This window comes from Heterodontus francisci, chromosome 18 (genome assembly GCF_036365525.1).
Source record: "Heterodontus francisci isolate sHetFra1 chromosome 18, sHetFra1.hap1, whole genome shotgun sequence".
Taxonomy (NCBI): domain Eukaryota; kingdom Metazoa; phylum Chordata; class Chondrichthyes; order Heterodontiformes; family Heterodontidae; genus Heterodontus; species Heterodontus francisci.
The window spans coordinates 61,930,141-62,039,874 of record NC_090388.1 but is presented as its reverse complement, the minus strand read 5'-3'; the positions used below and the strand labels follow the sequence as shown (position 1 = coordinate 62,039,874).

Below are 109,734 nucleotides of genomic sequence, written 5' to 3'. Positions count from 1 at the left end.
CATTGAAAATAACGTGTTTAAAAAGACAACAGAGCAGTGGCTAAAAACATGGCTGCACATTTGCATTCTGAGAGACAGTTGTTGAGAGAAACAATGGGAATGCTCCTGATTCAATTGGCCAGACAGGTTTTGTTAATAATGACGATCAAAAGACATTGAGAGTCATTGTGTAAGAGCCAGACCCTGCAGCCTTCTGGTATCAGCTAAAAAAGTTTGAACGTGTGCACTGGACCCCAACGAGAACTGCAAGACAACTTCAATCAAAGGCTTTACATCCAACCCAAAACAAGTAACTGAATTCTATATACTACTTCAAACCTTCCCCCTTTAATTCTTTCTCCTCCTCTGTATCTATTTGTGTGCAAGGTCTTCTGTCCTGAGGTTTAAGTTACTTCCATGGGTTCCTGGAACTTTGCGTGAGGGAGAGAGAGAAAGAGACCTTGCTTCTCTTCAATCTTCAAAAGCAGTCTGTCTCAAAACTTTTCTGTGAGCACTGTTTAATCAATTCCCAGATTGGCCAGCAGGTTAGTCATGTGACTAGCTCTTTGTTTGAGACCACGTCGCCTGTGAGGTTTGTTGATTCTTCAAAGCTCACTAAACACACTCGGTGGGGAGGGGGTGGAATGCTGGCTCTTTCACAGACGTTGATGCTCAATGTCTTTTGATCATCACTATTAACAAAACCTGTCTGGCTAATTGAATCAGGAGCACTCCCATTGTCTCTCTAAGCAACTGTCTCTCCGAATGCAAATGTGCAGCCATGTTTTTAGCCACTCCTCTGTGGTCTTTTTAAACATGTTATTTTCAATGTCCAGTAAGTGTTCAAAGAGTGTTCCATATGACAAAATTAATATCTTTCCATTTGGTAGGTGTGGTTTCTGTCACAATTTTCTTTCGGCTCTGGTGGTACCGCTCCAAAGCCTCTTGCGACTGTGGGTGGCACGCTGAGCGTGCCCACATTACCCAAGACCTTTTAAAAAAAAAATACTGGACATAAAATTTGTGCCCTGATCCAACTGGATCTCAGCAGGCAGCCCATATCAGGTAAAGAATTGGGTTAGCCCCTCCATCACTCACTACCTTGGCAGAGATGGTTCTAAGAGGGATAGTCTCTGGAAATTGGGTAGCCACATCCATAATGGTGAGAAGATACTGGTAGCCACTTTTTTTTTTCAGCAGGGGTCCCACACAATCTCCCAGCACCCTACTGAACGGTCATCCAAATTTCGATATGGGTGCAGGTCTTATTGCAGGTTGAGGCTTCCCCACCGCCTGGCATATGTGACAAGTCTTACAGAATTCCACCACATCCTTGTGGAGTTGTGGCCAGTGAAAATGTTGTCTGATGCAGGCTTGTATTTTTCTGATACTAGCATGTTGGCATGGTTGCCTCGCGTATTTTTAGTAGTCTTAACTGAGTTAGAGTTTTAAGGTTAATAAGCTTACACCTTTCTTGTTTAAACCTGAAAAAGCCTGTTTGATTCCTTTACAATTACAATTAGAGAGCAGTGAGCAAGGACACAATAAGGGGAAGCTAAAAAAAAAACACTTTTAAAAGTTCAGCCCTGTTATGGCCAAACAAGGCAAAGGCTGAGAGGGGAGCCCTAGACCCCTTCCTCACCTGGTCTTAGCACAATGATCAGGGCATACTGCTTTGAGTACCCCCATGACTGGGACAAAGGGCTGAGATTTCTTCTGTTTGCCCCCAGGACCTCATGCAATGAGCCCATTGGCTTTAGTCCCTTTGAGTTAGTTTAGGGACATGAATTGGGAGGTCCTTTAAAACTAATCAAGGAGAGGTTTTTGGGGCGCAAGAACGAATCTTCCCATTAGACGACATCTCCATATTCTGAGGACAGCTCACGAGAGCCTGTGCGATGGCTTAGGAACACCCAAAAACCTCCCAGACAACAATGAAAAGGCAGGCAGATAAACATGTCGAGGCCAGAACATTTCAGCCCAGAGGCCATGTGTTATTTCTATTACCAATACAGGGAGAACCATTGCAAGCCCAGTTCAATGGCCCGTACAGAGTAGCAAAGAGAATTAGCCAGGTTAGTTATATATTTGACACTCCAGATCATAGGAAAAAGCAAAGGCTGTGCCACGTCAATATGTTAAAACAGTATCACAGCCGGGAAGGGGACAAACAAGCACATGTCTGTCAGGCAGTCAGGAAAGAGGAGGGTGAAAGGGACAGTGAAGGCGAGTTAGAGGAAGGTCTGGAGAATTCTCAAATCAAACCCCCTACCGTCTGGTTTGCTAACATTGAAATGTTGGGGAAATTAGTCACCGTACTCTCATATTTAAACACAGAACAGAGAGGAAGCCTAACAAGGCTGCTCACAGCATTTAAATGGATCTGCAGGGACAAACCAGGTGTACAACCCTAACCCTACACGATGTTGATGTAGGAGAGATCCCTCCCATAAAACAAAATCTCTATCGCCTAGATCCCAGGAAACTGACCCAAGTTTGGGAGGAAATTCAGTATATGCTGGAGCACAAGCTGAACCCAGTCAAAGTAGCTGGAATTCCCCAGTTGTGCGGGTGCCCAAACCTAATGGCTCAACAAGTCTCTGCATCGATTACAAAAAGATTAATGCAGTGACCAGAGCAGGAAACACCACCTACAAACCAAAAAGACTTGTGAAAAGGGTACTGGTAGGTTCCCTTAACACCCACCCCCACCCCCTCACACGAGCTGAAGAGATCTCGGCTTTTGTCACTCCAGATGGCTTTTTCCAGTGCTGGGTTTGGATTAAGAAATGCCTCAGCCACCTTCCAAAGGCTGATGAACCAGGTAGTGGCTGGCCTGCCCAACTGTGTAGTGCACCTGGATGATCTGTTTGTTTACAGTGACACTTGGGAGATCACCTGGAAGCCCTCATCCAAAGGTTATAGTCGGCTGACATCATGGTAAATCTTGCAAAGAGTAAGTTCGCTAAAGCTCAAGTCACCGACCTAGGGCATGTTGTAGGTCAAGGGAGAGTGTTGTCCAGAGAAGCACAGGTACAAGCACTGATAGATTTTCCCGTCTCCACAACCAAATGGGAAATAATGCGATTTTTGATGTGTGGGTTTTACTACAAGTTTGTCCCAAACTTCAGCATTCTAGCCGCTCCACTGACAGACTTATTAGAGAAAGAAGCAAAAGTAGTGTGGTCAGGGAGGTGCCAAACAGCTTTCGAGAGGCTGAAAACCATTTTAACCAATGAACTGGTGCTGGCAGCTCCAAATTTTTAACAGACCATTTAAAGTGGCAGTGGATTCTAGCGTCCTAGGGGTAGGTGCTGCCCTGCTCCAAGATGATGAGTTAGGCATTGAGAGACCAGTTGGGTACTTCTCCAAAAAAATAAACAAACATCAGAGGAGTTACTCTACTGTAGAGAAGGAAACCTTGGGACTGTTGCTGGCTCTCAAACATTTCGAGGCGTATGTCCAAAATGCATATAGAGAGACCATAGCTGAGACCGACCACAATCCTTTGACTTTTATTGAAAAAAATCAAAACCCATAATTGAGGCTTTTTCATTGGAGCCTGCTTCTGCAACCTACCACATTATCCACATTGCAGGGAAAAACAATGTGACAGCTGACACATTATCTTGGTTTTAGCTCAGCACAGAACCATCACAGATTTAAAAAAAAAGAGTATGGCTATGACAGTGAGACTGATGAGTGTGTGTGTACAGTTTCTTTTCAATTTGTGGCCTCATAATGAAATGTTCCTGTTGTCACATTTCATTTTGTGTGGTGGGAGGTGTTACGTCAATGTGTTTTGTTGAATGATAATTTTCTTTGGTCCACTGACTGGAGGTCTGAATTTATTTTTTTGAAGAATTTTAAAAAGAACATTTAAAACAGGATGACTGTTAGCAGCACAAGATGATCACCCAGTTTGCTTTACTATATTCTACATTGCAAAGGACTGTCAGGAGGGAGATGAAACAACTGTGCATTTCTCAGCAAAGACCAAGACCCAGGAAGTTTAAAGGAACTATCTGTTCTTTTCAGCAAGCAGGGAACTACTGCTAACTGCTATGTTTGAATTACTGAGTGACTGTCATGTGACATGCCCCTCCCCATCTGTGGTTTTTTACGCTTGTGTTTTTCTCTGCAGCAGAGGAAAACATAGGAACGTACGAGCAGGAGTAGGCCATTCAGCCCATTGAGCCTACTCCGCCATTCAATATGATCATGGCTGATCATCCACTTCAATGCTTTTTCCCACACTATCCTCATAGTCCCCTTATGTCATTTGTATTTAGAAATCTGTCAGTCTCTGTTTTAAACATACTCAATGACTGAGCTTCCACAGCCCTCTGGGGTAGAGAATTCCAAAGATTCACAACCTTCTGAGTAAAGACATTTCTCCTCATCTCTGTCCTAGGTGGCTTCCCCCTTATTTTGAAATTGTGTCCCTTGGCTCTAGACTCTCTAACCAGGGGAAATATCTTAGCTGCGTCTACCCTGTCTATCCCTTTAAGTATTTTGTAGGTGTCAATGAGATCACCTCTCATTCTTCAAAACTCTAGAGAATACAGGCCCAGTTTCCCCAATCTGTCTTCATAGGACAGTCTCACCATCCCGGGAACAAGTCTGGTGAACCTTCGTTGCACTCCCTCCATGGCAATAATATCCTTTCTAGGGTAAGGGGACCAAAACTGCACACAGTACTCCAGGTGCAGTCTAACCAAGGTTCTATACAATTGAAGCAAGATTTCACTACTCCTGTACTCAAATCCTCTTGCAATAAAGACTAACATACCATTAGCCTTCTTAATTGCTTGCTGAACCTGCTTGTTAGCTTTCAGTGACTTATTGACAAGGACACCCAAGACCCTTTGTATTTACACACTTTCTAATCTCTTACCATTTAAGAAATACTCTGCACATCTGTTCGTCCTACCAAAGTGGATAACATCACATTTTTCCACAGTATATTCCATCCGCCACGTTCATGCCCACTCACTAAGTCTGTCCAAATCCCCTTGAATTCGCTTTGCATCTTCCTCACAACACACATTCCCACCTAGTTTTGTGTCATCTGCGAATTTGGTAATACTACATTTGTTCCCCACATCCAAATCATTGATATATATTGTGAACAGCTGGGGCCCAAGCACTGATCCCTGCAGTACCCCACTCGGCAGAGCCTGCCAATGTGAGAATGACCCGTTTATTCCTACGCTCTGTTTTCTGCCTGTTGACCAATCCTTAATCGATGCCAATATATTACCTGCTATCCCATGTGCTTTAATTTTTCGAACCAATCTCTTGTGGGGGACTTTATCAAAGGCCTTTTGAAAATCCAAGTATACCACATCCACCGATTCCCCTTTATCAATTCTGTTAGTAACATGCTCAAAAAACTCCAACAGGTTTGTCAAACATGATTTCCCATTCATAAATCCATGTTGACTATGGCCAATCAGATCATTATTATCCAAGTGTCTATTTATCACAGCCTTTAGAATAGTTTCTAGCATTTTTCCAATGACTGATGTAAGGGTCTGTAATTGCCTGTTTTCTATCTCCCTCCCTTCTTAAATAGCGGGGTGACATTTGCGACCTTCCAATCTGCGGGAACCGCTCCAGAATCAATAGAATTTTGGAAGATGATCACCAATGCATCCACTATCTCTATAGCTACCACTTTCAACACACTGGGATGTAAAATATCAGGCCCTGGGAACTTATCAACCTTCAGCCCCATTAATTTCTCCAATATGACCTTCTGACTAATACTAATTTCCTTCAATTCCTCATTCCCCGTAATCCCTTGGATCTCTAATTCTGGGAGATTTCTTGTATCTTCCTCAGTGAAGACAAACACAAGGTAATCATTTAGCTTCTCTACAATTTCTCTATTTCCCATTATAAATTTTCCTGACCCTGCCTGTAATGGATCCACATTTGTCTTAGCCAATCGTTTCCTTTTTACGTACCTATAGAAGCTTATATTTTTTGCTAGCTTACATTCATATTCTATTCTCCCTTTCTTTATCAGTTTCTTCGTCCTCTTTTGCTGTATTCTAAAATCCTCCAAATCCTCAGGTTTACTACTATTTCTGGCAACTTTATAGGCCTTTTCTTTTAATCTTATACAATCCTTAACTTCCTATGTTATCCACGGTTGACTGTCTTTACTTTTGGGGTTTTTGCGCCTTGAAGGAATGTATAGTTGCTGTAAACTATGTAGTATTTCTTTAAAGACTATTCATTGCCTGTGTACTGTCATAACTTTTAATGTATTTTGCCAATCCACCTCAACCAATTTGTCCCTCATACCTTCATAATTTCCTTTGTTCAAATTTAACACCCTGGCTTCAGTTTGAACTACCTCGCTTTCAAACATAATGTAAAATTCTATCATATTATGGTCACTCATCCCTAAAGGTTCTTTTACACCAAGATTATTAATTATCCCTTTCTCATTATGTAATATTAGATCTAAAATAGCCCGTTCCCTGGTCGGTTCCTCAACATACTGCTCTAGAAAAGCATCCCTAACACACTCCAGAACTCGTCCTCCACAGCATTAGTGCTCATTATGTTTACCCAATCTATGTGCAGATTGAAGGCACATAGATTACTGTATTACCCATGCTACATGCTTCTCTAATCTCCTGATTAATGCCATGCCCCACTCTACCACTACTATTGAAGCAATTGGACTCTGACATGAGCAGACCCTAACTGGAGGTCCCTCTCTCTCTCCATTCCAGCTTGAAAGCTTTCAAATCCTGCTTGTTGACTGACCAACTTTGCTTACTCTGGCTACAGTCAGAAACCCCGTTGGAGGAAATCATCTGCATCACTATCTCCAAAGTGATACACTGAACCAGTCATCTACCTCTTCAAACTAAAAGCCTCAGGACCAATGAATTCAGCTAGAAGCCAGTCAAATCACCAAACCTCACAGACTGTATATCCTTTTTATTTATGGACTCTAACTCAACCAATCTACCTTTTCCCACTCTGTTACCTATTTGTGTGTGTGTAAACCTCCAGAGTGTGTGTGTGAGTGAAAATTGGTGCATTGTTTATTATTTTATTAGTTAGGTTTAGGTACAATAAAGTTAACTTCTTTCTTTGTTTACTCAAGAAAAACCTATCCGATTGGTTTTTATTCTGATCATAGCAAGGAAGTAATCAAACACCTACTGAATTACATCCACTTTAAAAAAGAATTAAACCTGTTGTCAAACAAAGAGAGGGAAAAGAGGGAGGCCCTTAGACCCCTCCTTCCTTGACCATAACAGTAGGGCAAGTCATTTATTATATACAGATATAACTATTTAGACTCTCCACAAACCTGTCTGGCCAGCACACCTCGTGCTGCTTCTCGTTTCTTCTCAGCCTAAACCCCATCTGACTATAACATTATCATCACTACAGTGGGAGTGGTTTATTCTCACCGTCTCAAACATTAATCCTTTCCGATCCTTATACTACTTCTCCCCCCAAGTCTTTGTCCCTATCTATTTTTTATATATATACATTCATTCATTTTTGACTTTACATACTGCCCCATCTCCCCCCAGGTCTCCATCCGTCATAAATTAAGTCTATCAGGAGGTTTCATGACTCCTCCTGATCATGTTCTTGTCAGGTTCAGAAGATTGGTAGTCTTGCTTCAAAGTCTTGTTGGATGACTTGGATGGCCTTGAGCAATGTTTGTAGTATACTGTTGTCTCTGGGATTTTTGATCATCATCTGGTTCATCCAGATAAATGATTGACTGTTGCTTCATATGAACATACAAATTAGGAGTAGGAATAGGCCACTCGGCCCTTTGAGCCTGCTCCGCCATTCAATAAGTTCATGGCTGAACTGATTACTCCACATTTCCAACTACCCCCGATAACCTTCCACCCCCTTGCTTATCAAGAATCTATTTACCTCTGCCTTAAAAATATTCAAAGACTCTGCTTCCACAGCCTTTGGAGGCTTCTGTGGAATAGGGATACTGTTTCTCCGATGTCGTCGTATAGCCATGCATACTCGATACGATATCTGAGAATTTTCATCTTTTTGGATGACAACACCTTCCCGTTTTAGGTCTCGTATCCATACCTGCTCGCCTTCCTTTAACTGAGGTAAGTTTCTGGTACGAAATCTTTTGTTGTAATTGTGAGCTTCGTTGGTTCCTGTAGTACTTCACTCCATCTTGGACTTTTCGATATTCCTCTATGTCTAGCCCCGAAAGTAATTTTCTAGGCAAAATGGGAAGTTGGGTTTTTATCTTCCTCCCCATCAACAGCTCCGAAGCTGATAGTCCACACAACAACGGAGTAGATCAATAGTTAATCAATGCAGTTGGAAGATCTTCGTTCTTCTTCAACAATGCCTTTATGGTTCTTACTGCTCTTTCGGCCTCGCCGTTCAACTGAGGATATTGTGGTGAACTTGTGAGTTGTTCAAATCCTCATTTTCTTGCAAATTGCATGAAGTATTCATTTGAGAACTGTAGTTCACTGTCTGACACGACTTCATCAGGGATACCATGTGTCGTAAAGGTCTCCTGCAAATTCCGGATAACAGATTCTGTTGTTATTGAGTACAACCTGTTCACTTCAATCCATCATGGGAAATAATCGATCACAATTATATAGGATTTCCGTTGTGCATATATAAATCCATCCCTAGCCGTTCCTACAGTCTGGTTAGAAATGTTGTTGTAACCAGAGGTTCTCTCTGTTCCAGTCTATGTATTGCACATACTTGGCAGTTCAGGACCATGTTTTCTATGTCTTTGGATATTCCTGGCCACCACACTGATGACTGAGCCTGTGCTCTGCACTCATTATGCCCTGATGTAGATATTCTAAGATATCTGATCTGAGTGAACTCAGAATGACTAGTCTGTCATTATACACCATTAAATCATTGATGATTGTGAGGTGTTTTCTGAAGTCAGAGAAAGTTTTCATGATCTTACCACTGGGATGTTCTTGAGGCCAACCCTGTGTGCAGTATTGATTGATGTGAGTACATTCTTCATCCTGCTTTTCCACGTGATGAATTTCTTGAAGTTTCTGTATACTTGCCAGCCACTGTTGTGCAGTATATTGTGAACACGACTATCTCGTCCACAAAGTTCACGTCCTGTTGAGACAGATGGTCAACTGTCACTTTTGATAACACATCAGCAGAAGTATGTCCACATGAATGCCAGTGTTTCTTTATCAATTATTGCATATCTGGTCTTTGTCACGGACAAGACTCTTGAGGTATAGTAGATTGGTCTTCGACAACGATCAGACTGTTCTTGGAAAAGTATTGCCCTTGACCCTGTGGATTGTTGGTAGTATAGGGTCATAGTGTGCTAAGATGTCAGGTGCTATGAGCATTTATTGAATCATTCAGAATGCCTGCTCTTGATGTGAACTCCAACACCACGCTTAATCTTTTTCAAGAGTTGGCTTAATGGCTCGGTCACCTGTGCTGGATGTGGTAATAATTTGGCTAATTGATTCACCATTGCAAGAAATTTTTGCAGCTGTTGGACAGACGTTGGAGTTGGAAACTCATTAATGGCTCTCGTCTTTTTAGCTCTGGCATTATGCCGTTGTTACTTACTGTGTGTCCCAAGAAACGAATTGATGTCTTGGAGAATTCACACTTCTCGTTAAGCCTGAGCCCTTCTTCCTAAAGATGACTTAAGACTGCTTTTACTCACTGGTCATGTTCTTCGATGGAAGCTCAATGCACCAGGATGTCGTCCATATGACATATCACTCCTTTGAGGCCTTGAAAAATGTTGGTCATGGTCCTTTGGAAGATTTCAGGTGCGGAAGTTATCCCAAATGGAAGACGATTGAAGCAAAATCTTCCAAGTGGTGTTATGAATGTGACTAATCTTGACTGCTCATCCAAAGAAACCTGCCAAATGCCCATGTTTGCGTCGAGTTTAGTGAAGATTCTGCTTTTGGAGCGCTTTGCCAGGCTGTTGTCTACTGACAACATAGGATGAATTTCCCTTTTCACTGCTTTGTTAAGCTGCATTAAATCCACACAGATACAGAGAGTACCATTTGGTTTTGGAACTGAAATTGTAGGCGAACACCACTCTGTTGGTTTGGTGGCAGGAGAAATGACTCCCATTCTGGTCATCACTTGTACTTGGTTCATCAATAGGTGTGGTATCTTTCTGGGTGTAAAGATACATACCAGTTTGGCATCTTTTAGTATAATTCTATACTCTTTCTTCAGCCTTCCTAGACCTGAAAACAACTTGGGATAGCCTGCTTGAAAGTGACTGTTTGACTTAATCCACATTTTTGAGTAGATGTAGGTCTAAGCACGCTTTTCTGCTTTAACAGGGAATTTATTGGTTTTCCAAAATGTATTGAGTTTCCATAATCTGTCTTCCTTTATATTGGAGAGTTGCTTGAAGCTTACCCTTCACATTCTGTTGGATCTCTCCTGGACCATATGGCTATGTGTCCGCTGGTTGTATGCAATGTCTCTTAACCCATGGTTATTGGTCTGACAGAACTGTGACACTAGCACCTTTGTCCAATTTGCAATTAGTAAGATGTTCATTGACAGAGACGTTTGCCTGCCAAAATCCTAGATTGGGGTCGTTAATTTCCCTTAGGAAGTCTCCTGGTTTATCTTCCACTGGAAGTTGTTTCACCTCACTCACTGCTCTATGTGTGAAGGCTGTTTGTTTTGTACATTTGAGAGAAGATGTCTTGCTGGGGCACATCTTTCTAAAGTGGCCTGTCTTTTTGCAATTAAAGCATTCCACTTTATTAGCAGGACACTGATCACTTCCATGGGTCTTTCTGGCTCCATAGCGCTGGCACGGTTTCCCAGTGTCTTGCACCCTCTCACCTGTGTGTACCTTCCTATCTGGAGATAGCTTTTCCATCCTGGGCATCAGGAACTGAACCGTCATTAGATTTTTTTCTAACCCAAGGTCTCTCTTCAGGCCACAGAGTAGCTCTGTTTTGCCTTTGGACTTCTGCCTGTCGCACCATCTGGATGACTTTCTCGATCGTGAAGTCATCTTTAGACTGCAAGAGGTCTGACGAGGATTTGTTAACTATTCCCACAACAATTCTGTCCCTGATCAACTCAGACTTCAGCTCTCTGTACTTGCATCCCTCAGGCAATCTAAAACATTTGTCGAATGCTTGTAACACATCTTCATATTTGTCTGGAGCTTTATTTATGCCTTGCCTCACGATCATGTCATCAGCAACGGCACCCACAGAGTATAAAAGAGCATTAACTTGCTCAGCCTCTGATTTAATGTGTAGCTGAAAAACTATTCTAAATCTTAGAAATCTTTCCCTCCATATCTTGACCAATTCTGTATCTGATTGGGTGCTTCCCTATTCTGGAAGCTTTCAGGCATCATATGTTTCGAATCCATTCTTTGCTAGACTTTTTTTATTTTTGTTTTTTAATTTTTATTTATTTAGGCGGCAGGCAGTAAAGTGGAGTTAAGGCCACAATTGGGCCTAATGTCCTATTTCTGCTCCTATTTCTTCTGTTCTTATTCCACAGATATTCAGTGACTATCCTCTCGCTATATTTGTACTAGTTGCTTCCTGTCCTTTCTTGGAGTTTGCATGTTATTGCTTCAATTAAAGTTCTTATTGAACATCAGTTTTGCCCTATGATGCCTCAAATCACAACAGATTGAAAACTAGGGGCTATTTATTGCAGCTTTTTAACTAGTAGAGCAGTTGTCAAAGAGGTTAATTGGGTTCTGAAATGCATTTTAAGGGCTGTGATGTTACAGACAGTTATTTTAATCCTTAAGTCATGGATAGATAACAATATAGACAATTTCTTACCTTCAAAAGGACATTCACGTATTGGAAAAGATCCAAATAAAATCAGTGAGGGTATTGCTATAAATCAAAAAAAGTTGGACTGACAGAGCTGAAATTAGAATTTTAATATTATTTTTAAGCTTGGTCACAAGAGAATTTCTTGGAAATAATGAACTCCAAAGAAGTGTTGGAGATTTTGTCACATCAGTGACCATCCACTAATTGTAAGAGCACCAATTAGGCAGCTTGGAATTTGCATTAAACGACATAACAAGTGGCCACTGTGGCTTGGTTTCATTATTTCCTTCTCTAATTCTACATTTACAAAGTTATATTTGTTGAACTGTTGCAAAAAAAGGTACCGTACTGTTCAAAAATTAGATAAGCTCTATGGAGGAGATAGTCAAAAATGATTTAACTTAGCACCATGAGCTCGATTCTGTCATTAAGAAGTTGGAAAGGAATAAAAATACATCATCAGGATCTTCAAAAGCTTTGCTATGAAACAGAATTGTCCTGTAACATGATTTAGTGATTGCAGAGGAAATGTGTTGAAACTGCTACAGTCTGTTTATAGAACTAGCTGTGAGGCCAGGCATTTTACAACTGGGTAAAGAGGAAGAATGTAATGACTGAAAATATCACTACAGAGCAGCTCAATGATAATGTTTTGTCATTTTTAGTTGATTTTTGTGCATATCAAAGTGAGGGAGATCAATGCAGGGGAATGGAATAATCCTCTATATTGTTTGTACATATAAAGGTATGTAAACAATGATAAATTGCACAGAGGGTGCGCTCACCTAACACTGCCCCTCCCTTAGATATGTACACCCTCTATGATTGTCGTCCTTCTGTTTACCACACCACCCACCAGTCTGGCCAATTTTGCTGCAGGTTGATGCTTATTTCCAGCAGGAACTAGGTTAAGATGGTCCAAATGTATTGAATGTCAATATAACTTGTATTTATTAAGTGTGCTTAAAAACAAATCTAACTACATTACAAATGGATGACTTTTCATTCAGGATTTTCAATAGAATGCAATAATTTGGGGAATTCTATTAAAATCAGAAGGGTTTGCTCCATTAATAAATGATTCAGAAGAATTATCCCATAAACAGACACTAAATAAACAATAAAGAGACTGGGTTATATTAGGCCAGCATACTCTCTTTTAACCTTTCATCTGGGTTTGAATCGAGAATGATAGGATGGATGCAAGTCTCTTCGGACTGCTAACTAGAGGCAAGATAAGTAATGAGCTTGAATGTTTTCGGCCCACTTTGTGGATATGGGTTCATATAGCAAACCTCCAATAATGGAGAGCAAATTCACACTGCATCGATAATCTTACTCAACATTCAGATGAAATAGGAGCTGGAATAGGCCATATGGCCCCTCAAGCCTGCTGCACCATTCAATAAGATCATGGCTGATCTGAAGTTGGCCTTAACTCCATTTTCCTGCCTGTTCCCCAGAAAGCTTGACACGTCTACAGTTTAAAAATCTGTCTATCTCAGCCTTGCATATATTCCATGACTCAACCTCTACAGTTCTCTGGGAAAGATAATTCCAAAGATTCACAACCCTGAGAGAAGTAATTCCTCTTCAGCTCCGTCTTAAATGGGAGACCCCTCATTCTGAAACAATGCCCTTTGTTCTAGATATCCCCCGTGAAGGGAAAACATCCTTTCAGCATCTACCCTGTCAAGACCCCTCAGAATCTTATGCTTCAATAAGATCACTTCTCATTCTTCTAAACTCCAATGAGCACAGGCCCAAACTGCTCAACCTTTCCTCATAAGACAACCCCTTCATCCCAGGAATCAATCTAATGAACCTTCTCTGAACTGACTCTAATGCAAGTATATCCTTCCTTAAATAAGGAGGCCAAAACTGTATATGGTACTCTAGGTGTGGCCTCACCTCATTTGGAGCATGACTTCCCTAATTTTATACTCCACTCCCCTTGCAATAAAGGCCAACATTCCATTTGCCTTCTTAATTCCTTGCTGTACCTGCATATTAACTTTTGTGTTTCATATACAAGGACACCCAGATCCCGCTGTACCGCAGCATTCTATATTCTCTCACCATTTAAATAATATTTTGTTTTTCTATTCTTCCCACCAAAGTGGACAACCTCATATTTTCCCCACATTATACTCCATCTGCCAAATTTCTGCCTACTCACTTAACCTATTTATATCCCTTTGCAGAAACTTTGTGTCCTCCTCATAACTTGTTTTCCCACCTATCTTTGTATTATCAGTAAATTTGGCTACAATACACTCGGTACTTTCATCCACCTCACTAATATGGATTGCCTGGCTGGGTGCAGCTCCAACAACACTCAAGAAGCTCAACACCATCCAGGACAAAGCAGGACCAATAGTTAAGGCCCTAGCACTGCTCCCTGTGGCACCCCACTAGTTGCAGTTTGCCAACCTGCTAATGACCCATTTATTCCGACTCTCTGTTTTCTGTTTGTTAGCCAATTCTCTATCTATGCTAATATATTACCCATGATACCATGAGATCTTACCTTGTGCAGCAACCTTTTACGTGGCACCTTATCAAATGCCTGTTCGAAATCTAAATACACTACATCTACTGGTTCCCCTTTATCTACCCTGCTTGTTACATCTGCAGTCCTTGGGCATAGGTACACCCGCAATGCTGTTAGATTAGATTAGATTAGATTAGAGATACAGCACTGAAACAGGCCCTTCGGCCCACCGAGTCTGTGCCGAACATCAACCACCCATTTATACTAATCCTACACTAATCCCATATTCCAGGAGTTCCAGGATTTTGATCCAGCAACAGTGAAGGAACGGTGATATAGTTCCTAGTTAGGATGGTGTGTGGCTTGGAGGGGTGGTGTTTCCATGCATCTGCGGACCTTGTCCTACTAGGTGGTAGAGGTCACAGGTGCTGTCTAAGGAGCCTTGGTGAGTTGCTGCAAAGCATCTTGTAGATGGTACAAACTGCTGCCACTGTGCATCAGTGGTGAAGGCAGTGAATGCTGAAGGTGGTGGATGGGGTGCCAATCAAGTGGGCTACTTTGTCCTGAATGGTGTCGAGCTTCTTGAGTGTTGTTGGAGCTGCACCCATCCAGGCAATTAGACAGTATTCCATCACACTCCTGACTTGAGACTTGTAGATGTTGTTCAGGCATTGGGGAAACAGAATGTGAGTTACTTGCTGCAGAATTCCCAGCTTCTGACTTGCTGTTGTAGCCACAGCATTTATGTGGCTGGTCCAGTTCAGTTTCAGGTCAATGGTAGCCCCTAGAATGTTGATGAGAGGGTTAGATTCTCTCTTGTTTGAGATGGTCATTGCCTGGCACTTGTGTTGGCCGAATGATACTTGCCACTTATCAGCCCAAGCCTGGATGTTGCCCAGGTCTTGCTGCATCTGTACGCGGGCTGCTTCAGTATCTGAGAAATCGCAAATGGTGCCATACATTGTGAAATCATCAGCGAACATCCCCACTTCTGACCTTATGATGGAGGGAAGGTTACTGATGAAGCAGCTGAATATGGTTGGGCCCAGGACCCTACCCCGAGGAACCCATAAAGTGATATCCTGGGAATGAGATGATTGACCTCCAACCACAGCCATCTTCCTTTGTGCTAGAGTCATAGAGCTATACAGCACAGAAACAGGCCCTTCGGCCCATCGTGTCTGTGCCGGCCATCAAGCACCGAACTATTCTAATCCCATTTTCCAGCATTTGGCCCGTAGCCTTGTATGTTATGGCATTTTAAGTGCTCATCTAAATACTTCTTAAATGTTGTGAGGGTTCCTGCCTCTACCACCTCTTCAGGCAGTGCGTTCCAGATTCAAACCACCCTCTGGGTGAAAACATTTTTCCTCAAATCCCCTCTAAACCTCCTGGCCCTGACCTTAAATCTATGCCCCCTGGTTATTGACCCCTCCGCTAAGGGAAAAAATGTCTTCCTATCTAACCTTTCAATGCCCCTCATAATTTTGTCTACCTCAATCATGTCCCCCCTCAGCCTTCTCTGCTCTAAGGAAAACAACCCTAGCCTTTTCAGTTTCTCTTCATCGCTAAAATGCTCCAGCCCAGGCAACATCCTGGTGAATCTCCGCTGCACCCTCTCCATTGCAATCACATCCTTCCTATTGTGTGGTGCCCAGAACTGTACACAGTACTCCAGCTGTGGCCTAACTAGCATTTAATACAGCTCCATCATAACCTCCCTGCTCTTATATTCTATGCCTCGGCTAGTAAAGGCAAGTATCCCATATGCCTTCCTAACCAGCTTATCTACCTGTGCTGCTGCCTTCAGTGATCTATGGACGAGTACAGCATGGCCCCTCTGACCCTCTGTACTTCCTAGGGTCCTACCATCCATTGTATATTTCCTTGCCTTGTTAGTCCTCCCAAAATGCATCACCTTACACTTCTCAGGATTAAATTCCATTTGCCACAGCTCTGCCCACCTTACCAGCCCATCTATATCATCCTGTAGTCTAAGACTTTCCTCCTCACTATTTACGACACCACCAATTTTCGTGTCATCTGCAAACTTACTGATTATACCTCCTATATTCGCATCAAAATCATTAATGTACACTACAAACAGCAAGGCTCCCAGCACCCATCCCTGCGGTACACCACTGGTCACAGGTTTCCACTCACAAAAACAACCCTCGACCATTACCCTCTGCCTCCTGCCCCGAAGCCATTTTTGGATCCAAATTGCCCTGGATCCCATGGGCTCTTACCTTCTTAACCAATCTCCCATGCAGGACCTTATCAAAAGCCTTACTGAAGTCCATGTAGACTACATCAACTGCTTTACCCTCATCTACACATCTCGTCACCACCTCAAAAAATTCAATCAAGTTAGTTGGACACGATCTTCCTCTGACAAAGCCATGCTAACTATCCCTGATTAATCCCTGCCTCTCCAAGTGGAGATTAATCTTGTCCCTCAGAATTTTTTCCAATAGTTTCCCAACCACTGATGTTAGACTCACCGGCCTGTAATTACCTGGTTTATCCTTGCTACCCTTCTTGAATAATGGTACCACATTTGCTGTCCTCCAGTCCTCTGGCACCTCTCCTGTGGCCAGAGAGGATTTGAAAATTTGTGTCAGAGCCCCTGCAATCTCCCCCCTTGTCTCACAGAACAGCCTGGGATATATCTCATCTGGGCCTGGGGATTTATCCACTTTTAAGCCCACTAAAACAGCCAATGCCTCCTCCCTTTCAATGCTAATATGTTCAAGTATATCACAATCCCCCTCCCTGATCTCTACACCTACATCGTCCTTCTCCATAGTGAACACTGATGAAAAGTAATCATTTAAAACCTCACCTATGTCTTCTGGCTCCGCACACAGATTGCCACTTTGAGCCCTACTCTTTCCCTGGTTATCCTCTTGACCTTAATATACTTATAAAATGCCTTAGGATTTTCCTTTACCTTGCCTGCCAGTGTTTTTTCATGTCCCTTCTTCGCTCTCCTAATTTTAAGTACCCCCCCCTACACTTTTCATACTCCTCTAGTGTCTCCACTGTTTTCAGCGCTCTGAATCTGCCATAAGCCTTTTTTTTCCTGATCCAATCCTCTATATCCCTTGACATCCAGGGTTCCCTGGACTTCTTGGTCCTACCCTTCACCTTAGTGGGTACATGTTGCCTCTGAACTCTCACTGTTTCCTCTTTGAATGACGCCCACTGGTCCGATGTAGACTTTCCTACAAATAGCTGCTCCCAGTCCACTTTGGCCAGATCCTGTTTTATCATCTTAAAATCAGCTTCCCCCAATTCAGTACCTTTATTTCTGGTCCATCTTTGTCCTTTTCCATAACTACCTTAAATCTTACAGAGTTATGGTCACTATCCCCAAAATGCTCCCTCACTGACACTTCTACCACTTGTCCAGCTTCATTCCCTAGGATTAGATCCAGTACTACCCCTTCTCTTGTAGGACTTTCTACGTACTGGCTCAATAAGCTCTCTTGTATGCATTTTAAGAACTCCACCCCTTTAAGCCTTTTGCACTAAGACTATCCCAGTTGATATTGGGGATGTTGAAATCCCCTAGTATTACCCTATTATTTTTACACTTCTATGAGATTTGCTTACATATCTGCTCCTCTCTCTCTCTCTCTCTGACTGTTTGGAGGTCTGTAATACACTCCCAGCCAAGTGATTGCCCCCTTTTTGTTTTTAAGTTCTACGCATATGGCCTCATTTGAGGAACCTTCTAAGATATCATCCCTCCTTACTGCAGTATTTGACTCCTTGATCAATAGTGCAATGCCACCTCCTTTTTTATCCCCTCCCCTGTCACACCTGAAGATTCTATACCCTTGGAATATTGAGTTGCCAGTCCTGTCCCTCCCTCAACCATGTCTCTGTGTTGCAATAATATCATAATGCTGTGTGCTAATCCACGCCCTCAATTCATCTGCCTTACTCGTCATACTCCTTGCATTAAAATAGATGCAATCCAGCCTTGCATTTTTCACTTGTGCCTTAACAGATCCATATTTGCTCTACCTTCCAGACTGACTCAGTTTCTCTTCTATATTTGTCTGTGCATCACCCTACTGTAACTCCACTCTGTATCCCATCTCTCTGCCAAATTAGTTTAATTTAGCTTGGTATGCCTCCAATCAGAAGAGAGTTTTCCCCCTGATTCCCATTGACTCCAGTTTTTCTAGGCTCCTTGATGCCATACTCAGTCAAATGCTACCTTGAAGTCAAGGGCAGTCACTCTCACCTCAACTCAGAAGTTAAGCTCTTTCGTCCATGTTTGGACCATGGCTGTAATGAGGCCAGGAGCTGGGTGGCTCTGGTGGACCCACACTGAGCATCTGTGAGCAGGTTATTGCTGAGCAAGTGCTGCTTGATAGCATTGTCGACAACCCCTTCCATCACTTTGCTGATGATCGAGAGTGGACTAATAGGGCGGTAATTGGCTGGGTTGAATTGTCCTGTTTTCTGTGTGTAGGACATACCTGGGCAATTTTCCACATTGTCGGGTAGCTGCAACTGTTGTAGCTGTACTGGAACAGCTTGGCTCGGGGTGCGGCTAGTTCAGGAATACAAGACTTCAGTACTAATGCTGGAATGTTGTCAAGGCCAATAGCCTTTGCAGCATCCAATACCTTCTGTTATGGAAGAGATTCTGTTTTTTTTTGTTAAAATATTTTTTGAGGAATTCATAGTCAAACTGAATAAATGTTGGACCAGTTTTTTTTTCAAGAGGGCACTGAAAGAACTACTTTGGCAACAATGTTTATTGGTTGTCACATGACTCAAGTTGAAAATAGAACAGAAACCCTGGGAAGAGACGAAAATGTGGGCAGAGAAGTCAGTCGCGCCCCTTGATTGGACAAGCCCGGCAGCAGCAGAGCACACCTGAGTGAACAGAAACCTTGCAGGCTTTTGGTTGTAGCAGTCAGAGTGTGTTTTACCTTCTGGAGTGAGCGGCTGAAAAAATTAGTCAGAAGAAGAAGTGAATTAAGGAGAAAAGACCACAACCCAGCTCACTTTCTAGCACCTCTAAAAGACCCTGAGAAATCCACTGTGTCAGTTCATCTCTTCTCCTGTCTTTGAAGAAAGCCTGCTAAAAATAATTCTCAACGCTGCTCAAAAAGAACTGTTCTAAAAGATCCTGGTGACCTGTCTACGTGTACTCAGAGGCTAGGCTGTATTCCAGTTTTGGAACAACATATCTCATCTGCTGTTTTCTTAAAAAATGAGCAAGTAATCAGCCTAAGTGCTTTTTTATTGGTAACAGAGCTCTGAATTAAAAAAAGATCCCTTTTGTTTTTCCTGTTAACTGGTGTATCAATGTATATGTGTGAGTGTGAGGAGCTGAGGTAAAAGGGGACTTTAAAATATAAAATCTGTGTTTATGCTTTACTTCATTACAAGTTAAGACTTGTTTTATAGTAAACTGATAATTTTGTTCATTAAAGTAACCTGGTTAGTATGTTCTACTCTGGGGAAAAATAGAGTATATAATTGACAGTATTGATAAATGGGAAAATTTAAATATATGTTGTGACCTGTGCAGAAGTGGGACTAGAATAAACAGTGCACTGCTCCCACCTCGGTCTTAACACTTCAGCCATTTCTTGATATCACATGGAGTGAATCGGATTGGCTGAAGACTGGCATCTGTGATGCTGGGGACCTGAGGAGGAGGCTGAGATGGATCATCCACTGGGCACTTATGGCTGAAGATGGATGCAAATGCTTCAGCCTTGTCTTTTGCATTGATGTGCTGGGCTCCCCCATCATTGAGGATGGGGATATTTGTGGAGCCTCCTCCTCCTGTTAGTTGTTTAATTTTCCACTACCATTCACGACTGGATGTGGCCGGACCACAGAGCTTAGATCTGATCCGTTGGTTGTGGGATGGCTTATCCCTGGGTTACGGCCAGGGAAGGAGAGGGTCTCAGGCTCCCCCTTTCCCCCCTTCTCTTGTTTGACCGCAACAGAGTTTATCGTTTTTTTAACACAGTTGTTGAACAGTAAGAACTTGCTCCTGTTCCTCTAATGTATTTACAAAAGAACCAATCAGACAGGTTTTCTTGAATTTAAACAAGAAAGATATATGTTTATTATACTTAACATTCTAACCCAGTTAAAAATATTAAAAAGAATACACTACACATTCACACACACATTCACACAAGAGTCACGCACACACAAATAGATTGCAGAGGGAAAACAGACTTGGTGGTTGGATTAAAGTCTGGAATGGATGAATTTAAATACAGTTTGAGTCCAATAGTCCTCAGCTGAAATTGTATTCCTGAAGTCCTTGCTGGGCCACATGCATGGTAGTGGTCTTGCTTTGCTCAGGGCTTGCTTGCTTTGCTCAGAGCCCCTGAAGGCAGAAGAGAGGGTTGATTCTCACCCCCTGGTTGCTGGCTGTGGCAGTCTATAGGCTTGAGGGGGTTGCCAGTCACAGTTGGATCTTCTCTTGATGCTTTCTGGAGAGAGACAGAGAGAGAGAGAACGTGCTTCGCTGATGGCTTTTCAGTTACTGCTGTCTATGTGACAGCTTACAGTTTCTCCAGAGCTCTGCAGGCAGTCACAGGACTCATCAAACCCCTTTGTTTTTAATGCGTTTTTTCTGGAATCTTCTCTGAGATTCAAGGTGCTACATGCCTCAAGATGTCCAGTCACACTTGGAGGGGGTTGGCCTTTTCAAAGTCAATGGGTGTAGATGGCCTTGACAACCATGTTGATAAGGCCATTCTAGGTAATTGAGTCACTGAGAGCCAACGATTGTTCTGGCTGGGCTGGGTGACACTTTTTGTCTCCTGTTTAATCTTTTGGTGTTTCAAATGTAAATTGCAATGGCCATCTTGGTTGCCAGTTTTTGAAAAAGGCCACTTTACAATTTCTCCATTAAAAGTCTAATGTACGGTCCAACCAATTAAATTAATATTTCCTCTTTGGCATATAGGATTTTCATGACATCTGTCTACTGCATCCTGCTTCCGCTGTTGGCATGCATGTAGTACTGTGTTGTAGCTTCACCAGGCTGACACCTCATTTTTAGGTATGCCTGGTAATGCTGCTGCACTCTTCATTGAACCAGGGTTGGTCCCCCAGCTTGACTCCTACCAAAACTGACATCGACAGATGCATCTGTGACAGGTAGATTGGTGAGGACGAGATCAAGTAGGTTTTTCCCTCTTGTTTGTTCCCTCACCACCTGCTGCAGACCCAGTCTAGCAGCTATGTCCTTTAGGACTCGGCCAGCTTGATCAGTAATGGTGCTACTGAGCCACTCTTGGTGATGGACATTGAAGTCCCCTACCCAGAGTACATTCTGTGCTCTTGCTACCCTCAGTGATTCTTCCAATTGATGTTCAACGTGGAGAAGCACTGATTCATCAGCCAAGGGGGGGGGGGCGCAGTAGGTGATAATCAACAGGAGGTTTCCTTGCCCATGTTTGACCTGATAACATTAGACATCGTGGTGTCTGGAGTCAATGTTGAGGACTCCTAGGGCAACTCCCTCCCAACTGTATACCACTGTGCCACAATCTCTGGTAGATCTGTCCTGTTGGTGGGACAGGACATATCCAAGGATGGTGATGGTGGTGGCTGAGACATTGGCTATAAGGTATAATTCCATGAGTATGGCTATGTCTGACTGTTGCTTGACTAGTTTGTGGTTCAGTTCTCCTAATTTTGGCACAAGCCCCCAGATGTTAATAAGGAGGATTTTTCAGGATCGACAGAACTGGGTTTGCCGTTGTCGTTTCCAGTGCTAGGTTGATGCTGGGTGGTCCGTCCAGTTTCATTCCTTTCTTAGATTTTGTAGTGATTTGATATAACTGAGTGGCTTACTAGGCCATTTCAGAGGGCATTTAAGAATCAACCACATTGCTGTGGAGCTGGAGCCAGACCAGGTAAGGACGGCAGAGTTCCTTTCCTAAAGGGCATTTGTGAACCAGATGGCTTTTTACAATTGACAATGATTTCATGGTCACCATTAGACTAGATTTTAATTCCAGATTTATTAATTGAATTCAATATTCACCATCTGCCATGGTGGGCTTTGAACCCTTGTCCCCAGAGCATTCGCCTGGGCTTCTGAGTTACTAGTCTAGTGACATTACCATTATGCCACTGCCTCCCCAATTACGCCACTTCCTCCCCTCTGTTTTGCCCCCGACTTTCTATTATTATTGGGATGCATTTAGTGTCTTCTACCATGAAGACAGATACAAAATATTTGTTCAAAGTCTCTGCCATATCCTTGTTTCCCATTATTAATTCCCTAGTCTCATCCTCTAAGGGACCAATGTTTACTTTAGTTACTATCTTTATATAGTTGTGGAAGCTCTTACTGTCTGTTTTTATATTTCTTGCTGGTTTACTGTCAAATAATCTATTTTTTCCCTCTTTCTTTTAGTCGTCCTTTGTTGGTTTCTAAATTTTTCCCAATCTTCTGGCCTACCACTAATCTTCGCAACAATTGTTACATGGGTTTCCATTTTTTGTTAAAACTGGAGAATCTATATTTTTAAAAACTGAAAAGAATTTCATGGACATTGAATCATCTGGAGATTGCTAAACTGTGTGGGTGTTTCTTCAAAGGAAGGTCAACAAAAGGTTGACCAGTAACAAATTTTTACTGGAAGGCACATGATTTCATAGCAGGGGTTTGTGTTGTGACTTGAGAGCTATTTTTGCTTATTGGCAAGACAGAATTTCTTTATTGTCATAGGACTTGCCTGGAAAAAGTTGGTTTCATTTTGAACTGTCAAAAAGCCAGCTGATTTTGATAAAGAGGCAGTTGGAGTTTTGCTTATTGACCTGCCAGGAGGATGGAAAATCCAGACCACTGTTACCTCTCTGAAGAATCCTTGCTCTTGAAAAGCAAATCCTGTAGGAAGTTGTACTAAAACCTTTGTTGCTGCGCACCTGATGGAACACCTATGTGAAGCCTTCTGGACTTGGATTTCTTTGCCCACCCAAAACAGACTGTTCATCAACATTGCCTGGAAAGATTCCTAATGGCAGCCACCAATCGACTTTGGGACACCTCACCAAAACAAAGGACTTCCATATCATCTGTTCAGTATAAGTTTTTTTTATTCCTTCTATTTCTTTGTAACAGCTGTAAACAAAAATCTCTTATTCCCGGTTAACCGGTTATGTATGTGAGTGTGTGTATGAGGGCTAGGATAAAAAATAAGAAGCTTTAATATTTCAGTTCACGTGTATATTTACTTTATTATTGGTTAAGACTTGAGGTATCATAAACAGATAATTTTGTTGTTTATTAAAAAAACCTGGTTGGTGTGCTATATTCTGGGGACAAATAGAGTGTCTGATTGACTGTTTCAGTAAATGGGAAAATTTAATTATATGTTGTGACCTGTGGAGAAGTGGGACTGAATTAATAGTGCACTCCTCCCGCCTTGGTTGTAACACAATGTATGCCTTTTGATACTATCCTTAACTTCCTTAGTTAGTCATGGACGTTTCATCCTTCACATAGAGACTTTCTCAATGAAATAATTCTTTGAGCGTTATGAAATTTCTTCTTAAATGTCTGCCACTGCTTATCTACCACCTTGCCTGTTAATCTATTTTATGTCCTCCGTAGCCAACTCTGTCTTCATACCCTTGTAATTGTCTTTATTTGTGTTTAAGGCACTAGTTTCAGACCGATGTTTCTCACCCTCAAACTGAAGGTGATTTTCATGATGCTATGATCACTCTTCCCTTGAGCTATAATCACTTCTCCACAGGTCACAACATATAATTAAATTTTCCCATTTACAATCAATCAGACACTCTATTTGTCCCCAGAATATAGCACACCAACCAGGTTTCTTTAATAAACAACAATATCCTTTACTATGAGATTATTAATTAATGCTCTCTCAGTGCATATTACCAGCTCTAAAATAGCCTGTTCCCTAGTTGATTCCACAACATATTGTTCTAAGAAACTGTTCCATGTATACTATATGAACATGTCCTCTCGGGTACCTTTGTCAATTTGATTGGTCGAATCTATATGAAGTTTATAGTTGCCCACGATTATTGCAGTACCTTTCTTACAAGCCTGGATGGTACAGTATGTGTTGTAAATGGAAATATTGCACTCCTGCAATATGGGTTTATGACAAGTTGTTGCAACAGAATAGAAGGAACTTTATTATTGAACCTAGTTTATGCTATTCTTGACTTGGAATGTTTGAAGTTGGCATAGGATGTGAAAAGTGAAAATTTCTCTCCCCGACACTGAAATCCCGCACCTTGGTGAACAAGGAAATTGTTATTCCCATGCTTCTAAAAAGAGCCAAATATAATGTGGACCCGTTTATCATAGGAAAAGGCCAGAATTATGATCATGATCTATGAAACTGCGGGTGCCACCACACCTAGTCAAACAACTTCCCTGATCAGTAAATGTCTTAAAGCAGATACAATGTGCATTCACACTGCTATTTGTTATAAAGGAACAGATACATCTACATTCATAAGTAAACCCAAGATGGCTAAGTTCGTCATATCAGGAATTCAGTTCACATATGCATCAGAGTATATGCACAATTGAATGCACCTCAGTCTTAAATCTTCCCTTCACTAGGATGAGTTTCATTTTCACCCAAACATCATTATGAGTTAGGAGTATGTAAAAAGCCATTCGGCCAGTGTAGTTAGTCCTGGTATTTAGGTCTGTTTAGAATCCTATTTTCTTCCCCTTTTATCATTTTGTAGCTGCCTGTTGCAATTCTCTCTCTGTTACAAAGGTTAATTGAATGGGTGGCCCATACCATAACTACTAAGGCATCATTTCCGTTACTCAGCATTACAGATCACCATACGAGTTCCAGTTAAAACCACAAAGGGCAAAGAGGAAGTCATGATGAAGTCGGAAAAATAACAGCTTTGCTAATGCATTTACATTTTTCTTTACTATGCAGGGTTTCAATCTACAATTATGAGCATTGGTTTCTCAAAATTCTATGCAAGAAGCAAATAATAGTATAAGTTAATTATCTCCTTGCCTTAAAGTCCAATTTTTCCCACATATACAGGTAGCAGTTGCTGATTATCGAAGCTGTATAGCTGTTTACTTTTCCGCTGTCACTTGCCGATATTAAATGGAGAGGCCTAGTTATTTCCCACGGTGCTGAATTCAAGGAAAACGGTGTTCTAATTGAATAAACGATTTCACAACTCCACATTTAGACCAGCAAAGGTAAGTCTTAGAGATGCTCTATTCTGCGTACATGCATTTGGCAAAGTCTGTTGTACGCTATTTAAGGTCTATCTCAGGTTGCTATTTGTGTCAATGTATTCATATATTCATTTCCTGTGGTTTGCAAACATTAATTTAAAATGTCTTTATGTTAAGTACGCTCGTGTGCAGTGTGTAGCTGGATCTCTTGTAGAATTTGTTGCAATATCAACAGTGTCTCATCCTAATAAGAATTTGTCTGTCTATGTGTGTCACTGAAAATTTACTATTGATTGCTGCCATTAGGGTGCACTTTTAAAAAGATTGTGTTTAATCAATGGATGTTATGTTTTCTGGGCGAAATTTGGGAAGGAGGAAATTTCAGTATTGGGGAAAAAACCTCAAATCTTTCATTTAGTATATTTTGTGATATTCAAATATTAGATTTATGTAAATTTTTTATAGTCGCATGGTGTAGTGGAAAGGCGAATGGTTAACATTACAATTAATGTTGATGCGCTATGTGTTTGTTCAGTGAGAAGGGGCACAAGGAGCCATGCCTGCCATTCACAAAAAGAGATTTTAAGTAATTGCCCAGTTGGTAAAGTCAGTAAACCTGAAAATGAAGAATGTACAATTTCATTTGTGTATTATTTATTTAGAGATACAGCACTGAAACAGGCCCTTCGGCCCACCGAGTCTGTGCCGACCATCAACCACCCATTTATACTAATCCTACACTAATCCCATATTCCTACCACATCCCCACCTGTCCCTATATTTCCCTACCACCTACCTATACTAGGGGCAATTAATAATGGCCAATTTACCTACCAACCTGCAAGTCTTTTGGCTGTGGGAGGAAACCGGAGCACCCGGAGAAAACCCACGCAGACACAGGGAGAACTTGCAAACTCCACACAGGCAGTACCCAGAATTGAACCCGGGTCGCTGGAGCTGTGAGGCTGCGGTGCTAACCACTGCGCCACTGTGCCTTTTCTTGCTTTTCAGCTACATTGGATGTGTAATGCTCTCTCTCCTGAAAGCTATTTTATCTCTTTTTATGGTATTACTGCTCCAGGCCGCCCACAGATGAGCAACTTGCTCCCTGCTCTGTCACCAATATAACTTTGTAAAATAAATCAAATGAAATGTTTTGCTGAGTTTATTTTCAAACACTAAATTCTGTCACCCCACCCCTGATTTTCACCTGTCCCGTGCCATTAAAATTGACTTTAAAATCAGCCACTATAATGTGCACTAAAGCAGCTTGGAGAATAACTCTAACTCTTGGTTTGATTTTCTCCTATGTGGAGAGAAGTCTCCAACTTCCCCATGTTTGTTCTTTATAGTGGCTGAGCTGAGACTTGTAAAACAGCTTATGGTGGCATGTACATCCAGTCCAACATGCCACCACTTTCTGGTGCAGCATTTTGACATTCCAAAACACCACACTTAGAACAAATGACAACTTGTATTTACATGGTACCATTAATTTGAAAAAATGTCCTGAGGCACTTCACAGAGGCATATTTAGAACAGAATGGATATTGAGTTAAAGAAGATGATGGGAGAGGTGACCAAAAGCTTGGTCGTAGAGATGGTTTTAAAGAGGCCCTTAGGAGTGGGGGGTGAAGAGGTAGTGGGATTTAAGGATGAAATTCCTGCGTGCTAGGCTGAGATTACTGAAGGCACGGCAACCAATGGTGCGCTGAAGGGAGGGAAAGATGCACAAGAAGGCTAAAGTCAGAGGAGTAGTAGGTTTTTGGGGAATGGGTGGAAAAGGTTGTAGAATTGGAGGGTCAGGAGGCAAAATAGCTCAGCAAGAACAGTAGTGATGTGTGAACAGGACTTGGTGTGGGACAGATATTGGCAACAGAATTTTGGATGGACTTAATGTGTGTGGAGAATGGGATATCAATGGAATAATTGAGTCTAGAAATGAGGATGACATGGATGAGTGTTTCACCAGCAGATGGGCTAAGACAAGTAGAGGCGGACACTGTTATAGTGATGGAAATAGATGGTCATTCCTGTATCATTTGCTTTATGAACATACGAACTATGAGCAGGAATAGGCCATTCAGCCCCTCGAGCCTGCTCCGTCATTCTATAAGATCATGGCTGATCTGTTTGTTGAATCAACTCCACTTTCCTGCCTACCTCCGATACATTTTGACTCCATTGTTTTGTCAAGAATCTGTCTACCTCTGCCTTAAGAGCATTCAGTGACCCTGCCTCCACCACTCTCCGGGGAAGGGAGTTCCACAGACTCACGACCCTCTGAGAGAAAAAATTTCTCCTCATCTCTGACTTAAAAGGGAGACCCCTTATTTTTAAATGGTGCCCCCTACTTTTAGTCTCTCCCATAAGGGGAAACATCCTTTCAACATCCAACCTGTCAAGTCCCTGTCCAACCTTACCTCATAAGATATCCCTCTCATCTTCGGAATCAGTTGAGTGAACCTTCGCTGAACAGCTTCCAATGCAATTATATCCTTTCTTAAGTAAGGAGACCAAAACTGTACACAGTATTCTAGATGTGGTCTCACCAGTACTCTGTACAACTGTAGCAAAACATCTCTACTTTTATATTTTATTCCCCTTCCAATAAACAGCAACATTGCATTTGCCTTCTTAATCACTTGCTGTATCCCAATACTAACTTGTGTTTCATGTACTCGGACACACAGATCCCTCTGCATCTCAGAGTCCTGCAATATATCTCCATTTAAATAATATGTTGCTTTTCTATTTTTCTGCCAAAGTGGACAAGCCACCCTTTCCCACATTATACTTCATCTGTCAAATCTTTGCCCACTCACTTAACCTTTCTATATCCCTTTGCAGACTCCTTATGTCCTCTTCACAACTTACTCTCCTACCTATCTTTGTGTCATCAGAAAATTTAGCAGCCATACATTCTGTCCTTTCATCCAAGTCATTGATATAGATTGTAAATAGTTGAGGCCCCAGCACTGATCCCTGTGACACTCCACTAGTTACAGTTTGCCAACCTGAAAATTACCCATTTATGCCTACTGTTAGCTAATCAATCCTCTATCCATGCTAATATGTTACCCCTGTACCATGGGCTCTTATTTTGTTTAGTAACCTTTGATGTGGCACCTTGTCAAATGTCTTCTGGAAATCCAAGTACACCACATCCACAGGTTCCCCTTTATCCATGTTGTTTGTTACTTCCTCAAAGAACTCTAATAAATTAATCAAACACTATTTCCCTTTCACAAAACTATATTGACTCTGCCTGATTGCATTGAGATTTTCTAAATGACCTGCTATAACCTCCTTAATAAAAGATTCCAGCATTTTCCCGATGACAGATGTTAAGCTGACTAGTCTGTAGTTTGCTGCTTTCTGTCTTCCTCCTTTCTTGAATAGAGGTGTTACATTTGCGATTTTCGAATAAGCTGGGACCCTTCCAGAATCTAGGGAATTTTGGAAAATTAAAACCAATCCATTCACTACTTCAGCAGCAGCACTTTTAAGACCCTAGGATAAAGTCCATCAGGACCTGGGGACTTGTCAGCTTTTAGTTCTAATAATTTACTCAGTACCCTTTCCCTGGTGATGGTAATTGTTTTAAGTTCCTCCCCTCCTTTCAACTCTTGATTCACAATTATTTTGGGGTTGTTATTTGTACCCTCTACAGTGAAGACAGGTGCAAAAAATCTGTTTGATTCCTCCGCCATTTCCTTATTTTCCATTATTAACTTCCCAGACTCTCTCTCTCGAGGACCAACACTCGCTTTTTTTAGATTAGATTAGATATACAGCACTGAAACAGGCCCTTCGGCCCACCGAGTCTGTGCCGAACATCAACCACCCATTTATACTAATCCTACACTAATCCCATATTCCCACCAAACATCCCCCACCTGTCCCTATATTTCCCTACCACCTACCTATACTAGTGACAATTTATAATGGCCAATTTACCTATCAACCTGCAAGTCTTTTGGCTTGTGGGAGGAAACCGGAGCACCCAGAGAAAACCCACACAGACACAGGGAGAACTTGCAAACTCCACACAGGCAGTACCCGGAATCGAACCCGGGTCCCTGGAGCTGTGAGGCTGCGGTGCTAACCACTGCGCCACTGTGCTTTGCTTACTCTTTTCCTTTTTAAATACCTGTAGAAACTCTTACTATCTGATTTTGTATTTCTAGCTAGCTTTCTCTCATACTCTTAATTTCTCTCTCCTTATTTTTCTTTTAGTCATTCTCTGTTTCTTTTATATTCTGTCCAATCTTCTGACTTGCCACGACTCTTCGCTGAATTGTACACTTTTTCTTTTGATTTGATACTATCTTCAACGTCCTTAGTTGGCCACGGATGGTGTGTCCTATCCCTAGAGTCTTTCTTCGTCGCTGGAATGTATCTTTGCTGAGTGTTATGAAAAATATCTCCTTAAATGTCTGCTACTGCATCTCTACTGACCTATCCCTTAACTTAATTTCCCAGTCTACTTTAGTCAACTCTGTCTTCAAACTCTCATAATTACCCTTAATTAAGTTTAAAACACTAATCTTAGATCCACTCTTCTCACCCTCAAATCGAATGTGAAATTCAATCATGTTGTGATCACTGCTACCTGGGGCACCTTTACTGTGGGATCATTCATTAATTCTGTCTCATTACACATTACCAGATTTAGAGTGGCCTGCTCTCTATCTTTACAAACAATAAGCGTGCAGCAATTTACATGCACCATTAATTCTTTAGTGTGGACACCATGAAGCATCAGTGACATTGAGTGCGTGAATTCTATCATTGTGCGCACTATTTCCTTCTTTAAGTTATCATAACTGATCCTATATACTTGTCAAATACAAAAGCAAAATTCTTCAGATGCTGGAAATCTGAAATAAAAACAGATCTGCTGTGTATTTCAAGCATTTTTTTTTGTTTTTGTATATGATATACTTGTTTCATCAACTAAGAATGCTCCTGTGGGGTGGGGTGAAAGCAATTCAAGAAAAAAAAACTTGCAAGATCATGTTTAATGTTGAAAAATCCCACAAATGTCAACGTAATAAAATAGGCTGCAGTAGTTGTATTACCTGATATCATTATTTACCTTGGACTTGATTACATTTGATAAATTGAACTCTATTCTTTTTAACACATGCATCTTGGAGAGAATTTTTTACAGAGAAATATTTTGCAGAGATAAGTACATATTTGTATCTACAGGAGAAGCAGGGTGAAATGGATTCCTCTATTCCTAATCTTTTCACTGCATATGAAGAATTTAAACCAGTAACAGAAAATGACATTGCTCCAGGTTTGTACTCTTTGTTTTCTTTTTGCAATATTTCTTCTTCCAGTTATTCTCTCAGTATCTCTACACAAGTATTTCTGTTGAGAGAGTGCAAAGTTACAAAAATGCCAGGCTATGAAGTTTTCCGATGCTGTTTCCTGAGTATGTATCAGGAAAAGCAATTCCAGCAAAGCAAATTGATGCCAATTTGTTATTTCTCCTGAGATGGAATGCTTCATCTCCGGGCAGTATTCCACAAGAATTGACTAAACACATTTAACTAAAGAATGGCAAGCTTCAGATTGGACCTTGTGCATTTCTGGTTGGGATTCAATGTTTCTAATGACTGAGCTGCCAGGGCATCTAGTTTGTAAAGAATGCAGAAGTTGCAGTAAGTTTCTGTTTCTTTGGTCCTTGGCCCGTCATTTAGATTTCTCATTGTGGAATTCATTTGCAAACAATTCCTGACTGTATTGGTTCCGTAGAATATGCTTAGAAGAAATTTCATTTATTGATTTACTGTTAGTTGGAAAATCCCTTTTTGTTTTCACAGGCGAAAGGAGAAAGATTATACAGCCAAATTCACTGAAGAGTCCTAAACTGAAAGAATTAATGACGGTACAAACTTAACCTTCTATCTGTATCTTTCTCAGTCACTTGCAATATAGATATATAGACCTTAATCACTAGATCTAGATTAATAAAGATCTATACAACTATCTTGTTATATATAAAAAGGTATATATATTCCTGTGTCTTCTATTTATTTTATTCACTTCCAAGTCCTGATCACTTTGTCACTTAGTTGCCTACTTGCCTTTTGTAATCTCAGTAGTCCATCTTGTCTTGGTGACAGCCTAAACATTGCAGTGTTGACCAGATTCAGGCTAATACAGCCTTCAGCTGCATTTTTTATAAAACCTTTTATACTTTTTAGAATTTAAAAAGACATTATATAGTTTATTTCCTTCTGGTTCCTGTGGCCCCCTTCTCCCCACCCCTCCAACCTGACCTGGCACACAAATTCTCAATCCACCCCATGCCTCTGCACCTACCTCTGCAAATTTCTGTGGTCCAGCCAATTTGTGGTCATTCTTTGGCATCCCTTCTCACTTTCTGTTCATTCCAGTGATCTTCCCCCACTCCCTTCACTGCACCTCCATTTCCCATCCATAGCCAAACCTCAGATGAACTCCTTCTCCCCTTTCTGCCCAGCAGTCAGGTCTTCACTTAATATGTTTACACCTCTGCTCTCGGTCTGATACTTTCCCTTTTTGAGGAATCTGGACAGAGTAGATAGGGAGAAACTGTTCCCATTGGTGGAAGGGTCGAGAACCAGAGGATACCAATTTAAGGTAAATGTTAAAAGAACCAAAGGCCAACATGAGGAAAAAAAACTTTTTACGCAGTGAGTGGTTGTCATCTGAAATGTGCAGCCTGAGAATGTGGTGGAGGCAGATTCAATCATGGCATTCAAAAGGGAATTTGATAATTATCTGAATAGAAAAAAATTGCAGGTCTATGGGGAAAAGGTGGGGGAGTGGGACCAGCTGAGTTGCTCTTGCAGAGAGCTGGCACAGAAGTGATGGACCAAATAGCCTGTGCTGTAGCCATTCTATGATTCCCAAGTTCTAGGTCCTTTTGTACTTAAATGCACCTGTTGTTCTTATACCAACTGCAACAACTACCGTGGAATCTCCCTGCTCAGCATAGTGGGGAAAGTCTTTGCTCGAGTCGCTCTGAACAGGCTCCAGAAGCTGGCCGAGCGCGTCTACCCTGAGGCACAGTGTGGCTTTCGTGCAGAGAGATCGACTATTGACATGCTGTTCTCCCTTCGTCAGATACAGGAGAAATGCCGTGAACAACAGATGCCCCTCTACATTGCTTTCAATGATCTCACCAAAGCCTTTGACCTCGTCAGCAGACGTGGTCTCTTCAGACTACTAGAAAAGATCGGATGTCCACCAAAGCTACTAAGTATCATCACCTCATTCCATGACAATATGAAAGGCACAATTCAACATGGTGGCTCCTCATCAGAGCCCTTTCCTATCCTGAGTGGTGTGAAACAGGGCTGTGTTCTCGCACCCACACTTTTTGGGATTTTCTTCTCCCTGCTGCTTACACATGCGTTCAAATCCTCTGAAGAAGGAATTTTCCTCCACACAAGATCAGGGGGCAGGTTGTTCAACCTTGCCCGTCTAAGAGCGAAGTCCAAAGTACGGAAAGTCCTCATCAGAGAACTCCTCTTTGCTGACGATGCTGCTTTAACATCTCACACTGAAGAATGCGTCTGCCTGCAATGAATTTGGCCTAACCATCAGCCTCAAGAAAACGAACATCATGGGGCAGGATGTCAGAAATGCTCCATCCATCAATATTGGCGACCACGCTCTGGAAGTGGTTCAAGAGTTCACCTACCTAGGCTCAACTATCACCAGTAACCTGTCTCTAGATGCAGAAATCAACAAGCGCATGGGTAAGGCTTCCACTGCTATGTCCAGACTGGCCAAGAGAGTGTGGGAAAATGGCGCACTGACACGGAACACAAAAGTCCGAGTGTATCAGGCCTGTGTCCTCAGTACCTTGCTCTACGGCAGCGAGGCCTGGACAACGTATGCCAGCCAAGAGCGACGTCTCAATTCATTCCATCTTCGCTGCCTTCGGAGAATACTTGGCATCAGGTGGCAGGACTATATCTCCAACACAGAAGTCCTTGAAGCGGCCAACATCCCCAGCTTATACACACTACTGAGTCAGCGGCGCTTGAGATGGCTTGGCCATGTGAGCCGCATGGAAGATGGCAGGATCCCCAAAGACACATTGTACAGCGAGCTCGCCACTGGTATCAGACCCACCGGCCGTCCATGTCTCCGTTATAAAGACGTCTGCAAACGCGACATGAAATCGTGTGACATTGATCACAAGTCGTGGGAGTCAGTTGCCAGCATTCGCCAGAGCTGGCGGGCAGCCATAAAGACAGGGCTAAATTGTGGCGAGTCGAAGAGACTTAGTAGTTGGCAGGAAAAAAGACAGAGGCGCAAAGGGAGAGCCAACTGTGCAACAGCCCCAACAAACAAATTTCTCTGCAGCACCTGTGGAAGAGCCTGTCACTCCAGAATTGGCCTTTATAGCCACTCCAGGCGCTGCTTCACAAACCACTGACCACCTCCAGGCGCGTATCCATTGTCTCTCGAGATAAGGAGGCCCAAAAGAAGAGGTCCTTTTGTACTTAAATGCACCTGTTGTTCTTATACCATCTGGTTGAGATTTAATGGTGAATTGGAATACATTTTAGCAGCTTTAGACTCCACACTATTGAGGTGGTAAGAGGATACAGTGCAGAATGACTAGGATGCTATCTGGTATGAAGAATTAGAAATACGGAAATATTTTGAGCATTTTGTATGGAAAACTAGTGCAGTGCTATGTAGGGACCAGTCTGTAATTACACATTCACAGGAGCAAGTTTACATAGAGGAGGCTTTTTGATTATAAATGTTGAATTGGCATTTTATAATCAAAAAAGTTGACAACAGGAAATAAGATGCAGATGGGAACTTCATGCAAATGTCATATTTTTTAGTAAGCCACAGATAGATATTGTGCCATTTAGTTTAAAAACCCATTTGGAATTTATTTTTCTATGAACTGTGAACCAGCTTTTACTCCTTTTCTCAGGTTCTCATTGACTGGATCAATGCTACGTTGAAGCAGGATCATATTGTTGTCCAATCACTGGAGGAAGACCTTTTTGATGGATTAGTGCTGCATCACCTGCTAGGTAAACATGTAAATAGCCGTTGTATTCTCTTTATAAGCCTGGTCCTTTGTAAGGTGTTCTATATTGTCTTTCTGCTACAAGCATTGTCTGGGGTACAGTCGATACAATCACAAGACAGACTGGAATAGAGGGAGTGCATGTGGTCAAAGTAGAGAATGCTTTTTAGAATATGTTTTGGGTTGCTTCCTGTATCAATGTGTTTTTAGTCAAATAAAGAAAGATGCATTTCTTGATTTATTGCTGGGAAATTTTAGGGCAAACAATTGATGTGAAAGTATGGCAACAATTGGGAAATAGTGATCATAACATAGGTTCAGTGTAAGGATGATGAAGGGTCAAAGATAAGAGTGCTGACCTCTGTCTAATGATCACTGCTTGAGTGTGCATAATTTGAGGGGTAAGTTAGCATAGTGGTTACGTTACTGGACTGATCATCCAGAGTGCCAGAGGCATGGGTTCAAATCCCACTACCACGGCAGCTAGGAAATCTAAATTCAATTAATAAATCTGGAATATAATGCTAGTCTCAATAATTATCTTGAAACTAACGGATTGTCATTAAAAACCCACCTGGTTCACTAATGTCCTTCAGGGGAGGAAATCTGCCATTCTTATCTGGTCTGGCCTACACGTGACTCCAGATCCACAGTGATGTGGTTGACTCTTAAATGCCCTTTGAAATGGTTGAGCTAGCCAGTCAAGTTGTATCAAATCATTACAGAAAAAAGCACTGTGGATGTACCTATAAGAAGATGGCTCAACAGCACCTTCTCAAGGGCAATAAATGCTGGCCTTGCCATTGATGCTCACTCACATCCCAAGAACAAATAAAATAAAGTGAAGGATAACTGAGGACAGAATTGAACAGAATAATCTTGAGAAAAGTCACAGGCTTCATTACTGCCTGCTCCCGAACTGCACCTGAAACTGATGAGCACCTTCCAATCTTCAAATTTATCTGACCTAACAGCAATTAAACTCTGATTCACTTCACCCTCTTTTTACCTAACATTTAGGTTTGTAGCTGTAAACATTTAAAAAGAGAAAGTCAGTTGATAACAAGCATCGATTTCAAGAATGCAGAGCAATTGCCTCTTGTCGCCTAAGAATGACACACACCCATACAATTGCAGCAGAATCATACAACTGTGTTACATGCCTTAATATACCTGCACTTATAAAATGACATATCCTCTAACTCACAATCAACAGTACATTAGCAGTTTAAAATGCATAACCACAAATTATTATTCAAACTGTATTTACAGATGTGCACCATCACAAGCTGAAAGGCATTCTGCTAATCCCTTTCCTGGGTCAGAAACAAATGTTGGCTGAGATGTCTACAACAGATGTAATGCAGACCAAGGCTCTCTGACTATATGTATATGCTCAGTGTGTGATTTCAGAATCTGTGATGACTCTTGACTGTTTCAATCAAAGCTTTTTTCTCTCTCCTTTCTTCCATTAGCGCATTTAGCAAAAATCAAATTGAATGTGGAGGAAATTGCGCTGTCTGCCAATGCACAGAAACAAAAATTGAATGTTATATTGGACACTGTGAACCAGGTTCTACAAATTAAAGAGGATGACAATCTGAAATGGCATACTGAATGTAAGTACCATGTAGAATGCTAATGAGCATCAATTGCAGAGTGGAAATTCTCTTATGAAAATTTGCTATTCTATGGAATGCTGAATGTCAGTTGGAAAATACAGCAAATGTGCACTACATACCTTAATTCATTAACTTGGCTCATTATAGTGAAAGCATTTCAAGGATGACATGGAGGGTGGGTCGGGTTGGGTGCGGGGACTGTTGAAGATTGGAGGCCTGATGGCTGGTGGGCGGAGGTTGAATGAGAAAGAGGGAGCAGTTGGAGAGTGGCTGATGAGCTAGTTGTGTAGGCAGTTGCATGGCAGTTGATGGAGGGAGTGGACCGAGGATCATGGGCAAAGTTGGCAGAGGGAGTAGAGGAAAAAATGAGAGCAGATGGCTGATGTAGTGCCAGTTGGAGATCCATTTTGTAGCCATTAATAAAAAGTCAGGTGGCAGCCTGACTTCACTGTCTGTAAGTGTATGTGGGGGGGTGGATTGGAGGGAAAATTTGGCAGCACTGCTTTGTAAGTTTCTAATAGATTTGTGCAATCATTGAATTCAGTGTTTTGTGATTGAGTCCTCCACATGTGTCTAGGCATCTCTTTCTGTATCTGTGCCTATTTCTACATATCTATTTCTCTGCCTATATGACAAAAACATTTTCACTTGTACTTATTACTGGAAACAACATATGGGGATGTTAGAACCTTCTGGTCTTAATCATGCTGCTGTGTGTAGTTGTGAAGTGGAAGACAAGTACTTCTCTACAGGAGGAGAGACTTAAAAAATCTACTGGACTAATAATTACATTTTAATAGGGCTCTTTGACCTGCTAATGGCATTCCCTTGTCTTGTTTATATAGATAGCAAAAAAAGGGAATGACACGAATTCTCAATCAGTCAACATCTCACGATGGGCGAGTCATGTTTGGAGGCTGGGGCACATATTAAGGGAAAGTAGAATGAAAGTAATATTAATACACAGGTTACACAGGCCCAGCTCTTCTGAGGTGCAGAATAATAATTTGGAAACCATGCCTGCTTATCTATATGTACAGTATCTCAACTCAAAGCTATTGTTTTGTCCGTTGTCAGCTTTTGTTTCCTTTGACTTTCAGTAATCCATAAAAAGGACTTGGTCTCCACTTTACATCTCTTGGTTGCCATTGCGAAGCACTTCAAACCTGGCATTCCCCTTCCACAAAATGTGTACGTGGAAACATTAATCCTCGAGGTAACTATGGAAACCAAAGAAAGAGAGGTTTATTTGTACTGGTTTGATTCGGAGTTTATTTCAAAAGTAATTCTTTTGCAGTGATGTTCATGTGGCCAGAATCTATTCAGAGTGATGGCAGGTGTGAAAACTAAAACCAATGCAGGATCACACAATCAATGATGATTACTTACTCAACATCAGTCCTACCCTGCCTGGTTTCCTGTGTGTATTTTTACATTTTGTGTGAAGGTATCAATTTTTTTCCTTTCTCCTCAGTGCACTGGTTTCTTAATCAAGAAGTTGGCTGGGTGACATACTCCTAATCCTTTTCTAGGGCACTGTGAACTAGTCAGCCGAGAGTATCAATACGAGAAACCTGTGGGAGGCGCATGTTTCTCTTTTTCCCCTCTATTCCCCTTTCCTGGGGAAAAGGAGAGCACAGCATTCCATTGCTGCAACCCATCCTTTGTCGATTTGTTTTGAAAATAATCAGTTTGATGGCTTCCAGTGGATTCCTGTGCTGTAGCCATGTAAGTGTATGGCAAAGAAATTATTTTCAGCTGGTGGGCTCCAAACATTAAAAATATGATGCATATTTTGTTGATATATTTATGCGCATGAAAAACATGGAACAAGAAATGTCTGGGCCATCAAACACATGCCTTCTACAAAACCATATGAATTCTACTCATTTTTAGGCCAAGATGTCTCCTTCCCACTATTAACTATTTGGAAAAACACAGTTGGGATCTGTCAGAAGAATATTTGACATGCAAGCAGCCATAGATCTGTGATGTTTTAAAGCCATTTTGTTTCTTCCTAATAACTTCCTACTACCAGCAATTTCTTGCGAAACAATTGTGTCAATCAAATTTTGATTACATTGCAAAATAGGCATGTAGGAATTTGCAGAACTGGAAATGACCAGAATGACATCTGGCTGGTTTCAACTTGCTCTGTTTTTTAAAAAAAAGTAAATTAAACAAGTCAATAAATATAATTATTATAGCCATTCCGCACTGCTGGTGGATGAAATTGAGCAAGTAACTCACCAAACCTGAGCCCGGAGTAAAGGCGGTTGCTTTTCTTTTATCCATTTAAACTTATCAGTTCAGCAAATTGAAATGCTGCTTAAGTCTTACTGCAGGCACACCTCTTTAAAGGACCATTGCTCTCAGGAAACTGTTTTGCTTTCTCGCTGAACAACAACTTCTGCTTGTTCTAAGGACTAGCATAATACACTAAATAAAACGCTGCTCTACAGTATGGACAATAGATTTTTTTCTTTATAAAACAGTGCTGACAAAAACCAGCACTCTTAGAATACTTTTTTTTTGCATAAATGGAATAACAGTACTATTTTCTACAAGGTCCAATTAACACAAACTCCAGAATTCAACAGTCTGAGTCCATTTGTGATCATTGTTGGAATAACTTGAATTAAAGCATGTAATTTGTGCTGTTTTAAGTGGCACTTCCTTGAACAGTATTTAGTTGTTACAGTTCTGGCTCTGTGTAGGTAGGAGTCCAATAGGATTTTAGAACAATTATTTGTTTTATGGTGTGCAGGCATCGCTGGTTAGGCCAGCATTTGTTGCCCATCCCTAACTGCCCTTGAGAAGGTGGTGGGGAGTTGCCTTCTTGAACTGCTGCAGTCCATCTGGTGCAGGTACACCCAGAGTGCTGTTAGGGAGGGAGTTCCAGGATCTTGATCCAGTGACAGTGAAGGAAGAGCAATATATTTCCAACTTAGGATGGTGTGTGGCTTGGAGGGGAACTTGTAGATGGTGGTGTTCCCACGCATCTCTACCCTTGTTGTTCTAGGTGGTAAAGGTCACGGGTTTGGAAGGTGCTGTCGAAGGAGGTGTGAGTTGCTGCAGTGCATCTTGTAGATGGTACACACTGCTGCCACTGTGCATTGGTGGTGGAAGGAGTGACAATTTAAGGTAGTGGATGGGGTGCCAATCAAGCCGGCTGCTTTGTCTTGGATGTTGTTAAGCTTCCTGAGTGTTGTTGGAGTCGCACTCATCTAGGCAAGTGGAGAGTATTCCATCACACTCCTAACTTGTGCCTTGTAGATGGTGGACAGGCATTGGGGAGACAGGAGGTGGGTTACTAGCTGCAGAATTCCCAGCCTCTGGCCTGCTCTTGTAGCTACAGTGTTCATGTGGCTGCTTCAGTTCAGTTTCTGGTCAATGGTAACCCTCAGGATTTTGATAGTGGGGTATTCAGCAATGGCAATGCTGTTGAATGTTGAGGGGAAGTGGTTAGATTCTTTCTTGGTGGAAAACGTCATTGCCTGGCACTTGTGTGGCATTTGTGTTACTTGCCACTTATCAGCCCAAGCCTGACTGTTGTCCAGAAATTGCTGCATATGGACACTGACTGCTTCAGTTGCGAATGGTACTTAACATTGTGCAATCATCAGTGAACATCCCCACTTCTGGCCTTATGATTGAGGGAATGTCATTGATGAAGCAGCTGAAAATGGTTGGGCCTAGAACACTACCCTGAGGAACTCCTGCAGCAATGTCTTGAGGCTGAGCTGATTGACCTCCTACAACCACAACCATCTTACTTTGTGTTAGGTACGACTTTCCCCCTTGATTCTCATTGATTTCAATTTGACTAGGGCTCCTTGATGCCACACTGGGTCAAATGCTGCCTTCATATCAAGGGCAGTCACTCTCACCTCACCTCTTGCATTCATCTCTTCTGTCCATGTTTGGACCAAGGCTGTAATGAGATCAGGAGCCGAGTGTACTTGGCAGAACCCAAACTGAGCATTGGTGAGCAGGTTGTTGCTATTTAAGTGGCGCTTGATAGCACCTTCGACATCACTTTCCTGATGATCGAGAGTAGACTGATGGGGTGTTAATTGCATTTGTCCTGTTGTTTGTGTACTTTTCTACATTGTTGAGTAGATGCTAGTGTGGAACAGCTGCTAGTTCTGCAGCATAAGTCTTCAGTACTGCAGTCAGGATGTTGTCATTACCCATAGCCTTTGCTGTATTCAGTGCCTTCAGCCATTTCTTGATATCACATGGAGTGAATCGAATTGGCTGAAGACTGGCATTTGTGATGCTGGGGCTCCCAGGAGGAGGCCAAGATGGATCATTGACCTGGCATTCTGGCTGAAGATGGTCGCAAATGCTTCAGCCTTTTCTTTTGCACTGACGTGCTGGGCTCGTCCATCATTGAGAATGGGCATGTTAGTAGAGCCTCTTCCGGTTAGTTGTTTAATTGTCCACCACCATTCACAGCTGGATGTGACAGGACTGCAGAGATTAGATCTGATCTGTTGGTTGTGAGATCGCTTAGCTCTGTCTATTTCATGCTGTTTGGCATGCAAGTTGTCTGTAGCTTCACCAGATTGACACCTCATTTTTAGGTACTGCTCCTGGTGTGGTCTCTTGCATACTTTATTGAACCAGGGTTGTTCTGTTGGCTTGATGGTAATGGAAGCGTGAGGGATATGCTGGGTCATGAGGTTACATGAAGCTAAAAGACTTGATTTGGAGGGGAGAGATGATAGAGATGGTCAAAAATTTATATCCTGCAAACCAGAAATTCCCGCAAGTTAAATTGTTAGGGCCCAGTTTAAAAGAGAGTTTACATAATAAAGATGATTTTGAACAGTCCAAAGATTCAAATTTCAAGCATGGTTTGAAGAAATCTTTTTTTCTGTTTTTTTGCTTGCTTTTAGAAGAGAGGGTTAAATTGTATTCATCAAAGAGAGACATGTAAGGAAATATTTACCACTTTTTCACCTGGTGTCAGCATCAAGCACTCTGGATTAAATTTAGAAGTCATGTGCAGCATAAACGTCCCCCTCCGCACCCCATCAATGTGTCTTCACCTCAGTAGAGCATCCCTTACTGCCTGATGTTTCCATTTTCCACTCCAACTACATGTGTGAGCAAATCCACCAACAGAGAGAGCACATTTTCACAGTGGGCTGGATTTGAACCTAAGTTCCAGTAGTGAAAGAGCAACATGCTAATGTTTGTAGGAGACTCAGAGGAGAAACAATAACACTAAAAATTAATTTCCATAAGACTGTTAAAGACTGATTCGAATGCTGTGGAATAGTTGTGCATAAAAGGCCCTCCCAGCATTACATTACAGCACTCTGGCTGCTCCATTCACTGGAGCCCTCCAGACAAAGTTCATTGAAAAATTCATATTTCAAAGAACTCCGGAGCAAAGTAGTTAACTATTTTTACCCAGAGCTTTATGTTCTTTTTTCTGTGTAGGGAAATGGTTTGGGATATTTATAAACATATCCACAAATTTAAAATTGATGAAGAGTGTTGTTTTGCTAGATTGACCAAACAGGAATGAAAACGGTGAAAGACTTGGAAATTATCACACGGAAGAGGTAGGGTGCATCATCTGTTCAATTTTATATCACTTAAAGTATTATTCAAACTCCAGAGATATGTTGTGGCAATTTCAAACATCAGGTTTGTATAAGAGTATGAGAAATTGTGTGTGTGATCAAAGGGAGGCATATTGGTGCTCAGTTCTGATGAAAGGTCATCAACCTGAAACGTTAACTCTGTTTCCGTCTCCCCAGATGGTGCCAGACCTACTGAGTATTTCCAAAATTTTCTATTTTCTGTTTTTATAATGGTTCTTGGGCTTATTTTCCCATGTTTACAGTTCAAATTAGATAATTTCTTCAATGAGTGTAAATTTGTTAATTCTCATCGATGAGTTTGTTAACTTATTCCATTTTTACTGTGGATCGTCATGCTACTTTTTCGCCAGCAACCTAGTTTTGAATCTGGCTTGGACTGATGGACTGAAAGTCCTTTCAATCTGTTGGCGGTAATGATGCTTGTGACCAACAGACGTGAAATGAGTTTGGCCAGTCTCAGCCCATCACCTTGTGCAAATGTATCCACAGCAAAAAAAAATTGCTTAATTTGGTTCCACGTTGGCAATCTTGCTCAGAGAGCTGGTAGGTTAACTGGTGTGGGAAATGATAAAGTGTCATGCTGGTACAGTAGATGATGGACTTCTAAATTTGGGGCTGAGCCTGAGCAGCTGAGGCTTTGCTCTGCTTTGAACCTTGTTGCAAATCAGCTGGAAGTCCTTGATAAATAACAGCTTTTCACGGTACTACACCCTCTTTAACAACAACAGTGGTACTTTTAAATGGATCATTTTTAAACACTAGTTTCTGGTAGAAGGTTCTGGACTTAACTGTTTTGTTTACTACACTGGGTTTGGGGATGGGCTATTGCAGTACTTCCTTACAGTGCATTCTGAGTATGAGGACTCCATTTCAGCTGGTTCAGACTCTGATTGTAAATAAATGTCTGTCTTACTCATGAATCAAGAATAAATTTGATTAGTTTTTCTCTTTTTTAAATAAGTTATTTAATGCTTTTCTTTTTGGAATAGTGATGATACAGAACAAAACCAAACACCAGGTAAGATATTTCCTGAGATAACTATCCACATTCACACCTCCCCGACCATTTGGTCTTGCTGTGCTGTTAACATTTCACAACATAATATGGTACATGGCTGAAATCTAATTGAGGGCTTCAAACTAGAGAACAAAGTTCATTAGAACTCAAGAATATGCGACAGCTCATAATTTGATTCCATAAGCCCTATAATAGCTGCTGTTGCTCTGCCTTGGTGTCTGTGGCATTGAGGAACTGTGCCCTTAAGTTCTCTGTCTCAATGATGCTTATTATTGAATGAAACCTGTGGGCTGAATGTTTAAATCAGAAGGATTTGACAGTTTTGTAAAGGAGCCTGTAAAATCCCTGTTTCCAAGCTGGGTGTTGTTTTATAATGTACAAGCAGAGAATCAGTTTTTAATAATTTCCATTGACAAATTCCCTGATGTTTCCAGGTTGCTGGGTGTGTTTTCTCCCAGGTCTCAGTGACTCACAGGATTGTGCATGCATTGTGTTTGTGGTAATATATGTATGAAACATATATGTGTGATGATACATGTATTTCCTGGAACTCGATTTCATTTCCATTTCCTGGAAAGGAGGTAAATTGAAGCAAGTTCTTTATGCGATGCTTACAACAAAAAAGATTCACTGCATACAATGATCACAAGATACTGTTCATAACACATGCTGCAAAATTCAATTTTTGTATCAAATATTTCATATTCATCAAGACTTTAAAAATAGTGTCTTTCTACAGTACGCCGGTGATGTGCTACTTTAAACATATGTTTTACCAGTCAACGTTTTACAGTGGACAGGCCAGTAATAAATGCTAGAAATGTATTTTACTGATAAAATAGTTCAACATTATTTATAATCATTGAACCTTACATTACATTAAGCGTACTTATTCACTTTTTTTTTTTAAAGCTCTGACTCTTCCCCCTCCCCCGCAACCCCCAATTTTTTTTTATGATAAACTCCTTATGTATTCATAGACAGACGGACAATGTAGTCATCAGCAGCATCATATCTGTCTCCCCTTAGCACACTCCATAACGCACTTAAATGAAATGTTGGGTACTTTGTGAACTATTTTAACCTTTTTATGTGCTGAATTACACAAACGTTGGCAGACAAGGCAAGATACTGGACTACATTTGTGTGCAATTTCTCTCTGTTTTACCCTTTTTTCAATATCATTTTATGGTAATGATATTTCAAATTGACTTCAATGACTTCTTTCAAAGTCAGAAGTTCTTAGTTTAAAAAAAAAGATTGGTGGCTTCCTACTGGGGTCTGCAGCATGTCTGAATGAGTTGTATGAGAAATTGACTTTAAATGCTTCAAATTAAAACCTCAAGTCTTTGTTTTATCTCACAGTAAGAACTCTATGCTGTGCATTGATATTAATCTGATGTGTATTCTTTCTATATTTTTAGAAGCTGATGACATGAATGATTTGTTTAAGCTCGGTCCTGACAAAGTGAAAATAGTGCAACAGGTATTGCATTTCCAGTTGAGTTGTATTTCCTTTCATGTTGCTCTCCATTATTTTTATATTTTCCAATTTCCCCTGCTCTTCCTTAACTTTTTACTAAGGTTAAATGTACTGTCTAAATGCAAGTTATTGTTGGGGTACAGTTCCGTAGATGACAGTAGCCCTTTACATGGGCCTAGGTAGTGAATATTGACAGGTTGTTTAACCATCACCCTCAGACACGATATTGTCCCCATACACACACACTTGGCAGGAATTGTACAGTGATCGACAACAGGACCTCAGCTGACTTCCCTATCTCAACACTGACTACATGTGGGAGGGAGGAAGGAGAAGAGCAGGTGTTGGCAGGCAGACCCATGTTCGTTCTTCTGTTCCTGGCTATAAAGTCAAACTCACTTAAATAATAGGCAAAGGAATAAAACAGTTGCGAATAAAATCTCCTTGCACAAATCCCCTTTCTATCTTTATCAGTGACAATGTTGAATGATTAATATAAATTAATAAAATATTTACGTAAACTGGAGTTAACTTTTCAGGTCAATGACAGAGCAAATATAGACCTGTTAGAGCACAAATGAAAAATGCAAGGCTGGATTGCATCTATTTTGATGCAAGGGGTCTTACTAGTAAGACAGATGAATTGAGAGCGTTGATTAGCACATGGGATTATGATATTGTTGCTATCACAGAGACATGGTTGAGGGAGGGGCAGGACTGGCAGCTCAGTATTCCAGGGTATAGAATCTTCAGGTGTGACAGGGGAGGGGATAAAAGAGGAGGTGGCATTGCACTGTTGATCAAGGAGTCAATTACTGCAGTAAGGAGGGACAATATCTTAGAAGGTTCCTCAAATAAAGCCATATGGGTAGAACTTAAAAACAAAAAGGGGGCAATCACTGGGCTGGGAGTGTACTACAGGCCTGCAAATTGTCAGGGAGAGATAAAGGAGCAGATATGTAGGCAAATCTCAGCGAGGTGTAAAAATAATAGGGTAATAATAGTAGGGGATTTCAACTTTTTCTTTTAGAGAGATACAGCACTGAAACAGGCCTCGGCCCACTGAGTCTGTGCCAACCATCAACCACCCATTTATACTAATCCTACATTAATCCCATGTTCCCTACCATATCCCTACCTTCCCTCAATTCTCCTACCACCTACCTACACTAGGGGAAATTTACAATGGCCAATTTACCTATCAACCTGCAGGTCTTCGGGTGTGGGAGGAAACCGAGCACCCTGTGGAAACCCACACAGTCACAGGGAGAACTCGCAAACTCCGCACAGGCAGTACCCTGAACTGAACCTGGGTTGCTGGAGCTGTGAGGCTGCAGTGCTAACCACTGTGTCACTGTAACTTCCCCAATATCAACTGGAATAGTCTTAGTGCAAAAGGCTTAAAGGGGCGGAATTCTTAAAATGCATACAGGAGAGCTTTTTGAGCCAGTACGTAGAAAGCCCTACAAGAGAAGGGGCAGTACTGGACTTAATCCGAGGGAATGAAGCTGGACAAGTGGTAGAAGTGTCAGTGGGGGAGCATTTCGGGGATATGTGACGATAGCTCTAAGATTTAACGTAGTTATGGAAAAGGACAATGATGGACCGGAAATAAAGGTACTGAATTGGGGGAAGGCCGATTTCCATATGATAAAACAGGATCTGGCCAAATTGGACTGGAAGCAGCTACTTGTAGGAAAGTCTACATCAGACCAGTGGGAGTCATTTAAAGAGGAAATAGTGAGAGTTCAGAGCCAACATGTACCCATTAAGGTGAAGGGTAGGACCAACAAGTCCAGGGAACCCTAGATGTTAAGGGATATAGAGGATTGGATCAGGAAAAAAAAGGAGGCTTATGGCAGATACAGAGCGTTGAAAACAGTGGAGGCACTAGAGGAGTATAGAAAGTATAGGGGGATACTTAAAGTAATTAGGAGAGCGAAGAGGGGACATGAAAAAACACTGGCGGGCAAGATAAATGAAAATCCTAAGGCATTTTATAAGTCTATTCAGGGAAAGAGTAAGGCCCATTAGGGACCAAAGTGGTAATCTGTGTGTGGAGCCGGAGGACATAGGTGAGGTTTTAAATGATTACTTTTCATCTGTGTTCACTATGGAGAAGGACAATGTAGGTGTAGGGATCAGGAAAGGGGATTGTGATATACTTGAATATATTAGCATTGAAAGGGAGGAAGCATTAGCTGTTTTAGCAGTCTTAAAAGTGGATAAATTCCCAGGCCCAGATGAGATGTATCCCAGGCTGTTATGTGAGGCAAGGGAGGAGATAGCAGGGGCTCTGACACAAATTTTCAAATTCTCTCTGGCCACAGGAGAGGTGCCAGAGGATTGGAGGACAGCGAATGTGGTACCATTATTCAAGAAGGGTAGCATGGATAAACCAGGTAATTAGAGGCCGGTGAGTCTAACATTAGTGGTTGGGAAACTATTGGAAAAAATTCTGAGGGACAGGATTAATCTCCACTTGGAGAGGCAGGGATTAATTAGGGATAGCCAGTATGGCTTTATCAGGGGAAGATCGTGTCTAACTAACTTGATTGAATTTTTCGAGGCAGTCACTAGATGTGTAGATGAGGGTAAAGCAGTTGATATAGTCTACGTGAATGTCAGTAAGGCTTTTGATAAGGTCCCACATGGGAGATTGGTTAAGAAGGTAAGAGCCCATGGGATCCAGGGCAATTTGGCAAATTGGATCCAAAATTGGCTTGGAGGCAGAGGGTAATGGTCGAGGGTTGTTTTTGCGAGTGGAAGCCTGTGACCAGTGATGTACCACAGGGATCGGTGCTGGGACCCTTGCTGTTTGTAGTGTACACTAATGATTTAGATGTGAACATAGGAGGTATGATCAGTAAGTTCGCAGATGACACAAAAATTGGTGGTGTCGTAAATAGTGAGAAGGAAAGCTTTAGATTACAGGACAATATAGATGGGCGGAGCAGTGGCAAATGGAATTTAATCCTGAGAAATGTAAGGTGATGCATTTTGGGAGGACTAACAAGGTAAGGGAATGGATGGGAGGACCCTAGGAAGTACAGAGGGCCAGAAGGACCTTGGTGTACTTGTCCATATCTCACTGAAGGCAGCAGCACAGGTAGATAAGCTGGTTAGGAAGGCATGTGGGATACTTGCCTTTATTAGCTGAGGCATAGAATGTAAGAGCAGGGAGGGTATGAAGAAGCTGTATAAAATGCTAGTTAGGCCACAGCTGGAGTACTGTGTACAGTTCTGGGCACCACACTATAGGAAGGATGCGATTGCACTGGAGAGGGTGCAGAGGAGATTCACCAGGATGTTGCCTGGGCTGGAGCATTTCAGCTATGAAGAGAGACTGGATAGGCTAGGGTTGTTTTCCTTAGAGCAGGGAAGGCTGAGGGGGGACATGTTTGAGGTATTCAAAATTATGAGGGGCATAGATAGGAAGAAACATTTTCCCTTCGCAGAGGGGTCAATAAGCAGGGGGCATAGATTTAAGGTCAGGGGCAGGAGGTCTAGAGGGGATTTGAGGAATTTCTTTTTCACCCAGAGGGTGGTTGGAACCTGGAACGCACTGCCTGAAGAGGTGGTAGAGGCAGGAACCCTCACAACATTTAAGAAGTAGTTAGCTGAGCATTTGAGACGCCATAGCATGCAAGGCTATGGGCCAAGTGCTGTAAAATGGGATTAGAATAGTTAGGTGCTTGATGGCCAGCACAGACAAGATGGGCCGATTGGCCTGTTTCTGTGCTGTAATACTCTTTGACTCTATGACGGTTCGTCAGAATATCAGTTCTGATGAAAGCTCATCGACCCAAAATGTTAACTCTGTTTCTCTCTCCACAGATGCTGCCAGACCTGCTGAGTATTTCCAACATTTTTTATTTTTATTTCAGATTCCAGCATCCACATGAATTTTTACATGAATTTTCTACATGAATTGAATACTCGGGATTTACTCACTTAAGCCTTGTACCACATTGCTTAAGCCCAGTTGTTAAGGTCTTTTTGCCAATCAGTGTGCTTTGCTGTTTTTACAAATGTTTTTTGAGCTGTGAACATTGCCAAGAACAAACGCAGTGATGAATCAGAGACTTTCACACTTCATCTAGTGCTGCCAATCAGTGTGACAAGTGCCTTTGTTTAGGTGTGAAAACTACATCTTCAGGTGCTAATGCCTAAACTTTGTGATGCTAATAAATTACCTAAGTTTTAATGGCACACAAATGATATTAAAATTGGCTTAAGGACTGAAAACAACGAGTCATGGTTGTTTTTCAGACTGGAGGGTGGTAGACAGTTTTCTCGCCAAGGGTCGACACTAGGCCCACTGCTTTATTTGATATATAAATGACTTAGATATTGGAATACAGAGTAACATTTCAAAATTTCCCGATGATACCAAACTTGGAGGTGTGGCAAACAGTGAGGATGATACCAACTGTCAAGCAAGCCAACAATGAGAAAAATTAATTTTGTCACATGAACATTGATTTTAAATAAAAGCAAAATACAGCAGATGCTGGAAATCTGAAATAAAAACAAGAAATGCTGGAAATACTCAGCAGATCTTGCAGCATCTGTGCAGAGAGAAGCAGACTAGCGTTTCAGGTCAGTGACCCTTCATCAGATTTATTGATTTTAAACAGTTGTTGGTGAAGAAATAACTTGCTTTAAAAAAACAATTGGAGACTTTGGAGAGAGACATTAGCTTATCAACAGACTTTAAAGGACAAAGGAGCTATTCCCTGCTCCAATTTAATCCACAATGGACATAGTCGGGCCAGTTTGGTCACATGACTGGCTGACTGCTGGAGTTTTTTGAATTTGAGCTTCCAACAGAATTTTGAATTCAGAAGGCTGTTTTCTCCTGGACTGAGAACACCTCTCTCCTGTCTGCTCACATCTCACTCTCACCAGCTTCGGAAATCATTGAAGACATATGAACCCCAAGAGAGAAAGTCTCCTACAGTGAACCAGGTTGAAGGTGAATACTGGGCCCCAATGAAAAGTAAGAGCTATCTACAATTAAGGACTCTACGGTGAGTTGGAAACAGAAACAGTAACAGGAAACCCTCTTTTAGAGACTGCCTCAAACCTCTCCATTTTATTTTTCTTCTGCTATTTTCTGTCCCTATTTGCATGCGTGTATTGCGTGTGCATGCTAGCATGGGCGCGTCGTATATCCGTAGATGTTAACCATATTGGAGTTTAAGTTTAAGGTTTAATAAATTTCACTTTTCTTCTTTAAGCCTAAAGAAAATCTGGTGTGCTCATTTCTTTGCCTTATAATTGGAAGGCTGTGAACAAGGATTCACAAAGGGGGAGCTCAAAACACAGTGTGTTTAAAATTAAACCCTGTTACAATAAGACCAGGTGAAGACAGTAAATGACCCCTAGTCACCTTTCTTACCTAGTTGTAACACCAACAGACTGCAGCAGGACATAGATAGGCTAGCAGCATGGGCAGACAAGTGGCAGATAGCATTTAATACAAAAAAGTGTGAGGTGATACATTTTGGCAGAAGCGATAGGGAGAGGTACTTTAGATTAAATGGCACAGTTCTAAAGAGTGTGCAGATACAGAGGGGCCTGGGGGTTCATGTGCATTGATCTTTGAAGGTGGCAGGACACATTGAAAAACTAATTAGCAAAGCATATGGGATCTGGACTTCATAAATAGAGGTATTGAGTACAAAAGCAAGGAAGGTATGCTGAACCTTTATAAAGCTCTGGTTCGGCCCCAACTAGAATATTACATCCACTTCTGGTCAGCACACTTTAGTAAGGATGTGAAGGTCCTTAAGAGGGTGCAGAGGAGTTTTACCAGAATGATTCCAGGGATGAGGGATTTTAGTTACAAGGTTAGTTTGGAGAAACTGGGGTTGTTCTCCTTGAAGCAAAGGAGATTGAGGAAAGGTGAACAAGATGATAGGTTTAGATAACTTTTTTTATATGGCGAGCGGTAATGACCTGGAACTCGCTTCTGGCAAGTGTGGTGGAAGCTGAGAGGATCAATGATTTCAAAAGGAAATTGTATGGGCACTTGAGGGAAATAAATGTGCATGGTTACGGGGATAGAGCAGGAGAATGGGACTGACTGAATTCCTCTATGAAGAGCTGGCATGGGCTTGATGGGCCAAATGGCCTCCTTCTGTGCTATAATGGCTCTATGACCATAAGTTTATGTTGGCCCAGAGTTAAACTGCATTTCTTTCTTCTTTTAGGCAATACTTCATTTCGCTAACAAACATCTGGAACGTTTAGGTGTGATTGTGAAGGACCTCAACACACAGGTCTGTACGTTTTCTTTAGATACCCTCGGATAGATTTTTCACCCCCACATAGTCAAATGTGTGGAAAACCTAGGGCTTTTGCTGTAGATTATAATACATTCAATGTAAAGTAAGGCTACCAATTATGAAGGAGACTTCCAGACGGCAGTGAACATGTTGTTTTTCCACTTATTGGGATGAAAATCTTGTTGACATATTGAGCATGTCCACTAAAGACCTGTGCTGTCTATATAACTGCCTGTTTATTGACAGAGAGAATGGGTATGTCAAGTTTACTGTGATCCTCAAACTCATAGAAACAGTCATCGTGTGAGAAAAGTAACAATTGCAATTCTGCAGATGAAAATTACATTGCCAAAATTGTTCAATAAAGAAGCTCAAATAATTTTCAAAAGCAATTTATTTAAATTCATTTTTTCAAGTTGTAAAACTATTTCAGATGTTCTCCATCATAGTTGACCCACAACATAGTCAATTTATGTGTCTCTCCAATTGACAGGCTAAGCACAACCCAAGAATTGTTAATTTATATGGGCAGCCTCAGTCAGAGGGACACTGATCGAATGTCAGGCCTGGTTGGCACAGCGCTCACAGTACCGAGTTCAGAGAACGCGCAGCGCTCACGGTACCGAGTTCAGAGAACGCGCAGCGCTCACGGTACCGAGTTCAGAGAACGCGCAGCGCTCACGGTACCGAGTTCAGAGAACGCGCAGCGGTCACGGTACCGAGTTCAGAGAACGCGCAGCGCTCACGGTACCGAGTTCAGAGAACGCGCAGCGCTCACGGTACCGAGTTCAGAGAACGCGCAGCGCTCACGGTACCGAGTTCAGAGAACGCGTAGCGCTCACGGTACCGAGTTCAGAGAACGCGCAGCGCTCACGGTACCGAGTTCAGAGAACGCCCAGCGCTCACGGTACCGAGTTCAGAGAACGCCCAGCGCTCACGGTACCGAGTTCAGAGAACGCGCAGCGCTCACGGTACCGAGTTCAGAGAACGCGCAGCGCTCACGGTACCGAGTTCAGAGAACGCCCAGCGCTCACGGTACCGAGTTCAGAGAACGCCCAGCGCTCACGGTACCGAGCTCAGAGAACGCCCAGCGCTCACGGTACCGAGCTCAGAGAACGCCCAGCGCTCACGGTACCGAGTTCAGAGAACGCCCAGCGCTCACGGTACCGAGCTCAGAGAACGCCCAGCGCTCACGGTACCGAGCTCAGAGAACGCCCAGCGCTCACGGTACCGAGCTCAGAGAACGCCCAGCGCTCACGGTACCGAGCTCAGAGAACGCCCAGCGCTCACGGTACCGAGCTCAGAGAACGCCCAGCGCTCACGGTACCGAGCTCAGAGAACGCCCAGCGCTCACGGTACCGAGCTCAGAGAACGCCCAGCGCTCACGGTACCGAGCTCAGAGAACGCCCAGCGCTCACGGTACCGAGCTCAGAGAACGCCCAGCGCTCACGGTACCGAGCTCAGAGAACGCCCAGCGCTCACGGTACCGAGCTCAGAGAACGCCCAGCGCTCACGGTACCGAGCTCAGAGAACGCCCAGCGCTCACGGTACTGAGCTCAGAGAACGCCCAGCGCTCACGGTACCGAGCTCAGAGAACGCGCAGCGCTCACGGTACCGAGCTCAGAGAACGCGCAGCGCTCACGGTACCGAGCTCAGAGAACGCGCAGCGCTCACATTGCTGAGTTCAGATACATATAAACATATGAACATACGAATTAGGAGCAGGAGTCGGCTCCTCTGGCCTGCTCCGCCATTCAATAAGTTCATGGCTGAACTGATTACTCCACATTCCCACCTACCCCCGATAACCTTTCACCCCATTGTTTATCAATAATCTGTCTAACTCTGCCTTAAAAATATTCAAACTCTTTGCTTCCACCTCCCTTTGAGGAAGAGAGTTCCAAAGACTCACGACTCTCTCAGAGAAAAAAAGTTCTCCTCATCTCTGTCTTACACGGGCGACCCTTTATTTTTAAACAGTGACCCCTGGTTCTAGATTCTCCCTCAAGGGGAAAAATCCTTTCCACTTCCACCCTGTCAAGACCCCTCAGGATCTTACATGGTTCAATCAAGTCGCCTCTTATTCTTCTAAATTCCAGCGGATACAAGCCTAGCCTGTCCAATCTTTCCTCTTGAGATAGCCCGCCCATTCCAGGTATTAGTCTAGTAAACCTTCTCTGAACTCCTTCCAACCCATTTATATCCTTCCTTAAATAAGAAGATCAATACTGTACACAGTACTCCAGATGTGGTCTCACCAATGCCCTGTGTAGCTGAAGTATAACCTCTCTGCTTTTGTATTCAATTCCCCTTGCGATAAATGATAACACTCTATTAGCTTTCTTAATTACGTGCTGTACCTGCATACTAACCTTTTGCGATTCATGCACTAGGACACCCAGATCCCGCTGCATCTCAGAGCTCTGCAATCTCTCACCATTTAGATAATATGCTTCTTTGTTATTCTTCCTGCCAAAATGGACAATTTCCCACTTTCCCACTTTATACTCCATTTGCCAGGTCTTTGCCCACTCACTTAACCTATCTATATCCCTTTGTAGCCTCTTTATGTCCTCTTCAAAACTAACTTTCCTACCTATCCTTGTGTCATCAGCAAATTTAGAACCATACCTTTGGTACTTTCATCTAAGTCATTTATATAAATTGTAAAAAGTTGAGGACCCAGCTCTGATCCCTGTGGCACACCACTCATAACATCTTGCCAACCAGAAAATGACCCATTTATGCCTACTCTCTGTTTCCTGTTAGCTAGCCAATCTTCTATCCATGCCAATATGTTAGTCCCTACACCATGAGCTTTTATTTTTTGCAATAACCTTTGATATGGCACCTTATCAAATGCCTTCTGGAAATCTAAGTACAATACATTCACTGGTTTCACCATCATCCACAGCACATGTAACTCCCTCAAAGAACTCCAATAAATTGGTTAAACATGATTTCCCTTTCACAAAAAACTATGTTGACTCTGTCTGATTACCTTGAATTTTTCTAAGTGCCCTGCCATAACGTCTTTAATAATAGCTAACATTTTCCCTAAGACAGATGTTAAGCTAATTGGCCTGTAGTTTCCTGCTTTCTGTTCCCTCCCTTTTTGAATAAAGAAGTTACATTCACTATTTTCCAGTCTAACGGAACAGTCCCCGATTCTAGGGAACTTTGGAAAATTAAAAATAACGCATCAACTATCTCACTAGCCACTTCTTTTAACACCCTAGGATGACGTCCATCAGGACCCCAGGAATTGTCAGCCGCAGCTCCAACATTTTGTTCAGTACCACTTCCCTGGTGATTGTAATCTTCTTGAGTTCCTCCCTCCCTTCCATTTCTTGACTTACAGCTAACTCTGGGATGTTACTTGTATCCTCTATAGTGAAGATCAATGCAAAATACCCGTTTAATTCATCTGCCATCTCATTATCCCTTATTAATTCCCCAGACTCACTTTCTATAGGACCAACGCTCACTTTGTTAACTCTATTCTTTTAAAAATATCTACAAAAACTCTTGCTATCTGCCTTTAGATAGGAAGGGGTAGGTAATTTTAACATGAGAAGGAGAACTTTAAAATTGAGGCATTGCTGGAATGGGAGCCAATGTAGGTCATTGAGCACGGGTGATGGGACTTGCTACGAGTTAGGATACGTGCAGTAGTTTTAGATGAGCTCAAGTTCATTGAGGGTGGAAGATGGGAGGCTGACCAGGAGAACATTAAAATAGTTGAGTCTGGCAAATAACACACAAATGTAATGTAATACACGGTGGTAGGAGCACAGAATGCACTCACAATTTTTAAGGGAAACAACCTTAGTTTCTTTAGTCTCTCCACATAACTGAGGTCTTTCAGCACTGGTACCATTCTAGTAAATGTCCTCTGCAAGCTCTCTAAGGCCTTGACACCCTTCATAAATAGTGGTGCCCAGAATTGGCCATAGTACCCCAGCTGCAGCCTAATCAGTGTTTATAAAGGTTTAGCATAACATCCTTGTTTTTGTACTCAATGCTTTTGTTAATGAAGCCAAGAAATCAAGGGATTTAGGGAGCGGGCAGGAAGGAGCAGTTGAGGCAGAAGGTCAGCCATAGTCATATTGAATGGAGCAGGCTTGAGGGGCTGTCTGGTCTACACCTGCTTCTATTTCTTATGTTCTTATGATCCTGTAAGCCTTTTAACAACCTTCTCTGATTGTCCTACCACCTCAGACACTTGTTTACATTAACCCACAGGTGTCTCTGTTTTGGCACCCTTTTAAGATTGTACTATTTAGTTTAAGTTGCCTCTCATTATTCCTATTTCTTCCCCCCCCCCACCCAACACCACCACCCCCCACCACCCCCCCCCCCCCCCCCATCCCACCTCCTGAGTTCCTGACCTCCTCCTCATCTCGCCCCCCTGCCCCCCATGTTCCAGGTCTCCTCCCCTCTCCCCACCCACATTAGTTCCAGGCCTTCTCTTTCCCCCCCATCCTGCCCTGAGTTCCAGGCCTCCATGCCCCTGCCCCAAGTTGCAGGTCTTCTCCATGCATAAAACGGCTGGGAGGAATTGTACTTCAGTGGCTAGGCACAGCTTCAGCTTCAAATAAGGGGAAATTTGATAGTGGTGCAGCACCAGTTGGGGTGGGTATCTTTGGGTGTTGATGCTCAAATGAACAGCTGATGTGCCTTGCGCATAATCACTCTGATAATTACTGCAGTGACCAGACAAGAGGTTTGCAGATCTGCTTGAAGAGTTCATTGTGAACAGTATTATTCTGATCTGGGTCTGCTCTCAAGCAGCACTCTATGAGAAAGTGGCATCAGAAATGAAAGCCAGCTCAGTTTTTAGGATTGTAAACATGGAAATTTCTCATAAGTTTTTTTACTTAAAAACAAAGTAAGAGGAAAGACTTGCATTTATCTAGCACGTTTCATGACCCTCAGGACTTCCACAGCCAATGAAGTACTTTTGAAGTTTAGTCACTGTTGTAATGTCGTAAACGTGGCAGCCAACTTGCATACTGTAAACTCCTACAAACAGCAGTGTGATAATGACCAGATAATCTTTAATGACTTTAGTTGAGGGATAAATGTTGGCCAGAACATAGGGGAGAACTCCTCTGCTCTTCTTTGAAATAGTGCCATGAATCTTTTATGTCCACCTGAGAGGGCAGATGAGACATAGAGTCATTTACAGCATAGAAGGAGGGCATTCAGCCCATTGAGTCCACGCCGGCTCTCTGTGGAGCAATCCAGTCAGTCCCACTCCCCTGCTCAATCTCCTAGCCCTGCAAGTTTATTTCCTTCAAATGCCCATCCAATTTCCTTTTGAAATCATTGATTGTCTCTGCTTCCACCACCCATTCAGCCTGGGAAGGTGCTGACGGAACTGATTTAACTGGTGCTGTGGTAGGGATGCTGCAATAGACCCTGGTGTCCTGAGTTAGGGTGGAGTAAAATGAATAAGATTGTGCAGTTCAGTGATTTCTTATGTGTAGATGTTGGGTGAGGCCAAGCACAGGCTTAGCTCTGATATTCTCAGTTTAATAGCCTGCAAAAAATCGCTCTCTAAGCTCACACACAACAAGCGGCCAGGTGGTTGAATGCCCAAAGGTTGCAAGCACCTTTCGAATCATAACCCATCTTGAATTAACATCATCAGGACTGGGAAAAGGTTTGGAAAAAACACATTGAAGAATATAAAAGCTGTGCATCTGGATTGAGGTGTGGACTGAGTGATCACCCCCATGATCTGTAACCATTAATTGTATAGTTACTCCATCCTCCCATTGTTCATCTAACCTGCCAGGTGCTTCCACACAAGAAGCTGCTGATGCTTGGAAGTTTTTTTTTAAATGTTTTTAAAACTACAGAATAGTAATAAGTCTGTAAGATAATCTGGTTTACAGAGCGATTGATTTCAGCAAGTATCTTAAATATAGTTTAATTTGTTATTCCACTCTTTTATACATTGTTACTAACATGGTGCTTTAGTCAGCACTGGCTAAAGCCTGCAGAGTGCCTATTTCTACCCAAGAGTGGAATTTTGTTTCAGCTAACCAATAGTTATATGTTCATTATCTGAAAATAGATCAATTGGTCTTCTGTCCTAACTGGATCCTGTCTATTATTATTTATTTACCAGTTTTCCAACGGGGTGATCCTGATTCTATTAATTGGGCAGCTAGAAGGCTGTTTCATTCATCTAAGTGAATATTATTTAAATCCTTCAGATCAGAAGGAAAAGGTGAGTTCCAAAATCCCCCTCTTGTATCTCCCTTTTAGTCTTTTTGTTCTCTAGAGCCCTCCATCACACTGCCATGTGTAGCTTCCCTGTTGAAAGGGTAACAAACAACCTTTTATAGATTTCTGAGCCTGATGTTCCTGATGGGAACGCAAGCAATGGGGGGCCGACTCAATCGGTTAAGTTCACCTCCTGTTTGGGCAGAAGCTCTGTCCTTTTGCTCAGCCGCTCCCATAGACAGCCATCTTGTGAATCATTGGTCCAAACCTGCTTCCCATTATACAGAAGCACAGCTTGCTGTTGTGTTGTGATAGTTAAGTTGTTGGTTGGCATCCTTCCATCTATGAAAGATGATGGGCATGCAGCAAACAATCTGTTTAGGTGGGGTGTCATTTCTTGTTGATGGCTGTGGAGGCCAATCCTTGAGGGGCAGTTTCTGCCACAAGTGCTGCATGTGAAGCTGCCAAGTGACACAGAGTTGTTTACGATGTTGGCATCTGTTGTCAAGCTGCTGTAGCCACTGGTCGCCGTGGTAGTCATGCCAGTCCACAGGATGTGTCGCCATTTCCCTCTATCAGCAGCTCATGACTCCCAGGTGTGATAATTGACGTTTAGCGCCTTCATGTCTCGCTTGCAAGCATCCTTGAAGCGCAGCTTTGGGCGTCCCACTGGTCGTCTGGCCACGGCTACCTCACCATACAGAAGGTTCTGGGGTATGTGACCGTCTTCCATCCTATAGACGTATCCTATCCACTGAAGCCACCTCTGTTTGATTAGTGCCAACATACTTGGGAGCTCTGCCTTTGAAAGGACTGCTGCATTTGTGATTGTGTCCTGCAGGATATGCCCATAATGTGCTGCAGACAGTGAAAATGGAAGTTATTGAGCTTCATTTCCTGGTAGCTGTAAGTCTCCCATGTTTCACAACCATACAGCAGGGTGCTGAGGACACAGGCTTTATAAACCATCAGCTTGGTCCTAAGGGTCAGCTTGGTGTTATCCCATGCACGTTTCGCAAGTTGGCCAAAGGCTACTGGGGTAGTACATGTGAAAACCATATAGTTTAGACTTTATATATAACTGTAAATTTCCATATTCTAGATCTTCATTTAACTCAATATGTGACTTTTCCAGCTCACCTGTGCTGTTTGAGGTTTAAGTGATGTGATGCTTTTAAAATGCCTTTCTGAAATACCTAACAGCCAGATTCACAGCTGATCACTTCATCTTAATGAGTCTGTGAATCCCTAATCTTCAGTTTACTTCAGTGGGGAAACTGATCTGATTTCTACAGAAAGAATAAAACTCAGGACTTAATCAAAATTTTCATTCTAAATTCACTTGATTATTTCTCATACTGTTGAATTGCTCAATTGCAGCTTTCCAATGTCACTTTTGCGCTGGAACTTCTTAAAGAGAGAGGACTGTTGAAGTATCCAGTCAATCCCGAAGGTCAGTGAAGATTTAGAAAAATAACGAGGCCCTTTTTTCTGCTTTTTAAAACCTGATCGTTGAATATTATTAATGTGGTGTGATGCTTTCTTTATTGTTGTGTATTGGATTTCTTAGACTGTGAAGTGGAGATTTCATGTCTGCCTTTCTAAGTTCCATCAGTGTTGATGAAGTGATGAATTTCAGCCTTGCCAGAAACTGGAATCCATTTGAATTGGGCTGCTTGATCATCACAGTAGAATCTAGCTTTGCTTATTTGGGGATTATTTAACATAGATTAGAAACTTTGTTATTGATGAGACATTTATGTCTGATTCTTCATTAATTTACCAGAAGGAAAGGCTTTATATAGGAAGTATTGGCCCTCAGTAATCTCAGTTCAACCATTTTTCTTAACAATAAGGGATTGTAATGACAAAATCAGGTCTAAATAGCCAATTACAAAGGGTTATTGTAAACTGAAACATAGGGTGAGATTTTTGATTGAGAGGTCGGGATCGGGGGTGGGTATGCATTTAAACCTGCCCCTTGAGTCAGCGAGCTGGATTCCACACACAACTGGTATGCTTCAAGTTTAAAAGCCTCCGCCAAGAGTTGGAAGAGCCAAGGCTAAACGGTGAGTTAAGCCACTTAATGAGTTTGTTGTTAGCTTGTTAAGGCCCAGTCTTAAATTTGGTTCGGAGGCACGGGATCCACGCAGGTCTGAACCGACAGAGAGGAGGAGGCACAAGCAAAGTGGGAAGCCGCACAGAGTGGTGAGACAGCAGCAAGAGGCACCATCAAAGAGGGAAAGCTTGGAAAAAGCCCTCAATCAAAGGCAAGCAGTTGCACAGTGTCCAGAGAATTATCTGCCATTGTTCCTCACTGTTGATAAGGGCATTTTTGGGGCTCTTTGTTTGGGGTGGGGTTTGGTGTGGTGGTTGTTGATGGATTCCCCCTGTTTATGGGCCTCAACGGTTCATGAGAGTGGGGCTCAGAAAAACTGCACATTCCAGTAGAAAGGAAGGAAGGACATGGGATTAGGCAACTCCAATGATGAGGTGCAATATCTCCAGGAGCAGAGGCAGACCCATAGGCAACAAGGGCGCAGGGATTGGGAACGAGGGGCAGGGAGGCAACGAAGGTTCTTCCACCAAAGGAGAAGCTACCTGGACATGTCAGAGCAGCAGTGCCACAGAAGGCTGCCCCTGTCTAGGCAGATGGTCACTGACACATGTGCCCTGGTTGAGGGTCATCGAGTGTTCGCAGCAGCCACCGCCATGAAGAAATGAAGACACACAAGTCACCTCAGTGCAACAACATCCCAGTGCTTTATCCATGTACAGTGTAATATTATTTCATAAGAATCATAGGAAATAGGAGCAGGAGTAGGCCATTCAGCCCATTGAGCCTGCTCCGCCATTCAAATAGATCATGGATGATCATCTCCCTCAACACCAATTTTCCCCACCATCCCCATATCCCTTGATCTCATTAGTATCCAGATATCTACTGATTTCTGTCTTGAACATGCTCAATGATTGAGCTTCTACAGCCCTCTGAGTAAAGAAATTCCTCTTCATCTCAGTCTTAAATGGCCTACCCCTTATTCTGACACTGTGTCGCTAGGTTCTAGACTCACCAGCCAGAGGAAACATCCATCCTGTCACTCCCTGTAAGAATTTAGTAAGTTTCAATTAAATCACCTCTCATTCTTTGAAACTCTAGAGAATACAGGCTCAGTTTCTGTAATATCTCCCCTCATAAGACAATCCCGCCATCCCAGGGATTAGTCTGGTAAACCTCCGTTGCACTCCCTCTATGGCAAATATATCGTTCCTTAGATAAGGAGATGAAAACTATACACAATACTCCAATGCGGTGTCCCCAAGGCTTTATACAATTGCAGAAAAACATTTTGTACTCCAATCCCCTTGCAATGAAGGCCAACATACCATTTGCCTTCCTAATTGCTTGCTGCACCTGCATGCTAGCTTTTAGTGACTCATGAACATGAACATGGACACCAGGTCTCTTTGGACTTCAACACTTCCCAACCTCTCACCATTTAAGAAATACTCTGTCTTTCTGTTGTTTCTACCAAAGTAGACAACTTCACACTTATTCACATTATATTCCATCTGCCCTGTTCTTACCCATTCACTTAGCCTGTCCAAATCCCCTTGATCCTCCTTGCATCCTCCTCACAACTTACATTTCCACCTGTGGCCCAAGCACTGATCCTTGTGGTACCCCACTAGTAACAGCCTGCCGACCTGAGAATGACCCATTTATTCCTACTCTCTGTTTTCTGTCTGTTAACCAATTCTCAATTCATAGTAGTATATTACCCCCAATTCTATGTGTTCTAATTTTGTTTACTAACCTCCTGTGTGGGACCTTATAAAAAGCCTTCTGAAAATCCAAATGCACCACATCCACTGCTGCTCCTTTATCTATGCACAACTAACATCCTCAAAAAAACTACAACAGGTTTGTCAAACATGATTTCCCTTCATAAAGCCATGTTGATTCTGCCCAATCATATCATTATTTTCCAAGTGTCCAGTTACCTCATCCCTTATAATGTATTCTAGCATTTTCCTTACTGCTGAAGTCAAACTAACAGGTCTGTAGTTCTCTGTTTTCTCTCTCGCTTCCTTCTTAAATAGTGGGGTTACATTTGCTACTTTCCAGTCTGCAGGAACCCTTCCAGAATCTATCGAATTTTGAAAGATAACCATCAATGCATCCATTATCTCTATAGCCACCTCCTTCAGTACTCTGGGGCGTAGCTCTCTGGTCCAGGGGATTTATCAACTTTTAATCCAATTAATTTTTGAGTACTACCGCTTTATTGCAGTTCCTCATTTTTATAAGTCCCTTGGTTCCCTTGTATTTCTGGGAGATTTTGTGTGTCTTCCTGTGTGAAAACAGACACAAAGTAATTGTTTTCTTTCTCTGCCATTTTCAAATTTTTCATCACAAACTCTCCTGTCTCCGCCTGCAATGGACTCACGTTCGTCCTTGCTAATCTTTTCCTTTTCACGTACCTAAAGAAGCTTTCACAGTCCGCCTTAATGTTTCTAGCTAGCTTGCATTATAATCCCTTTTCTCTTTCTTTACCAGTTTCTTGGTCCTCCTTTGTCGGCTTATAAATTGCTCCCAATCCTTGGGCTTACCGCTTTTTCTGGCGACCTTGTAAGCCACTTCCTTTGTCCTGATGCAATCTTTTTTGTAGTCACAGTTGATTCATCTTTCCTGTTGGGTTTTTGTGTCTTAGAGGAATGTTTATTTGTTGTAAACTGTGTAATACTTCTTTAAATACTAGCCATTGTCTGTCTACCGTCAAATCTTTTCATGTATTTTCCCAATCCACCATAGCCAACTTGCCCCTCATAACTTCATAGTTTCTTTTGTTCAGATTTAAGACCCTAGAATGACCCTAGGGCGGCGCAGTGGTTAGCACCGCAGCCTCACAGCTCCAGCGACCCGGGTTCAATTCTGGGTACTGCCTGTGTGGAGTTTGCAAGTTCTCCCTGTGTCTGTGTGGGTTACCTCCGGGTGCTCCGGTTTCCTCCCACATGCCAAAGACTTGCAGGTTGATAGGTTAATTGGCCATTATAAATTGCCCCTAGTATAGGTAGGTGGTAGGGAAATATAGGGACAGGTGGGGATGTGGTAGGAATATGGAATTAGTGTAGGATTAGTATAAATGGGTGGTTGATGGTCAGCACAGACTCTGTGGGCCGAAGGGCCTGTTTCAGTGCTGTAGCTCTAAAAACTAAACTAAATGAACTATATCTCTTTCAAACTTAATGTAAAATTCTGTCATATTGTCACTATTTCCTAATGGCTCCTTTACTGCAAGGTTATTAATTTGTTCTCCCTCATTACAAAATACCAAATCTAAAATAGCCCAATCCCTAGTGGTTTTTCAACATGCTGCTCCAGGATCCCATCTCATACACACTCCAGGAATTCATCCTCCACAGCATTAGTGCTAATTCGGTTTACCCAATCTAGATGCAAATTGAAGATCGCCCATTATTACTGTATTGCCCATGCTATATGCAGCTCTAATTTCCTGATTTATACCATGCCCAACATTACCACTACAGTTTGGTGGCCTATAAACAACTCCCACCAATGTTTGCTGCCCCTTGCTTTTCCTTAGCTCCACCCAAACTGATTCTACATCTTGATCCTTCAATCTAATATCCTCTCTCACTAATGTACTGATCTCGTCCCTTATTAACAGTGCTACCCCACCTCCATTTCCCCTCTGCCAATCTTTCCTAAATGACGAATATCCCTGAATATTCAGTTGCCAGTCCTGGTCAGCCTGTAATCATGTCTCCGGAATGGCAATTAAATCATACCCATTTGCCTCTATTTGTGCCTTCAATTCATCTACCTTGTTGTGAATACTGCGTGCATTCAGATAGAGTGCCCTTAACTTTGTCTTAACATTATTCCTCATTCCGATCCTATTTGATATTTGCTTTCGTCGTGTCTGCCGTCTAATTTCGCTCACTACTTTTCTACTTCCTGTTACCAGTTTTGCTTCCCTCCAATCTGAGCTCCCAACCCTTTGACAATTTAGTTTAAACCCTCCCCAACAGCACTAGCAATTCTCCCTGTTAGTCCTGGTCCTGCTAAAGTGCAACCCATCCATCTTGTACAGGTCCCACCTACCCTAGAACAGGTCCCAATACCTCAGAAATCTGATGCCTTCCCTCCTGCACTAATTCTCCAGCCACGTGTTCAATTGCTCAATCCTGTTATTCCTCGCTCACTAGCACATGGCACTGGGATTAATCCTGAGATTACTTCTTTTGAGGTCCTACTTTTTAGTTTCGTTCCTAACTCCCTAAATTCTGCTTTCAAGACCTTATCCCTCTTCTTACCAATGTCGTTGGTACCAATGTAGAGTACAACCTCTGGCTGTTCATCCTCCCCCAGAGGAAAGTCCTGCAGCCACTCCATGACATCCTTGACCCTGGCACCAGGGAAGTAACATATCATTCTAGTGTCACATGTGTGGCGCAGAAATATCTGTCTGATCCTCTAACTAACAAATCCCCTATCACTATTGCCCTTCCACTTTTCTTTCTCCCCTCCTGTGCAGCTGAGCCACCCGTGGTGCCACGGACTTGCCTCTTGCTACATTCCTCTGAGGAACCATCTCCCTCACCAATATCCAAAATGGAAAACCGGTTAGCAAGCAAGATTGACTCAGGGGACTCCTGCACTACCTGCCTGGTTCTCTTAGACTGTCTGGCGGTCACCCATCCCCTCTTTGCCTGCACACTCTTAACCTGTGGTGTGACCACCTTCCTAAACGTGCTATCCACGTAGTTTTCTTTCTCGCGGATGCACCACGGCGTCTCCAGCCGCTGCTAGAGTTCCGAAACCCAGGGCTGAAGCTTCTGCAGCTGGTGACGTTTCCTACAGATGTGCTTGCCAAGGACATGTGGTGCGTCCACGACTTCCCACATACCACAGGGGGTACATTCCACTCCGCTGAGCTGCCCTGCCATACCTTAACTTTACAAACTAATTATTGTTAATGTAATAAGTAGAATAATTACCAGTTGCTCACCAATTAGCTTCTTCCCCTGTATCGAAGTAAGAACCAAATACTGGAGGACGCAAAGGCAGAAAATGAAAAGAAAGAGACAAAGGAGCACCTCCTTTTTACATCAGAGATACCCAAATGACCCACAAAGTGACATTACTGATGTGGTGGCCTGTGCTCACAGCCTCTCCTACACACTGCTCCCACTATGGCTGAAGATGAGGTGGAGCCAGACTGCTTGCTAGTACCTGTAGGGTCTGAGATGCCTGTGGTGGTCAGCCTTGGTGTGGACGTGCCGGTGGTGGGGTGGGGGGAAGGCACCTCCAAAGGCTGCTGCACCAGCGTCACTACGCTGGCAGCCTCTGCTGCAGGACATGACTCTACAGATGCTTTGTCTGCCCGAGGGGCCATGGGGGCTGCTGAGGTTAGTGGAACCCTGTGAGTGCTGGCCCCCTCATTATCATCTATCCCCACCTCAGCCCTTTCTTGGCGCCCTTCATCGCTGGAGGGAACCACCAGCTGATGCACAGCTGGCATCTACTCCATGTTTAGTTGTGCCATTTACACCACTGACTGGTCAATGCTACAGACTGTGGCATGCATTCCATGCATGTCAGTGCGCTGTTCCTGCATCCAATCTGATGCCGCATATGGCTCTCCATTAAGTTGGCTACTCGCTCAATGGAGGAGCTCAGGCACTCAAAGCACTAAGACATTGTGGAACATAGAGATGAATTTATTCCTCCATTCTCATCCCATGACTCCACAGTGCCTCAGGTTACTCTGACGTGTGAGCACACATCTCATGCTAGTTCTCCAGGTAGAGCTGCTGTTTTGTGACTCCCTAAATCTGCATCTGCACCCTACTGAACAGGGCTACTCCTGTACTACATCTACTGAGGGGGACTGGCCATGGTTGACTCTGCCTCCCCGAATCTTCGTGCTCTGATGTGATGTGTGCTTCACCCTGTGCCGCCATCTCTAATAATGCGCGAGGACCCACCAAGCTGCGAATATCTTTGCTGGTGGCAGGTGTGCTAGAAAGATGTGACGGTGCAGGCTCCAATGTGTCTTCCTCCTCGGGTACTTGTTGTCTCTATGTGAACTCCTCCCTCTCTGCAGCTGACCCTGTGGGAGACATAAGAGGAGGTGATGATGAGTGATCGGGTCAGTCAACAGATGGTCACGTTCCTACAAACAATGAAATGACGTCTCATGCTTTGACAGCTCATTGCACGGTGAGCATTGAAATGGGTTCCCTGAGCATGGAAATGTTAAGATTATTTAACCCTGTCCACAGTGGACCCCCATTTCTCCATTCCCAGCTTCTCTGTGGCTTGATACCCTGGGCAAATCAAGGGCCAGCTTCTCAAAATGTGTCAGCGATGCTGGCTGTGGCACCCTGATATCCAGTCGTGTCCTCTCATTCTTCCTGGTGTTCAACTCTCATTTTGCCTGAAAGGTGAATAAAGATACAGTTTGGACCATGCCCTCCTCCCTCACCACTCGCAGCTTTTCATTCACATACACTGCTGCAGTCTGCACTCCAACCTCCAACAGCACCAGGATTATATAGGCCAGTTAGCCCAAAATCTGTCACTGAGAAAATGCTAGAATCCATTATTAAGCAGGACATTTAGAAAATTATTATGCAATTAGGCAGAGTCAACATGGTTTTATCAAAGGGAAATCATGTTTGACAAATTTATTAGAGTTATTTGAGGATGTAACATGTAGATGCAGTGTATTTGGATTTCTAAAAGGCATTTGATAAAGTGCCACATAAAAGGTTCAATGAAGAGTGCAGGAGGGCATGCCAGGATCAGCACCAGGCATACCTCAAAATGAGGTGTCAGCCTAGTGAAGCGACAACCCGGAGTACTTGTTAAACAGCGTAAGCAGCATGTGATAGACAGAGTGAAGTGATCCCATAATCAACGGATCAGATCTAAGTTCTGCAGTCCTGCCACATCCAATCCTGAATGGGGTGGACAATTAAACAACTAACTGGAGGAGGTGGCTCCACAAATATCCCCATCCTCAATGATGGGGTTGCTCAGCACATCAGTGCAAAAGATGAGGCTGAAGCATTTGCAACAATCTTCAGCCAGACGTGCCGAGTGGATGATCCATCTCGGCCTCCTTCTGAAGTCCCCAGCATCACAGATGCCAGTCTTCAGCCAATTCGATTCACTCCACGTGATATCAAGAAATGACAGAAGGCACTGGATACTGCAAAGGCTATGTATGGGCCGTGACAACATTCCGGCTATAGTACTAAAGACCTTTGCTCCAGAACTTGCCGCGCCCCTAACCAAGCTGTTCCAGTACAGCTACAACACTGGCATCTACCCAGCAATATGGAAAATTGCCCAGTTATGACCTGTACACAAAAAAAGCAGGACAAGTCCAACCTGGCCAATTACTGCCCCATCAGTCTACTCTCAATCATCAGTAAAGTGATGGAAGGTGCAGTCGACAGTGCTATCAAGCAGCGGTTGCTTAGCAATAATCTGCTCATTGACACTCAGTTTGGGTTCCGCCAGGGCCACTCAGCTCCTAACCTCATTACAGCCTTGGTTCAAACATGGACAAAAGAGCTGAACTCAAGAGGTGAGGTGAGAGTGATTGCCCTTGATATCAAGGCAGCATTTGACTGAGTATGGCATCAAGGAGCCCTAGCAAAACTGGAGTCAATTGGAAGAAGGGGGAATAATCTCCACTGGTTGGAGTCGTACCTAACACAAAGGAAGATGGTTGTGGTTGTTGGAGGTTAATCATCTCTGCTCCAGGACATCACCACAGGAGTTCCTCAGGGTAGTGTCCTTGGCCCATCCATCTTCAGCTGCTTCATTGATGACCTTCCTTCAATCATAAGGTCAGAAGTGGGGATGTTTGCTGATGATAGCACAATGTACAGCACCATTTGCGACTCCTCAGATACTGAGGCAGTCCATGTAGAAATGCAGCAAGAACTGGACAATATCCAGTTGGGCTGATAAGTGGCAAGTATCAATCGTGCCACACATGTGCCAGGCAATGACCATCTCCAACAGAGAGAATCTAACCATCTCCCCATGACATTCAATGGCATTACGATCGTTGAATCCCCCACTATCAACATTCTGGGGGTTACCATTGACTAGAAACTGAACTGAAGTAGCCATATAAATAGTGTAGCTACAAGAGCAGGTCAGAGGCTAGGAATCCTGTGGCAAGTAACTCACCTCCTGACTCCCCAAAGCCTGTCCACCATCTACAAGGCTCAAGTCAGGAGTGTGATGGAATACTCTGCACTTGCCTGGGTGGGTGCAGCTCCACCAACAGTCAAGAACCAACAGTCGACACCATTCAGGTCTAAAGCAGTCCACGATTGGCACCACATCCACCACTTTCAACATTCACTTCCTCTACCACTGACGCACAGTGGCAGCAGTGTATCCCATCGACAAGATGCACTGCAGCAACTCACTAAGACTCCTTAGACAGCACCTTCCAAACCCGTGACCTCTACCACCTAGAAAGACAAGGGCAGCAAATACATGGGAACACCACCACCTGCAAGTTCCCCTCCATGCCACACACAATCCTGACTTGGAACTATATCGCCGTTCCTTCACGGTCACTGGATAAAAATCCTGGAACTCCCTTCCTAACAGTATTGTGGGTGTACCTACCCCACATGGACTGCAGCAGTTCAAGAAGGCAGCTCACCACCACCTTCTAAGGGAAATTAGGGATGGGCAATAAATGCTGGCCTAGCCAGCGATGCCCACACCTCATGAATGAATAAAATAAAAGGTTACTGCACAAGATAAGAGCTCATGGCATTGGGGTAATATATTAGCATGGATAGAGGATTGGCTAAGTAACAGGAAACAGAGATTCAGGATAAATGGGGCATTTTCAGGCTGGCAAACTGTAACTAGTGGAGTGTCACAGGGATCAGTGCTGGGACTCTTCTAATTACAATGTATATTAATGACTTGGATGAAGGGAGCGAGTGTATTGTAGCCAAATTTGCGGATGATACAAAGATAGGTAGGAAAGCAAGTTGTGAGGAGGACACAAAGTGTCGGCAAAGACATATAGATAGTTTAAGTGAGTGGGCAAAAAAATTGGCAGATGGAGTATAATGTTGGAAAATGCAAGGTTGTCCACTTTGGTGGGAGGAATAGAAAAACTGAGTATTATTTACATGGAGAGAGAGACAGCTGAATGCTGCAGTACAGAGGGATCTTGGTATCCTTGTACATGAGTCACAAAAAGTTAGCATGCAGGTCCAGTAAATAATTATGAAGGCAAATGGAATGTTGGCATTTATTGCAAGGGGTATAGAAATAAGGAAGTGTACAGGGCATTGGTGAGACTGCACCTAGAATACTGCATACAGTTTTAGTCTCCTTACTTAAGGAGGGATATACTTGCATTGAAAACAGTTCAGAGAAGGTTCCCCACGCTCATTCCTGGGATAAAGGGCTGTCTTCTGAGGAAAGGTTGAGCAGGTTGGACCTATACTCATTGGTGTTCAGAAGAATTAGAGGTGATCTTATTGAAACATATAAGGTTCTGAGGGGGCTTGACGGGGTAGATGCTGAAAGGATGTTTCCCCACATGGGGGAATCTAGAACTAGGGGGCACAGTTTCAAAATAAGGGGTCTCCCTTTTAAGATGGTGATGAGGAGGAATTTCTTCTCTGACGGTCATTAATCTTTGGAATTCTCTTCCCCAGGGAGCAGTGGAAGTTGGGTCATTGAATATATTCAAGGCTAAGTTAGTCAGATTTTTGATCTACAAGGGAGTCACGGGTTATGGGGGTCAGGCAGGAAAGTGGAGTTACGACCACAATCAGATCAACCATGATCTTACTGAATGCCGGAGTAGGTTCCTGCTCCTTTTTCTTATCTTATGATCTATGCTCATAGGTCATCAAGGCTACTGAGCACACATCTCTCCCAGGGTCAGGAGAGCTCTGTGCGCCCTCAGGATGCCCCTCTCTTTTGCACATTGGTGACCAGGAGCCATGCCTTCTGGGTCTATATTTGGACTCACCTGTCGAGAACTAACAAGGTCATTGAAACAATCTGGCACTGCACCCAGTTCCTCCTTACCACTCCTCTGCTGCTGACGTCATTAGTCACCTCTAGCTATAATGTACAAAATTTTGAGGGGCATAGATAGGTTAGAAAGGAAGAAACATTTTCCCTTAGCAGAGGTGTCAATAACCAGGGGGCATAGAGTTAAGGTAAGGGGCAGGAGGTTTAGATGGGATTTGAGGAAAACATTTTTCGCACAGAGGGTGGTTGGAATCTGGAACACACTGGCTGAAGGGGTGGTAGAGGCAGGAACCCTTACAATATTTAAGAAGTATTTAGATGAGCACTTGAAATGCCATAGCATAGAAGGCTACAGTCCAAATGCTGGAAAATGGCCGGCGCAGACATAGTGGGCCGAAGGACCTGTTTCTATGCTGTATGACTCTATATCTTCAATGATTCCAAGTGAATCTCACAAAAAAAAATCACTTGATTTGAACAATGTGTTGTCACGCCAGTGTGCTTTGTTGAATGATAATTTTCTTGAACTCACTGACTGGAGATCTGAATTTATATATATTTTTAAAAAGACATTTAAAAAAGAGCAGCTAAGAGGATGACTTTGCTGGCAGCTTAGGATGGCCACCTAATTTGCAATGCTGCATCCCACATTGCAAAGATTGTGAGGAGGGAGACTAAATGTCTGCTTATTTCCCAGAAAGAAGCAAGACCCAGGAAGTTTAAGGGAACTGTTTGCTTTTCTTTTAGCCAGAAGAAATATTGCTAACTACTATGTTTGAATGATTGAGTGACTGTCGTGTAACAAGCCCCTCCCTATCTGTGGTTTTAAGCTTGTGTCTTTCTGCAGCAGAGAAAAGAGAAGCTTCTGGACTCTGACATGTGCGGACCTAAGTAGGAGTTCCTCTCTCTCTCTCTCTCTCCCTCCCTCTCTCCATTTCAGCTTACAAGCTTTGAACTCTGCCTGTTTGACTGTCTGTCTTTGCATACTTCGGTTGCAATCAGAAATCCCGTTGGACGAAATCATCCACATCGCTGTCTCCAAGAGACCTACCGAACTAGTCATCTACCTCTTCAAACTAAAAGCCTCAGGACCACCGAATTCAGCCAGAAACTAGCCGAATCATCAAACCCCACAGACTGTATATCTCTTTTTCTATGGACTCCAACGCAACCAAGCTACCTTTCCCCACTCTGTAACCTGTTTGTGTTGTGTGTGAGTTAAAGTTGGCGCATAGTTTATTATTTTCATTAGTTAGTTTAGATACAATAAAGTTAACCTCTTTCTTTGTTAAAGTCAAGAAAGCCTATCCGATTGGTTCTTGTTATGATCATAGCAAGTAAGTAATCAAACACCTACTGAATTGGCCAGTACATCCACTATAAGAAAAAATTAAACCTGTTATGGTCCAACAAGGAGAAGGAAAAGAGGGAAGCCCTTCGACCCCTCCTCACATGACCATAACGGTGTGTTTAAAACAGAGTACTGTCCCCAGGAATTTGAAATTACAGGTAGATTATTAGAGGGAAAACAGTTAGAACAGATTAGCACTGGCACTGGTCATTAACCTGCTTCTTCCATCTGTGTCCTGTACATGGACCACAGACCAACTGGAATCAGCTCTATTGTGCAGGATTACAGTCTGTATGTACAGATGCAAGGCAATAATACAACAGGGAGATCAGACAATATTAGATATTTTTGTTTTTAAAACTCTTTAACAATGTTCATAACAGCTAAAATCAAGTTCTAACTTTGCAAACCAGAATAAAGGGCATAACCAGATACATCAACAATTGAGTAATATATGGAACTATTATGTACCTATCACTGTGCATCTGTGTACTACTTTGGTAAGTTACAGCTAAGAACAGATTTTTGAAGAAATTATTGTGTGCTTGTACAAGGCACTAAGGAGGGTATAGCTATGGCCTCAGTCTCTTTATTTCAAATAGGCCTGTCATATCTCTTAGTTGCATTGCTCTGGACTACAGGAATACATGTTTAGCACATGTGCTGATGGGTGCTGCCAGGTATGCAGAGCAGCACAAGACAAGGTCTTCACAGATGCTGCCTGACCTGCTGAGTATTTCCAGCATTTTCTGTTTTTATTTCAAATTTCCATCAGCTGCAGTATTTTGCTTTTGTATAAGGCTTAAGGCAGAATTGAACACCTTAAAACAGATTTATTGAGGGAAACAATGGAAATGGTATGGCATTAAAAATGGGGAATGTATAAGTTAAAATTAAAAGCCATTTCACAGAAAAAGCTGAATTGAAATTAAATTGGAAAATTAAGTGAAAAGGGAAGATCACATGAAAGAGAATGTGTTATATATTTTCCCTTAATATGTGTAGCTAATCTAGAGCAGCAATAAACAAAGCTAACAAAATGCAGCACTACATTGTTAAATGAGTAGTTTACAATTCATGGTGAATTGGGATAGTGCACTGGTCAGACCACACCTGAGTACAGTGTCCAGTTTTAATCACTGAGACATGGGTAATATTCAGATCATGAAATGATACAGAGAAGAGTTGTAAGTTCGATTCCTTCCTTCCAAGGATTTAGCTGAAATACATTGAAGAAACTGAGGCACTTTCTCCATGAATGAAGGCTTGGTTGGAGTAGGCCTCCAATGTATGTGGAATTAGATCCACAGAACCTTCAATTATCCTTTATTGGAGCAAATCTTTTCAGCTCCTGGGTCAACGAGGTACAGGCTGTCATTTGTCTTTTCAGATGCAATATCTCAAATGTATGGTATTGAGCAGGTAACTCTGAAACATTGTTTCAAGCCATAAAGGACAAGGGGGCAAAGGTACAAATAGGTGAACAGCAAATTTAGGTCAGGAAAAGTTTATTCATGGAACAAATAATCAATAGTCGTTTGGTAGTACAGAAAATTTGAGAATTGCTGAAAATAGAGACATGTTGTCGCAGCTTTTTATCTTGCACTCATCAGGACAACACACAATACGAATAACATTGGTTAATCTTGCGCATTGTCCTGATGAGTGCAAGACGAAAAGCTTCAACAACATGTCTTTATTTTCAGCAATTCTCATTATCAATATTTGGAGTGGGCATTCAGGTAGTAAAGGGAAAATGAAAACCGTAGAGCCAGCTGGATGGTTTGATTGGGGGACTGTGATGGTGGAAGTTCCTTTTTGATTCGTGAAGCTAAGGCTGGCTCAGTTGCCGACTTTGTTTGTATTTATCTTATGATTAAACATTTTTAAAAACTCTCTCTCTTCCCCATCTCCCCACAGATATTGTAAACCTGGACAGGAAAGCCACAACCAGAATCTTGCATTGCTTGTTTGCAAAGTACAAGGACAAGTGAAGGAGAGTGTGGAACTTACTGCAGCATGAAGGCAACCTTCAAATGAGTTGATTGCAGAAAATCAAATGAGCAAGGGAAGGGAATAGTTTTATGTTGTAACCCACATGGTGGTTTAAAGATTTATGCAAGATCTGTTGCATGAATTGCCTAAACCATTGCCTATTTTATCTTCACATAATTAGCTGAAATTATCAAGCAGCACTTTTTTTTTAAGAATACTGTGACTTTATATTTTATATGCAATTTGTAAATATAAAATAACAAACATTGAGTACACTTTGTAATGAGAAAAGGTCAATTGGCAAGGAACCTGGTTAGTATAAAGAAATTAAGCTCGGGTTATTAAGAGTTGAATAACATTTTACAACAAAGTGCAACAAATTCTGTCCTCCTTTAACACTTAAACTCTGTTCACTAAGCCTGTCTGTAAGATTTAACATGCCTCTGTGGATTCTCAATGCTGCTGCGAAATAAACTTAACAGTAATGTGAGTCAGTGAAGCATTGTTGTTAGGAGGATATTGTTGTCCAGCTGGGCAGGTGAGCAATTATATTAACACTGTGGTAAACTGTATGGCTTCTACAAACCAGCACACTGAAATGCCAATCATTAAACATAATCACTCCTACTGAGCTGCTCCATAGCCTCAGCAAGTGAATGTATCATCTAGAGTAGAACTGGGACACAAAGAATAAGAATGCTCCAAGTTAGTTGAGTTAGTTCAGTGAGCACATTCATAGGAGTGATAGAATTAGCGAGGGAGGGGGAGTCAGCTGGATCTTCAGCTTCTAATTAATACCTCATCATCAGTGCTGAAAAGAATGCTTATGGAAATTAGATAAGGACAAAATGAGGCTCAGCTATGATGCTCCCATCCCCCACACTCGGCATAGTCTGCCAGCACTAATTGTCCAGGCTCACAGATTTAAAAAATGACCACAGCTAGCAACGCTCAAGGTGTTGTATCTCAGCATGAGTCATGGAAGAGGAGGGGGAGAAAATCACTTTCTAAAAGTGATGAATAATCAATGCAGTTAGTTACTGTAATCTTTCCTGTAGTTCTTTTTTGCAGGAGTTGAAACAATGTGGTTTTCATTAAGAAACTTTGGTGTCATGCTAGGCCCCCAACTGACAAGAATGAGGCACATCAATTTTGTCGTGAACATTGATTTTTAACTGTTATTGGAGTGAGGAAATGACTTGTTAAACAGATCAGCTATGGCTGGAAAAAAACATGTACATATTAACAGACATCGAAGGTGAGGAAGCCCATTCCAGGGCCTTCGAAGGAGGATACAATCCACAAGGGCCAGGACTGGTTAGACCAGCTGGTCACAAGACTACCTGGCTGTTCCAGGGTTTTCTTTTGAACTGGCCACAGAGAGTTTGAAGGCAGAAAGTCTGTTTGTTCCTGGACTGAGAAGATCTCACTCCTGTCTGCTCCCATTTCTTTCTCACAAGCCTCTGAATCCACTGAAGACAAATGAACCCCAAGAGAGAAAAGTCTCCTACATTGAACAAGGTTTAAGAAGAACACTGGGCCTCAATGAAAAGCAAGCTTTACCTACAATCAAGGACTCTACAGTGAGCTTGAAGAACCATAACAACAACTCTTCAGATATTGCCTCAAACCTTTCCACATTATTTTTCTTCTCTTTTCTGTCTGTATTTGCATGTGTGTATCGCATATGCATGCTAATGTGGGTGGGTCGTGTATTAGTAAGCATCAACCGAATTAGAGTTTGTTTAATAAATTTCAACTTTTCTTCTTTAGAGCTAAGAAAGCCTGTTTATGCTGGTTTCTTTGCCTTATAATTGGAAAGTAGTGAACAAGGTTTCACGAAAGGGGAGCTAAAAATAAGGTGTGTCTAAAATTAAACTCTGTTATGTCTCTGAACGGACAGAGGGCATTCTGAAGGGGGGAGGGTGAACAGCCAGAGGTTGTGGTACACATCGGTACCAATGACATAGGCAGGAAGAGTGACGAGGTCCTGCAGGGGGAGTTTAGGGAGTTAGGTAGTAAGTTTAAAAAAACAGGACCTCTAGGGTTGTAATCTCTGGATTACTCCCTGTGCCACGTGCCTGTGAGGCTAGAAATAGGAAGATAGTGCAGCTAAACACGTGGCTGAGCAGCTGGTGTAGAAGGGAGGGTTTCAGATATCTGGACCATTGAGCTCTCTTCAGGGACAGATGGGACCTGTACAAGAAGGACGGGTTGCATCTAAACTGGAAGGGCACTAATATCCTGGCTGCAAGGTTTGCAAGCGTCACTCGGGAGGGTTTAAACTAGTGTGGCAGGGGGGTGGGAACCAGAGCAGTAGGACAGCTAGTGAAGTAAATGAGGAGGACATAGTAAATAAAGTCAGTAGGACTAAGAGGAAGAGCAGGCAGGCAGATGTTGCTGAGCACAGTGGGACTGGTGGTCTGAAGTGCATTTGTTTCAATGCGAGAAGTATAACAGGTAAGGCAGATGAACCTAGAGCTTGGATTAGTACTTGGAAATATGATGTTGCTATTACAGAGACTTGGTTGAGGGAAGGGCAGGATTGGCAGCTAATTGTTCCAGGCTTTAGAAGCTTCAGGCAGGATAGAGGGGGATGTAAAAGGGGTGGGGGAGTTGCATTACTGGTTAAGGAGAATATCACAGCTGTACTGCGGGAGGACACCTCAGAGTTCATGCAGCGAGGCAATATGGGTGGAGCTCAGGAATAGGAAGGGTGCAGTCACGATGTTGGGGGTTTACTACAGGCCTCCCAACAGCCAGCGGGAGGTAGAGGAGCAGATATGTAGACAGATTTTGGAAAGATGTAAAGGTAACAGGGTTGTAGTGGTGGGTGATTTTAACTTCCCCAATATTGACTGGGACTCACTTAGTGCTAGGGGCTTGGATGGGGCAGAATTTGTGAGGAGCATCCAGGAGGGCTTCTTGAAACAGTATGTAGATTGTCCAACCAGGGATGGGGCCATTCTGGACCTGGTGTTGGGGAATGAGCCCGGCCAGGTGGTCGAAGTTTCAGTGGGGGTGCATTTCGGGAGCAGTGACCATAATTCCATAAGTTTTAAGGTACTTGTGGATAAGGGTAAGAGTAGTCCTCGGGTGAAGGTGCTAAATTGGGGGAAGGCTAATTATAACAATATTAGGCAGGAACTGAAGCATTTAGTTTGGGGGCGGCTGTTTGAGGGTAAATCAACATCTGACATGTGGGAGTCTTTCAAACGTCAGCTGATTAGAATCCAGGACCAGCATGTTCCTGTGAGGAAGAAAGTTTCGGGAAGCTTAGATAACACGGGATATTGTGAGCCTAGTCAAAAAGAAAAAGGAAGCATTTGTAAGGGCTGGAAGGCTAGGAACAGATGAAGCACTTGAGGAATATAAAGACAGTAGGAAGGAACTTAAGCAAGGAGTTAGGAGGGCTAAAAGGGGTCATGAAAAGTCATTGGCAAACAGGATTAAGGAAAATCCCAAGGCTTTTTATACATATATAAAGAGCAAGAGGGTAACCAGGGAAAGGGTTGGCCCACTCAAGGACAGAGATGGGAATCTATGCGTGGAGCCAGAGGAAATGGGTGAGGTGCTAAATGAGTACTTTGCATCAGTATTCACCAAGGAGAAGGACTTGGTGGATGATGAGCCTATGGAAGGGAGTGCAGATAGTTTCAGTCATCTCATTATCAAAAAGGAGGAGGTGTTGGGTGTCTTGCAAAGCATTAAGGTAGATAAGTCCCAGGGCCTGATGGGATCTACCCTAGAATACTGAGGGAGGCAAGGGAAGAAATTGCTGGGGCCTTGACAGAAATCTTTGCATCCTCATTGGCTACAGGTGAGGTCCCAGAGGACTGGAGAATAGCCAATGTTGTTCCTTTGTTTAAGAAGGGTGGCAAGGATAATCCAGGAAATTATAGGCCGGTGAGCCTTACGTCAGTGGTAGGGAAACTATTAGAGAGGATTCTTCGGGACAGGATTTACTCCCATTTGGAAACAAACAAACTTATTAGCGAGAGACAGCATGGTTTTGTAAAGGGGAGGTCGTGTCTTACTAATTTGATTGAGTTTTTTGAGGAAGTGACGAAGATGATTGATGAGGGAAGGGCGGTGGATGTTGTCCATATGGACTTTAGTAAAGCCTTTGATAAGGTCCCGTATGGCAGACTGGTGCAAAAGGTGAAGTCACACGGGATCAGAGGTGAGCTGGCAAGATGGATACAGAAATGGCTCAGTCACAGAAGGCAGAGGGTAACAGTGGATGGGTGTTTTTCTGAATGGAGGGATGTGACTAGTGGTGTTCCGCAGGGATCTGTGCTGGGACCTTTGCTGTTTGTAGTATATATAAATGATTTGGAGGAAAATGTATCTGGTTTGATTAGTAAGTTTGCGGACGACACAAAGGCTGGTGGAGTTGCGGATAATGATGAGGATTGTCAGAGGATACAGCAGGATATAGATCGGTTGGAGACTTGGGCGGAGAAATGGCAGATGGAGTTTAATCCGGTCAAATGTGAGGTAATGCATTTTGGAAGGTCTAATGCAGGTGGGAGGTATACAGTAAATGGCAGAACCCTTAGGAGTATTGACAGGCAGAGAGATCTGGGCGTACAGGTCCACAGGTCACTGAAAGTGGCAACGCAGGCGGATAAGGTAGTCAAGAAGGCATACGGCATGCTTGCCTTCATCAGTCGGGGCATAGAGTATAAAAATTGGCAAGTCATGTTGCAGCTGTACAGAACCTTAGTTAGGCCACACTTAGAATATTGCGTGCAATTCTGGTCGCCACACTACCAGAAGGACGTGGAGGCTTTGGAGAGGGTACAGAGGAGGTTTACCAGGATGATGCCTGGTCTGGAGGGCATTAGCTATGAGGAGAGGTTGGAAAAACTCGGATTGTTTTCACTGGAACGACGGAGGTGGAGGGGCGACATGATAGAGGTTTACAAAGTTATGAGCGGTATGGACAGAGTGGTAGTCAGAAGCTTTTTCCCAGGGTGGAAGAGTCAGTTACTAGGGGACATAGGTTTAAGGTGCGAGGGGCAAAGTTTAGAGGGGATGTGCGAGGCAAGTTTTTTTTACACAGAGGGTGGTGAGTGCCTGGAACTTGCTGCTAGGGGAGGTGGTGGAAGCAGATACGATAGCGACGTTTAAGAGACATCTTGACAAATATATGAATAGGAAGGGAATAGAGGGATATGGGCCCCGGAAGTGCAGAAGGTGTTAGTTTAGGCAGGCATCAAGATCGGCGCAGGCTTGGAGGGCCGAATGGCCTGTTCCTGTGCTGTACTGTTCTTTGTTCTTTGTAAGACCAGGTGAAGGCTGAGAGGGATCCCTAGACACATTTCTCACCTGGTTCTAACGGAAATTTGGGTACTAGCGACTGGAATTGACCCACAGACAAATGAGAGAAATTGGAAGTGGGAAGCCAAATTGTTCCCAATCAAAAAAGAGCAAGATAGGTTTTCTTGTGGTTGTGTGTGCTTGAATACTAACATGTCTGCAACTGAAGCTAGTATCTCCCCAAACCAGGGTGAAGTAACTTGGGATAAATTAAAAGCGTTGTCTATGGAGGAGTTGAGGAAAATGGTTGAGCAGTGTGGGATCACTGTACGTGGCAAGGCTAGGAAGTCTGAACTCCCAAGGCTAGTGGCCAACCATTTTTCCCTTGAATCTGAAGAAGCAGGGTTAGAAGCAGACTGACAGGGTATTGCGAGCAAAGATACAATTGGAACAGAGGAAACCTTAATTTGAAGAGAGGGAGCGAGAAAGAATATTCCAGAAAGAATGTGAAGAGAGAGAGTTGAAGCGGCTTGAGTTAACGAGGGGGCAACGGAGCAACCCCGGTGAAAGCATGGCCAATATGGAGGAGCGTAATTCAGGGCTGGGTACAGAATTGTTAAAACTAGCTCAATTAATTCCAAAATTCAATGAGGAGGATGTAGAAGGTTTTTTGTGTCCTTTGAGAAGCTGGCAACACAGCTAAAATGGCCAGCTGAGACCTGGCCTCTTTTACTGCAAAGCAAGCTAACTGGAAAATCCCATAAGTTTTTTTCCCTGTTGCCAGATGAGAGTTCAGCAAATTATGAATTGACCAAAAATGCTATCCTCAGGGCATATGAATCAGTACCTGAAGCCTATCGCCAAAAGTTTCGAACCCTTGAGAAGCAAGCTCATCAAACTAATCTGGAGTTTGAAAGAAGTAAGCATCTGGCTTTTGACCAGTGGCTGAGGGTTCTTAAAGTACAACTCAGCTATGAGAATCTCAGAGAAGTAATTCTGTTAGAGGAATTTAAACACCCTCTCCCTCTCTCCATAAAGACCCATGTAGAGGAACAGCAGGATCAGAGAGTCCGGCAAACGGTCGTTCTGGCCAATGAGTTTGCTTTAATTTATAAGTTGGTTTCCCAGGGGTAAACCTTTCCTGAGTTACCCCCACAAATCCGAAAAGGATAAAGGGTGGGAAGGTGATATGAGCCCAAGCAGTCCTGGGAGAGAAAGAATTGCAGCAGACACAGGGTGCCCTCCTCTAGCCAAAAAGGGAAGTGCTGTGAGCAAGAGTGAGACCGGAGACCTGTGGGTTTCCATTGTAATAAAACAAGGCATTTAAAAGCTGACTGCTGGAAACTAAAGGGGAAACCTGTTGGGTTAATCAGGGCACAACTGCTCAGTGAAGACAAGGCCCTGATGGAAAACACAGCAGAACAAGCTATGTCTAACTGCAGTGAGAGAGACCCAGGAAGCTTACGGCTGCAAGTATAGGAAAATTTAATAGGATTCCTGAAGGTTATCAGGGTTTTGTGTTTTAAGGGAAAGTAACCCCATCCCCCTCAAGTGGGGCAAGCAAGCCCTAAGTAATTCTCAGGGACACAGGCCACTAGATCCCTTTTACTGGGAAAAGGCCTGACCTTTCCCCCAGACAGTGCAGTGAACAACAGAATGGTGGTGAATGGTATTGGAGAGCAGTGTATGCCTGTACCTGTACATTGGGTGCACCTGGAGTGCGACCTAATTTCGGGACCAGTGACCGTAGGGATTGTCTCTAGTTTGCCTGTGGATGGGGTTGACCTGCTGCTAGGTAATGATCTGGCAGGGGTGAAGGTGGTAGCCCCCCCACTAGTGAAAGAAAGACTGCAGGAGGTCAGAGAGATCGGGCAGTGGCAGGAGACGGTCCCCTGCAGTTTCCCTGAATGTGTAGTGGATCAGGCCATGATCAAACCAACTGCCCCAGAGGAGACTGAATTAGCACTGCAGGCAAATGACCAGGTCTGTCTGTCTAAGACTTTCTTTGGAAAGTTAGGAGACCCAGGGAATGAATTAAATTGGATTTTCCCTAACTGAGATTCAGCGAGCTGACCCAGTATTGCTAGAGTTAGCACAGGCTGCCCAGTCTGAAATTGAAGCAGGTGGAGTCCCTGATTGCTGCTATTTAAAGAATGAGGTTCTGATGAGGAAATGGAGTCCTCCTCACAGACCTGACAGCAAGGAGTGGACAGTAGTTCACCAGGGAGTGGAGCCGCAGAGGTACCGGAGAGATATTAAGAAGGGCCCACGAGATTACATTGGCTGTACATGCCGGTATACAAAAGACCAAAGCCCGCATAAGACAGCAGTTTGACTGGCCAAAACTCCACAAAGATGTGTTGGAGTACTGCAGGAGTTGTGACAGGCTGAGGAGAAACACCAACCTACAGTGAAACCTGCACCCCTAAGACCTGTACTGGTGTTGGGAGCACCCTCCAGCAGAGGGCTGGTGAACTATAAGGGACCCCCACCGAGAACAAAAGGGGACAGGCAGGCACAAGGCTGGCAACTTGTTAGACAGGGAAGGGGAAAAAGTGACCAAGAGGGCAGATGAAAGGAAGTTCGGGAGGAATCCTGGATGAAACTCCCGACTGGTCAGCCAACCTCGGAAAATTTAAAAAGTGAGATCCCACATTCTCCTATGTAAATGCAGACACCAGAGTTGCTAACAGCATTTACAGAAACCTGAAGAGACAATGAAAGACCTCTGGGGGCAGAGAAACCGTGAGGGTGATGCCGCACCGAGTCAAAGTGCCACAGGGGAGTGCAGTAGACTCAGCACAAATACCTACAGGCAGGAATGTCCTCTGGGACAAAGGGGAGATGAGCAAAGAATTCTCCCCACAGTCAAAAAAAAGAAAACCACCCATCCCTTAAAATCAAAAGCCTTTGCATGACTCAGCAAAGCACTGATAGAGAGTTCAGGATAGACCCACCCACTTCTGACTTTCCTGGGAAAAAACAATTACCTCAGCAGGAACAAAGACCCTAGGCAGCCATGGAAATGGGCAAATGGAAGAGAAATTTCCCCAAAAAAGAACCACATGTTTATTGGGATGCCAAAAAAGGGGCAATTTTAATAAGTTTTAGGATTTGTGAATGAATGAGAGAAATGCATGGGTTTTTTCTGTATCTTATATTTTCTCTCGACCCTTTTAATGAAATGCGCATTTCTCAAATTACATTTCATTCTGCTGGGTGTGGAGGTGTCATGCTAGGCCTCCACCTGCCAAGAACGAGGCAGATCAATTTTGTCATGAACATTGATTTTTAACTGTTGTGGAGCAAGGAAATGACTTATTAAACAGATCAGCCATGGCTGGAAACCACTCTTTAGATATTGCCTCAAACCTTTCCACTTTATTTTTCTTCTGTTCTTTTCTGTCTCTATTTGCATGTGTGTATCGCATATGCATACTAGCACAGACGTGTCGTGTATCCATAGGCGTCAACCGAGTTAGAGTTTAAGTTTAATAAATTTCAACTTTTCTTCTTTAAAGCTAAGAAGGCCTGTTTGTGCTGGTTTCTTTTTCCCATAATTGGAAAGCGGTGAACAAGGATTCACCAAAGGGGAGCTGAAAACACAGTGTGTTTAAAATTAAACCCTGTTATGGTAAGACCAGGTGAAGGCTGAGAGGGAACCCTAGACACCTTCCTCATCGGGTCATAACATCGGTCTGAATGTTGGATTATTCAGATGCTTGTTTGTTTAAAACTGTTCTTGTTGGTTTAAAACTGTTCTTGTTGAAATCTTGTGCTCACTAGAATGAGATGAAAATGGTGAAGATAAGTGTAATCTTTAATTTTGTTGCAACTCGTAATCTTTTGTTCTAAACAGCACAAGATCCCTCACAAAAGTGCCACAGTTTCAATTTTAAGAGTCTGCTCATTTCATTACGCCAGTGTGAATTTTCCAATCGACTGCCCCTTATAAGCTCTTTGAGTGAGATTCCTGAATTGCATGAAATATGGATATTATTATGCTGCTGGCACATGTCCACTGCAAACTGAGTTAAGACTGGTCACTGTCATATTACACATGGAACCCTTGCATCCAGTGTGAAACTTCCAGCTCATTAATCTGAGTTTCAGAAAATCACAATGTTGTAAGTGGAAGATGATGGACACGCAACAAACAATCTATTTAAGTGAAGTGTCTTCTCTTGGTGCACCTTTGTTGATGACTGTGAAGGCCAATCCTTGAGAGGCAGGTTCTGCCACAAGTGTCATCCAAAGCTAATACATATTCTATAAAAAATTATTTTCTGAAAAGATCTCCATGCAGTTCAATACTGTTGTAAGCAAAGAGCATATAGATCAAACCAAACTTTTGAATGACTCATTGTTTAATTATCGTGTTTAGAAAGCATGTATTTTGCTGCTGTTTGCTTCCCAGGAGGAGTTTTGTGCCTTTTTTAACCATGTAAAATAGCAAGCCCCCCTCCTCATGAACATCAACAAATTGAGCCTTAAACAAAAGCTTACAATGAAACCTTAGCAAAATCAGTTTTCACCCTGTGATTAATAGGGGTTTTTCCACATACATTTCATACAGTGTTTTCAATATTTCAAAATAACTAGATGTAAAATGGGAACTGTAGAGAACGGAGTCTGGTAATCTGTTTATTCAGTTTGTTTGTTCTTCAGGTCAGTCAGGATTCAAGCATTTTGCTTTAGGTGCTAATAAACCAAACCTGGTCAAAGAATTAATAGATATCTGTGACCTGGATAAGATGTGAACACTGGCCCATTAGAGCAGAATGCAATATTCACTATTATTGTGGCATTAATGAAGGAAAATTGTGGGGTATTGCTTCAGAGGTTTTTGAACTATTTAAATCTGAAAAATGCTGTTTTAGATTTCTCTATCAAATTCTAGATAAATGTGAAAAAATAGACTAACCAGTGTATTTCTAGGGTCAGTGTGCTTATCGGAAAGGTCAGAAAAACAATATCTAGTGTGAGCATAAGTTGATATCATCGTGGGACGCACTGCTCCTGTTCACAGGAAGGTGGACCTTCCTGATCACAGGAGGCACAGGCTGGGTCTGTCTGTTGAAATTACAGTTTGGGATAAAGGGTAAACTATTAATTGAGGTCAAAACTAAAGCGTTGGGAAAAGTCCAAACCATAACAGAGGGAGATTTTGATAGTAGCTGAAGTCTGACACAATTTCTAATTGGGGGCAGAGCAACAGCAAAATTGTGCAGGTACAAGAAATCTGAAACAGAGGCTGGAAACACTCAGCACAACAGGCAGCATTGTCGAGAGAACACAAATCAACATTTCGGGTTATGAAAAGCATCCTAGGAACTGCTATTCCTCACAATTTATTTAACCTGGTTTATCAAAGTGTTGTTGCTAATTTTGGCCATCTGATGGCAGTCTCACCAATGTCATGTCCAGAAGTAATCTGAATTGTGTGTGAGGTTAGAATCATAGAGTCAGAGTTATACAGCACAGAAACAGGCCCTTTGGCCCATCGTGTCCATGCTGGCCATCAAGCACCTATCTATTCTAATCCCATTTACCAGCACTTGGGCTATAGCCTTGTATGCTATGGTGCATACAAGTGTTCATCTAAATGCTTCTTAAATGTTGTGAGGGTTCCTGCCTCTACCACCCCTTCAGGCAGTGCATTCCAGCTTCCAACCACCCTCTGGGTGAAAAATAAATTCCTCAAATCCCCTCTAAACCTCCTGCCCCTTACCTTAAATCTATGCCCCCTGCTTATTGACACCTCCGCTAAGGGAAAATGTTTCTTCCTATCTAACCTATCAATGCCCCTCATAATTTTGTATACCTCAACCAGGTCCCCCCTCAGCCTTCTCTGCTCTAAGGAAAACAACCCTAGCCTATCCAGTCTCTCTTCATAGCTGAAATGTTCCAGTCCAGGCAACATCCTGGTGAATCTCCCCCGCATCCTCTCCAGAGCAATCACATCCTTCCTATAGTGTGGTGACCAGAACTGTACACATTATTCCAATGTACACATTGTGGCCTAGCTTGCGTTTTGTACAGATCCATCATAACCTCCCTGCTCTTATATTCTATGCCTCGGCCAATAAAGGCAAGTATCCCATATGCCTTCCTAACCAGCTTATCTACTTGTGCTGCTGCTTTCAGTGATCTATGGACAAGTACACCAAGGTCCCTCTGTACTTCCTAGGGTCCTCCCATCCATTGTATATTCCCTTACCTTGCTAGTCCTCCCAAAATGCATCACTACACACTGCTCAGGATTAAATTCCATTTGCCACTGCTCCGTCCATTTTACCAGTCCATCTATATCATCCTGTAATCTAAGGCTTTCCTCCTCACTATTTATGATATCACCAATTTTCGTGTCATCTGCGAACTTACGAAACTTGTGAACCTGCAAAAGGTTCTGACTTAATTGTTATGAAGTCATAAAAGATATGGACTCGAGAGAGAGCTATGCTATGGAAACATAATCAAGTTGGGTTTGGATTTAACTAGGCGGTGCTGGGAGCTAACCTTCATTCCTGCAGGAGTATCTCATGGTCAAATAAAGGCTGGGAACTAAATATTATGGGGTCCTTGACATTTCAGCAGGATAGGCAGCAAGGAAAAGGAGGTGGGGTAGCTCTGTTATTAAAGGATGAGATCTGTACAGTAGTGAGAAGTGATTTTGACTCAGAAGATCAAGATGTAGTATCAGTTTGGGTGGAGACAAGAAATAGCAAGAGAAAGAAGTCACTGGTGGGAGTAGTCTACAGGCCCACTAACTAGCTACACTGTAGGACACAGTATAAATCAAGAAATAATGGGGGCTTGTAAAAAAGGAATTGCAATAATTGTGCATGACTTTAATCTTCATATTGATTGGACTAATCAGATTGGCAAAAGTAGCCTTGAGGATGACTTCATAGAGTGTATTCAGGACAGTTTCATAGAACAATTCATTGTGGAACACACCAGGGAACAGGCTATTTTAAATCTGGTAATATGCAATAAGAGGATTAGTAACTGATCTCATAGTAAAAGACCATCTATGGAAGAGTGATCATAACATAGAAATTCACATTCAGTTTAAAAATCTGAAACAATTGTCTTAAACTTAAATAAAGACAATTACAAAGATATGAAGACAGAGTTTGGCTAAAGTGAACTCGTAAAATAAAAGGTAAGATGGTAAAACAACAGTGGCAGACATTTAAGGCAATGTTCCATAATTCTCGACAAAGATATATTCCATTGAGAAAGAAAGAGTCTACCATCTGTGGCTAAACAAGGAAGTTAAGGATGGTGTCAAATTGAAAGAAAAGCATACAATGTTGCAAAGATTCCTGGTAGGCCAGAAGATTGGGACAATTTTAGAAACCTACAAAGGATGATTTAAAATAAAAGTTAGGAAATCGATTATGAGTAAACTAGCCATGAAGTATAAACAGACAGTTAGAGCTTCTACAAGTATATAAAAAGGAAGAGAGTAGCTAAACTACTCCCTTAGAGGATGAGACTGGGGAATTAATAATGGGAAACAAGGAAATGGCAGAGACTTTGAACAAATATTTTGTATCTTCATGGTAGAAGACACTAAAAGCATCCCAATAATAGAAAAGGGGCAAAAGGGAGAGAGGAACTTAAAACAATCATTGTCACTAGTGAGAAAAGTATTCAGCAAACTATTGGGACTAGGTGCTGACAAGTTCCCTGGATCTGGTGGCCTGCATCCTAGGGTCTTAAAAGAAGTGGCTGCAGAGATAATGGATACATTGGTTGCAATCTTCTAAAATTCCTTAGATTCTGGAAAGGTCCCAGTGGATTGGAAAACTGATGGCCCTATTCAAGAAGGGAGGGAGACAGAAAGAAGGAAACTATTGGCCAGTTAGCCTAACATGTCATTGGGAAAATGCTGGAATCCATTATTAAGGAAGTAGTAGCAGGACATTTAGAAAATCATAATACAATCAAACGGAGATAACATGGTTTTATGAAAGAGAAATCATGTTTGACATATTTATTAGTTATTTGAGGATGTAGCAAGCATATCAAGGATAAAGGAGAACCAGTAGGTGGTGTGTAATTAATAAGGTGTTACGTAAAAGGCTACTGCACAATATAAGACCTCATGGTGTGGGGGGGGGGGGGGGTAAATATTAGCATCAATAGAGGACTGGCTAACTAACAGAAAATAGAAATCGGGATAAATGGGTCATTTTCAGTTTGGCAAATTGTAACTAGTTGGGTGCCTCAGGGATCTGTGCTGGGGCCTCAACTATTTACAATCTATATTAGTGACTTGAATGAAGGGACTGAGTGTAGCCAAATTTACTGACGATACCAGGATATGTGAAAAAGCAAGTTTTGAGGTGACAAAGTGCAAAGGGATATCGATAGGTTAAGTGAATGGGCAAAGATTTGGCAAATGGAGTATAATGTGGGGAAATGTGAGGTTATCCACTTTGGTAGGAAGGATAGAGAAATTAAATATTATTTAAATGGAGCAGGACTATAACGGTTCTGAAGAAGAATCATATTCAACTTAAAACATCAACTCTGTTTCTCTCTCCATAGATTCTGCTTGACCCGCTGAGTATTTCCAGCATTTTCTGTTTTTACAAAATGTTAGTATGCAGGTACAGTCTTTATTGCAAGGGGGAAGGAATATAAAAGTTGGGAAGGCTTGCTCCAACTGTACAGAGAGTTGCTGAGACCACACCTAGAGTACCACGTAGAATTTTGCTCTCCTTATTTAAGGAGGGATATACTTGCATTGGAGGCAGTTCAGAGAAGGTTCACTAGGTTGATTCCTGGGATCAAGGTGCTGTCTTATGAGGAACAGTTGAGTGGGTTGGGCCGATGCTTATTAGAGTTTAGAAGAATGAGAGGTGATCTTATTGAAATATATAAGATTCTGAGGGGGATTGACAGGGTAGATGCTGAGAGGATGTATCCCCTTATGGGGGAATCTAGAACTGGGGCATAGTTTCAGAATAAGGGGTCTCCTTTTTAAGTTGGAGATGTGGAGGAATTTTTTCTCTGAGGGTCCGGAGTCTTTGGAATTCTCTACTCCAGAGAGCTGTGGAGGCTGAGTTGTTGAATATATTGAAGGTTGAGATAGACAGATTCTTGAACTATAGGAGAGTCGATGGTTATGGGGAACAGGCAGGAAAGTGGAGTTGAGACCAAGATCAGATCAGCCATGATCTTACTGACTGGCGGAGCAGGAGCGAGAGACTGTATGACCTACTCCTGCTCCTATATCTTATGCCCTTATGTTCTTATCTAGCAAGCTTATAATACACCAGTGGTGAAATCTTGGATTCCACCCTTCTATGCAACCTGTAGGATGGGCTGGAGGATGTAGGCCAATGTTCTAAATCTTGCTCCTTGGTGATTTTAACATTAGTTTTAGTTCTGTCATGACTATTTTTTCACGTGGCAACTAGCAGGCTTTATATTTTATGCAACAATCACCAGTATCTGGCTCTAAGCAGCGTGTAGCAATCGGGCATTTGTATGCAAAACGCATGGTGGTGAATTTGAAGACAACAAATAACTTGAATGCATTTGGTGTAGGAGACCTGTTTTTTAAAAAAAAGGTTATGGGTGTACTCCCCGTCTGGTACGAAGATATAGCTGAACCAAAACTTGCTGTAGCTAATTGTTATCAAAACTGAAACCATGCCCTCTAGCTCCTACCAACATCTAGCTACTATTGGACATGACTTCATCAAGCTACCCAGTTGCTCCATTAGGCTAAGAGAGCTATAGAACCTTGGCGTGCTGCTCTGCAACAACAACTTGCATTTATATAGCACCTTTAATGCAGTAAAATGTCCCAAGTTGCTTTCAATTGTGGCCTAACTTCCACTGAAGATGAGAAGTGGCTCTTTGCAGTGGCTAAGGGAGGAAAACATTGAGAATATCTTGGTGAGAAACTTGGTGTGCAGCTTGGGTGGGTGGTAGAGAACATTTTTTTCAATGAGAGGAGAGGAGTGGGACAAGGTGAGATGCAGGACTCCATGGCCTTGTTCCTCTCTGCCTCTAACTTCCACCTCTAGACTCCTCCAAGTACTCTGCACTCATCCAAGCCTCATCTCTTAAGCATCCCACACTTCCTTTGCTCCATCATTGGTGGCTGTGCCCGCAGCTGTCTAGGCTCTAAGCTCGAATTCCTTTCCTAAACCTCAGCACCTCTTCTCCTTCAAGACAGTCCTTAAAAGCTCCCTTTTTGGCAAAGCTTTCAGTCATTTATGCTAATACTTCCATTTTCGGCTCAGTATCAATTTTTGTCTGATTAACCTAGTTATGAAGCACCTTGGACATTTTGTTATGTTAAATATGCTATACAAAAGCAAACTGTTGTTGTATTGAATTATATTAAGCCGCCTAGAACACATGAAGTAATTTAAATGTTTGTCCAGCCACTTGCATGAATTACAGCCAGAACCATTGATGCCACTCTCAGTTTGTCAAATTAGAAGGAATCTTGAAGTGTGGGAATTTCATATAAATGTATATCTGTTCACAAAATTCCTTATTCAAATGTTGGGAAGGAGAATGCTTCCACAGTTGTGTCCTGATGAAACAGATATTGAGACATACTTATGCACACTTGTGTAAGTTCCCATACTTCACAATTCCTTCCAATTAGACTTGAAATAAAAATGAGGTAGTTTGTATGGTGCTAGTACTGTTATATATTTTGGGTAGTACGCAATAATACTACTGACAGTAATTCATCCGGTAACCGGAAATAGAGATAAATGATTTTATGTTGTGTTCCTTGTGGTTCAGTGTGTTTTTAAGGGGCCTTGTGGGAATGCTAAAGATATACCCGTAAAGAATCCACATTGCTGGGGGAAACCAATGCCAACAAGATAATAGCACATAATGGAAGATGAATTGCTCTGTAATTGACTCTCCAAAATGACCTAGTTACATCGCTCAGAAATCCTATTCTGAGGCCTTATGCAGTAGGAGGGACAATTGCAGGAGTGCCTTCTGGAATATTATTCAGGCTTTAGGAATGTATATACATCTATGTAATTAGCTAATTATCTGCTATTTATAATTAACATTGGATTCCGTTTAAAACTAGAATCCAATCTCAGCGTTCAGCTGCTAAATATAAGTCATTGGAGCTTCACTTTGAGGCTTTGTGATAGAAGTCTGATCACCTCTGGCAGCTCATTTCCTCTGTCTGAAGTCCTAAAGGAATGCTGTGAGCTGGAGGCTCAAATTTAACTGGAACAAAACTAATATCAATGATTTGGATGTGGTTTTTGTAGTTCTCGCTTTCTCTGCTAAAATAAGAAAAGCATTTCCATTTACAGTGTATCTACCTCATTCCAACAACTGCTGTCTCAATGGTCATAATGCTATTGGTTTAGAATTGCTGTCCATGGTGGAGAATTGGAAAGTTGATCATTGTAGTGATTCTCAGAGCAACTTTGATTCCATGGAGAGCTGAATTCAATAATTGTATAGCTAATCATTTTATAAATCTGTTAAACTGGTGTCCCACTGTACTGGTTGTAATGTATTTTTTGGTGTATTGCGCCAGATTCTGTACGAAGAAGTCAGTCATGGGATGCCTTACAGTGCTAGTATACAGGAGATGAACCTTATGAAAAATGTGCAAGAAAGACATCCCAGTATAATCCGCAAGAGTAATTTATAGGAATCTTCTGGTGATAGTCATAAATGTAAGTTTTCAGTTGTTTTCCTGCTTTGCTGAACATGTTGGGGTGGAGTTCCATGAAAGTTCGCAGTCCTGTACTGTCCCACCTGTTCATCTAAACAACCATTCTTGATGTGCATGCCCAACAACTGATTGTCAGCAGGCTGTTTGTGCTCGATATCCATATTTACATACATACGTACATACGAGCATGTACATTAGGAGCAGGAGTGGGCCACTTGGCCCCTCAAGCCTGCACCGCCATTCAATATTTGTACACTTTCCATCCGGAATTGTTGGATAGTCAGGTTGCCAACTCTGGTCAGATGTATTTCTGAAGGTTTCATCACATAACCTATCACCTCCGACTGCCCTGGCCTTTTCTCACCCTCCAGCCAATGGTCGCCCCATGCATCTGTCTTCATAGGACACTGTATTCCTGCACTAATTGGGAAAGAGAACCGATTTCAATTCTCAATTGTATGATTCTTGACTCTCAGTCAAAGAGCCTTTTGTATTCATCCTCAAAATTTTGACAACTGATAGGGTTCAAAGAAAATGAGAAAAAAACACATAAAATCTTTCTTATTTCACTCTGGATCTCTAACAATAATGTCCTGGAGATTAAATTTTAATTCCTGGAGATGCAAAGATAATTCTGGAGGGTTGGCAATCATATGGATAGTGGTCAAAAAATTGGAATTTCTAGCTGTTTTCATAGACTCACAGAATGATGCAGTATAGAAGGAGGCCATTAAGCCCATCATATCTGTGTCAGCACTTTGGTAGAGCTATCCAATTGATCCGATTCCCCTGCTCTTTTTCCACCTCCTTGTAATTTTTTCCCTTCAAATATTTATCCAGTTCTCTTTTGAAAGTTACTATTGAATCTGCTTCTACCACCCTTTCAGGCAATGCATTCCAGTTCACAACAACTTGCTGTGTAAAATTTCCTTATGTCACTTCTGGTTCTTTTACCAATCAACTTAAATCTGGTTGTCTACTCTTCTGCCAATGGAAAAAGTTTCTCCTTATTTACTTTATCAAAACCATTTGTAATTTTGAACACCTCCATCAAATCTCCTCTTAACCTTCTCTGCTCTGAGAATAACTCCAGTATATCCTGTTTATCCACATAACTGAATTCCCTCACCCCGGTACCATTTTGGTGAATCTCTTCTGCACCCTTTCCAAGGCCTTGACGTCTTTTCCCAAGTGTGGTGCCTAGAATTGAACCCAATAGTTCAGTTGAGGGCTAACCAGTGTTTTATAAAGATTTACCATAAGTCCCTTGCTCTTGTCTCCTGTTCCTTTATTAATAAAGCCATGGATCGTATATGCTTTTTCAATCTGTTCTGATGGAAGGCCACAGACCTGAAACATTAACTCTATTTTTCTCTCCACAGATGCTGCCTGACCTGCTGAGTATTTCCAGCATTTTCTGTTTTTATTTCAGATTTCCAGCATCTGCAGTATTTTGCTTTTGCATGCTTTTTTAATGGGCTTCCAGCACCCTTTTTAAAATTGTACCATTTAGTTCATATTGTGTCCCCTCATTCTTCCTCTGCACTAAATTCTATGCCATGTGTCTGCCCATTTTACCAGTCTATGTCCTCCTATCCTCTTCATTGTTTACTACATTTCTGAGTTTGGTATCGTCTGCAAACTTTGAAAGTATGTCCTGTATATCGAGGTCCAGGTTATTAATATATATCAAAAAGAGTGATTTTGTAATATCTACTCCAAGGGAATGCCACTGTATACCACTCTCCAGTCTGAAAAACAACTGTTCACTACTACTCTCTGCTTCCTGTCCCTTAGCCAATTTTGTACCCATTGCTGCCGCTGCCCCTTTAATCCCATAGGCTTATCAACTGTGCTACCCTCAGCAAATCTCTCTGTTACTCCATCAAAGACCCTAAACAAGTTAGTTAAACGCAATTTGATTTTAATAAATCTATACGGACTTTTATTTATTAGCCCATACTTTTCCAAATTTCGATTAATTTTGTCCCAGATTATTCACTCTGAAAGTTTCCCCACCACTGACATTAGGCTGATTAGTCTGTAGTTTCTGGGTTTATCCTTCTCTCCTTTTTTTAAACAAGGGTGCAACATTTACAATCCTGCAGTTGTCAGGCACCACCCCCATATCCAGGAAGGATTGGCTGATTGTGGCCTCTGCAATTCCCACTCTTACTTCCCACAGTAACCTTGGATGCATCCCATCGGGACTGTGTCATTGAGCAAAAATAGATGTCATGCCAAAGAAAGAGATATTGGGGATTGTGGGGTGCAATGACTTAAAGCTTTGTCTAAGAGGTGGATTTTAAGGAGGATCTTGAAGGAGGAGAGACAATTTTAGGGTGAGAATTCAAAAGTATTGGATCTAGATGGCTGAAGACACGGCTGGAGGGAAGGGAGGGATGTATAAGAAGCCTGAGTCGCAAGAATGCAGAGTTTGGGAAGGGGTGTTGGTTATAGGACTGGAGGAGATTAGAGAGATAGGATAGGACAAGACCATAAAAGGGGTTTAAACATGAGCATGAGAATTTTAAATTCAGACTTGAGTTGACCATGAGCTAATATAGCATTTTGGGAAGTTTTGCTACATATAAAGTACTATGCAAATGAAGTTGATGTTATTTTCCTTATTAAACAGATGGGCCTGGATTTTGTGTAGTAAAGTTAAGGAAACTGTCAGCATTCACTGTCATTACTCCTCTGAAACTGACAGAAACTTCTGGAGTCTACAGATGCACAGTTAAACATGGAAATCCAGAAGTAGTTGTTAGTGATTCTAAGCCTCCCCATGGGGTGTTCTGTTGAAGTCGCCACAGACTGCAATCAAGCAGCAATCAGTGAACTGACTGGACCTTGCCCTTTTATGCTACTAGTCTTGTTGTAAAAACCCTTGAAATATTACACCTTGTTTAATGAGGTATAATTGGATTTTTTATGATATTACCATAATTAATGCTGAAAACCTTTACATTGAAAATCTAATTTTATATTTGTGGAAATGTTCACATTTTAATTTTTTTTAAAAAGTTTGTTCTTGATATTTCAGCTCTACTTTAATTACATGTGAATGTCCCAATCATTTATTTCACTGTCTAAAATTTAATTAAAAGTGAATGATAATTGGTACATTTTACTTCCTGGTTTGCTGCCTGTGAGAATGCTTCAATGTGATTGGTTGCTTCCCCTGCTTGATGACATCACTGTTGCTGAATGCTGGGAGATCCCCTTGACGTGGTTCCAGATTCAAACTAACGTCAGGAACAGGGGAAATCCACGGCATCAAAATCACTAGATCTCTGTGGCAGCTCTCTTTGAGGTCAGTAGTGTGTGCCACTGATCATGAAATTCAGGGCAAGATGATGTGACAAGAAGGGACCTTAAAGAATATAAGCAATAAAATTAAATTATTAAATCAGAGGGTTAAAATAATCAATTTAATCATGGAAACAAACTTAAAAAATGCATTTGCGTGACCTGGCGAGTGAGATGAAACACTCGCGAGAATAAAACATTTGCATCATGTGTGATTGTCGTATGGGAAAATTAATTTTAATGATCCAATTTTAAATGCATCACTAGTTCTTGCTGGTAAATTGTTTCCAGCAGTGGATTGTCATTTAAATGTGTATCTGGGAAAATATGAAGCTCCCAGAGCTACTTTTCTGACGGCTCTGCCAGAAAAATCCAATCAAAGCCAAAACCTCACTTGAGAAGTAGCTCGAAGGTAAAGTCATGCCAGCAGCCTGATACAGAGAAGACCTCTGGGAGTTTCATTAAATACTATTTGCTAAGAATTTTATGCCATTCCTGAGATAATATTGGATGCCTCTTTCGAAAAGCCAGGACAGACATGAGAGACCAAATGGTCTCCTCGCTGTGCTATATGATTCTATGAGTACTCTTTCTTGAATAGTGTAAATAAAGTTTTACATACCACAATTTGTGAACCAGTTTTCTCCCTTTCACTCCTTAAGGTGCTGTGTTGGCTGTTAATAGGTGGGGGCATTGGGGAGGAGTTGAAATTTTCATGGGCTACATGTGCTTTCTGGGACCGACCATGTGAAAGGAGGTGAGTATAGAGTGGGCCCATCAAGGCCACACCAGGGAATTGGCCTGGGCCCATAAAAGGTTCAGTGACAAAGTGAAAGACTCGGCCATTGACAAACAGGTGCCCTTGGTGCTGCGCAGATGCCGGGGTGAGTGGGCAGCAAGTGCTTGGGCAGTGCAGGGGATCATCGCCCTCCTGGCATGGGAGCAAAAAGCAGGGAGCAAGACTGCCACGGGGAATTGGGCAACTAACTGAGCACAAGGAAGGCTGTAGCTGTCAATGGAGCACAACTCTCAGATTTTGGGCCTAGTGGCAATAAGGAGCAATATCCTCTGCAGGAAAGGCAGAACCCTGGGCATCAGGAGAGCAGAGGAGAGGAACGAGGGGCAGGAAGGACAAAGAGGCCATATCCTCACCATATGATCGACAGCCAAAGATGGGGCGACCTGGAGATGACAGAGACCCAGTGCTGCAGGAAATTGCGACTCTCCGGGCAGATGGTCACAGATGTTTGTACCCGCATTGCCGAAGACTTTAGTCCTCGCAGCACTGGCCATCATGCCCTGCTAGTAGCTGTCAAAGTCACTTTGACCTTGAAATTCTTTCATTTTGACTCCTGGCAAGGCTCAGCTGTGGAGTTTGGTGGAATCTCGCAAATGGCAGCACACAATTGCATCTTGCAGGTCATAGATGTTCTCTTTGTCAGAGATGGACAGCACACTCAGTTCACAACAGCCACGGCCTCACAGGTACAGAGGGCAGTGGGTTTTGTTGCCAACGCTGGATTCCACCAGGTGCAGGGCATCATTGATTTCACCCATGTGGCCATTAGGGCACCCAGTGACAGGCCAATACAATTCATCTACAGGAAGGACTTCCACTCCCTCAACGTTCAGCTGATCTGCAACCACAACAAGAGCTTTCTCCATGTGTGTGATCACTGTCCTGGCAGCTGCCACGACTCCTTCATCTTCCAGCAGTCCAAGCTACCGTAGATCTTCACTCCTACCCCCAAAGTCCATGGATGGATCTGCGGAGACCAGGGATATCCCTTGAAGAGATGGCTACTGACCCTTCTCTGGGAGCCCCCAGAGAAAGACACAGAGGTGATACAACCAATGTCATATATTCACTCGGAGAACCATAGAGCAGGCCATCGGACTTCTCAAGATGCTATTCTAGTGCCCAGTCCTGTCGTGTAGCACCCTGCAATGCACTCCTGTAAGGGTCTCGCTCATTCTGGCAGTCTGCTGCGCTCTCCATTACATGGCCCTCCAGAGAGTTGTGGAAATTGAGAACAGAAAGGCCCTGGAACCAAATAGTTCATCACAGGGAGAGGAGGAGGAGGAAGTAGAGGTGGAGGGGGAAGCTGCAGAACACCGAAATGCCCCAGTTGGACAAGGAGGTGGCCAGGCATGGCATGGCGTGAGGTATATAGGTCTCATCAGGATGCCATGAATGCCAAGGATCATTTGATTCAGGAACAGTTCAACTAAATCCCTCTGACCCAGGATGAAGGGCATGTGCTAACATATCCATTGAAGACGCAGCCTGAAACATCTATACTCTTACCACCAATGAAGGATGCACATCTGCCCAGAGGCTTTCCCCTCACCATGGAGGAACCCTTGATCTCCTTTACCACCTCATACCACTTTTCTTGTCACGCCAGCAATAAAAGGAGTCTCAAACATGTGGCTTAAAGATTCATTATTTCTCAAGTGCTAAGAAAGGGAAACAATGCACAGAGACAGTAAGAGGAATGCCCCAGTGACCTACTCAGTGCTCCAGATGATGCAGCGGCCTCCACGCTCAGCCACTTCTTGTGGCCTCGGAGGAGGTGGAAACAACCTGCTCACTTGTCTCGGCTTGCAGCTGAGGTGTAATTGGCGGTTGTCCTTGTCGAAGAGGGGCATTTCCAGAGGCTGCTGCACCTGAATCATTGCAGGGGCAACCCCTATCACTTGGCCCAGTTGCACAGAGGTTCCAGCTGTCAGAGCGGCCAAGGCTGATGAAGGCACTTTATGAGGGGAGGCACACTCATCCTCCTCCATGACATCCTCAGCCCTTGTCTGGTGCACTTGATGGCTGGAGGAGGACACCAGATGAGGCACAACTGGCATCCATTCCAATCATCTCTCTACTACCAGTGCCACTGACCAGCCCAGGCTACAAATTGTGTATTCCCTGCATACACTCCAAGTGCTGCTGCATATGGCTCTCCACAAGATTGGCCACTCTCTCAATGGAGGAGCTCATGCACTCATAGCCCTGAGCCATTGTGGCACACATGAGCTGGATGGATTCCTCCAAACTCTGCCTCTGACCCTGCACTGCCTCAGGGAAATCTGACATGTGGGAACTCATCTCCTGCTGCTCTTCCAGTTACAGCCTCATTTCCTGTGAATTCTGAGGCCCTGCATCTGTGCCGAGCTAAGCAGGACTGTGTCTGTCCTCCCTGCTCTGAGAGGAACTGCCCTTAACTGCCTCTGCCACCTCCTCCTGCACACTAGTGCTGCGCTCCTCACCCAGTGCCATCCTATCTAAATATTTTTTTTATTCGTTCGTGGGATGTGGGCTTTGCTGGCTAGGCCAGCATTTATTGCCCATCCCTAATTGCTCTTGAGAAGGTGGTGGTGAGCTGCCTTCTTGAACGCTGCAGTCCTTGGGGTGTAGGTACACCCACAGTGCTGTTAGGAAGGGAGTTCCAGGATTTTGACCCAACGACTGTGAAGGAACAGCGATACAGTTCCAAGTCAGGATGGTGTGTGACTTGGAGGGGAGTTTGCAGGTGGTGGTGTTCCCATGCACCTGCTGCCCTTGTCCTTCTAGTTGGTAGAGGTCATGGGTTTGGAAGGTACTGTCTAAGGAGCTTTGGTGAGATGCTGCAGTGCATCTTGTAGATGGTACACACTGCTGCCACTGTGCGTCGGTGGTGAAGGGAGTGAAGGTTGAAGGTGGTAGATGGGATGCCAATCAAATGGGCTGCTTTGCCCTGGATGGTGTCAAGCTTCTTGAGTGTTGTTGGAGCTGCACCCATCCAGGCAAGTAGAGAGAATTCCATCACACTCTTAACTTCTGCCTTGGAAATGGTGGACAGGCATTGAGAAAACAGGAGATGAGTTACTCGCCACAGAATTCCCAGTCTCTGACCTGCTCATTGATCACTGTTCCCCAGAGGCTCCTTTACTTTTGTAGCCACAGTGTTTATGTGGCTGGTCCCGTTCAGATTCTGGTCAATGGTAACCCCCAGGATGTTGATAGTGGGAGATTCAGCGATGGTAATGCCATTGAACATCAAAGAGAGATGGTTAGATTTTCTCTTGTTTGAGATGGTCATTATCTGGTACTTGTGTGGTACAAATGTTACTTGCCACTTATCAGCCCAAGCCTGGATGTTGTCCTGGTCATGCTGCATCTGAACATGGGCTGATTCAGTATCTTCGGAGTCACAAATGGTGCTGAACATAGTGCAATTATCAGCGAACATCCCCACTTCTGGCCTCATGATTGGAGGAAGGTCATTGATGAAGCAGTTGAAGATGGTTGGGCCTAGGACACTACCCTGAGGAACTCCTGCAGTGATGTCCTGGGACTGAGATGATTGACCTCCAACAACAACAACCATCTTCCTTTGTGTTAGGTTTGACTCCAACCAGCGGAGAGTTTTCCCCCTGATTCCCATTGACTCCAGTTTTGCTAGGGCTTCTTGATGCCATACTTGGTCAAATGCTGCCTTTATGTCAAGGGCAGACCCTCTCACCCCACCTCTGGAGTTCAGCTCTTTTGTCTATGTTTGGACCAAGGCTGTAATGACGTCAGGAGCTGAGTGGCCCTGGTGAAACCCAAACTGAGCATCAGTGATAGCACTGTCGATGACCCCTTCTATCACTTTGTGCCAGGACCCAGTGAGCTGAGAGTATCTGTGCTGGTGGACAGTGCGTTTGTCAGGTGTGATGGTGCTTCTTTGGTTTTGTGCCCTATTTTCTGGATCTACAGAGGGAAGGGAGAAGGTGTCATTGGGTGGACATCTGCACTTGTGGGTGACACAAGAAAAGACCAATCGAGGTAGCCTATCAAAGTAGACGCTGCTGCAGTGCTGAGGCTTCCCAAAGCAACTCAGTGATAGGCATGCTGTTAGACAGGGTGGCGTGCACTTCACCCCCTTAAGGAGGGTCTTGCCCTCTGTAATCACCGTCTCCATCATGAGTTCCAATTTCCTCCTTGTCCGTAATCCTGGCTACCTCCATCATGCTGCCTTCCATTGGTGCAATCATCTGAAAGTACAGCTCCCCTCTGCCAATTTACACCCAATCCTGGGCATTATGTGCCCGTTTCCCCTGCAAGGACAAAAGAGAGTGAAATAAGGTGCTGCTGTCCTCTTTGCCAATGGCATCTGCCCCATTCATCAGAAGCTGCATGTTTCAGTGGTGACAGATCCTCAGCAGCACTATGGTTCTCAGCCATGCTGAAGGGGGTGAGTAAGTGTCCTGGGCGCATACCACACCCATGTTCAGGAGCAGCATGCCGCCTGAGGCTTCTCAGGGAGTGTGTTTGCTGGAGAGTTCATGACCAGAGGCCTGTCCTGAGGGTTTGGGGTTGCACTCCCTTGGCAGAGCTTATAATGTCATTGAACCTTTTGCTGCATTGAATCCAGGATTATCCAATGATACCTTTGCCCCTGAAAGTGGCTGCTATTGCAACCCAGGTCTGCTTTGTCTGGGTGGGTGGCCTCCTCCTGCCACCCTCTGGAAAGAGGACCTCCCTCCTCTACCTCACGGCCTCCAGCATTAGTTCATGGCTGTTGTCTGAGAATCAAGGGGCTGCCCTGCCCTGGGTGCCAGGCCTCTGGCTTTCCTATGACATCATGGGGGACAGCAATGACTCAATGACTACCTTCTTGGTGCTCCTTCAACACTCACATGGCAGCCATAGTAATGGATGCTGTGGGAAGTTTAGATTGGGCCTGCATTTCATCTGGCCCACCTTTGTTCCTTCCCCCATGGCTATTAATTGGCTGCCAAACTCGTCTCCAAACCACGAAAATCCTGAGTTAATTCTGCTACCCCTGGGGTTGGGTTAGGAACCCGGAAACAGTCCCGACTTCCGTTTCCCGCCCCCAAGGTGAAAATTCAGCTCATATTGTTCAAAACAGAGGGATTTGATCTCAAAGTCCACACTGAATTTCCAGTTACAGTCTCTGGATGATTGTCAGGGACAGAAACCCTGCCTAATTCACTTCCCTTCCCCAGCCCAGGAGGACTGAAAACAACCAGAGTTGTTATCTCTGGGTTGTTGCCTGTGCCACGTGCTAGCGAAGAGAGGAATAGGGAGAGAGAGGAGTTGAACACGTGGCTGCAGGGATGGTGTAGGAGGGAGGGTTTTGGTTTCCTGGATAATTGGGGCTCTTTCTGGGGTAGGTGGGACCTCGACAAACACGATGGTCTTCACCTGAACCAGAGGGGTACCAATATCCTGGGGGGGAGATTTGTTAGTGCTCTTCGGGGGGGGTTTAAACTAAATCAGCAGGGGAATGGGAACCTAAATTGTAGTTCCAGTGTACAGGCTGTTGAGAGTAGTGAGGTAGGGGATAAGGTTACAGGGACGCAAGAGGGCACTGGCAAGCAAGAACTTGGTTTAAAGTGTGTCTACTTCAACGCCAGGAGCATCCGGAATAAGGTGGGTGAGCTTGCAGCATGGGTTGGTACCTGGGATCCTGATGTTGTGGCCATTTCAGAGACATGGGTAGAGCAGGGGCAGGAATGGATGTTGCAGGTTCCGGGATTTAGATGTTTCAGTAAGAACAGAGAAGAGGGTAAAAGAGGGGGGGGTGTGGCATTGTTAATCAAGGAAAGTATTACAGCGGCAGAAAGGACGTTTGAGGACTCGTCTACTGAGGTAGTATGGGCCGAGGTTAGAAACAGGAGAGGAGAGGTCACCCTGTTGGGAGTTTTCTATAGACCTCCGAATAGTTCCAGAGATGTAGAGGAAAGGATAGCGAAGATGATTCTCGACAGGAGCGAGAGTAACAGGGTAGTGGTTATGGGGGACTTTAACTTTCCAAATATTGACTGGAAATACTATAGTTTGAGTACTTTAGATGAGTCAGTTTTTGTCCAGTGTGTGCAGGAGGGTTTTCTGACACAGTATGTGGACAGGCCAACCAGGGGCGATGCCACATTGGATTTGGTACTGGGTAATGAACCCGGCCAGGTGTTCAATTTAGATGTAGGTGAGCACTTTGGCGATAGTGATCACAATTCGGTTAGGTTTACCTTAGCGATGGGCAGGGACAGGTATATACCGCAGGGCAAGAATTATAGCTGGGGGAAAGGAAATTATGACGCGATTAGGCAAGATTTAGGATGTGTAGGATGGGGAAGGAAGCTGCAGGGGATGGGCACAAACGAAATGTGGAGCTTATTCAAGGAGCAGCTAATGCGTGTCCTTGATAAGTATGTACCTGTCAGGCAGGGAGGAAGTTGTCGAGCGAGGGAGCCGTGGTTTACTCAAGAAGTTGAAGCGCTTGTCAAGAGGAAGAGGGCGGCTTATGTTAGGATGAGACGTGAAGGCTCAGTTAGGGCGCTTGAGAGTTACAAGTTAGCCAGGAAGGATCTAAAGGGAGGGCTAAGAAGAGCAAGGAGAGGACACGAGAAGTCATTGGCGGATAAGATCAAAGAAAACCCTAAGGCTTTCTATAGGTATATCAGGAATAAACGAATGATAAGAGTTAGAACAGTGCCAATCAAGGATAGTAGTGGGAAGTTGTGTGCGGAATCAGAGGAGATAGGGGAAGCGTTAAATGAATATTTTTCATCAGTATTTACAGTAGAAAAAGAAAATGTTGCCGAGGAGATTACTGAGATACAGCCTACTAGGCTAGATGGGATTGAGATTCACAAGGAGGAGGTGTTAGCAATTTTGGAAAGAGTGAAAATAGATAAGTCCCCTGGGCCAGATGGGATTTATCCTAGGATTCTCTGGGAAGCCAGGGAGGAGATTGCAGAGCCGTTGTTGTTGATCTTTAAGTCGTCATTGTCAACAGGAGTAGTGCCGGAGGACTGGAGGATAGCAAATGTTGTCCCCTTGTTCAAGAAGGGGAGTAGAGACAGCCCTGGTAATTATAGACCTGTGAGCCTTACTTCGGTTGTGGGTAAAATGTTGGAAAAGGTTATAAGAGACAGGATTTATAATCATCTTGAAAAGAATAAGTTCATTTGCGATAGTCAGCACGGTTTTGTGAAAGGTAGGTCGTGCCTCACAAACCTTATTGAGTTTTTCGAGAAGGTGACCAAACAGGTGGATGAGGGTAAAGCCGTGGATGTGGTGTATATGGATTTCAGTAAGGCATTTGATAAGGTTCCCCACGGTAGGCTATTGCAGAAAATATGGAAGTATGGGGTTGAAGGTGATTTAGAGCTTTGGATCAGAAATTGGCTAGCTGAAAGAAGACAGAGGGTGGTGGTTGATGGCAAATGTTCATCCTGGAGTTTAGTTACTAGTGGTGTACCGCAAGGTTCTGTTTTGGGGCCACTGCTGTTTGTCATTTTTATAAACGACCTGGATGAGGGTGTAGAAGGGTGGGTTAGTAAATTTGCGGATGACACGAAGGCCGGTGGAGTTGTGGATAGTGTCGAAGGGTGTTGTAGGGTACAGAGGGACATAGATAGGCTGCAGAGCTGGGCTGAGAGATGGCAAATGGAGTTTAATGCGGAGAAGTGTGAGGTGATTCACTTTGGAAGGAGTAACAGCAATGCAGAGTACTGGGCTAATGGGAAGATTCTTGGTAGTGTAGATGAGCAGAGAGATCTTGGTATCCAGGTACATAAATCCCTGAAAGTTGTTACCCAGGTTAATAGGGCTGTTAAGAAGGCATATGGTGTGTTAGCTTTTATTAGTAGGGGGATCGAGTTTCGGAGCCACGAGGTCATGATGCAGCTGTACAAAACTCTGGTGAGGCCGCACCTTGAGTATTGCGTGCAGTTCTAGTCACCGCATTATAGGAAGGATGTGGAAGCTTTGGAAAGGGTGCAGAGGAGATTTACTAGGATGTTGCCTGGTATGGAAGGAAGGTCTTACGAGGAAAGGCTGAGGGACTTGGGGTTGTTTTTGTTAGAGAGAAGGAGGAGGAGAGGTGACTTAATAGAGACATACAAGATAATCAGAGGATTAGATAGGGTGGATAGTGAGAGTCTTTTTCCTCAGATGAGGATGGCAAACACGAGGGGACATAGCTTTAAGTTGAGGGGTGAAAGATATAGGACAGATGTCAGAGGTAGTTTCTTTACGCAGAGAGTAGTAGGGGCGTGGAACGCCCTGCCTGCAACAGTAGTAGACTCGCCAACTTTAAGGGCATTTAAGTGGTCATTGGATAGACATATGGATGTAAATGGAATAGTGTAGGTCAGATGATCGGCGCAACATCGAGGGCCGAAGGGCCTGTACTGCGCTGTAATATTCTAATTCTAATTCTAATTGCAGTACCCAATTATTGACTGAAGTGAGATCAGCTAACTGCCTAAGGATTACTTAGACGTTGCTCATGTGGTGCATTTACTCACAATGCTATCAGTGAAGCTGTTTGCATAATTCATCGCACATGTAGTAAGTATTGTCCCGTATGAGGCACTGGTTAACAAATATAAGTTCACAGCGTTTTCTGACTAATTGCCACAAGGTGTCAATAGTTCATTGTACTACATGAACTGTTCCCATTGCTTTTACTGGGGAAACACCTACATTTATAGAAGAGACCATTCAGCCCATCGTGTCTGTGCAGGCTCTCTGAAGGAGAAAGTCACCTAGTGCCATTCCCCTGCCTTCTCCCTGTACCCCTGCACATTCTGCCTTGTCAGATAACAATCCAATTCTCTCTTGAATGTTACAGAAGTAACATGTGCTGTGGATAAAGGGGAACTGGTAGATGTGCTGTACTTGGATTTCCAGAAGGCATTTGATAAGGTGCCACATCAAAGGTTATTGTGGAAAATAAAAGCTCATGGTGGCGGGGGTAAAATTTTGGCATGGATAGAAGATTGGCTAGCTAACAGGAAGCAGAGAATAGGCATAAATGGGTCATTTTCTGGTTGGCAAGATGTAACGAGTGGTGTGCCACAGGGATCTGTGCTAGGCCCGACTACTGGCTGTTCAAACTCCCTCCTCTGGGTTCTGTGCAGCCATTACAAGACATCCTTAACCCTGGCACCAGGGAGGCAATATACCATCCTGGATTCATGTCTATGGCCGTAGACATACCGGTCTTTTCCCCTAACTGTCGAATCTCCTATCGCAACTGCTCTTCCAGTCTTCTCCGTGTCCCCCTATACAGCTGAGCCACTGTGGTGCCATGGGCTTAGCTCTGGCTGCACTCTCCAGATGAACCATCACTTTCATCAGTATTTTGAACAGAATACTGGTTGGAGAGTGAGATGCACTCAGGAGACTCCTGCACTACCTGCTTGTTTCTTCTTGACTGCTTGGTGGTCACCCATTCCCCCTCTCCCTGCATGCTCTTAAGCTGCAGGGTGACCACATCAATAAACATGCAAAGGAAAATCAAGAAAACTGATCATTTCTAAAGGCAAGACAAAGAAGAAAGGATAGATGTTTAATTATTGGGTCAAAGTTACTTTAAAACTTGGACATTACAGCATGTCTAAGACAGACCAGGCAGACTATACTGTTCTTTGTGCCAATGTAACCAAGCCTCACCAAACCAGCAACTTATTATACAAGTTAATGAGATATAGTAGTCTCATCCAGGTGAAATTGTTCTCTTTACTACAAAAATGTCAGAGCAATAATATTGTTTCACATTTTCCAAATGCCTTTTAATTCATGTGCTCACATAGAGAAAGTATTAAGGGAAATCAAAAGTAGTCTATACATGACAACCTTTCAAATAAAGTGACACCTCAAAATCGGCCTTGAGAAACAACAACTTGTATTTATATAGCACCATTAACATAGTAAAACGTCCCAAGGTGCTTCACAGGAGATTATCATGCAAAATTTGACACTGAGCCATATAACGAGATATTAGGGTAGATGGCCAAAAGCTTAGTCAAAGAGCATTTTAAAGAGGGTAGAGAGGAAGAGAGGTTTAGGGAGGGAATTCCAGAGCTTAGGGCCCAGGGAGCTGAAGGCACAGCCACCAATGGTGGAGCAATTAAAATCAGGGATGCTCAAGGCCAGAATTAGAGGAGCATATATATCTAGAGGGTTGTGGGGCTGGAGGAGATTGCAGAAATGGGGAAGGGGGGCAAGGTCATGGAAGGATTTGAAAACTAGGATGAGAATTTTAAAATCAAGATGTTATTTAAGCAAGATCCAATGTAGGTCGGCGAGCACAGGGGTGGTGGGTGAATGGAACTTGGTGTGATTAAGGACATAGGCAACAGATTTTCAGATGACCTCAGGTTTACGGAGGGTAGAATGTAGGACGCCAGCCAGGAGTGCATCAAAATAGTCAAGTCTAGAGATAAAAGCATGGACGAGGGTTTGAGCAGCAGATGAGCTGAGGCAGGGGTGGAGTTGGACGGTGACGGAGGTGGAAATAACCGATCTTAGTGATGGTGCGGATACACAAGACAGAGTATTAGACTGAAAATGCTGTAGAGACAGGAGTTGTTATTATCTAAACTGCAAATATTGCCAACACTCCACCATATTGTGGGGGGAAAACATCTAAAATACACAAAAGTACAGTTTGCAGAATTAATGGTTTAGAAATTACTTAAGGAACATGTGAAAACTGGAGGCATGAAGTCTATTTTTGTGGGTGAACTGGGAATTTGACATCCCTCTTCAAAAGACATTGATTTTGACACTTTATTTTGTTCATTTTCCAGCATTGTGGAACCTACTATAGTTTTGCTTTTCAAGTCAGAAATAATTTCTCCTGAAAGGCTTACGAGTATTTTAAATATGAAAACAATACTAGCAGTGAGGCCTTCATTAGAACTTTACTGAATCCAGTTCCTTCATTGGGGATTTAGACTCAGATATTGACACTGCAACTGTATATATAGGACCTTTTCACCATTAACAAAAAAAATATACAAACCTGTTTTGTAGGGGTGAAGGGTGGGGAGGGGAAAGCATGTTCATCTATGAACTGAAACCTATTACAACAAATACCTATAATAACTGGCAGGGCCTTCTACATATGCAAGATAAAACAATCTTGCGATCACATTTAAACAAAAGCAAAATACTGGATACTGAAAATCTGAAATAAAGACAGAAAATGCTGCAAAACACACAGCAGATCAAGTAACATTTGGGTCACGGCGTGGGGGCCAGTAAAATGCTGCAGGGAGAGGCCCACCTCGACCCATGGCGTCAAGAAGGGCCCGCTGCATATTACTGGAGGCGGCAGGACCTCGGTGCGGGCCCCCGCCGCCTGGCAGTGGGCCCTTCATCAGTGTATGTAAATGAACATCTGAAATATTTAAATAAACATACCTGCAGGCAGCGGCCATCCCACTCCAAAAGTACGGCCGCTGTTAGTGCTCTGCGTGCCTTTGGAACTCTGTACGGAGTTCCGGGCGGGAGCCTGGTGGGGAGGGGGGAGAAATAAAACTTACAGGGTGGGAGGGGCGGAGGAGCAGTTAAGTCAATTTTTATTGGACATGGGAATGGTGGGAAGGGGTTGAAGGGCAAAAGATTGGAGGCTGGGGGGAAAGTTCAAGTATTGGAATAAACAACTGACGGTCATTTCATTGCCTGAAATGACCACTGGGGGGGGGGTTGGGGAAGGGCCTCCATCGTTTATCTTTCAACGTATTAAAGATCCTTTATTTTATACCCTTTAAAAATTAAACTTCTTTGTAAAGGCTTAAAGCCCTTTAAAAATGGCGCTGGTGCAGGACTCCGTTGCCGGGGATGCGGATGCTCCCCCCCAACGTCATCGGGGGGGGGGTAGCTGCTTCGCCCCCTCTATTTAAATGAGCCCCCGCACATAGTATCACGGGGGCTCAGCACGGTGCATCCGCATGGGATGCACGCCGTTCTTATAGTGCGCCGCCGTGAACTGTGGTGCACTCATAAAATTCAGCCTGCTCTCTGACCTGCTGAATGTTTTCCAGTATTTTCTGTTTTTATTGCTATCACAATTGTTCGTCTCCTTGACCCATGGCAGCCTGTAGGAAGCAAGAGGATTACCTGGATTGATGATGTGCTGATTTTACCTTTTTAAATGAATATTTTTTTTATTTTTAAATAGCTTCAGTAGAAATAAGAATGAGGCAATATCATCAAAACTTAACTTTAGACCAAATCTTGATGAAGGGCCATACCTAAACATTGTTTTACCACTTTTAAATGATCAACATTTTGTGTTTTTATAACATTAAAATATGAAACTAGAAATTACTGTGCTTTGTAATTAGCTGTAGAATATTTAACATGCCCATATGACATTCCTTTGTCGCCTAATGTAGTGAGGTATTAACTTATATAAAATGAACAGGTTATAGCTCTGTCAAAGTATCAGACAAAGGCAAGTCATATGACTGTATTAAACATTCACCAGCTATTCTTTTCCACAATCATTTTCTACAATAGGTTGCATTTTTGATCCTGTCAAAAGGTTTATTCGTTTCTTGTTCAACAATCAAAAAAATCCATTAAAAATGAAAGTGCAAAAAAAATGTGGTTTGCAGAAACAGAAAACAAGAGTTGAGGTTTGAACTCTCAGCTGGTCATGACTGAGTGCATTCGGACTGCGGTTTACAATCTATAATTATTAATGTCACTCTTCACATTTTCCTGTGGATGTTGACTGCTTCAATATGGGAGTTGCAAGCTCTCTCCCCGGATATTGCACGGTAACAAAGGAGCCTTCAACAGTGAATAAGCAGCTTACAGAATATAAGTGATAGACCAACAGTATGGTAATACACCATAGTAAAATATGAAAAATAAGTATCTCAGGGTGAACTTACAATTTATTTCTTGATGTGAAACAATTTCAGCTTTGCACCAACTGTTATGGTGCAAATTGATTTTCAATGTTCTTCCATTTCACTGTGGTGTCAGGTTGTGTTCTGAGTGCAGATTTAGGCTCCATTTATTCTATTACTGTAGAGGATACTGGTATGAAGTACAACTGCTTTGCATCAGCACAATGCCCGTGGTGCAAATGCATCCTCAATGTAGTATTTTTTAAAATCCCTATTTTATCTTAAAGCCCGAGCAATTCCATAAGTGACAGTAATTGTAGACAGGAATGCTCAAATAAAAGGCAGTTATTGCATTCACAGCAAAGAATATCTTCCTTATATTTGAAAAAAAAAACTAATCAATCTTGAAGAAAATGAACCTCCCCATAAAACAACAATGGAACACGACCCAGAACTTTTCCTTTTGAAAAAAGTAAAAAGGTTTTAAAAGCTGGACTGAAGGAATGTATTTGTTATGTAAAACCTCTTCGAGAAGAAATATTAAATACATCCATAACAGGGATGCACAGTGCCCATCAGCTTATCTTTAAAGCTTTCTACTGTAAGTTTGTGTTTATGTGGGAGAAAGAAATGTCTGATTAGTTTTGGTATGCTTCAGTCCTGCTTTCCAATAGATCTGACTAGTTGATACTGATAAGTGCCATTCTAATGAAAAAAGCACATTTTCCTTGTGATGCATTAACAACCTGATAAATGTGTTAAAATGCTTACAGATTTGGCATCAATAGAGATTTGGGAACAATATGTCTGAATCAGTTGTGCACAATTGAGGCATTTGGCCTACACACAGCTATTTATGCAAATTTGTGCACCAGTTTTTAAGTCTGATTCATGGACAAAGTACAGATCTACAGGGACAAAAGGCACGCTGTAATTTTGTTCTTTACTTAATTTGAAGAAATACCTTTTTATCTCCACGCAATTGAAATGTTATATTTAATTGAATGGACTCTGTTCTAATAAGAAGCTCCAGGCATAACTCATGGGATTTAAAAAGATCATTTATTACATACCAGGAAAATATGTACCTTCAGTCAAATAGTATCTGTAGTTTATATACAATTGGCAGTGAAGAGAATTTCAAGATAATTAGAATTGTTTTAAAGAAATGGTTAGGCTTCTCATTCCAAAATCCATACCCTTATTAAAGAAAAGAACAAAAGTATACTAACCCCAGAAAAAAAAGGTTAACTGTATATTTAGAGTTGGCCCCAGCTTTGAGGTGTGTTGAGGCCTTATAGATGTTACAATGCCAAGGCTTTGGAATAGCACCTGTTATCTTTTTTAGAATCATGACAGCCATAGGCTGGAAGAAGCAGTGGGGCAGAGAGCGAGCGAGAGAGAAAGCTGCCTCCATGTGGTCATTTTCATACTCCCCTTGACAGTTCATACTCCCCAAATTCTTAGGCCAGTTGTTTTCTGCCCTTGTTCCAGAATTTCCAGTTCTGATTCCATGTATGGTTTGCATTGACTTTCCTTATTCACAATTGGCTCCTTTGAATACAACTCAGGGACAGATTGGCATTCCAGTCCCTTTTTCCTCTGTCGTCGATTTTACTCAGTTATGCAGGTTTCCATGGTGATTAGCCCTTCTTTTATATCAACCATGAGACGTGACTCAGCAGGCCTTGCAGGCATTTCTTTTGAATTCAGCCAGTCAAAGGCAATTTACTTCTCCTTATATGAAAACTTTCATAGATATATATATTATAGATCCAAATCAGAAAACTATTTTGATCTCAACCACAGTGATTGTGTGGGAACAACAATTGAGCTTAGCATCACAGGGCAGTAAGAAAGAAAGAACTTTCATTTATATAGCTCTTTTTAAATCCTCCGGACATCCCAAAGCACTTTCCAGTGTATACACTGCTGTTATAAAGTCAAATGTGCCATCTAATTTAACCACAGCAAGGATTCACAAAGAGCAATGAGATAAATGACCATCTAATCTTTTTATCATGTTAGTTGAGGGATAAATGTTGGTCGAGACTGCAAGACAACTCCACTGTTCTTCAGATAATACCATGGGATCTTTTACATCCACCTGAACAGGGTTTTGGTTTAATATCTCATCCAAAAGATGACTACTCTGGCAATGCAATATTCCTCAGCGTTGCACTAAAGAGCCAACCTACATTATGTGTTCACGTCCCGAGCGGGAATGACCTGCCTTAGAGATGAGAAAGAAAGAAAGACTTGCATTTACATACTGCCTTCCATAACCTCAGGGCATCCCAAAGTGCTTTATAGCCAATGAAGTACTTTTCACTCTTGTAATGTGAGAATGCTCCTATGGGTTTAAGCTGATCTTATGGGCTAAATTTTACCAGCCTTCCGACGTCGGGGGTCGTGGTGGGGGGGCCTGGTAAATTCTTCCAGGAGAGGCCCGTCACGGCCCCCGACGCTGGGAAGACACCGCTGCATTGTACCGACAGCAGCGAGACCTCGGTGCAGCCCCCACCCCCCACCCCGACTCTCGGCAGCGGAGCCTTCATCTGCATCTGCTAATCATATTAAAAGTAATTAATTAACACCTACCTGGTAGCGACGGCTATCTCACACCAATGTTCTGGCCGCTGGGCAGAACTCCTGTGCCTTCGGATCTCTGTATGGGAGGTAGTGTGGCGGGGGGGCGGGGGGGTGCGGGAGTGGCGAAAACCGCTCCAATCAGTTGTGGAGATGGTGGGAAGAGGTTCAGGGTCAAAGATGCTGAAGTTGGAGGTGAAAGTTCAGCATAATAAAAAATGTTTTTTTGGGGGGGGAAGCATTTTATTTATTGAAAACTCAGTGGGGGGTGGGAGAGGGGATTTTTTTCTATTCGTTCCTGGGATGTGAACGTCACTGGCTGGGACAGCATTTATTGCCCATTCCTAATTGCCCTTGAGAAGGTGGTAGTGAACTGCCTTCTTGAACTGCTGCAGTCCATGTGGGGTAGGTACCCCAACAGTGCTGTTAGGAAGGGAGTTCCAGGATTTTGACCCAGCAACAGTAAAGGAACGGCGAGAGTCAGGTTGGTCTGTGTCTTGGAGAGGAACTTGCAGGTGGTGGAGTTCCCATGCATCTGCTGCCCTTGTACTTCTAGGTGGGAGAGGTCGTGGGTTTGGAAGGTACTGTCCAAGGAGCCTTGGTGCGTTGCTGCAATGCGTCTTGTAGATGGTACACACTGCTGACACTGTGCGTCAGTGGTGAAGGGAGTGAATGTTGAAGGTGGTGGATGGGGTGCCAATCAAACTGGCTGCTTTGTCCTGGATGGTGTCGAGCTTCTTGAGTGTTTTTGGAGCTGCACCCATTAGGGCAAGTAGAGAGTATTCCATCACACTCCTGACTTATGCCTTGTAAATAGTGGGCAGGCTTTGGGGAGAAAGGAGGCGAGTTACTCACCACAGGATTCCTAGCCTCTGACCTGCTCTTGTAGCCACGGTATTTATATGGCTACTCCAGTTCAGTTTCTGGTCAATGGTAGCCCCCAGGATGTTGAT

The 109,734-nt window shown here is 42.9% G+C and overlaps 1 protein-coding gene and 1 long non-coding RNA gene across 2 annotated transcripts; one reads left to right on the top strand and one right to left on the bottom strand.

Moving 5' to 3' along the window:
- The first annotated feature begins 25,169 nt into the window (after positions 1-25,169).
- parvg (parvin, gamma) lies at positions 25,170-72,766 on the top strand. Its single transcript, XM_068050860.1, has 13 exons — positions 25,170-25,543; positions 30,740-30,830; positions 31,360-31,424; positions 34,488-34,590; positions 36,062-36,205; positions 37,309-37,424; positions 41,732-41,787; positions 42,819-42,847; positions 44,272-44,333; positions 50,549-50,617; positions 56,763-56,864; positions 58,241-58,313; positions 72,202-72,766. Exons 2-13 carry the CDS (start codon positions 30,755-30,757, stop codon positions 72,273-72,275), a joined length of 969 nt encoding a protein of 322 aa, XP_067906961.1. The 5' UTR covers positions 25,170-25,543; positions 30,740-30,754; the 3' UTR covers positions 72,276-72,766.
- Positions 35,526-104,879, bottom strand: LOC137379676 (uncharacterized). Its single transcript, XR_010976887.1, has 3 exons — positions 104,754-104,879; positions 64,877-65,001; positions 35,526-37,428 (listed from the first exon to the last, which is right to left on the bottom strand). It is a non-coding gene; the product is annotated as an uncharacterized lncRNA (long non-coding RNA).
- Between the last annotated feature and the right edge of the window lie 4,855 nt (positions 104,880-109,734).

Coding starts and splice junctions, on each gene's coding strand:
- parvg (XM_068050860.1), top strand. CDS start 30,755: ATGGATTCCTCTATTCCTAATCTTTTCACTGCATATGAAGAATTTAAA. Junction 30,831..31,359: donor AGAAAATGACATTGCTCCAG/GTTTGTACTCTT, acceptor TTGTTTTCACAG/GCGAAAGGAGAAAGATTATA. Junction 50,618..56,762: donor TGAAGGACCTCAACACACAG/GTCTGTACGTTT, acceptor TTTATTTACCAG/TTTTCCAACGGGGTGATCCT.